The sequence below is a fragment of the Gracilinanus agilis genome, chromosome 1 (assembly GCF_016433145.1).
Source record: "Gracilinanus agilis isolate LMUSP501 chromosome 1, AgileGrace, whole genome shotgun sequence".
Lineage (NCBI taxonomy): Eukaryota > Metazoa > Chordata > Mammalia > Didelphimorphia > Didelphidae > Gracilinanus > Gracilinanus agilis.
Window position 1 is genome coordinate 332486052 of NC_058130.1, and position 144179 is coordinate 332630230.

The following is a 144179-nucleotide window of genomic DNA, read 5'->3' on the forward strand; positions in this document are numbered from 1 at the left end:
TCCCCTAGGGTCTAACTTGGTTCTGGATCAGCCCTTGTAAACCAAATACCAAGGATTTAGGTGTGAGATGAAGTCAAAGGTTCAGGGTCCTTTAGGGTAGACTTGGGGCCTTTGTCCAGTCTAGTACTCTAAGTCTTTCCTCACTAATAAGCCTCAAACCTGATCCGGTATGCTGATATTCTAAGAAATCAGCCAGGTCAAAGCAAGTTAGACGATTCCCAACCAGGGCTAATTCACCCTGTCCTTGCATGACCATCTTCAAGACTAAGCTGGAACCATATAGACACTGAGTGATAAATGGCAAGAGGGAAACCAGTAGCTGACTGCTCACTACAATCTCTTTGGACAGTATCCTTCCTACCTACTAAATTCTGAAATGAAGTATGGGGGTCCTCTGTTATCCCACTCTGCCGCAAAGCTTCTCCACCTTAGAAATATACTTGCCATCATTGAAATGAATTTTAAAAAGTGTTCTTCTCTATAGATAAATTCCCTTCGAATATCAAAGTTCCAGTCCATTTTTGCCTGCCGTTGGTTGTCAAAACCTAATTTTTGATTTTATCACAGTGTGTATATAATCAGGACAAAGGAATTCTAACAATAGTAAGAAAAGAAATACTCTAAGTTATTTGATACCTATCTTCATTATTATTTAAGTTCTTATGAATCCATTTTTGTTTATGTAATGCTGGAAAAATATATTAATTTATTTTTTTAAATCAACTTATTTTTTAAATACATTCAAGGCTTTAAAGGCAAAAGTTTTGGGTTTTTTTTAACCTGGTAAAAAATCATTATTAAAACTGTAAAAGTTCTACCAAAGACATCCATATTTAACACATTGCTTGCTGAGATATATAATGGGTAATAATTCTGCTAAATGGTTGGAGGTTGGCATTAGGTTATATTCTCAAATATTCTCATCTACTAACCTCTCTGCATGTGATTCTCCCTGGAAAGATAAACCTAAGAAGAGAAAAATATTCCTCAGTGAAAAGGCAAAGAGATTAGTACTACAGCCCTATAAATCTTTTTCTTTCCAAATGTTTTATGATGGGTGTTGGGATAGCATAATAAAGCACATTAATCATAGATTTAGGGCTCGAAAAGAACCTTTGAGGTCATCCAAGCCAACCCTCTCATTTTATTGAGGACCGAGCCTGAGACCTAGAGATCCACGGGCAATGAGTTACCGAGTCAAAATATGCCCAGGGCCTCTGTTAGCAGATCCAGCACTTAAAAAAAAAAAGTCCTGTCCTGTGATTTCATAGGTACAGAGGACTCTTGCTGAGTAACACTTTTTATCAATGAAGATGAGCAAATGATTTGCAGTTTCTAATCTTAGAGAGTTGTGGGGGGCACTGAGAGGTCAAGTGACTTGCCCATAGTCATGCAGCCAGTATCCATTAGAGGCAGGACTTGAACTCAGGTCTTTCTGACTCCAAGAATAATTGCCATTATAATTCTGAGTCTTCTCTCTCTCTCTCTCTCTCTCTCTCTCTCTCTCTCTCTCTCTCTCTCTCTCTCTCTCATTACATACATAAGCCCCATTAGTGTTTAATTCTTCTTTAAAGTTTCTGTTTAAATGGTATTTTACTTCTTTCCATTTCTTTCACTCCGTGTCTCTCTCTCTTTTTAAAGCAATTAAGTCTCCCCATCTCATTTGGGCTTTAAATACAGTGGTCACTCATGGCTCACTCTCACTATTGATTCTCCATTTTAGACATGAGCTGGTTTGCCCCTTCTTTATTAACCTGGTGCCACCCTGCTCCTAGAGGGCTGCCATTCTGGTGCTGGACTAAATGTGGACCCCTGTTTTACTATGGACCCCCAAATCCTGCCTCAGTCACTTACTAGCTATATGACCCTGGGCAAGCCACTTAACCCTGTTTTCTTCAGTTTCCACATCTGTAAACTGACCTGGAGAAATGGCACACCACTCCAGTATCTTTGACTGCAGATGGGTTGGGAAGAGTCAGACATGATTTAAATGACTAAACAACAATGACATCAAATAGCTTAGAGCTTTGGAATTCTAATAATCCATCTGCCTCAGTCTCCCTCTGAAGCAAAGATCATTACTATGCCCAGCTCCGGGGGCTCTTTCCACTGGACCAATTGGGTGATTCTGCTCTATAGATAGCATTACAAAATTTCAAATGGTACTTGTGCAGTGGCTTCCTGGCCAAGGGCCTGGAGTTGAGAAGGTGGACAAGAGTTATTCAGAAACTCTGGTGTGGAAATGCACACAGGATCCATAATCTTGGGCAAATTTAACTTGTCCATCTCATTTGAAAGTAGAAAATAATTATAATGGTCAGCCTCTTGCAGATTCTCCTCTGAACTGATTAATGATTACAAAGGATTGGGGAGAATGAAGCTCTCTCCAGAAACGAAGCCAAATTTACTCTTTCAAATGAGTTTTTCTTGAGGTCAGGAACTGTGCCTTTGAATCCCCCATAGATGCTAGAACAGTGTCTGTACAGAGCAGATGCTTGAAAAGCACATCTTTATCAGTGGACCAATTTGGGGAAAACACTGAGGGATGTGCCCATTTCCTTCTCTCCAACACAAATTAGCTCCTTGCCTTAAAATCTCTTTTCAGAATAAAATGATTTTAATTGTGATATGCACATCTTTTTTTTTTTTACTACTATCTTATTATGACTATTTAAAAGGTACTATTAGACATCAGGGTTATAACTTCCAATCTCCTTTGTGAGCTTGTATCACATGAGTGTCATGTGGAAAGAAATCTCCATTGTATTTAGCCAGGGCCAAATAACGTATCTGAGAGACACAGTGGTAATGACCTCTTGATCTCCTTCAAAAATGGAAGAAATGAAATATTATTTAAATAAATAGTTTCAAGGAGAACTAAACACGGATGGGGGTAGGTGTGTGTAACAATCACACTCAAAAGAATGATATGGGAATGACAGCAAGCTTCTAAGGCAACATGATGATAAAAGCATCCCCTAAATTCATGTTTCTCGCTGCTTTCCAGCACAGCATAATCCAACCAAGATAACTTCTTGCTTAACCTCTTCCAGGAAATGTGATCCAGTCTTCCATTTAGATGCCAGTTCCTTATATCTTTTAGCTTCATTTATGACTCAGTGGTCATTGGGAAGATATTTAGACTATCAAGAGTTAAGTTAAAGTTAATGGATGGCCTGAAAACTCTCTGATTCTATAGCACCCTTTCCTCACAACTCTGCCACCTTTACCTCAGAAACAGAAGAGGAGTCCACATGGGATTGTAGCCATTTGGGACTGTTCTTTGCCTTCTAGATTGCCATGGCTAAAGTGGCCACCATTCTGGTTATGAACCTTCCAAAACATAGAGAGGCTAGACCTCAAATGGCTGATGCAATTAGTTGCCAAGACTCTAAGAAGCCTTTTCAGTATTGCCAAGACTGCCAAAGCTTATGTCCCACTGGCATGGCTTTTAACAACCCAGTTTCATCTCTAGGTCATGATGAACCTGCAGAGTAAGGATTTTGTTGGAGAAAGCTCTTCAAATACAGTGTTAAAGCACCTAACGAATGGTATTGCCTTTAAAGAGCCCTTTATGACAATTTTGCTTAGAAGCTCAGAATTTTAAATGACGCCATTGCCTTAATTTGTTTTTGAATGTTAAAATCCTCACATTTCAGAGAAAATTCATGAACCTCTGAAGAAATATTATTTTTGTCATTCTTTTCATCAAATTTCCATTCTAATTGGTACTAACATCCAAAAAGGGTTACTAAATCACAGTTTTTCACCAGACGGAATTCCAAATAATGTTTGACTGTTTTCCAGAAATCCCAGCCACCCTTAGTGCACAAAGATTCACCACCATTGAGGTTATTCAAAAGCTCAGACTCTGGCCAAGTGAAAAATTCCAAAAATATTTTGAACAGTTATAAGGGCTTTATAATAAATATATAACCTATTGATCTGCTTTCTTACCCTGGAATTTTCTTCACTGCTTGGAGCCTTCTCATCCTTAAACATCTCTCCCTTGTGCTGTCCCCCTGTTCTTACTGGTGAGTTCTTTCTGGGGGCCTCCATTTGGGGGACTGACTTCATTCTCCTCCTAGATACGCTTCTGATTCTCTAGTATTATAGAATCTGCCTAATTATCTTTCTCCTGCCCTCCTCTCTTCAACTCCCTTTTATACATTGTTATCTTCTTCCATTAAAATATAAACTTCTTGAGGGCAGGAGATGCCTTTCTTTTTGCTTCTATTTGAATCCCTAGACCTTAGCATAGTATCTGGCACATCGTGAGTGCTTAATAAATGGTTTTTTTCTTGTCTGACCTCTCAGGGTGGGAACTTGGAAGGATAAGATTCATTGGGATATATGAGTTTTGTCTTTGTTTTAAAAAAATTTTGTATTACTTTATGATTAAGTTTCAGCAAGACAGTATAGTGGAAATCAGGGGATGCAGTCAGTGGACTTGCGTTCAAATCCTGGCTCTGCTTCTTATTATTGGTATGATTCAAAGAATGTCACTCAACCTCTCTCAGCTTTAATTCCTTATCTGTTTAAAAAAAAAAAAAAGACTAAATGCGCATCGGCCATAGGTGGGGGGAGTGCTGGGGGGGGGGTGAAGGGGAGAGGAGGAGCATGAATCAGGTAACCATGTTAAAAATGTATATTAATAAATGTTAAAAAAAAAAAAAGACTAGATAGCACCGAAAGTATTGTCCATTTCCAAATCTGTGAACTTATCTATTAAGCAAATTAAGCTTAATAAATCCAGCTCCCATAATTAAAATCTAATAGTCAATGGGAAACATAGAGATAATGAGGTCAAAATTCCTATGCCATGTTAGAATCTCCTCCATAACATCTCTGACAGAGATGCTGCAATGTTCCTTTGGAATAATTCCAGTGATAGCCTCAGAAAGAACATTGTTGGATGGCTCTGGGGGTTAGAAGGCTCTTCATGGGGGCTTGCCCTTTCCTCCCATTGTTTGTACCTAGCTCTGTCCTGTAGAGTCAAGGAAAAGACTCTTCCACATGACAGCTAGTCCTTCAAATATTTGAAATATAGTCAGAAAATGAAATTTTCCATTGTGTCCCACTGTAAGTAGAAGCACTTTGTAGCGTAAATCATACAGATTATCGATGTCAAAAGACCAGAGTTCAGATCATAATTCTGCTGTTCATTAATTGTGTCCTTAGGCAAGAGACCTTCTGGGGACCTTAGTTTCTTTCTTTTTTTTAATGTATTCATTTGTTTGTTTGTTACATTAAAATACTCAGTTAACTCCCTCCTGTTCCCCCCGCCCCCATTAGAGAAGGCATCATTTGACAAAAAGATATATGTATATACAAAACTATGTCTTATTTCTGCTTATCAGTTGTAAGAATTTGGAGCAAGCCTACATTGAGCTGTAGGAATGGAACACAAAGGAGGGGGAGAGAAGCATCAGTTGGTGGGAGTGGGGGGTGGTTTGCAAAGACTTATGGGAAGGAACCAACGGATTTCTCTCTAGCTTTGAAGGGACAGCAAGGAGGGAGGTTGAATTTTGGGGCTGCAGTACCTTCAAAAGCAAATCTGGGGGGCAGCTCAGTGGATTGAGAGTCAGGCCTAGAGACAGGAGGTCCTAGGTTCAAATCTGGCCTCAGACACTTCCCAGCTGTGTGACCCTGGGCAAGTCACTTGACCCCCATTGCCCACCCTTACCACTCTTCCACCTAGGAGCCAATACACAAAAGTTAAGGGTTTAAAAATGTAAAAAAGAAAAAAAAAAGCAAATCTGAAGAGTTTCCAAACACCTTCAGCAATTTACAACCCTGCAAGTTGATTCTCAATCAGTTCCTGACATCTTGGAAGATATATTAACAAAATTCTTCAGTTTGGCCAGGGGGCCTGGACTTCAGTGGGGGAGCCAGCCCCTGGGGCTCTCAAACTTGCCTTGAACATTTGTTTTACCATATTTCCTCTATAGTTAGCCATAATTATAATTCTTAAGAGCATTTATTTGGGAGGGGAATTTAGGGACCCCAGCACCCCTTTTCCCTGACACCCTCATTATTTATTCCTCATTAGTTGTTCCTGAAATAAAATTCCTTTTAGTTTTGTTCCAGTCAAATCTCTGTAGCTGAGTTAGGAGGGAGACAGAACTTGTGGGTTGAGGGAGGGAGGAAAGCAGTTCTTCATTTTGAATCAGATCTAGCTTTGGGGATTGGGGAGGCTTGTGTGCGTGTAGCTCCACATGAACAACTTACCCAGCTCCCACTGGTTTCCTTCAATAAAGAACATCTTCCTCTAACTTTCTAACCCTGGCACGACCATATTGGGAAATCCCGAGTGTCAAGAATCCCCAAGTTGTCTCCCTAGTAAGGAAGGGTGGCTGTGGAGAAGTGGCCCTTACACCTCCACCAAGGGGGTACTAAACCACATCCCAACTATCTCAAACTCCACTTCTTAAACAGTTCTTACTCTGGAGGTGGATAAACACAAGTCATTCTTCAAACAATATTTCTCTTGATACGTATAATATTCTTACTTCACCCTTCATAATTTCATTTAAGTCTTTCCATGTTTTTTCCCCAAATTAACCTGTCATTTCTTAAGGCAGCAGGATACCATCACAATCATATGTCGCAACTTGTTTAGCCGTTTCCCAAATGATGAACATCCCTTCAGTTTCAGGGTCTTTGACATCACGAAGAGAGCTGCGATAAATGGAAATAAATCTATTAGTGTCATTATTGCTGGGTCAAAAGGTATTTACAGTTTTATAACTCTTTGGACATAATTTCAGATTGCTCTCCCAGTTCCACCAAAAGTGTATGTGTTCCCATTTTTCCACATCCCTCCAACAATTGTCATTTTGCCCTTTGATCACTTTAGTCTATCTGATAGGTGTGAGATGATATCTCAGAATTGTTTGGATTTGCATTTCAATAAATCAAAAGCTTTGATTTATTCATCTGGAAATTCTATTCATATCTTTTGGCCATTTATCAATTAGGAAATGGTTTATTTTCTTCTATATTTGACAAAGTTCTTCATTTTAGATATGCGACCTCAAAAGGAGAACTGTTTATAAATCCACCCCCCAATTTACTGCTTTCCTTCTCATCTTGGCTACATTAGTTTTATTTGTACAAAACCTTTTTAGTTTGTTTTCTTAGTTTCTTCATTTGCTAAATGAAGGAATTGAGTTTATAAATCCTATGATACTAGTTCCTCTTTTTTCTAGGCTTAAATCCTCAGTTCCTTCAACTTTTCCATATGTGATCTAATTTCAAATCCCCCCACCATGCTGGTCTGCCTCTTCCAAGTGTGTTCACAGAATTGAACCTGATGCTTAGTGTGGTTAGAATGGTATATAGTGGGAATGTTTCCTTCCCTTGTTGACATATTAAGTATTTACAATATTTGTTAATTGTTTATCCTGGACACTATGCTTCTATTAATGTAACCTAAAATAACATTTGTTTTTTGTTTGGTTTTACCAATGCTTTTGCTTTTACATATTAGTAATTTTTCAGTCTACCTCTCCCCCAACTTAACACACCTTTCTCTCAAAGGAAAAAATTGTGTTCAAAACATAAAAAGAATCAATCAATCAACCAATCAAGCATTTATTAAGCACTTGCTATGTGCCAGCATATGCAACATATTGCGTCCATAGTCTACTACCTTTCTGGGAGAAGGAAGTATTTAATATCAGCTCCCCAGGAACAAAATTGGATTTTGAAATTAATTGGAATTCAGTTGCTCTGTCATGCTGTTTCCATTTATATTGTGTTCTGTAATAACTAATCATACCTATGATGAAAAAGGCTATCCACCACCAGAGAAGGAACTGATGGAATCTGAATGTAGACCGAAGTATGCCATTCTTCACTCTATTTCCTCCATGAATTTTTCTCTAGTGTAAATGACTTGTCTTCTTTCACAATGTGATGAACATGGAAATCTGTATTGTATAATAACACATGTACAACCTATATCATATTACCTGCCATCTTGGAGAGGGGGGAGGGTGAAGGGAACTAGAGAAAGAGGGATTGCAAAATGTCAGAAAACAATTATTAAAAACTGTACTGAAGTAACGTGGGGAAAATTTTAACTATTTTTTTAAATTAAAAAAGGAAATAATAACTAGTTATTATATAGCTCTTTGCACTTTTAAATATTTTCTCTCATTTAATCATCTCAGCCCCCCTGTGTGAAGTAGGTAAGATTACATACTGATGAGGAAATCCCAATTGAAAGGTGAAGCGATTTTGTCCAGGATCTCATAGCTGCTGAGTTTCTGAGGCAGGACTATGAACTCCGGCCTTTGGGTCTCCCAGCTGCCCCAGGATGCACCATTCACTCTGTATTTATCTCTTGGGTCTAGTCCCTTCCTTCTGTGGCAGGTTAACACAAAGAATTCATCCAATCGCCCCTGGCCAGCTGCACACTTAATAACTCCTTTCCCCCATGGGGATCAGTAGCTGCCCTGCCTTGTTCTCAGAGAGGAACTACATTAAGGCTAAAGTAGGAAAGTCCTTAGCTCTCTGCTTCTTCTTCTTCGCTCGTGGTCGGAGTTCAGAGAAAGGAGGAGGGGAGTCAAATGCGCTTCTGACACTGTTCCACCTCGCTCTGCCCTGGCCAGGCAGCCTGGGTGTTGCAGGAGAGGTGGAAGGATGGTCCCTGGCTGCGCAAGGGCGTGCCAACTGCCCTTTGAAACCATGGGTGCAGTCCAGACTGGGCTGCTTTGGCCATTTAGGCAGATGACTTGAGCCCTGCAGAAGACCGCAGGACGGCTCCTGAGAGGGACAGCTCTGCGTTCCAGGGGTTGTCAGCTGTGGGGCAGCCTGCTCCAGCTGGGCATGGAACACCCCGGCTCACAGAAGCGGCCGCTGGGCGGCGCTGCCGAGGTCCAGATGTGCCAAGCCATACTGCCTTCCCATGCCAACCACCTAGGTGAGCTGAGCGCAGGCCAGCTGCTCAAATGGATTGACACCACAGCCTGCCTAGCAGGTAAGAGGGAGCCTCAGGCAGCCGGGAGATAAGAGTGGGCAGTGCTGCCTTCATCCCTCCCGCCCCATCACTGAAGGCTTGTGGAAGTGGCGGAGCTGAGCTGCCACAGGCACTGAGATACCTATTGGGGCCCCTTCAGGGGCTGGCGCCAACCCGTATTTAGGGGGCGGTTCAAAAAGTTAACCATCCTTAGACAGCTTCTCTAACAGTTCTCACTCTGCCTCAAATTCCCCACCTCGTGACCAGTCACTTCCCCAAAACTGAGAGAAAAAGAGGTAAAGTGTCTCCAGCCCGGGCTGTGCCTCCTTGGTGTTGGTGTCCAGCAATGGCCTGAATTTGGTTTCAGTCACTGGTAAGCTGGACCCTGAAGCCTTCAAAGTCAAAGGAGCCAAAGCAAATTCAAACGGGTCCGATGGCCAACAGTTATTTATTCAAAATGTTTAGAAAATGCAAACATTCAGTGAAATTTCATATCAGATATGTTTTAATTCAGAGTCAATGACAACAAAGCCAAAACTAAGGACAAAGGGCACTTTTAAATAATACTGTTTATAAGTACTTATTGCAGAAAATTATATTAGACATTTAGGTATTTATCTTGTGAAAAATAAAATTCAAGCTATTATTGGGAAAAGTTCAAGGCTTAGATGGGCAGTGAGGTAGGGGCCCCTAGTTTTCAAACCCAGAGTTGCCTACATAAGGTAAAAACCTTATGTTGCTGCTCAGTTGTTTTTCAGGACTCTGGGTGGGTGACCCACGTTTGTTTGTTTGTTTTGGCAAAGATACTGGAGTGATTTGTCATTTCCTTCTCTACCTCATTAATTTTTTTTCTCCAGATTTCATGTCAAGACAATTTTTAGTAATTATTTTCTGACATTCTATAATCACAACCTCCTCCTCTCTCCCATCCTTCCTCCTCTCCCCCAAACAGCAGGTAATACAATACATATTTCTGTTTTTGCCATGTTATGAAAGAAGACACATATCACTCACACTAGAAAAAAATTCATGGAGGAAATAGAGCAAAGAATGGCATGCTTTAATTTGTAGGAAGATTCTATGGTGGTAGATAGGCTTTTTCATTATGAGTCTCTTGAAGTTGCCCTGGCATTATTTATTTTAGTGATAATAGTCCATTCACAACTGATCATTATTGCTGTTATTGCTGTTACTGTGTACAACAGTCTCTTGGTTCTGCTCATTTCATTTTGCATCACTTAATTTTTTTTCTTTGTGGGGTTTTTTGTGATCATCTTGTTTGTCAATTCTTATGTTACATTCTATTACAATCACATACCACAACTTGTTCAGCTATTCCCCAATTGATAGACATCCCTTCGGTTTCCAATTCTTTGTCACCACAAAAAGAGCTGCTATAAATATTTTTGTACAAGGAGGTCCTTTTACCCTATCTTCAATCTCTTTGGGATACAGATCTAGTAGTGGTTGTTACTGGGTTGAAAGGCATACATAATTTTATGGCCCTTTGGGCATGGTTCCAAATTGCTCTCCAAAATGGTTTATATCAGTTCACAACTCCACCAATTAGTATCCCAATTTTTCCACATCCCCTCCAACATTTATTAATCATGATCCTTTCTTGTCATTTTAGCTGGTCTGAGAGGTGTGAGGTGGTACTTCAGAATTGTTTGAATGTGCACTTCTCTAATTTTTTTTCATATTACTAAAGGTGGTTTTAATTTCTTCATCTGAAAATTGCCTATTCATATCCTTTGATATTTTTCTATTAGGGAATGCTCTGTATGACTAACTCATTTTTTACAGATGACTCCTATCAGCTTGCCATTGTACAGTATTTAGCCTCTGTTCTCCAAAAATTTTCCCAAGGAAAATTAAGATTTCTTCAGTGAAACCATGCTATTCCTGTCACAGAACTGGTTATTCATGTCCTGGGGCTGGTAGCAGCATTTCTCTCCATCTTTCTGAGCTTTGCTTTCTTCTTTCTTTCAAGGAAGGTTGTTTCCTTTCCAAGTAGGCATCTGTGGGTAGATGGTAGATCCAAAAAGAAAAATTCTGTATAGACACAAGGATGAATTTCTCAGGTTTTTTTTTTTAGATTGCATTTAAGTGTTTTTGTTTTCCTGGGTGCCTTTTTCTAAAATGCCTGTGCCTGGGAATTTCACCATAATGCATGTTATTATTATTTAAGTTACTGTAGAGCTAGGAGATAGGTTCTATGAGACACCAGAAATGGTTAATTTCAGAACCCATTTCAGTATGATACCTATTGACAAGTCACTTGTCTGCCTTTATGCCAAAAGCTAGGCTCATTTTTAAACTCATGTTATTTCTCTGGATTACCATGGTGATGTAATTGAAAAAGCAAAGAAAGAAAAGAGTTTTGCTACTAATGTAACAAACTACTCCCAAAATCAGTTAGCTATTGTTAAGATTTCCCATCCTGGGTGGCTCAGGACCCAAAAGAATCAAAGGCAGGGCAGCTAGATGGCTCAGTAGGTAGAGAGCCAGGACTGGAGATGAGAGGTTTGGGGTTCAAATATGGCCTGAGATACTTCCTAGCCATGTGTCCCTGGGCAAGTCACTTAACTCCAATTGCCTAACCCTTATCACTCTTCTGCCTTAGAACTTATACGTAGTATCAATTCTAAGACAGAAAGTAAGAGTTAAAAAAAAGAATTACAGTTCTAGCTAACAATTCCATACATTAATAACAGTTATAATATCAGAGGAGATTGTTGTGGACTTTAGAAGGAACACTGGCTCTGGAGTCATAGATCCTGAGTTCAAATCCTGCCTCTCCTGGGTAAGCTTGAGCATGGCACTTAACTTGATCTCAGTTTCCATATATGTTTAAAAAAAAAAAGGAACCTTTGAGGTCCCTTTACACTTCTAGATCTATAATCAAAGGAGAGCCCAATAGTGGCATATCTTCAGAGGAACAAGGATAATGCTCATATCATAGTCTGTGTTATGTGATAACATCTCTTTTTTATAGCAAAAACTTATTTTTCATGTCATTTGGAGGTTTACAAAGTAATCATATAAACTGGAAGCTTAATAAATGTTTGTTACTTGATTTGAATTATTATTTAGCACGTACAACTGTTATATGAAGTGCCACAGGTGCATGTATATTTTGTGCCCATTCTACAGACAAATAAACTAAGTATCATGGAGGGAAAGCCCAGGATCACAAACAGAGCCAGGACTTCTGGCTGAAGGTTAGTCTTGTTTCCATGGCACCCCATTGCTTCCTTATATGTTGTTATGTTCATGGGGAACATGATTTTATCCAATAGAATAGTCAAACCTGGACAAAGGAGGGATGCTTCATGACTCCTGGACCAAAAGATGACAGAAGAAAAACTGAAGCTTCGGTGTTCCGTCAGCCAAAGTGCCCTCCTGCCTGGTACGATGATAACTGATGTTCATAATGAGGGCCCTGAGGCACTGCAAGATCCCAGACTGCCATCTAAATCATTAAAGGAGGATTAAATACTTTCAGCTTAGCTTTCATGTTAACTACCTTTCCTCTCTTAGTGGCAACAGCATTCTTCCAGCCTCCCCAGTCAAAAACCTTGGAGCCATCCTTGACTTCTTTCATCCTGTATGTCTGATCACTCCTTCTTTTCTACTCTTAACAGTTAATGCTCCAAGCCAGGCCTTTAGCCTTTAGTGGGGAAAGGCACCAGACATAGAATCAGAAATTCAAGTCTCAATTCTGCCATTTGCCATTGGGTAACTTTGGTCCCATCACTGAATATCTTTGCATTTCTGTTTCTTTCTCTATAAAATGTCAGAGTTAGACTAGACAATCTCTAAGGTCTTTTTTTTCTCTGCGAAATCCTATGGTTGTATAACCTCACAACTGGTAACAATAGTAGCCTTCTAACTATTCTCCTTGGCTCTGGTCTCTTCCCTCTTCAACCCATTTTGATTGTTTGAGAATTAATATTCCTTAAATAGGGCAGCCAGGGAGCACAGTAGATAGAGTGCTGGGACTGGAATCAGACTCATCTTCCTAACTTCAAATATGGCCTCAGAAACTTAACTAGCTGTTTGATCCTAGGCAAGTTACTTAACCATATTTGTCTCAGTTTCCTCATCTGTAAAATGAGTTGGAGAAGGAAATGGCAAACCTCTCTAGTATCTTTGCTAAGAAAACCTCAAATGGGTCACGAAGAGTCAGACACTACTGAAAAATGACTAGACAAGAAGACACAGATTTAAATGGATGATCCTGAAAACAAAACAATGTTGGACAGATTCGGTACAGGTACCAGGATACTCACAGGTCCTCTTTTCTTCTATTTTTCCCCTGGAACCTTTTTAATGTAAAAGACACTAAATTGCACTAGAATCCTACCCTGAGGTTTCCTTGTGGTATGCTTGTGACTCTGGGCTTTTAAAGGACACACTAATGATATGTAGGCATAGCAATTCCTGCCAAGCTAGAAAGGTTCACATATTAGACTATTTGCCTGTCATCCATGCAAAGAGGCACCAGATGACCAGCCACCATATAATGAATTAATTTGGCTGCAGACACTCATTAAACCATCCACTAAGGCATGGAGGGAGATCTCGCATGAATGAAATCATAAGTCCCTGAAGGTTAGAAGAAGGTAGATGAATCTTAGTTTGGTCAAGCTAACATATCAACGAGATTTTCACTAATGACTCACTATGTGTCCAATACTGAGTTCTCAAGAACTGAGACGACCCTCTCTAATTCTGGTCTGTGGTACTGCAGAGTGGATAAAGTCCTGGGCTGGGGCTTTATCAGTTTACACCTCATCTGTAACATATATTAGATGTGTGACCATAAGCACATCTCAGAGCTTCAATTTCCTCATCTATAAGTGGGGATGATAACACCTGTAGTCCACAAGATCATTGTGATGCTTAAAAGAAATGGCATATGTGAAGCATTTTGCAAACCTTAAAGTGCCATATATGTATATATAGATAGACATAGATATAGGTAGATAGATAGATAGATAGATAGATAGATAGATAGATAGATATAGAGAGATAGAGAGATAGAGAGATAGATAGAGAGATAAATAGAGAGATAGAGAGATAGATAGGATGGACAGATGGATGGATGGATAGATGGATGGATGGATAGATGGATAGATAGATAGATAGATAGATAGATGGATAGATAGATAGATAGATAGAGATAGAGAGATAGAGAGATAGATAGAGAGATAAATAGAGAGATAGAGAGATAGATAGGATGGACAGATGGATGGATGGATGGATAGATGGATAGATGGATGGATCGATAGATGGTGGATAGATAGATAGATAGATAGATAGATAGATAGGATGGATGGATGGATAGATGATGGATAGATAGATGGATAGATAGATATAGATAGATAGATAGATAGATAGATAGATAGATAAATAGATAGATAGATAGATAGATAGATAGATAGATAGATAGATAGATAGATAGGATGGACAGATGGATGGATGGATAGATGGATAGATAGATAGATAGATAGAGAGAGAGAGAGAGAGATAGGATGGACAGATGGATGGATGGATAGATGGATGGATCGATAGATGATGGATAGATAGATAGATAGATAGATAGAATGGATGGATAGATGATGGATAGATAGATGGATAGATAGAGATAGATAGATAGATAGATAGATAGATAGATAGATAGATAGATAGATAGACAGATAGGCAGGTAGGTAGGTAGGTAGATAGATATCTGCTATCACTACTACCATCATCAGTATCAGCATCATTTGGGCTATGGAGCTTTCTACCTTTCCAGGCTTCTTTATTCTCCCTCCACATACTCTACAATCCAGCCATACCAGCCTCTTTGTCATTCATCATATAAGGCAATCTAGCTCTCAACGCTATGTATTTTCACAGGCTGTGTCCCATCCCTGGAATGCTTTCCCTCACCTCATCCTCTCAGCTTCCTCGATTCCTTCAAGACTCAGTTCACATCCTATCATCTGCAGAAGTCTTGTATCCCAAATCCCACTACTAGCATTTTCCCTCCAAGATTATCAGTCATCTTACTATTTATCTAATCTATCTATCTTGTGTATACATAATTATGTTCATATTGTCCCCCTATTAGAATACGAGTTCCTTCAGTGCAGAGACTATGTTTTTGCCTTTCTTTTTATCTCTATCACTTAAAGCAATGCTTGGCACATAGTAGCTTCTTAATAATTTCATGATTAAATACTATATTCTTAAAAAAAAAAAACAACCAATGTTTCCGTCTGTCTTAGTATCAGTTCTAAGACAGAAGAGTGTCAAGAGCTAAGCAGTTGGGATTAGGTGACTTGCCCAGGGTCACATAGCTAAGAAATGTTTGAGGCCAGATTTGAACTCAGGTCCTCCAGACTCCAGGTCTGGCATTCTATCCACTGTCCTACCTAGCCGCCGCAATAAATAAATTATTAATACATTCTATGTAAATTCTTTATTAAATAATAAATCTACTATCATTACTGTACACATGCTTAGGGTCTTCTACTGGATGCTAAGTGAGAAAATGAGAGAAATGCTTCAGCTGTCAATTACATGGGGGTGGGGAATATTAGAGAAAGGAAGGAGAGTAGTTTTCCTGAATTTAAATAAAGGGAGTTGATAGGAAGTAGACCTTTGTTTCATTGATACAAGAAGCTCTTAGATAAAGAGTTTCCCTCTGCCAGTGTAGGTTGGCACCTTCTCAGCAATTCATATTCTTAGAGTTGCTGAGAGCCCTTAGAGGTTAACTTCTTCACCCAGGATCACATAAGCCACTGTGTTTCTGAGGCAGGACTTGACCGCAAGTCTTGTTGGATCTGAAGCCAATTATCTCTTTCCCAAACCATGCTGCCTCTCAAATTTGATAGAATATATAAGTTGGTAGATAGAATTTATAAATTTGGCCCTTAATAAAAATTTCCAATTAAATAGGCTGATGAACTTGTGTTAGTGCAGAAACCAACCCTTGTATAAATGTACAACCCTCTAGCCCCAAAGCAAAGATGCTATGTGTCCTAAAGCTAACTCGGAGACCCACAGAACAGCTGTCAGCAGTCCAGAAATGTGCCCAGAGAGGTGTCATGACTGATGGGGAGTGAGCGATCCGCAATTTAGAATTCATTTTGTTTTTATTTGTTTTCTCTTATGTTGAAATACATCGGATATAATAATCCTTTCTTTTTTTCTGTTGATTTGAAGCTGAAAAACATGCTGGTGTCTCCTGTGTAACAGCATCAATGGATGACATACAGTTTGAAGAGACAGCCAGGTAAGGGATATGTTGTGATACTGCTGATCCGCTTCCCTGGTTATCGGTGATTGATTCCAGAAGTACATTTACAGGTGGTGCCTCACCTGAAGGCAGTAATCAAGATATCAGCATAGTAAGTTACACTGGGCCTCATTTAAGTGATTTAAAAACTCAATACCCAGTGAAAAACTTAGTTTTTAGTCGCAATATCAAGGCAAGTTCCTAATTACATTTCCTTGACAAAAAAATATCTCCAGGCATCAGTGAATACATGTTGGTGGTGTATAACTGGCTGCTTCAGGATTAAGTTCCTTTAATACAAATAATTAATGATAACAAGCAAACCCTCTAAATTGTATATTTCAGCATAAAATTATTGAGTAAACACTAATGAATCTGAGTACAGAAGGTCATTTTTTGCATACAATTTCTAAGTGAGAAAGGACCTCAGAGGTTCTCCTATCTAGTCCAAAGTCCTCATTTTATATATGGAGGAAGTGATATCCAAAAAATTTAAGTGACTGGCCCCAAATCAAACAGCTACTAAGTAGCAGGATGGGGATTTGAACTCAGGCCCTCAGACTCTAAATTCAGTATTTTTTCTACTGTTCTTTATTGCCTTCTCTATACCAATCAATCAGCATTGCTAAATGCTGAAGAAAAAAGTCAATTCAAAGTTTATAATCATTTTGAACCAAGGATCCATAGTGAAAAGTTTGATGACTGATATAAATGCATTGATTTGGGCACGCTTTCAGCATAGTGTGGAAATGCTTAAATATATTAAAGGACACATGTTCAACCTTCATCTCCCACCCTTCCACAAGAATGTGCTAACTAGATTCATAGAGTCTTAGGAGTTAGAACTCCTGACATGACCAAGCTGGTCCAATCCAATCCTCAGCAGAAATTATCTTCACAGCATGCCTGGTTTGAAGTGCTTTAGCGATGGAGAACTACCCATTGCCCAAGACATCCCATTCAGCTTTGGAAACGCTGCTATACAGAGTCAAAATCTATAGCCAGCCCTGCTTAGGCTGGTTCTCTTTGCTTCTCCATCTCTCATTCCCTTTTACTCAGATTTAATTTACTCAGATTAAAATGATGTTTTCTGCTATTCTTTCTCAGAGGACGCAGAAATGTAATTTTCAAGTATTTGAATGTTTTAAGAATTATTTTTAGTATACTGTTAATAACTGTCTTACAAATGGCCTTTTGAAGAGTTGTCATTGATAGCTTGATGTCATCTTGGCAGAAGATCTCTGGTGGAGTTTTTCAGTGATCTGGGCTCTTTAACCTTTTTTTCAATGACCTACACAAAGGCAAAGGTTAGTGTGTTTATCAGACTTAGAGAGGACACAAAGCTGGGACCTATAGCCAACACGGGAGATGCCAGAGTCAAAATTCAAAAGTATTTTGGCACGCTAGAACATTGAGCTTATTTAAATAAGATTAAATGTAATAGGGATACATCCAACAACTTACCCTTGGTTTGAAGAGACAAAGTTCACAAATGCAAGATGGGAGAGATAGCAATTGTCCTGACAAATGTCTGAGGATGTCGTGGGCCAGGACGCTAGTGGAACTTGGGAGGCTTGAGTTGAGCTCTATATTCCCATGAATACCATCTGCTGTTGTGTACCAAGATGTGGTGAAAGTGAACCTGGGGGCAGCTCCAGTCAGTTTTCTTTCCGGTGGATTAATTGGGGACCCAGCTGTGGGGGTTTTTGGGCAAAGAGAATATATAAACAGTTTTTAGCTGAGAGTTCCAGAGGCCCCAGGGAATCTCTGTGTTGACTGTTTTCAATTTCTTTGCTTTTGGCTTTTACTTTCCCAGGCTGATTTTATCATCCTGTGAATTGCCTTTTCCTTGGAATTGGAGGATGGGGGTGAGGGCATTTCAATATGTTTTTATTAGAGGGATTTGGAGGAGGGACAATCTGAATGATGCATGGCACCAGATGTAGGACCATGACCAGGATGGGCATTCTAGTGAAGTCAATAGTGTGAGTAGTTCCAAATAGATACAGGACTTATCTATAAAAGGTTACCTCCTAAACAAATTAGATGAGTAAGAAAGGAACTGCCTTTTGTAACTATGGGTAAGGGAGAGCTTATGATCAAATAAGGAATTGAGAAGATAACAGAAGACAAAAGTCACTTAATGATTACTTAAAATAATCAAATGAGTTAAAATTAGAAGAAAAAGAGTTGGGGAAGAATCTTTGCAACCAAGTTCTCTGATAAAAGCATAATTTCTGAGTTATAAGGACTGATAAAAATATGTAAGAACAAGAGTTATTCCTCATTAGGTAAGTGATCAAAGGAAGAAATCTAAGCAATCTTTGCCATTTGAAATATGCCCCTAATCATTAATAATTAGCGAAATGTCAATTAAATCTGAGATTTCACCTCACCCTTCAGATGGGCAAAAATGACAAAAAAGAAAAATGATAGTTGTTGAAGAAACTGAAGAATAAAAGGCATACTAATAAGCTATTGGGGCGGGGCTGTTAATTAGTCCAGCCATTCTGGAAAGCAATTTGTAGCTGTGTCCCCAAAGTCATTAAATTGTTTTGAGCCAGTGATTTTACTACTAGCTATATACTCAAAAAAGATCAAAGAAAGGGGTGGGTGGGACTTATACTTAGAACACAAACTAGAAGCTTTCCCCAATAAGTTCAAGGGTGAACTTCACATTATCACCACTACTTTTTAATATTGTGTTAGAAATGTTAGAGAACAGAAAAAGAAATGGAGGGAATTAGAATAGGCAATGAGGAAACAAAGGAAACTATTACTCTTTACAGATAATATGATGGTAAAAATGGAGAACCCCAGAGAATCAACCAAAAACTAATAGAACTGATATTAGCAACGTTGCAGAATACAAAATAAACTCACAAAAATCATCAGTATTTCTGTTTATCACCAACAAAATTCAACAGAAAAGGAAGTTCCAATTAAAATAAATGTAGATAATACAAAACACCTAGGGGTATATACTTTCCAAAAATACTTAGAGAAGCTTCTTTTGTTACAACAAAGGACTGGAAACTAAGAGGGTGCCCATCAATTAGGGAATGGCTGAACAAATTAAATATTATAGTAAATTGGCCAAAAAAAGTAAGGAAAGGAAGGAAGAAAGAAGAGTCATTGAAGTATTTAATAGAAAATGCACAAAGGAAAAAAAAGGAAGTTCAGAAGAAGACAGAGACCAATAGGATTGCTTTGAAAGCAATGTGTTTGATTGTATATATAAAAATCTCTATGATTCATTCTCAACATGGGCAGGGGAAAGGGAAGGGAGAGAAGGATGGAAGGAAGGTGAAAATTAGAAATTCAAAAATTTAAAAATAAAAAGAATATTAAAAATTGTTTTTACAGATAGTTGGATAAAAATATTATTTTAAAAAGAAAGTTAACATGCTCAATTTTTAAAAATGTTTATTTTTTAAAGCAAGGCATATACAAAGAAATTCATCTTCATAGCCATGATCTTTTTCTGTTCTACTTGATATATGACAATGCTTTTTAAAATTAAGTACAGAATAATTTTTTAATGATAGCGATATGTTTAAATAATATTCATCCAATTATTCTCTTATACCATACTTTAGACATTTCCCATTTTCTAATCACTGAATTCTAGTTAATTTTACTGAACTCAATTCTAGATTCTAGAGTTTCACCAAAGAGTTCAAGTTTACATCATCTCTTCCAGTAAGAGACAATAGATTGCAGGAGATGAAAGGAAAACCAAGTCAAGCAAAACATTTAAAAATGTAGCAACTACATAAAGTAATCAGATACAATTTTAATAATATTCCAATTCAATATAATGCAATAGATGTATATTAAGTGCCTACTGTGTTTGATCAATAAGATACAGAGTGTAGATAAGAAATAGTCCCTGACCTCAAAGAGCTTAAAATCCAGTTAGGAGATAAGACACTATCATTTATAAACATGAAGCACATTAGAGAGTCACCAAACTGAAGTATGAGAGGTAGCAGGGATAGGAAAAGATTTACTGGGCCATCCTGGCCCTGTAAATGGCACTTGAGTGGGGCCTTAAAGGATGGGAAGAAATTTTACAGGAGAAAAGAAAAATCAAAGACACTCCAGAGTCAAAGAAGGGCTTGAGAAAGTAAAGCAAGAAAAAAAAGCCTGGAAACATGAGAATATGCCAAGGGCAGAGAACTGTCTAAGTTTCACTAAAGTCTAGAATACAAGGAAAGCTACGATATGAAGACTAGAAAGGTAAGCCCATGGTGACACGCAGAAGGCATTGAATGACAAGAAAAGGAATTTGAACTTAGTTTGAGAGCAATGATGATAGTAATGATGATGATCCATCATTAATTAAGTACTTTACAAATATGATCTCATTCAGTCCTCCCAACAACCCTGGAGAAGGAGTCAGTGAAGGTTTTTGAGGAGAACAGTAACAGGACCAGATCTAGGAATAGGAAGGATCTATTACTAGGTTTGGATCATTCCAAAGCAGTGAGAAATTTCCTAACTTCTTTTGCATCTAAAGAACTTGCCCATCTTTACTATCCAAACTCCTACTTAACCCTTTTTATAGTCACATGAGTGACATAAAACAACCCTCAGAAAGAAGCTAATCCCAAAGCAGTACTGACAGACTTGCCTATTAAGATAGAAATGAATTGCAGGTAGAGGCATACTTTTTAAAACTTTATTTTTCTTGTTTCTTTGTTTTGGCCTGTTTTCTGCCTCCTCAAAGGGGTGAGCAGAGAATTTGGAACTCAAAAATTTTTAAAAATGTGTCAAAAATTGTTTTTATATGATATTGGAGAAAATAAAGTATTAAATAAAAATTAAAGGCAGGAATTGATTTTTAACCCTTTCACTTCTAAATAACATTTGCCTATCTGGAAGTAAATGGGAAATTACAGGCAACGAGTGATACAACAGAGGGTCCACATCATGTTTTCTTGAGACATTAATGCTTTGTGGTAATCCAGAATTTTTAAGGCTGCCTTAAGTAGTTTGTTTTTTTTTTTAACCCTTACCTTCCATCTTGGAGTCAATACTGTATATTGTGCTCCAAGGCAGAAGAGTGGTAAGGGTAGACAATGGGGGTCAAGTGACTTGCCCAGGGTCACCCAGCTGGGAAGTGTCTGGGGCCAGATTTGAACCTAGGACTTCCTGTCTCTAGGCCTGACTCTCAATCCACTGAGCTACCCAGCTGCCCCCCTGCCTTAAGTAGTTTGTTTCTATTCTTGAGGATATATGCTACCTCTTTCACATTACCATATGTATTTTTCCTTTTCCACAAGGAATGTGCCTATTTGCAAACAAAGAATTTTTCAATGGTGCCATATAGCTTCTTGGGAGGATGCCATAGATTAATTTTTTATCTTTTTCATTTCTAAATTCTGATATTTTCACTACAGTCATAACCTCATTAGTGATCTCTAGTTTTGCCATTTTGTGACATTTCTTGTGTGTGTTACAGAATTCCTCTGGGGCTATTTAAAGCAAAGGTGGAAAACTTTTGTTCCATGAGGGGCCATTGACCTACAGGAAAAAAAAAATCAATCTGGTGCCATTTACAAAAAATAACTTAATTTTGGTTTTATTTTCCTGAGAGAAAAGTAAAATGTTCAACTTGTCTTTTAAATTAAGAACAGGAAACAGAAAACTTTATCAATAAGTATAATAAATACTAAAAGCGTATGTATGGATAGATGAATGTATTAATAAATCACTTATTAAGCCCTTCCTATTTGCAAAGCTCTGTGCTAAGTGCTGAGGATACAAATAGAAAAGTAAGAAAGTTCTTGTTCTCAAGGAGCTCACTTTCTAATAGACAACAAATACAGCTTTTAGCTGCAAGTCAGAAGGAAAAGTCCCATGATCCCGTAGGGTGTAGCAGCAAAGCAGATGCTAATGCCTCTTCTTTAATGTCATTTCCACTGATAAAAATGATATCATTTTCTGATGAAGAAACATTTGTCAGTGCCAGGGACTTTGGTAGCAAGAATTTTCCCTTCTGAGTCTTCTTCAGTGGATGAGGCAGTAGCCCCTGCAGGACTGGCCATCAGGCTACATCTCCACAGGGCTGGAAGTATTGCTTCTTACAAGGTCTTGGGTTCAGGGTCCTGAGGTATCTCCACTAGGGTCTAAGAAGAGATGGTGGTCAAGGCGGTGGTGGTGGCCTGATCTGTCCAGTACATGATACTTCCTGTCTCTCTCTCCTAGGATGTCCTGTTGCTTTAGCTAAGAGGGTCTGTCTGAGGCAGGTGGTTGACATGCCTGGTAGGGAAGACTGGTCTCTTCTCCACTGAAGTTGCTTCCTCGGTTAATGACTATGAGAGCTGGAATGGAAGGAATGGCAAGTTGGGAAGTGTTGCCATTCTCGGTGTTTCTATGCCTATCTGATTTTTGGATGGATGGATGAATATCCTCCACAAAAGTATCATGCTGATGGTTCATCCTGGTATGAATGTGAACTTGACTTATTAAAGATTATTCCAGGGGAGTACAAACTCTGGCATATCTTACCAAGATAGAAAGATTTCAAGGATGTACCCAGTGGTATATTTCTATCATTGAACAACCAGCCAAGCTAATTCTGAAGAAACTTGTGACTTATTTAGTCCAGGGTAATAAATTATTAGTCACAGAAACTCTTGAAGACAATTTACTACATAGAAGGGTTATAATCTATTTTGTGGAAAGAGTTATCATATTAATGAAATCACAGATCCTTGAAATATTAAAGCAAATAAATATTCACCCCGGGCTTTATTTTTATCATGTTGCTTTCTCATTTGTCTGTGAGATTAGAACCTCCTAGAGGGCCTGAACTGCGATTTATTTTAAGATAGAGGCCCTGGTCAATTGGATTTTCCTTTATCCTGTGGCTAAAAAACTCCCACCTTCTACTCCCCTAAAGCCCTGAGTTTTAGAGCCACATGCTGTCAAAGTGAAGATCATTTCCCCTTTCTCTCTCTCTCCATATCCTCTTTTCCCCAGTCAGCCCAACCCTATCCTGCCTGAGGTCTTAGCCTTTTCCCTCTTCTAACATGCCTTCAGAAATAGATGGTTTAAGGCAGTTAAGGACAGAGATTGATGACAAAGGCTGCAGAGGATGGTCAGGGAAGAGTGAGAGAGAGACAGAGAGACATAGCAGGAGATAGTGAGTGAGGGAAAGGAAAAGATAGAAGGAGAGACATGAAAGAGAAAAACATTTTCGATGTGGAGTTTTTAAACTGTGTTGAGTTTGTCTATTTATCTCTAAATGCTTAGCTCTAGTACCTGTAAGCAATAGGTGCATAATAAATGCTTATTGAACTGAATTCAATTAAATCTTAAAAGCATAAACCAGACTCAAGTAAATCAACTGTCAAATAGTCAAATTTTAGATATTTCTGAGCTCATTTTATACTAGTCACTCTCTATGGCCATCCTGGAGGCTAAGCATTCTGAAGAGATGGCTTAGGGTGCTTGGGTTATGGAGTGGTATGTTAAGGTGCAATTTGGGCTTTTTTTCTTTTTCCATTGTCCTTAATTTGTCATTTAGAGACATTATCACCATGATCAATCTCACCATTCCAGATGAAACTGCTTTGTAGCCCCCAAACTCTTTACTAAATGTGGGTAACCTTCACATCTAACATTGACCATGCCTATACAACTGAAATTTGATTCTTCCTTACTAGGGTAGGCCAGATCATCAATATCAAAGCGAAAGTCATCAGAGCATTCAAAACCAGCATGGAGGTAAGAAGTTCTGTTTTCTCATTTGTCACAGGTCCTTTTCCATAAGAAGAGGGAGAGTTAATGGAATCACATTTTTAATATAACACATCTGATACCAATGTTTGGAAAACCCAAAAATTGAACTGACGGACAATCTCGCAGATGCTAATGAGCCAGATCGTCTCCATGTTATGTTGAAATCATCTGTCTTTCATATACCAAGAAGTAAAAGAAATATATACCCAAAGGGTAGAGAGACTCCCGCTTCTTTCATGAGTCTCCTACAAAGGAGAAGGTCTGATTCTCTTTCTCTCTAAGTTTAACTTGAACCTTCTCTCCTTTCCCTTTCTTACTATCCTTATGCATTTTCAGAAACCCTTGAATCTGAAAAGCAATATAATTGTTCAAAGGGTATTTCTGTGACCTTAGAGAACTTAATTTTACAGGACATTGCAAATACAGTATTCTATGGAGGATTCAAAGCTTCTGATAGCTCTTTTAAAAATAGTGCTTGTTGAATGATACTTTTTGTTTTTGTTGGTACCTGTCATTTCATCAGTGTGGTGTAGGGAATTCTCTCCATTAACTAAGATAGATTGGCAACTGTTCTGCAATGTATGGTCTTAGAGAGTTACTTGGAACTTTGAGTAGTTATATGACTTGCTCAGAATCATACAACTACTCTGTGTCAGGGGTATGACTAGAATCTTCTAACTAGTTTTTCTAACACCCAATCAATTCTCTTTCTTCTGTAGCATGATGCCTCCCTGTCTTGAGCATGCTGATAAAGCCCCTCATTGTTTGTCATATTTTGGGTAGCCTTTAGTGCCTCATTCAGCTAGACTAAGGTTGTGGTGGAATTGCATTGATCTATCCATACCGCCTTGCCCAGTTTCCATTGTTACCATTCATCTATATTTGTGTGCCAATTGAATCTGGAATAAAACTAAATTAGTCATGTTAGAGGGCGGTCAGGAAAAGGGAATCTTGACCTATTTCCCAATATGCCTGGGGTTTTGTTTTTAAATTTAATTATTTGGACTTTTTAAAGACTAGGTATCCCTATATCAGCCAGACTGGAAGTAAACCAGCCACTCACAGGCTTCATTCTTGATCAGCATGAGAGCTTTAATCAGACTCATTTTTGATCTGGTTTGGTTTGCCCTCCCTTGGCATCCTGGTAGCCCTCCTTTTCTCTCAAAATTGGTGCTGGCCCATAGGAGCAGCTTTATCTCCTTGCCTTGGGATTCCTTATCTTAACCCCACCCCACACATACACCTCCACCCCCTCATAGCAGAGATTACAGGCAATTGCCACCATACCCCAACTGTTTTTGTTTTTTAATACATCTCTGTTAATCTTATTTTCTTCTCTTTGTAAGGTTGTTGATAGCTTGGATTTCATTCTTTGTAAACTAACCATTCTTATCTGATACAACCACCCCACCCTCTTTCTACAAACATTACTCTATAACTTCTCCATTTATATCACCTGATTTAGATCCTTGTTGCTGTAATCTACAAGCCAGATCACTCTCCTTCCTTTCTGAAGGAAGGAAGGAAGGAAAGAAGGAAGGAAGGAAGGAAGGAAGGAAGGAAGGAAGGAAGGAAGGAAGGAAGGAAGGAAGGAAGGAAGGAAGGAAGGAAGGAAGGAAGGAGGGAAGGAAGGAAGGAAATAAGCATTTATTGAGAACCTACTATGTGGAACAGCTAGGTGGTTTAGTGGATAGAGCCAGACCCGGAAAAGGGAGGTCCCAGGTTCAAATCTGATCTCAGATACATCCTAATTGTGTGACCCAGGACTAGTCACTCAATCCCACTTGCTTAACCCTTACTACTCTTCTGCATTGGAACTAATACTTAGTATTTGTTCAAAGGCAAAAGATAAGGATTTAAAAAAACCTTATATGCCAGCCACAACACTAAGCACTTTATAAATATAATTTCATTTGATCTTATCAACAACCCTGGTGGTAGGTGCTATTATCATCTCCATTTTTTTCAGTTAAGAACACTGAGATAGACAGAGGTTAAGTGACTTGCCTAGAGTCACACAGCTAAGAAGTATCTAGGGCCATATCTGAACTCAGGTCTTCAGTACCTAATTCAATCTTTCATTATACCTCAATCCCTCCCTAGTCTAAAATCTGGGAACTTCAATATACACCTTATTGTTTCTTTGAGCCAGATTGCCCCCATTGGCATCTCCTTTTAACAGACTCCTCAACCACCAGGACTTACATTTTCTCTCCCTCTGGGCTATCCATACATAGGGGGAATATCTGAGATCTCATCAACCTGGAGGATTGTGCTACCTTCCTGGTCTTGAACTAGGAAACACCCTTCTCTTATCAGCATCTCCTGCCAATCCATTTCTTCATTACTTCTTCCAAGGGTGTTTTTTGTTTATGTGACATCAAATCCATCTATCCCTCCCTATCCTCTTGGTCCATCATTTCTAGTCTCATTTTCCTTCTTTTACAGTCTCAAACTAATAAGAAACTAGTTCACCCATATATTCTTCTAGGATTCCTTATCTTGCTTTAAGATTAAGTTCGGGTACTCAACTTCAAAGTTTTTACATTGTATTTGTTCAGCCATTCCCCAATTGAAGGGTATACTCTCATTTTCCAGTTTTTTTGCTACCACAAAAAGTGTGGCTATAAATATTTTTATACAAGTTTTTTTTATCTATGATCTCTTTGGGATACAAACCCAGCAATGCTATGGCTGGATCAAAGGGCAAGCATTCTTTTATAGCCCTTTGAGCATAGTTCCAAATTACCAGCCAGAATGGCTGGATCAGTTCACAACTCCACCAGCAATGTATCAATGTCCCAATTTTGCCACATCCCCTCCAACATTTATTACTCTCCCCAGCTATCATTTTAGCCAATCTGCTAGGTGCGAGGTGATATCTCACGGTTATTTTGACTTGCATTTCTCTAATTATTAGAGATTTAGAACACTTTCTCCTGTGCTTATTGATAGTTTTGATTTCTTTATCTGAAAATTGCCTATTCATGTCCCTTGCCCATTTATCAATTGGGGAATGGCTTGATTTTTTTTTTTTTAACCCTTACCTTCCATCTTGGAGTCAATACTGTGTATTGGCTCCAAGGCAGAAGAGTGGTAAGGGTAGGCAATGGGGGGGTCAAGTGACTTGCCCAGGGTCACACAGCTGGGAAGTGGCTGAGGCCAGATTTGAACCTAGGACCTCCTCTAGGCCTGGCTCTCAATCCACTGAGCTACCCAGCTGCCCCCTGAATGGCTTGATTTTTTTATACAATTGATTTAGCTCCTTGTATGTTTAAGTAATTAGGCCTCTGTCAGAGTTTTTTATTATAAAGATTTTTTTCCCAGTTTGTTGTTTCCCTTCTGATTTTGTTTTTGTTTGTACAAAACCTTTTTAATTTAATATAATCAAAATTATTTATTTTATATTTTGTAATTTTTTCTAACTCTTGCTTGGTTTTAAATCTTTCCTTTTCCAGTGATCTGACAAGTATGCTATTATTCTGTCTTCACTTAATTTACTTACAGTTTCCTTCTTTATACTCGAGTCATTTACTCATTCTGAATTTATCTTGGTGTAGGGTATGAGAGGTTGATCTAAACCTAATCTCTCCCATATTGTTTTCCAATTTTCCCAGCAGTTTTTGTCAAATAGTGTATTTTTGTCCCAAAAGTTGGGCTCTTTGGGTTTATCATACAGTGTCTTGCTGATGTCACTTACCCCAAGTCTATTCTACTGATCCTCCCTTCTGTCTCTTAGCCAGTACTGTATTGTTTTGATGACAGCTGCTTTATAGTATAGCTTACTATCTGGTACTGCTAGGCCACCTTCCTTCACATTTTTTTCATTATTTCCTTTGATATTCTTGATCTTTTGTTCTTCCAAATGAACTTTGTTATAGTTTTTTTCTAATTCATTAATGAAGTTTTTTGGTAGTTTGATAGGTATGGCACTAAATAAGTAAATTAATTTGGGTAGAATGGTCATTTTTATTATGTTAGCTCGTCTTACCCATGAGCAATCCATGTTTTTCCAACTGTTTAGATCTAGTTTTAATTGTTTGGGAAGTGTTTTGTAGCTGTATTTGTATAATTCCTGTGTTTGTTTTGGTAGATAAATTCCTAAGTATTTTATATTGTCTAGGGTGATTTTAAATGGTGTTTCTCTTTCTAACTCTTGCTGCTGTGATGTGTTGTGGTGTGTGTTGGTGATGGAATACTAGTGTGCTCAAAGGAATAATAAACTGGAGGAATTCCATGGGAACTGGAATGACCTCCAGGATTGATGCAGAGTGAAAGGAGCAGAACCAGAGGAACATTGTACACAGAGACTGATATACTGTGGTAAAATCGAATGTAACAGACTTCTGTACTAGCAGCAATGCAATGACCCAGGACAATTCTGAGGGATTTATGGAAAAGAACGATATTCATATGCAGAGGAAGAACTGCAGGAATGGAAACACAGAAGAAAAACAACTGCTTGAACACATGGGTTGATGTGGACATGATTGGAAATGTAGACTCAAAACGACCACACCAATGCAACTATCAATAATATGGAAATAGGTCTTGATTGATGACACATATTAAAAACCAGTGGAAATGTGTGTCAGCTATGGAGAGGGGGAAACTTGGGGGGGGGGGGGGAGGATGAAGGGGAAAGTAAGAACATGAATCATGTGACCATGGAAATTTTTTTCTAAAAAATAAAAATAATAATCTAAAAAAAAGTTTTTTCATTGTAATTACCTATCTACATGGGTTTGAACAGTTTGATTTTTTTTCTTTGTTATTTCCACTGTCAAGCACCATGTCCTTCACATAGTAGGTATTTATTGTATGTGGAATCTGCTGATTTGAATTGTCCATTTACACCCCACCCCAAGAGATTTCTGGGTGACTGGGAGTCCAATCAGGTGGATTTGGGCTAGTCAAAGGTTTTAGCGTATAGTCAGTTATTAATAGGTAAAATGACTTTAAAAAGCAAAAGGGAAGCTAGATTGCTGATTGGTTTTGTATATGACGAAATTGCAGAAATAAATGGCCATCATTTGTAACTAATGAAACTGTACATTCACTTAATAATGAGCCCACCTTTTCTATGATTCTGCAGATACATAAGATTGAGTATCCAGGGTTGCAAAGAGGATTGTTCTTATTGACTAGAACCCAAATGTTTCATATTTCTGCCCTTAGTTTTGTCCAGTTTATGCCTAAGGCACTAAATTTCTACACCCTTCAAATCCAGGAAGAATCAAATCCCTTTGAGTCATTGCTCACTAGGATGTACCTTACTCTTCTGCTTAGAGTGTCTTATAAACTAAAACAAGACAAGCATCTGATAGGAGATTTAGAGGAAATAACTGCAAATTTGTCAGAATGAACTATGGTGCAGAACATTTTTGAAAATGAAACTGAGAAGAATAACTTGTTTGTTTTTCTTTTTTTTTATGTTTTCATCTAATATGCCAAATATAGTCAGTATTTAATAAATGTTTATTGATCAATTGATTGAATAGACACTAAAGTTCTCTTTCTTTTCATTTTAGATCAGCATTAAAGTCATAGTACAAGATACATTCACCAGAACTCAGAAGCTTGTGAATGTGGCATTCTCTACGTTTGTAGCCAAACCAGTTGGAGGAGAAAAGGTAAATTATCTCACTCAAGAAAATTCTGGAGGCAGTTAGGGGGCTCCGTAGATAGAGAGTCAGGCCCGGAGACAGGAGATCCTGGATTCAAATGTGACCTCAGATACGTCCTAGCTATGTTATCCTGGGCAAGTCACTTAATCCCAGTTGCCTATCCTTCTTGGAAGCAATATGTAGTATGGATTCTAAAACAGAAAATAAGGATCTAAAAAACAAAAAGAAAAAGAAAAATCTGTCATATAATTCAGTCACATTCATAAATTAAATCAGTCTATCAACATTCATACCCACATATGTATATTTATTATTTGTTAATATTTCTTGAAAGTTTTTGAAAGTTATTCTGGAATGATATTTAGCCAGTAGGATCTCTTTACAAGCAGCAAAATAGCACTAGACAGTTTATGGAAGAGGGAGAAAAAAGCCTTGTATTTTAAGGATCTGAAGGTCATATCAGGCTTTCAAAAATGTTGCTTACTGGTTTGGTCATTTCTCATGGCTCTATAACTCAAAATGAATTTTTTTAAAAAGTAAGAGCAATTTAGTAAGCAGTTTCATGTTATGGTCCATTCATTTTTGATACCTGAAGGAAAAAAAAAAAGTCCAAGTTGCTGAGTTACTGAAGTTTAAAAATAAGCTCATAGGCATGTGTAGTAAATATTCCCATAAAAGAAGCACATGGGCCTAATGTGCCTTCACAGCAGGACAGCTGGGCCTCTGGCACCATGCTGCTCAGGAGGGAGCCTCATCTTTAGGCTGCCATAGACTCACATTTCCAATTCCAGGGCTTTCCATTTTTATGGTCAGGTGGGATATAACCAAACAGTAAAGTCACTTAAATGTTGCATTTTAAAAATGTCCATTTTTTTCTTTTTCATGTTTAAATCTTAGCCTGTAGAATTCCTCCTCTTCCTTCCTCTCTTTGGAGTTCCCTGGAGCTTCTTCTTCTATCTTATCTTTGGGGGCTGAATGGCTACACCTTCCTTCTCTGAAACCTCTTCTGTCTCCATCTCTATCCATCTCTTTAAATACAGAGGTGTGTATGTGGGGCAGCTGAGTAGCTCAGTGGATTGAGAATCAGACCTAGAGATGGGAGGATCTAGGTTCAAATCCAGCCTCAGACACTTCCCAGCTGTGTGACCCTGGGCAAGTCACTTGACCCCCATTGCCCACCCTTACCACTCTTCCACCTAGGAGCCAATACACAAAAACAAACAAATAAATAAATAAATTCGGGGGGGGGGGGGAGCACCATCTTTCTGTTCCTGGTCAGTGACTACAGCAGGGCTTCATTCATTCTTCTTCTTCTTTTTTGATATATTCCCCAAAATAGGCAAATGCCAATTATACCAGAGTATTCAGGGTTAGCAAAAGAGCCCACCCTTTGAATTGAGAATACCTGGGTCCAAATCCAGCCCTGATAGTTCCTTCCTGTGGGACTTTGGGCAAACCTTGCGATCAGTTTCTACATCTGTAAAATGGGAAGAATTATATCTATAGTACCTGCCTCAAAAGACTGCTATAAATAGCAAATGAAATTATGTAAGTTTATCTATTATTTCTATGTGTACATGCATATATATGTGTGTATATATGTGCATACACATACATGGAGAGAGACAGAGACAGAATGAGGAGAGGGGGGAAGAGAAAAAAAGGGGGAAGAGAGAGATTGGGAAAAGAAAGGGAGATGGAATTGTTCGGGTGCCATAGTCCATCCAGCTCATTCACATTCAATGGAATTCACTTAAGAATGAGATTACCAGCTCTTTGACCCAGTTTTGTCCCATGCTTAAATCCTGATCATAGCAGAGGACATCTGTGGGTTTAAAGTCCCCTTTGCCTAGGAACTACATGGCAGGAAGGGAGTGGAGTCAGGCTTGGAGTGTGGCCTATTAGTTCTCTTTCTGAAAGGAAGAAGTAATATCCAGACACCCCGCCTTCATCCCCAGCAGCCAGAGATGGACAACCCTGCCTGCTCTGGATCTCTTCTTCTCTCTTCCTCTCCATCCCTACAATTCCAGGGAATGGGAGTATGTTAAGTTGAAATGCTTAAATTCTATCCAGATCAAACCTGAAGAACTGCTTCTGAAAACTTTCTCTGAGAAGCCTATTGACTTTCTGTGTTACCTAACTCTTTGGTTCACCTAGCTCCTTATTTTAAAAAATCTCAATATTGGCTAACCTTATTTTTCCCTTGGCAAAATTCCCATTCCTTCAGACAACATTGAGGTTGTAAGTGAAAGATCAAGGACCTGGTTTGATCCTAGAGCCCTTTGTGACCTGTGACCATAATGGGTGCATTTCAGGATGAAATTGGCAATGATTAACTAGGCCCAGCTCCATCAAGCTGGCCTTTAAGCTGGGGAACATGGCATTCACCCATTATGTTTCCAGATGCCATAAAAGTCAGGTAGCACTTAAAATTTGTTTATAGTCAACAAGTGTCTACTAAGTGCCAAGTACCTCCTATGGGCTAGGCATTGTAGAATACAGTCATTATCTTTGATTGACTATTAAAGAATTAAAAATATTTTGACCATGATGATTCTATTCTTTATGCCCTCTAAACATGGTGTACTCCCAGAGAAAACCAAGTCACCCCACTGATGCATTTACTCTCCACAACACTGCAAATACATTCATTCGAAGCTCATCACCTATTTCCAAGAAATTCCAATTCTTTTGAAATTAAAAAAAAATATGAATAGTAATTATATTATGAAACCTTTTTAAAGTTTTTCTGGTGGTAAAAAGAAAAGCTCCCAATTTAAATGTCATATGTTAATAAGAGTTTTCTTTGTGTTTTCAAAATTATTTACACTTCATTGATTAAGGAACTAGAGATGAGATTCCAACCACCGTTTTCATTCTTCTGTACACAGTATTCTTCATGCTCAGACTTCTCCCCTTTGTCATCTCCACTCCTTAGAATCTCTGACGCCCTTCAAAGATCAGCTTAGGTGCTATCTGTGATATGAGACTTCTCTCCCAGAATTTTTTGCATTTATTTATCCATGTACATGTTATTCCCCCATAGTAAAATGTAAGCTGCTTAAAAACAGACATTTTCATGTTTATCTTTGTAGTTCACATTGATATGGCACTTAAGGTTTGAAAAGTATATATTATATTATTTGATCCTAACAGTAATCTTAATGGGTTTGTTGCTAATAATGTTAAGCTATTACAATTCCCATTTTACAGAAGAATAAACTGAGAATGAGGGAAGTCAGGTGACTTGCCCAGAGTCACACAGATAAGGGTCTGAATCAGGATTTGGACCCATATATCTTCCTGACCCCAAGTCCAGAACTTTATTCTTAGTACTTAGCACAGTGCTTAGTATAAAGATCAAAAATTAATGTCCAAATACTCCAAATATTATAATTTTATAAAGTTTATTTATAATAACTTGAAGCAAAAGGAAAAACAGCAAACCTCAGGAAAGAAAAAGGCACTTCCCTGACTGCACATGTGGGAGAAGAGAGAGAAAGGGGCAGAGTTATAGAGCTATATACAAACACGCAAGGATGCTAAGTGGACGAAAGGAAAAGGATGCTAGGTAATGAAAAAGAATTCTGGGAGGTGGAGTTCAAAGATTCAAGATTTCTAATTAATACATTAACATGTAGTTAATGCTTAATAAAATATTCATTGAATTTAATTTGAAAAACTTTTCATAACAAAGTTTCATCAAGAGTTTGTGTACAGAACTCACCTGAGTGTTTTTGATAGATTGTTCTTTAGAAGGCAAAAAAAAAAATTGTGAATCATGAAGCACCATATGAATACAAAGACAAATCAAAATGGCGCCTTCCTCATGGAACACATGTTCTATTGGGGGGAGATATATACAAACAAATGCAAAGTACATTTTGAGGGAGAGTAGGGGGCAGTCAAGAGCACCTGAAGGGATCAGAAGGCCTTTTATAGAACACAGAACCTTAAGCAGAGCTTTAAAGGGAAGTAGGAATTCTTAGAGTTAGAGGTGAGGAGAGAGAGCATGGGGGACAACCTACACAAAAGAAGAGAGGTGCAAGATGAAGGTCTTCCCCAGGCCCTTTCATTAAAAAATCAGCATAATACAGGAAGCCCTAGGTTCAAATTTGACCTCAGATACTTTCTAGCTATGTGACCCTGGGCAAGTCATTTAACCCCATTGCTTAGCCCTTACCACTCTTCTGCCTTAGAACCAATACCCAGTATTTATTCTAAGATGGAAGGTAAAGGTTTAAAAAAATCAACACAATGATCCCACATGCATAACTATAGCAAACTGCTTATCATCTCAGGGAGAGAGAAGGGGAAGGAGGGAGGGAAAGCATTTGGAACTCGAAATTTTAGAAAACGAATGTTAAAAATTGTTATCACATGTAATTGGAGAAAATGTTATATTAAAAAAGTAAAAAAATCAATTCAGACTTAAGTAATTTGAAAACACAAAATAAAACTCTTCTCAGCTTAATGCAATTAAATAAGTGTCTTCTTCTCATGCCAGAGAAACATATTTTTAAAAATGCTCCAAATATTCTATTTGAAATCACATGCAGCTAACAATTTAGCCAAACAGTTAAGCCTCCTCGTTTGGGTTTTGTAGGTTCAATTAAAGCCAGTCACCCTTCTGACAGAACAAGATCAAGTTGAACATGATCTGGCTTCAGAGAGAAGGAAAGTCAGACTCCAACATGAGGACACCTTCCAGAGCCTGATGAGGGAGAGCAGCATGTTTGCTGGTGAGTAAGGCTCCCCAGGGACTCACTGACTGAATGGCTACAAAATGAAGAGGATAATGTTTTAGAAACTCAAGCATTTTTGTTTCAAATGGCAATTCAACACTCTTGAGTGTAGGCTGAACCAGATTTAAATGGAATTAGAAAATACTAAACAAAATAAATATAAATAAAACAAATATAGAAAACATTATCTTTTAAAACTAGATCAGCATGTAGTATGCAGGGATCCTCATGTCCAGATTAGTCCTATCTGAGTTTCTCACTTCAGGTTCATTAGATAAGCTGGCTATTCCCTTAAGTGAAGCTTGACTGCTCATCTGGTTGGTGTCTCTGACAAATCCAGGACCAGTCAATATGGTTCTTGCTGATGACAGCTCCTTTGGGTAGGGTTCTCTCTCTGGTGCTATAGGCCAATTGTCTTTCTTTTTCAGTTTTACAGAACTAATCTTCTCTTGAACTTATGTTAAGCCTAAGCCTTCCTGCCTAAGGACCATCCAGAATTTGCCTTTTATTCCATTTGCAGACCTGGAATGACTGATGACTAACAGTCCATAAAGGATCACAAGGTTTTTGTCCCCTCAGCTCACTCTATCCAATTCTAGGTGCTCCTATGTTCCAGAAAGGGGCGTAGACAGCATTTCTGGGAATTTTGTTGCTGATCAGTCCTTTCAGTCATGTCGGACTCTCTGTGATCCCATTAGATATTGGAAAGGCTTGCCATTTCCTTCTCTAGCTTCTGGGGATTAGGAAGTCCTTGACCAGAAAGTGACGACATTAAGAATACTAATGATACCCTTCTGAGCATCACTGCTGAAAGTGGAAGATAAGGACTTCAAAAGAGAAAGGCTAAGGGATAAAGGAAACAGACTCTAGATCTGGAGAGAATAGACTTCCAAGTGTTCACTGAAAGGAGACATAGGATTCCATGGACTAAAATTCTTTAGAGGAAGTTGGTTAAAGAAGATCTTTAAAAAATGATAGGACATATGAAGACAATTGAGATGAGGAAGAAAAGAGATTTATGTAGATTGCTAAGAAAGGACTAACCAACTTGGTTTAAAAACCTGTGTAGAATTTGGAAGCAAAGAAGGGAGATTATGGATGAATATGAAAGTTCTGTAATAATCACACCAGGAGTATTAAGAGCCCAAAGTTAACTGAGGCTGGCAATGAAAAACAAATGCTAAGCAAAACAATCCCATCAAAAAATGTTTTATAGGGGGCAGCTGGGTAGCTCAGTGGAGTGAGAGTCAGGCCTAGAGACAGGAGGTCCTAGGTTCAAACCCGGCCTCAGCCACTTCCCAGCTGTGTGACCCTGGGCAAGTCACTAGATCCCCATTGCCCATCCTTACCAATCTTCCAGCTATGAGACAATACACCGAAGTACAAGGGTTTAAAAAAAAAAAAGTTTTATAAAACCAAAGGCACAATAGCATCACTCTTCAGGTGGATGTGATTAAACTAATAAACATTAGAAACCAAACTATTTTTTATTTTGCTTTGGTTTTCTCAAGGAAGGAGAAGGATCTTTGGGCTGGGAGTGATTGAACAAAAATAGGTTACAGGACAAGTTGGTAAGAGAGTACATATACAGGTGCCCTCAGTGAATTCAAGTAACTAGGTATATGTAAACCACATTCTAGTGGGCTAAAAAAATTAGTGAATGAGATCACCTATCTATCACCAGTGAGATCTGAAAAATTATAGAGAATGGCAGAGCTTCCCCAGAACAGAAAATGGGAAAACTTGTTGATTTTCAAAATATTCAGCATGAATACAAATGATAATAGGCTGATGAACTTAACTTTGCTTCCTGACAACACTCTAAGTTATATTATTGAAGAGATTGTTTTTGAACATTTAGAGAGGTAAACAGTGCTCACTAAGAACCAGCATGACTTCTTCAAGAAAAATCATGCTAAACTAAATGCATTTCTTTTTTTTTTTTTGAAGAGTCTGGAAAACTTCCAGGAGAATGTAGACAGAGTATACCTGGATTTCAGAAAGGCATTTGATAAAGTTCTTCATGACACTGTAGGATTTAAATTGATATCCAACACTCCAAGAATTATATTTTATAAAGTTTATTAATAATCATTGAAGTTAGAATTATCTAACAAAATAAGACCACATGACTAACATGAGCAGGAACGTGGGGTGCGGGGAATTGCAGTTCAAGGGTACAGAAATTAATTACACAACATTGTTGAAATGGAGAGACATGGACTAAATGATAGCAGAGTTAAGCAGATTCAGGACAGTTTGAATGACCAGACACAAATACTAGTCAGTGTTTGGTTTGGGCTTATTTTTTCTGAGTAGTCAGTGTTGGGGCAGCTAGGTGGTATGGCAGATAGAGCACCAGGCCTGGAAGGAGGTCCTGAATTCAAACCAACCTCAGACAATCACTAGCTCTGTGACAAAACAAGTCATTTAACCATGTTTGTCTCAGTTTCCTCATATGTGAAATGAGCTGGAGAAGGAAACCATTCCAGAATCTCTGCCAAGAAACTCCAAATGGGAAAATGAAGAGAATGAAATAATTGAACAACAACAACAACTCTATTTCTCTTCAGTTTTATGATTTAACTTCAAATAACAGATGAGCCTAGAATATGGAAGTTCATGTAAGAATCACACAAACTGGTCTATGTCATAAGCCAATTTGCACATAAAAGACCACAAGAGTCAGTGGGTTACAGATCCAAATATATGAGAAGGAAATGGCAAACTACTACAGTATCTTTGCCAAGAAACCCCCAAGTAAGATCAAGAAAAGTCAAACACTTGGAAAACTTTATGTAAAAAAGTTTTTATTACATGTAATTGGGAAAATAAAATATCTTTTAAAAAAGAGTCTAACACAATCGAAACAACTGAGCAATAAAACTAATTAATGTTACCAAAGAGGAAAGTATTTAGTGAACTGCCCCTGAGCTAGTCAACATTTTTATAAATGACTTAGATTTTATCAAAGGTAAGGTGGAATGATTATCAGATGGGCAGGTGGCATAAAACTGAGAAGCACTATAGAGTTAGCATCCAATCGGCTCTTGACAGACTAGATTATAGGCTATTCTAATAAAATACCTTTTAATTGAGATAAATACAAAGTCTTGCTCTTGGGCTCAAAATATTAAATGCAAGATTCAGGCTCAAGGAAACATGTCTAGACAGATCTCAGAAAATGATTTGGGAGTTTTAGCAGACTGGAAGTTCAATATTTGTCAACAGTATAGCATACTAGGCAAGAATGTTGATATAATCTTGGGCTCCTAATTAAGAGAGACATAAAGACCCCAAGGAGAGAGCTCATAGTACTTCTGAATTATATTCCAGTCAAACCATATCTAGAGAATTGTATTCAGCTCTAAAAGTTGAGTTTTAGCAAACATATTGAAACACTTAAGCAAGCCCAAAGGAAGGTGGCCAGAATGGCAAAAAGCCTGATGACTTCATCTCTACATCATGACTTCCTTCAAGTCCAAGCTAACTCCCCACTTTCTGCAGGAAGTCATTCCCCACTCCGCTAAATCTCAGTGTCTTTCCTTTGTTGATTATTTCCATTAATCCTGCATAAAGCTTGTTCTCACAGAGTTGTTTATATTTTGTCTCCCCCATTAGATTGTGAGGTCCTTAAAAGCTAGGACTATCTTGCCTTTCCCTGAGCCCCTCTTGCTTAGTGCAGTGCCTGACATCTAGTAGGCACTTACTACATGTTTGTTGCCTGACTGACCTTGCCACAAGAAGAGTAGTTAAAGAGAACACCTAAAGAGAAAGGAGCATGATCATTGCTTTCAGATTGTTAAGGGGTAGGAGTAATTAGGCTCATTCTGCTTGACCCTGGAGGGTGAAACTAGGAGTAGTTCTTCCCAGAGGCAGATTTCAACACAATGTCAGGGAAAATGTTCTAATAATTTGCATAGTCCCAAAACGGAATAGGCAGGGATGCCTGCAATCTTAATCAGATAAAGGAGCCAATCATTAACCCCGACACTATTGTGAAGCCAGCTAGCCCTCAGTAGACGCCCCCAAAACATTTCTCACTGGGTCGAATCTTTAAACATGCCAAAAAAGCATATTCAGTCAGACTCACCATGGCAGAAAGATAACTTGCTAAGGGCTGTCCCTTTGGTATGTGTGCCAGCTCACCAAAGATGGAAGAATGATGATGGTTTCAAAGTGCTGTGTCAATCCTTCAGGAAAATACAGCTCCCCAAATTGGCATTTGGCAGTATGTGCAGTAATCTGGACTCTGCCCCTCTAGAAAGGAGTTCTAGAATTTCTTACAACTACAAATCTGAGTTCTAAAAGAAACATAGATAGGCTACTAATGGAGCCCACGGTTAGCTAGAAATGTGAATGAGGTTCATATATCTTTATGGATAGGCACAATGGGCTTTGAGTTAGAAGTGGCCTTAAAGATATCCAGTCCAACTGCCTCATTTTACAAATGAGGAGGCCTGAAGCCCAGAGGGATTAAATGGTTTCCCCCAAATCATAAAGCTCCTAAGTGGCAGAGCCAAGTTCTCTGACTCCAAATTCAATGTTCTTTTTTTGTTTTTTTTTCTTTTAAACCCTTGCACTTCGGTGCATTGTCTCATAGGTGGAAGAGTGGTAAGGGTGGGCAATGGGGGTCAAGTGACTTGCCCAGGGTCACACAGCTGGGAAGTGGCTGAGGCCGGGCTTGACCCTAGGACCTCCCGTCTCTAGGCCCGACTCTCACTCCACTGAGCTACCCAGCTGCCCCTCAATGTTCTTTTCATTACAACATGTGACTTTCCATATCAATCCAGATTTACCTTCAGATTGCCACAGGAAAGACCTTCCAAACCCATTATTCATCCAGGCCCACAGGTTTTGTTTTTGTTTTTGTTTTTATCATGCCCATGTACACTTTAGCAAAGCAATAACACTTTGTTTGCTTCTGAATTCCTTTCTGAGCTCTTTTTCATTTGTGTGTTTATCAGATTTTGTTACTTTTACAAAAATATAGTCACAACAAAGATAGCAGACATCATCCTGGGCTCAGTAGAGATCAACTGTGTTTTCTGGGTGGGATGTTTATATCATCTCAGGTTCAGACTGTTTTCATTTATATATGGAAGTAGCTGCCCCTTTGACCTCCAGCAAAGACCATCAACAGTACACCACTGTACTATTAAAGGAAATACCCACAAATACCTCACACAAATGAAGTATGTAATTGCTCTTGGAGTAATTAGGTGGTGAACTAGTCACTGTGCTCTCTATCCAAATTATCAGGCTTAACAGTGCTTTCAAGAGAGATTGGCAAGCTACGTCCACCATCCTTGTTACCCCCCCCACTGCCCAGGAACAAGATAATTTAGGGAAGATTTTTATAGGGAAGAATGAGCTTTTTTCAGGAATGATAGAAATCACTCAGATCATCTTTGGAGGACTTTGGAGAGCAGTTTTCACAATCGGTACTGAGAGCATGAGATACATTTTAGATCGACAAGTAAACAAAATTAAGTTATAATCTTCTAAATGTTAATAACCATAGTAGTATAGATAAAGGTCATTAATATAGTTTCATTTCTGTCTGATAGGAAAGGTTGCCAGGGCTACATGTCAAAAATTTTATTAGAGTTAACATTTTTTCAAATTCTGTGTGCATATATAATTTTAATTTTATTTTTCCTCTCTGCGCAAAAAGAGAGACAGTGTGATATAATCAATAGAAAGCTGACCTCAGAGGACCGTTCGAGTTAGGTTCAAGGTCCATGTCTGACCCATTCTGGCAGCATGACCCCAAGTCTCAGCATGCCAGCAACTCTAAGACAATGACTTGCAGAGTAGGTACAGAGAACTGTATTGTTAGATGGAGTTCCCTGATCAGGAACAAATTATTCCAAAATCGTCTTGATCAAAAAAAAAATTATTCTTGGAATTTAATTGATTATATATTAGTTCTTGTAGACCAGCTGTGTCAAACCCAGCCTATGAGCTACATCTAGCCCCCAACATTCCCAAGTGCAACCCAAACCAGACTAAAATGGAATTGAGAAATATTTAACAAAATGAATAAAAATATAATAATATTATTGTAAAACTAGGTAAATTTGCTGCCCACAGGGATTCTTAGGTATGGATTAGTGGCCCCTGTTTCTATTCTAGTTTGACACTATATTGTAGACCACCACAGTCATTAAAGGCCAACTTATTTGTGTTATCGTAGACAATTGGAGTTTCTAGGATGTCGTTACTTCACCAACTTTCATAAATAACGTCCATACTACTTAGAACAAAAATATTTCAAAATATACAGACCCTGCACAGATCAGAATTATGTGCGCACAGGATGAGAAGCTGGTATCTTTGTTGCCTTGTCTCTTGCTGGGAGCATCCTATGAAAATGCTTTCAACTTTACCTGCTAACACTTGAATTCAGTACAAAAAGTCTTTATTTTATCTACCAATGCAGATAGCACATTAATTTTTTAAAAACTGTAGCAGAATGGTGACTAGATTCAGAATTATTTCTATTTCAAACGAATAAAAAATATAACAATGAAATAGCAATAATTAACATATCTAGAATTTTAAGGTTTACAAAGCATTTTACAAATATCTCATTAGATCTTCATGATAGCCATGTGAGACAATAAGTATAGTAGGCTTTATTGCCCTCATTTTACACATAAGGTAACTGAGTCTTAGAAAGGTGAAGTAACTTGCCCAGAGTCACTCAATTCTAAGTACCTGAGGTGGGATTTGAAGCCATGATTCCCAATTCCAAATCAATCACTGCCTCAGTGTCAAGCAGTATAGTCCAGAGGACCATCTCACATGCCAGAGGTTCTAATGGAGTTTAACTAAGAGAGAACAGGTTGATTATTTAAAAGTAATAATCCGTTTTTATGCTGTAATAGGTGAAAAGAACATAAATTTCCAAAGAAGCAAGAGAACATCAGCCATCCAAAAAAACTGGGTCAACTCCGAGTCCATCAAGCACTTCAAAGTACAGTGGGAATAATTTTTTCAAACTAGCTTGAAAAAAAATTAAGGCATTTACTAATGTCAGAGCAATTTGCATACATTAGTAAAGCATTTGCAAATGCACTTACTATTTTTAAATATAGTGCTTAAGGGGAATTTCTATTACTGAATATTTTTTGAGAAAATACCAAGTTCTTTCTGCTGTAGTCAAAATATACTTAGAAGGTGGGACATCTCTTTGAAAAATGTTTTGAATGAAAAATGCAGCTTGTTAAAATAGCAGGAAAAATGAATAAGGATCACAAGACCCCAAAAGACAAGAGGATCAGGTCACTCCAGACTCTCTTATACATGGAGCGTTTTGAGGTGGGGTCGGTGAGGCAGGGTGGGGATTGTCTTATTGCCACTTTACCATTTTTGACCATCATGGAAAGCTAAGACGCAGTGGGAGAATAATCTCTTCGTTACTATTAAATATTTGCTGGGGAGCTACTAACTCTTTGCTAGCAAGAAAAGTATCATTCAATTGAATTTAATCCACATGAAACATTCTTACCTGAAATTTTGTCATGCTTTGTTTTATCCTAAACTCAAGAACCATCACCAAGAACAATAATCAAAGAGACATAGAAATAATGCATAGAATAATACATAAAGCCATAAACTCTAATATATTCTTTGCCAAAAAATAAACTCTGCCTATGTATACTTTTAACAAAACAATAACACTCATTTGCTTCTGAATTTCTCTCTTAGCTCTTTTTCATCTGGGCATGTATTGGATTTGGTTGCTTTTACAAAAATGTAGTCACAATTGGTAAATAGATTCTGATTATAATTGTATTCATTTCTTGGGTCTTGCCACAATTCTTTGTATACTTCCAACTTTTGTCATTTGATGACCTAGCCATACTCCATCACATTAAATTAAGTTATTGACTATACATGCTCTTCATAGGTCTGCGGTCAATATAAATATGCATGTATAGGTGGTTTTCATTCTTTCTAATCATTTCTTCAGGCTATAGTCCTAGCAGCAACTCTTGAAAGGGTCAAAGGAGGGGGCAGCTAGGTAGCTCAGTGGATTGAGAGCCAGGCCTAGAGGTCCTAGGTTCAAATCTGACCTCAGACACTTCCCAGCTGTGTGACCCTGGGCAAGTCAATTGACCCCCATTGCCAAAAAAAAAAAAGAAGTAAAAAAAAGAAATAAAAAATAGAAAAAAGAAATGGTCAAAGGACATAATCCTAGAAAATCATGGTGTTATAGATTTAGATCCAGAAGGGACTTTTGAGATCTTCCAGTCTAACTTCTTTGATTTACAGATCGAAGCCTAAGATCACAGCTTAAGGGCTATAACACATTTATATTATATTTACACATTGTGCCTGTAATATATTGCGTATCCCAAAAAGTCTTAGTACACTTTTGACCTTTAATATTTTGATATATGAAATTTATTATTTAATCATATTATATTATATGACTAGCAAGTAAGCAGCATCAAGAATTAAAATCAGATCCTTGGTTTCCAAAACCAATATTATTTTCACTGCTTCCCAGAATCATAGAATTTAAGATCTGGAAGGGATATCTTCCAGTCTATACTTGAATGGAAGCCTTGCTGTTATATGACCTTTATATGTTCAATTCCCTCATTTTACAAATGGAGAAACTAAAACCTAGAGGTTTTATGTGACTTGCCCAAGGTCATACTCCACAGTAAGCATCACAGTTAGAATTTGAACTCAGGTTCTCTTGCTTTAAAGTGATCATTCTTTCCCCTGCACTTTGTCATTTTCATTGGCTTGCCAACTAGCGTGAAAACTTGAAATCAAAATGGCAAGTTGTGCTGTCAATATTGCACAACACTTTAAAAACATCCAAAGTACAAATTTACATAGCTGAGCACAAAAAACACATACACTGTCGAGCTTTTCTAGGATACTAGATGTGATATTTGACCCAAACATGACAAATAAATCTGCAGTAAGCAGGACCCTGGAGCATGTTCCTACAAAGCACACCCAGAATTTCAAAGAAAACACTTGAATGCTAAGGTCCTCTCAATTAGAGGCCTGTAGTGTTTTACCTTTTACAACCTTTCCATCCTTATTCTGGGGATCAAGCTTCACATAATGGCTGAACCACATACTCAGATCCCCTGAGTTTAGACACTTACAAGAATAGACTGTTATTCCCGGAAAACTGGGATAGGATTTATATTGACATTTGGACCAAATTTCTCCACAGTTAGCAAAATAGACATGATTTTGTCTTTGTTTTTTTAACTTGAAGAGGAAGTAGCTGCATAGATATTGGAAAATAGGTAAAAATATTAACTTTTGGACGTGACTTTTTCAATCCTCAGGATCTCCTTTGGGCAGGGGCTAGCCTAGGGCCATGGTACTGAACAAGATCCCCTCCTCATGGAAGCTGGGACTCTCTTACGTGTGACTCACACAAGACAAGGGTGCTTGGTGACTGAGAAAACGGTGATTGCTTCTCTGGAAGGGATGCCCAACAAGAGAGCCTTTAGAAGGAAAGAGATAGTCTTTTAGGGGAAATGACATCCACTCTAAGGCCAAGTTTACCCATGAAGGTGATAGGAGAGGAGCCCCATTTTACCTGGTGACTTTAATTAGTCTCTCATGATTGATTATGAGTACTTTCTGGGTAGACAGTGCCTTTGCCTTAAGGGAAGTGAAGAGGGAGAAATGATAAGGTGAAGGCCATGAACTTAAGCATCTTTACCATCCAAAGGGAGAGGTAGGATATGTGTATCTGAAAAGTATATCCCAAAGAATATACAGATAATGGCAACTCATCGCAAATGTTTAGACTTATACATGCACACATACATACTTATATATATATATGTATTTATATTTGTATGTGTGTATATGCATATATACACATAGCCATATATATGCATATATTCTTATATATATGAATATATAGGCATATGTTTGTCTATACACATCTGTGGTTCCATCTTCTTCTACCATTGTAGGCAGTCTCATCTTCTCTGTAACTTAGCTTCTTAGAGCAGACCCCTAAGGAGTACAAGGATGGATTTCAGGGGAGCAGTGAATTTGGGTTTCTTCCCCAATATTTTGATAACTATGTCAACAAAACTCAGCTCCTTTAAAATCCTATGTATTTTCTGCATTTAAATACATTATTCTGAGAAGAAGTCCTTCATCCCATTGGCAAAGGAATCCATGACAAAAATAGTGAACCTCTGTCTTAGACTCATGCTAGAGCACTGGGAGGTTAAGATAAGCACTGACTTGTCCAAGATCACACAGCTTGCAAGTAATCAATGTGTTTTTGAAACTGGGTCTTCCTGCTTTAGAGGCCAAGTCTCTATCCCTATGCTGTGCTACTTCTCAAAAAGGCAGAGGTTTGATAATATTTCTTAGCTCAAATCAGCATCTGCTGCCTCATATTGGGGCAGAATCCTCCTGGTCATTTTCTAGTAGACACCTACCTATATTTATTATATCATAATTGCACAATGTATTTTATATACGTGTATATATATACATATATATGCACATACATATTATAATTTATTATATTCCAGGTTTCAAGGTGCCCTGGAATGAATGGCGAGCCAGGAGCTAAGTAGAGTTATTCAGGAAAATTTTCACAAATGTGTTAAGTTTTGAGAAATGATAGACAAAATGTTTCAGCTTCATGTAGATGGGCATTCCAGGTAATTTGGGTAAAAATTGGTATGTTCTTTTTTTTTCCTTGATTTTTCAGAATTGCCTTCTAGAATTCCTTGATCCTTCATTTCTTCATCTACAGAAAGAAAAGATTAGACTAAATGACTTCCAACTCTAACTCCATGATTTCACAAGTGGACCAAACTCATTTTAACTGTGTTGACTTTGAATTAAGGCCCTTTATAAAGAAATGAGGTGCAGCTCAGTAGCACAGTGGGTAGAGCACTGGGTTTGGAATCAGGAAGACTCATGTTTATGAGTTTAAATTCAGCCTCAGACACTTAGTAGCTATGTGACCCTGGACAAGTTGCTTAACCCTCTTTACTTCATTTTCCTCATGTAGAAAATGAGATGGAGAAAGAAATGATAAACTGCTCTAGGATCTTTGGCAAGGATGCAGTCATAGAGTTAGACACAACTGAAAAATATTGAACAACAAATAGATGACAAAGGCATTCGGCATGAATTGGTGTAGCTATGTGGCTAGAAGCCATGAAGGAAGATGGAGAATAGTGTGGCTTTTTTGTGAGGATAATCCAACATATCCTATTGTGGGTAATATCTCTGGATAAATCAATGAAATGGAATGGAATGGAGGCAGATGTAGAGTAAATGAGAGCAAGAGAGCGAGAGAGAGAGAGAGAGAGAGAGAGAGAGAGAGAGAGAGAGAGAGAGAGAGAGCACAAATAAATGAAAATCCGGATTTTCTTTAAGATTGTTGGTTGTCAGTAGTCACTCTTCCCTCTTCCCTCATGGGCCTACTGGGGAATATGCCAAGAAAAGTGTCTCAAAGACGTTTTATTGAGACCAAAAGTAAGTTCATTATAGCCTTTATGCATGCTTCTATAGGAATTTCCACACCAGATGAGCCTGCATTTCCCACCTAAATGGATATTCGTCTCTGCTCACATTGCAAACTGAGCTCGGTCCCTGGCCAAGCCCACCGGATATGTGCTTTCTGAATTCCATATCCACCCAACAACAACACTTGTGAGATTGAAGCCTAGCTGGTGATTCACTTGATGATGCAGGAAGCATAATTGAATACATTTTATTTCTTTGCAGCCAGAGTAAATGATTTCTCCATTGTTGACAGTAAAAACCAATTTGTCAGTAAATGAAGGCAATATGATTCTGAAGCAGCAGAAGGACACTGAGATGTACAGCAGCATTGTGTCTTTTCTGCTCATAACAGCATTTTTAAAAAACCCCAACAGCATTTCCATAGCAAGTGGCATTCTCGTTCTGAGGAGTTTAGAACACACAGTCACTGTGCCCCAGAGGGGCAGGGGCTGTACATACATATCTCAAATCTGAAATTTTCCTTTTGTATTTATCCATTCTTCCAATCAAAACTCTCAAAGGGGTTGTTAATAGGGAGCAAGATAGTTGAAATATGAAATATGAAGTAAAAAAGAAGATACTAAATCCAAAACATATCTATTAGGTACAGTAGTTTCTAAAAGAAGAAAGCACTCACAATTTTGTTATCTTAACCCCCTACCATAAAGATGAAACTTATCCATGCCCAAAATGAGACTTGTTTGCTTCCTCAGGTAGTTGCTTATGAAAGGAACAATTCATTTTTACAGGAAACAAAGGGTCAGCCCCTCTGCCTGAGCAGCTGTCATCAGGGACATCAGGTAAAGCTTCTTCATTTAATGTTTCCTATTCACATTTCAGATGCCCTCTGTGACCAAGAAGACAGTATGGTTTCAACCAGTGATACCTGGGTACAGAGCATTGAACTTGTCCTTCCGCCCCATGCAAATCATCATGGAAATACATTTGGGGGCCAGATTATGGCTTGGATGGAGACAGTGGCTAACATTTCAGCAAGGTTGTTTATTGGTTTTGCCCTTTGGACTGGGATTTGTGAACATCTTTTGGAAAAAAACCACCTGCTCTTCTAGCAGAGCCAGAGGTGCAGAGGAGTTGCAACTGAATGAGAGAAAAAAAATAGGAAGTCTAGACACCAAAATAGTATCCAAAATCAGGAGGTGTCTTAAAAGTGAGAACTTGGGGAAATGGTGCCATTCATTAAAATGATTTTTTAAAATCTACAAGCAACCAGTATTTTACTCCATGATTAATCTATCTTTTTGTCTCAAGTAATCAACTAGTATTTGTTATGTTAAGATGTTCAGTAGGCAGTTGGAGATGTGAGGTTGGAGGTTAGTAGAGAAATCAAGGCTGAACAAATAGAATTGGAAATTATTTGCAGAGAAATAATAATTCAATCCATGGGAGTAGATGATATCAACAAGTGAAATCGTATACAGGGAAAAAAGAAAAGAAGACACAAGACAGAGCCTTCAGGGACCCTCAAGGTTTAAAGGTAGGAGCTGAATGAAAGTCTAGCCAAAGGAGCCTGAGAAGGAAGAGTCAAGTAGGAGGAGGGAAGGAAGAAAAGAAGGAATGAGGGAGGGAAGAAGGAAGGAGAAAAGGAAATAGGCATTTATCAAGCAACTGCTATATAGCAGATACTGGGCTAAGTACTTTACAAATATCTCATTTAACCTGATAAGTAGATGTTATTATTATTCCCATTTAACAGCTGAGGAAACTGGGGGGAGTGATGATTTGCCCAGGTTCACATAGTTCAGAAATATCTACAGCTGGATTTTACCTTGGGTCTTTCTCACTAGAGCAGTGGTTCCCAAACTTTTTTGGCCTACCACCCCCTTTCCAGAAAAAATATTACTTAGCCCCCTGGAAATTAATTTTTAAAAAAAATTTAATAGCAATAGGAAAAATAAATGTACCTGTGGCCATCACCGCTTCCCTGGATTGCTGCAGCACCCACCAGGGGGCAGTAGTGCCCACTTTGGGAATCACTGCTTAAAGCCAGTTCTCTATCCACTGTATCACTTAGCTGCCTAAAGAAAGGGAAGAGAATATAGCCAGTGCAAGGTAATGACCTGGGAAAGAGCTAAGGGGCAGAGAGATTGGAGATCTTAGTGACAACAAAGAACTAGGTTAGGAGTTTTATGGCAAAGGAAGAGGTCAAATGATAATAGATCGTGATCAGGTAAGGGAATTTTCATGAAATTGGATAGATCGAGGGTATTTGTATGTAGCTGCAACAGGGTAGGGAGGAGGCTGAGGTCATGAGAAATGAGTAAACTGAAGAATTGGGAAATTAGGATGGTTGGGAGAGTGTCAATATGTATAACGATGGCCCTTAGATTGAAGGCAAGGTGGGAAGAAAGACCAGGAGCTAGACATTGAATTCATTGAGGAAGAACAAGTGTCCTGGAGGCCAGTACACAAGAGCCACCAGAATTTTCTTTGGGTGGTAAATTTGTATTGAATGAACCACCCAGGAAGAGAAGGTTACTGAGTGACAGTGGTAGAGGGAGAGCTTGGAATTGGTGATGGCGAGCATGGCATCCAACTTTCCAACTATGACCACTGAATTGGAAGGTCCGAGTGAAAGTTTGAAACATCCCATTCTTCCTTCACTTTATTTCCTTCATAAGTTTTCTCTAGTATATGTGATATGTGTTTTCTTTCATAACATGATAAACATGGAAATATGTATTGCCTGAAAGCAGACATACAACCTATATCATATTACCTGCCATCAGGAAGAGAGATGGAGGGGAGAAATCATGGATCACAAAATGCCAGAAAATTATTATTAAAATTGTATCTGCCTGTAATCTGGGGGGAACATTTTTTTAAAGAGAAAATTTTTTTTGAAAGTGCCACCATTGTTGGAAAGGGTGGCCAGTATCAGCAGGAGGGAGCCAGGTCTCAGTGAGTGACAGATGATAGAAGGAGCAAGAAAAGAAAAATTTTAAGATAAAAGCTAGCTTATTACTTATGGATCAGGTATTCCAGAGAGCACAGTGGAAAGGTTGGACAGTTTCACAGTGGGAGGTGGGAGTGAGGCTGAAGAAGATGAGAAAAAGGGAGCAGTCCGTGGGGATGGAAGACGGGGTTTAAACAGTTTGGCATCAGGGGAGTATATGATAGGGTGGAAGTATCTTAATCACCAAAGAATGAGTTCAGGTAGATTACCATGAAGATAAACAACTGAGTTCCTAGTTCAAAAATAAACACAAGATGACAGATTTCATATTTTCCCCTGAATTATGGATGTTGATCTTGTGACACTGAAGCCCGCTGACAATGGTTTTATTACAAAGGTGAAACTGGCTAGAAATAGAAAACAATCTCTGATGCTTAAAAAATTGTGGGTCTCACTACAGGCCTTTATATGGCAACTTATAATGTTGTCTGACCTTTGAAGGTGCAAGTTTGAAATGCTGTGGCCAAAGGTTTAAATGAGAAATGAAAAGAAAAAGAAGCAATTTGGGGGAGAATGCATTTAAATCTTTCTTCAATTTAAAAAAGGTGATTCTATGCTTAAAATAACAATGGAGCAGCTTCAAGGCATGTTGAAGACTTAGAAAACATTTGAACTGGAACTTTTCCTTCTGAGGCAACCAAAGCAAAGTTCATTTCCCCCCAAATTTAAAAGAAAAATTAAATATTCATTTACATAGAAAGCACAACTCTTAGAGAGTCATACTGCTCCTTTGAAATATGCAGGGGTGAAGGAATTTTGTTTTGAACTAAAATGATAAGGGGGGAAGCTAAGTTGCTCAGTGGATTGAGATCCAGGCCTACGGATGGGAAGTCCTGGGTTCAAATTTAGCCTCAGATACTTCCTAGCTATGTGACCCTGGGCAAGTCAGTAAATACCCATTGCCTAACTCTTATTGCTCTTCTTCCTTGGACTCAATACACAGTATCGATTGTAAGATAAAAGGCAAGAATTTTTTTTAAATGAAAAGAAATAAAATGAGAAGAGATGACAATGGATCATTTTTGAACGTGTTCCTTTTTGCAAACATGAATAATATAATTAGCCGTGGTTGAGTCATTGACTTAAGCTCATTCTAGTGCAATTGAAGGACTAAGGTTAACATCTGAAAGTAGAGAAAATCATGAAGTATATAGGCCTTTCTTAGATGAACAAAACTGTATGATTATCGTTTTGAAATTTCACAGAAATAGCGTGACATGGAGATTGAAAGAGCCCCTGAGGTTGTGTATGGCAGGGCTAGGGATTTTTGTGTGTGGAGAAAATCCACTTGTCTCTCCCTTTCTTGGGATGTGCTGGTACATTCTGTTAACTGTGAAACTGATGAATCAATAACACTGGGCCACACCAGCCTAAGGGCAGAAAAATCTGGCAGCCCCTTCCATATTTTCCTCATGCCACGATCCAACTGTGGTGATACACGCTAAGCCTCTGGTTCCAGGCTTCCCTGAACAAGAATACAAACATCACTGAAGCACACTTAACCCAGGCTCTACTTCCCTAGAAACTGGATAAGAGCAAGTCTGTTGCCAATACAATTTTGTTGTTATCCCTCAATACAATGAGGTGGTACTAAGGATTTAGAGAGTTTCTTTATTTTAAAATATATATTTTATTTTCCCAATTACACATAATAATCTTTAACACATATTTTCCAAAATTACAAGATCCAAATTGTGTCTCTTCTTCCTTTTTCTCCCCGCTTCCCAGAGATGGTAAGCAGTTTGATCTGGGTTATACACGTATGCTCACAGAATAAGTTTCTTGCAGATGGCATATGGTAACACTGCCAATATGCACAAGCCGTCCATTTCTTCTCCTCTTTGGAGAAAAAAAATAGCCGTTTAGCAAACAATTAACTTGAGCCACAATAAGGGTAGCTCACCTGGAGCAAGATCCAACCCACTCTAATCAACATAGAGCAGTGGTGCTCCATACTTTCAGGAATAAGCTTCCCCTTCTTAGGATTGCAGTCAGATCCGACTGCCCCCCTGTGCTAACACCCACCTACCCCTTTATTCACCTGACTTTGCCACTGGTGCAAGAATTTGAAGTCACACAATTTCTAGTCTGCATTTCACTGCATAAGGGTTATAGATTAAAGGTTGAGGTTAGATTACATAAGGGTTAGATTAAAAATGGAGGTTGATGGGCAGGAGAAAAATGGGCAGGAATATCCAAATTTATTTTCGAGGGGAATCTTTTACTTTCTTACTCTTTTCTATTTGTCCTTCTCATTCAGCCGCCTTTGTTGCTCCCATCCCATTCTGAAGTCCGTGGATATGTTTAAGTTTCGGGGACCGTCTACTGTTGGTGATCGGCTTGTCTTCAACTCCATTGTCAACAATACTTTTCAGGAATGGTAACTGTGGATGAGATGGCATGGCGGATGTCTTGCTTCCTAGATTTTTATTTTATGATCCTATTTAATAACTTGAAATAAGATATGGATTATTGTTATTATCATGATTTTTATTTCATTAAGGAAGGGAGAATAGAGACACATACTTTGAAGCAACTGGTTCTTTTCTCATTTTACTTACCTTCTAAATTATAACTTCTAAATGACATTTTGTTTCAAATATATAGATGCATTTTTGTACTACCTGAGTGCATTCCCACTAAGAAAATTATGGTGATGGAATGGCATCTCCTGGTGATGATGGGTCTGGCATCTAGCTCTACATATTCCCCCTCTGCTTTGTACTTGTTTTTAATTATTCTTTCCACTGAAGAGAACTCTTCTCATTTATTTGCTGTTGTTCTATTTGCGTCAAAAGCATTATTATTGTTATTATTATCTAATTTAATTTGCTTTGTTTTCTTGAATACTAAACCATTGTTTTGAGAACAGAAAGTTTAAGTATTTGAACCAGGTAGCTTAGAACCCCAAGATCTATCTAGCCTTATGCAGACATTCTTACCCACTGCAGCCCTGCCCCCAAATTACTCTCCCTTTGGTTTGGGTTGCCCCTGCATTGAATCCCCTCCAGGAAATCTCAGAATATATAATTCAAATTTAGTTCTTGACTAAGTCTCAGCAGATGTGGATGAATGGGTTCCCGGCTACCACATAAGTACTCAAAGAAACAATGTATGTACCTAGTAAAGGAGAATGGCCTTTATTCTGCCCCACTCATGGTGCAAAGATTCTTGATGCTTTAATACTGCCTTGGCAGTTGCCATCTCTTGGACTGAGAAACTGTTATTTTGTGAGCTGATGAAAAATATTCATTCAGTTCCTGGATGACAATCATCCCTTCTTTCCTCATGCAAACTGAGAGATTAAAGTCCACTCTCAGATCTCTGGTCTTTGACCTGCACTCAGAAAAGGGAAAGAGGAATGGGAGAAAGTGGTCAAGTCTACAATGAAGATAATTTTTTCCTTATAGGCCAGCATGAAAAGTTGGTTCCTCCCCAAATAGTATGAGCCTCTGAACCACAAAATTCACTCTCAGTAGAATCATACTGAGTTTAGAATGGGTCATATGGACCCAGAGAATCATATGATCTCCCCAGAGAGATCAAAGATAGAAAGAAATGTTTATTATACATAAAAATATTTCTAGTAGCACTTTTTATGTTAGCAAAAAAACTGAAAAGATAATAGCTAATAATAATATTATCTAGCATTTATATAGCACTTCACGGTTAAAAGTGCCTTAGAAATATCTCATTTTATATTCCTAACAACCAGGGGGAAAAGGTAACATTATTATTCCCATTTTCCAGATGAAGAAATGGAGACTGAGGGGGCTTAAGTGACTTGCTCAAGGCCACATAGTCAGTAAATGTCTGAGGCTGCATTTGAACTCAGGACTTCCTGACTCCAGGTCCATTGCACTATCTTATTCACCACACTATGTAGCTGCCTATTAAATTGGAAATAAAATAAATGCTTATAGATTCAGAAATGGACAAACAAATTGTGGTACACCATTGCAATTAACTATTACTGAGGCAGAAGGAATGAGGAATATGAGACATACTGAAAAGATAATGAAAAAATATGGGAAAAAATCCTGAAATTGACATGAATGGATGCAAAATGAAATAAGCAGAACCGAGAAAAAAATACACACAATGACTATAGCAAGGTAAAGGGGAAGCACATCAACAAAAAAACCCAAAATCAAAACAGAGAATGGGGCAGATGGGCACGTGCGTACTCTTCAGAGGGACATGCCATCAAAGTCCCCAACAAAGTTCATCCAGTTAATTGATCAAGGAACTCCCTAAGATTAACCAATGACAAAGCACAACGAAATCCCCCCTCTCCCTTTTCCCACATCAAAAGTAACAAATAAGAGGTTGTACCAATTCATTCAAGCAGTGCCCCAAATGCTGTAATAAGTAAGTGACTGAATTAAGAAAGTAACTTCTCTGAAGGAGCCCAGGCTGGGGCTCCTTTAACCCATGGTCTATAATTGCTCGAGGGGAAAAAATGCTATGGATTTCTTAGGATCAGAAATTTAGAGAAGCAAAGAGGTCATCTAGAACAAACTGGACGTTTTACAGAGGAGGAAAGGGAAATCTTGGGAGTTTTAATGGCTTGATTAGGATCACCTGCAGAGCAAATGCACTTGATTTTGAATTTGAATTTGAATCCAAGGTGTCTATCTCAGTTCTGCTAAGACATCCTCCTCCTTCTGCCAGGGAAGTTTGTAACAAGTAGTGATCAGATTTACCTGATTATGCTTTTTGTATCCTTTGTAGGGTTGAAGTGGGGGTCCGTGTTGAGGCATACAACTGTGAGGAATGGTCCAAAGGCCAAGGCCGCCATATCAACAGTGCTTTTCTCATTTATTATGCTTTTGATGATAATGAAGAACACATCGTGTTCCCCAGAGTCAAGCCCATTTCAGAGGTCAAGCTTGTAAAAAGATTCAATGATCAAACCTTTATTGTACATATTGAGCTCCTCCCATAATCATGACATCATATAACTCTTTTGCTCACACTATTCTATCCACTGTCTATCATTCAAGCCTTATCCATTCTTTAATAACAACTTTACTTAATACTTTGAAGTTTACAAAATACTTTTCTAATAGTAACCCTATTCAGGAGACTATTCAGCTTTTGGTTTTGTTCAGACATTTTTAGTCGTATCCAACACTGTGTTCTCATTTGGGGTTTTCTTGGCAAAGATACTGGAGTGCTTTACCATTTCCTTCTCCAGCTCATTTGACAGATGAGAAAACTGAGGCAAACAGGGTTAAGTGACCTGCTCAGGGTAAATGTCTGTGAGTGTATTTGAACTCAAGTCTTCCTGATCCCAGGCACAGCACTGTATTCACTTTGTGCCACCTTGTTGCCCATTCAGTTTTTATTATCTGCATTTTTACAGATGAAAAAACTGAGTTTTGTGAAGGTTAAGCACATTGTCAAACAGCCTTTGCTAGCAAGTATCTGCTGAGTGCCTGGTCTCAGGACTCCAAAGCTAGTGTAGAGTAGTATCTCCTCAGACCCCTCAGAAACAGCTTAGATCCCACCTCCTCCATGACCCTCCTTTGAATTCCTAATTTTTCTTCTTCACACCAGCAATAACTTATATGCTGATTTCTTACCTTTTCTTTTTGATTCTTTAGCATGAAGCCAAAAGGGTTAAAGATTTCAATCACATGAACCAAATATATAGCAGCCAACACCACAGGATATTTTACATCTTCTAACCCATTCTGCCACAGTTGACTTCTTGTCTCATCGTTTTGTACACACTGATATCTTCATTTAATCTTTCCAGAAAAAAGTCTTCCTTCTTTCCTAGTTTCCTGGTTTCTACTTTATTCAACAACAAACCACAAAATACTATTTATTAAATGGTCCATGATGCACCATATTGGATGGTGATGGAGACCCAAAAATGACATCAATGTGTGTCTTTCCCTACTGGCTTAAGAGGTGGTGGACTCTCCCTCTTCTAAGAATGACTTTAGTTTTCATATCTTCTCTAAGCCTCTCTTCTGAGTAATGAAGGATAGTAGCTACATTACAGATTAAAGTAGCAATGGAAAAAGTTATAGGATTGACAATTGTAGCCACTTATTTACCCATGCATTAAGTGAATCCTAGCTATTAAATCAAGTTAGGCTGTTTCATACAGGAATAATAAATAGTCCATAGCTAAATTCTAAAAAAAATTTAGTTAAGATGTACTGGAATTGGAGCTAGAGGACCTGAATTGGAATCCCAATTGTTATCTATAACATATATGTCCTTAGACAAGTCACTTTTCCTCTGTACTCTTCAGGCTCCTCAAATGTAAAATAAGGTGGTTGAACTACCTAGTTCTTGAGTCATTTCAGTCATACCTGACTCTTTGTGACCCCATTTGGGGTTTTCTTTTTTTTTTTTTCCTTTTTTTTTTTTTATCCTTGTACTTCGGTGTATTGTCTCATAGGTGGAAGATTGGTAAGGGTGGGCAATGGGGGTCAAGTGACTTGCCCAGGGTCACACAGCTAGGAAGTGGCTGAGGCCGGGTTTGAACCTAGGACCTCCCGTCTCTAGGCCTGACTCTCACTCCACTGAGCTACCCAGCTGCCCCCCCATTTGGGGTTTTCTTGGCAAAGATACTGGACTGGTTGGCCATTTCCTTCTCCAGCTCATTTTACAGATGAGGAAACTGAGAAAAATTACTTACCCAGGATCACACAGCTAGAAAGTGTCTGAGGCTGGACTGGGATTCAGGATGAATCTTCCTGATTCCAAGCCCAGTGCTTTATCCACTGTACTACCTAGCTTCCCCTGACTTACCTAACTGCTAAGATTTCTTCTATCTCTAAATCTAGGATTCTCCAGAAGATTCATCAGTAATTTTTTTTTTTAAAGGATGATGTGAGAAGGTATCGTGGGGCTATTGCACGTAAGAGGATACGACTTGGCAGGTTTGTGTTGTAATATATAAAGATTGCTAAAAATCTCACCATTAATATTATATGCATTAGGATTTCTTGTTGTCTCATTAAGAAAAAAGTATCTATTTTAAAAATCCCACTAATTTCAGAGATAGGACCTATAGCAGCTATTTGAGAAGCTTTTTACCATATACTATATTTGTTGTTATTCAGTTGTTTTTCAGACATGTCTGACTCTGACCCCATTTGGGGTCTTCTTGGCAAAGATGCTGGAGTAGTTTGCCATTTCCTTCTCCAGCTCATTTTACAGATGAGGAAACTGAGACCAACAGGGTTAAATAATTTATTCAGGATCATATACAGCTGGGAAGTATTTGAGGCTGGATTTGAATTCAGGTCTTCCTGACTCCTGACTTCCTGGCCCTCTTTCCACTATGCCACCTAGCTGCCATATGCTACCAGATAGTTTAGAGAACTATATACTGCATCAGTGTTGATGACCTTCCAGAAGTTGTTGGATCAGAGGCAATCCTACCATATGCCAGGCTCAGGACTACTTATTAGGGATACAAAGACTAAATAAAGAGAACTTACCTAAGCCTTCAGGAAACTTATATTCAACCAATTTACAGCTCCATCAAGAGTGTATTCGTGGGTGACCCTGGGCAAGTCACTTGACCCCCATTGCCTACCCTTACCAATCTTCCACCTATAAGTCAATACACAGAAGTTAAGGGTTTAAAATTAAAAAAAAAAAAGAGTGTATTAGTGGATTTGTCTTTCACCATCCTGGCCAATTCAAAGTGTGCAAGTCATGCATTCATTGGAGATGATTTAATAATTTCTCTGTCTTTTTGGTAATTTCCATAGTTGCATTAACCCCTTCCTCCCCCCAACATCCTGATTATCTTTATAGTTGTTTGTGATTGTTGTTTAGTCAATTAGTCATGTCCAACTCTTCATGACCCTGTTAGGGGTTTTCTTAGCAGAGATAGTGGAATAGTTTGCCATTTCCTTTTCAAACTCATTTTACAGATGAGGAAACTGAGGCAGGCAAGGTTAAATGATTTGCTCAGGCTCACACAGTTAATAAGTGTGTGAGGCCAGAGTCTGACTCCAGGCTTGGTGGTCTATCCACAGTGCCCCCAAGTTCCCCACTTGTTGCTTGTACCCTCCCCAAGTTACTTTTTGTCTGTGTATGTTTATAGGATCATGCTAGAGCTATAAGTGACCTCAGAAGCTGGCATAGATTTTGTATCTAAATTTCTGGTTACATATTGTTTTCTCCAATAAAATTTAAGCTCCTTGAGAGTAGGGATTGTTTCCTTTTTTGCCTTTGTATACCTAGTGCCTAGCACAGGCCCCGACACTTAGTAAGTACTTAATAAATATGTGCTGAATGAATTTGAATGAATGTTGCAAGCTCTTGACAAAGAGTTAAAGTCACTATTGAAACATTATCTTACTTTGTTCAGGAAATATGTTGTTTCTCATAAAGAAGACATTCCACTTTGTGTTCACTGGGATGAAAACAACCAGGTAATACTTTTATTATCTAGATCCCTCTAAATGCAAGCCAATGAATGCTTCAGGAAAAAATATGGGGGCTTTTGATCCTCATTTATTTATCTTGGGTTGCCTAGGTAAATAATAACTTGGGAAAGAAAAAATAAGTTGACTCCATCCTGACATTTTGAAACAAAACCAAATAGTCAAGAGCCGGTTGGGCTCTATAATTAAATCTATGGTTGCCCTGTCACAGACACAGGCCACCCTTTAGTCCCAGAATCCCAGATCCTCAGAATTAGAAGATCCTCCAGTGGCCACTGAATTTAACCTGTGCCTGAAACTGAATCTTCTCTTCAACATCCCCAATAAGTGGTCATCTGGCCACCTGCCACTGCCCAAGGCAGCCCATTCCACTTTCGGACAGCTCTCATTTTTAGTTCAGTTGTTTTTAGATAACTGCTCACAGGTTAATGACCCAAATCTGATATTTGTGAGCCTCATTTACTAGTTTGAGAGACAGCATGTGGTTACGGAATAGATGTTCGGCATTTGGATAAAGGTCCTAACACATTCTAGAGAGTTGTGGGTGGGAATCACTTTAACCTTTTAGGGGCACAGACATCTCTCTGATGGGGAGATAGAATTTCCCCGACAGGCAGTTTCATATGCAAATTAACTTATAAATCTGGTGGGAAAAAAACACATTTTTTTGTAAAAGTAGGTGCTAGACGTTTTAAAGATTAGTCCATAATATCTGATGAGAAATGTGTTTACTTAGTACATAGTCATTACAAACCACAGTACAATAAAACCTCAGGCTTAAAGTGATTTATAGATGCAAATGTAAACTCGGGATCTGTATACAGATACCGACCATAGAATGTTTATTTGAAAAAAAAAATCTTACAACATTAAAAGACGAGAAAACATTGGTGCCTTGGGAAAGCACGGCCTCCTGGTCAGGCTTTGGTTGTGCCTCCAGCCCCAGTACTGCTGCGAGGCAGGGTTTGACAGCATCTAACAAGCACCTCAGATCACTGAGAAACTCGCATGGGTTAGCAGATCCTTCCACATCTGCTCCAGGAAAAGGGGAAAGACCAAAGGTTTTCCCATAGATTACCAGCCTGCTGGACCACAGTTTCTTCTCAAAGTCATTTAAATGTTGACTGTTTCAATGTTTTATCATCTTCACCCATTTGAACTGTGCCTCTACTGGTTCTTTACATCAGTGGCATTAAAATCAAATAGAAATGGAGGCCACTAATCTATACATAAGTATCCCTGAAGCTACATATTGGCTTAGTTTTCAATATAATGTTATCTGTGTTTTATTGTGCTTTTACTTATTACTTTGTTAAATATTTCATTTTAAAATTTTATTCAGCATATATTTATGCTTATATAATATATAGAATTAATAATTTAATAATATAAATATATATTACATATTTAATTCAGTTAATATGTGAAAATATATATCTACATACACATATATTTATGATTAGTATGATTTTGCTTTATTAAATATATTATAATGTATAATTAATTTAAATTGAGTAAATAAATTATTTCTTATGTAAATTAAAATTTTAAAACGTACATTTTAATCTGGATCTTTAGTTAAGGAGTGTTGCAGACCACAGCCAGCTGGCATGTTTGACTCCTCAGATTTACAGGACTTTTGGTCTTTTCCATACTTGCATCAAATCCCCATATCCTGCCCTCAGTTGCTAAGTGGAATGGAGGGATGAGAATAATTTGTTCCAATGGCCACGAAGGTGGTTGAAGCTTTGGTGGAATGCTTCGAGCTTGGTGAGGCATTGAAAGACAAGGTCATCCCCTGCATCCTGAGCCAAAGCCAGTTCTTTTGACTTTTGTCTTGTTGTTGGACTTTGATGATTCAGGAAGAGAAAGATTAGGCAACTGCCTCACTTACATTCAATTCTTGTGCAAGTCAAGATGTTACCCTATGAGATCACTGGTCCTTTTTGAAAATGAAGGATGAACAATAACAGCCCCTCTCCCCCCAATTACTTTGTTTGTTTGTTTGTTTTTTAAACCCTTGTACTTCGGTGTATTGTTTCATAGGTGGAAGATTGGTAAGGGTGGGCAATGGGGGTCAAGTGACTTGCCCAGGGTCACACAGCTGGGAAGTGGCTGAGGCCGGGTTTGAACCTAGGACCTCCTGTCTCTAGGCCTGACTCTCACTCCACTGAGCTACCCAGCTGCCCCTCCCCGCAATTACTTTGGATCAATCTATATTTCTAGGATCACAGCTCTGTGTCACTAAGTCTACGTATGACTTTGGCTCAGTCATTTAACTTCTCTTTCTTGATATAGAAATGACAGACATTGATGTTAGACTAGATGACCTGTGGTTCCTTCCACAGGTAAATTTATAACTTCAGTATTTATTTTTATAAAAGCCAGTTCAGATCTTTGCAAGTTTCTAGATTTGAACTGTTCTTGACCAATGAAGAAAAAATGTCCAAAGCTATAAAAGGTACTTTATAGGCATTACCTTATTTGATCCTTAATAACAACCCTGTGAGATAGGTGCTATTGTTAAAGAATTTTTTTTAACAGAAAACTTTTTTAATAGAATTTTTTAAATTTTTATTTATTTTTTAAGTTTTATATTTTTTATTTTACAGAAAAGGAAACTGAGGCTGAGAGAGATTATGGGAATTGTCCAGGCTTACACAGCTAATAAGGATCTGCTATCACCTTCTCCTAACTGTGCCCAGCCCAGACAAAACTAAAAGATGAAAGATTGTCCTTAGATTAGTGCTAAACTGTCTTCTAAGATTAACCAAACTCATCTAGGGACAAAAACTAAATAAAGTACTATAGGTTGTGTATTATCAAATCTAAATCTCACCTTGAGGGGTTCAGAGAGCATATTAACCATTGTAACTTTCTGCCTCTTTAATGTAAGTATAAAGCATAGAGGTTCATTTTAAAATTTTTATTTTATTTTTTAATTTTTTGTGGGTTATACATGTATTATCCTACAAAACGTGTTTCCACATTATTCATTTTTGTAAGTGAAGAATCTTCTAAAACAAACCCCCAAATAAACAAGTGATAAATCATGTGTAAAACACAGAAGTTCAAACCCTGGCTTTCACAGGACCAGAGCACAGACATTTTACTTCTATTTTCTAAGTAGGCATTTCCTCATCTTCGCTATCATCCATGGACTTTTTCTAAATTCTGACTTTCTGTCTTAGTATCAAGTGTAAGTCAGAAGAACAGCAAGGGCTAGGTCATAAAGGTTAAGTGACTTGCAAGGGTCATCCAGCTAGGGAGCATCTGAGGCTAGACTTAAGCCCAGATCCTCTCAACTCCAGGCCCAGCAATCCATCTACTGTGCTATGTATCTGCTCCTATCCCTGCGATTCACATCTCCCCCCAAACCATTACATTTCAGGTATACTTGAGTCACAGCAATGTGGATGCTCTCAAAGCTCTGGAAGCCAAAAGTGGTTGGGAAGTCACCAGTGCTGTGGGAAAGGTAAGAGAGTGGCATCAGGTGTCCGAAGAGGCACACTCCAATTGGCATGACTAATTGGTTCCCCGAAAACACTAGGTACAGTTAAGCACTATTTCAGGAGGCAGTTTTTGTTCCCTAGGAGCAATGTTGTTAATGGACAATTGGCCATGTAATGTCTCATGACTTTACCCAAGGAGGTTGATTAAAACGTATTAACTCTGTTACTACAAAATATTGACAGTGAAAGCAACCTCTCCAGAGATATGTGTGTGCTGAAAATTCCTTTCCATGCCAAATATGAATAACTTTCTAGGCTTTTTGTTTCCCCAAAAGATGTATAAAAGCATTTTGGAAAGGTAGTTCTCCAAGACAGATATTAAGAAGCATTCTAATCTAAAACAAACAAGAAAATAAAGCCTTCTGCCTTCTCTCCCATCTGCTGCTCCGCCGGACAGTCCTTGGTTCCAGGCAAACTCATTTGCTCATTGTCCCTGAAACAGTTTCTACTCCCTCTTTCTCTGGGCAGGTGCTCCCATTGCTCTACCCACTTAATGGAGTGCCCGCTGTCCTTGTCAAGCCTACTCCCCAGTTTTTTTCCCCATCAGATTCAGATCAAATCTTACCCGCTCCACAACCCTTCTTCCAAACTCCCCAGCCAGAAATGACTGCTCCTTCCTCCAGACTCCTTTGGAGATTCTCTTTACAATAAATTCAACAACTAGTAATATAACTAGTTAGTAATATGTTTCCTTCTAACATCTCTTCTATTACAATCATTTTTGGTTATTTAACTCTTTACTGGTTTAGGGTTAGTCTTCTCACCTAGACAATAAGCTCCAACAGTTACTGTTTTATACTTCTTTGATATCTGTCCCATAGCTCGTAACACAGTACTTTGTAGATAGCCAAACCTCAATAAATATTTGTTCATTTAATTTAAAATAGACTTTAGGGATTAGAATCACCAAAGTTTTTGCAGCCAGGATCTATTCCAAAACAGCAACATCATGGACTGACCTTTAATCAGGCTTCATTGTCTAGGTTTTCACATTTTCTTTCAAGAAAGGCTCTGGAATTTTTCAGAAATAGCCCAAGATATTTTCTGTTATTTTCCCAAGATCATTAAATTCTAATTTGGATCTATCCTTTGTGTATAGGTGCTTTCACTATCTCTTTGCATGTGGCAGCAGTCAAAGCTTCTTTCAGATAATCCCAGAATGCCTCTGGATCCAGATCTTGGTCACCAGCCAACAATGGCTTACTGATATAGAAGGAATCTTTAACCTTGGAATACTTTTTTTTCTTTCTCTACCTCCAGACCATACTGGTAACAGATGCTTCAGGGTTTGGGTTTTTTTAAAGCAATATAAAAATTGCCTTTTGCATCATATTTAGCACCTGAAGATTCATAAGCAGCTTTGGAAAGCACAAACTCACATCTGGCATGAAAGAGAGAGAGCCATATTTAGTGGTCTTATATTATTGTACTTTTATAAAGGAAAAAAACCAACAACACTGGGAAGCACCACTAATGGTTAGCCTTTAATTACTGTCCAAATCACTTACAGCAAAATGTTGTCAGATATAAGATACTTATTCGTATATTTTCCTACATTTGAATTTTCTTGATTCTCTTTATGATGAAACCCTAATGCCTGTGAAAGTAGGAGAAGGCAAAAAACAAAACAAAACAAAAAAACCCACACACTTTTTCTGGGTACATTTTAAATTATAGATTTTCCCTCAGAAGTATTCTCTTTCTCTCTCCTATCTTTTAATTTAATAATGCTTTCAATGAAGCTGTCTGCCAAACTCATCTTTATTTCAGACTTAGAAAATTTGCCCTAGTTCTCATTGCACATTAGATGGTTATGAAATGTCCAAAATGTCTCACAAAGGACAGGCAATTTGCTATGAGCCTGGGAAGTATTTAGCTTCCAGTCTTATCGGTCTCTCTGCATGGCCACAAAAGAAATAGAGGAACCTTGTTTCTGCCCTTCAGAAGCTTTGTTCCATTTGAGAAGATGGGATATCCAGAGACATAACCGGACCCTTTGACAACTGAGGCAAGCTTTCAAAACAAAACAAAACAAAACAAAACAAAACACAGAGGGCAAGCAGCAAAAACTATGTCGGTAAATTTTTAAAGATAAATTCAAAGAGGGAATATCTTCTGTTAGAGGGAGACACGGACCCTAGAATACCGGGTTCCAGCCATATAGAGCCCCAGAAAGGCTGCTGCTAAATGACTGGGGCTGAGAGGGTGAGCAGGGCAGGGCTGATGGGGATGAGCTGACTGTGCCTTCTCCAAATCAGTGCTCTGGTCCTTTGCCTACTCTGCCCTTGTTACACCTCTAATGTAATGACATACATTCATACGTGAACCAACAGGGCACAAGTTCAACAGAAGGTAGATGTTACCTGAACAGACTAGAGAGTGGTGAGAGGATTCACTGCTAGGGACTGTGGTCAGCTTCTGTAAATCTGTTACAAAATTTCTTGATCTCTGAATTTTTTTTTTAAGCTTGAAAATGAACATGTTTTCTTGGAAGCTTTGTCTCTGTTCCATCTGGTGAATGCTGACTTTACTCTTGAGTGTTTGGAGGTGAACAGAAATAAAGGGGTTGCCATTCTTTGTTGCTTTATTTGCACCAGCAAATTGTCCTGGTAAGGACCTGGTGCTGCTGCTGCTGCTGGTGGATGAAGGAAACACACACTTGGGGCTTAGCAGCGGTGGCTCACCAACCTGGATCCGGCTCCTTACCTGGCTCTTTGTTCCACTGAGGAGCAGGACATGCTCAGGCCTAGCAGGGTCATAAATGGAGACGTGTCCTTAGTATCTACCTACTTCTTCCTTTTCATTCTCTCTAGCTTCCCCTATTCCAGAGAAATGGGATTCAGGAAAAGCTTAATAAAGGGATTTTATAGCGATGGGAGAAGCTCAGGAGTCCTCAAGAGAATCTCTGGTTCCTCTTTTCCCCCTTCCTTGGGCCATTCTGAGGCTGTAGCAGTTGGGGAGAAGAGTTAAAAGGAGCTATCCCACTCAGTGGATCCCAACCAGGACTAGAGGTATGAAGTCCTGGGTTCAGATCTGATCGCAGACACCTCCTAGCTATGTGACCCTGGGCAAGTCCCTTAACCCCCACTGCCTAGCCCTTACCACTCTTCTGCCTTGGAACCAATACTACGTATTGGTTCCGTACAGAGTATTGGTTCCAAGATGGAAGGTAAGGGTTTAAAAAAATAAGGGAACCATTGCATTCACTCAGATGCTAAGGAATGCTAAGAAAGTCCACTATGTGGGGTTCATATTGGGTGCATTTAAATGTGCGGTGTTGGGGTTGTTCATTTCGGTAACTTCCAGGAGTCACATTTTCGTTTTTATTATTGCTTATTAGTGTTGACCCTTGGAGGAAACTATGTACTTGAGTTTTTTGAGGCAGCTAGATCATGTAGGGGCTACAGTGATGGACTAGGAGGAGTCAGGAGGAACTGAGTTAAAATCTTGCCTCTCACACTTATTACTTGTGGCAAGTCACTTGATCTCTTTAAGCCTGTGCTTCCTCATCTATAAAATGGGGACAATAACACATACCTAATAGGGTGGTTATGCAGACCAAACAAGATAAAAATGTGTAACGTACCTTGCAAACCCGGAAAAGTGGTTAGATCAATGCTAGCTATGAGTAGTGGTGGTAATTGTAATAAAGCGCTTTAATATGAGGTAAACTGAGGAACCAGAGGGGAAGGGAAGGCAACCAGGTGGAATTACATAAATAACTTTTTCCCCTTTAAGATTTTTTTAGTAGTTGTTTCTCATTTTCTCTTTTCTCTTATTGAAGATATTTATGTTTAAATAAAGGTTTTTCTCCTTCACAGCCTAGTTTTTCCATCTGCTTGATTCCTGCAGTGAAGTCTTAACCCCATGTTTGTTTATCTTCTCACAGCTTGTTGCCATGGGAATGATTTTAAGATTGGAAATTCAACATTAACTTCAAAGCGCACAGAAATAGATAGAGAAAATGGGTGGGACAAGGGCTCCCTAGTAGCTCAACACTCACATCTCTGGTTATTATCAAAATCACAGTACCAGGAAAAGTTACCAAGACAAAAGAATAGATAATGTTTAAATGGATGTCAAACTCTCCCCTCCCTGCAGAAGTCCTTTCATCCCAGGGAGCTCAGGAAGAGGAATTGGCCCCTAAATAAGACGTATTCTAGGATTCAGAAAGAGAAAGAAGCCGACTTGACCAACAGAATAGATCTTTAGGAATAGAGGGGGCCTTGGAGATCACTCAGTTCAACTCCCTCATTTTACTGATGCGGATATTCAGGCTCTCCCCTTTTTAGATGACTTGTTGAAGGTCACATAACCACTTGGTCCTGGCGGGGGAAATGGTCCTTTCTTCTCATTATTATCATTATCTTTTCTCCTGAACTCACTCCTTCTCAAATGGCAACTTCCCCATTTCTGCTAAAGTGAAGGCATTCTTGTCTTTTCTGCCTTCTAGGTACGCAGCCCCACAAACCAACCACAATTCCTCTTCCCTCGCCAGACCCTATCCAATCAGGTGCCAAGGCTTGTTGCTTCTTCTTCCACGTCTGATAGACAGACAGACAGAAAATCAGATGTCTTCTGTTCTAGGTTCACTCACGCACACCACTGCCAGGATTTAGGAACTCAACCGCTCCAGACTAGTCTACAGCAACAGCCTTTTGTTTCCCTTGCCTCAAGTTTCCCCCACCTCTTCGATCCACACAGCTACCAAACTGATATTCCTAAAATACAGTTGCCCTGCTCCAGGAACTCCTGTAGCTCCCTCTTGCCTTTAGGATCAAATGTATAATACATATCTGCATTTATATAAACCATATATGTAGAGAGAGAAACATAGATATTTATATATGTATTGTGCATGTCTGTTTCTAGGCTTATACACATAATTGCTGGAACCATGTTATAAAGGGATTTAAATGCTAAACACATGATAGCGATAGATGGGTTTATACATATTTACAATATTAGTTATAAGACTGTGTAGATAACATTATTTGTAAGAATATAAATAGGGACAGTTGGGTGACTCAGTAGATTGAAAGCCCAGCTTAGAGAAGGGAGGTTCTAGGTTCAAATCTAGCCTCAGACACTTCCCAGCTGTGTGACCCTGGGCAAGTCTCTTCATTCACCCCCACTGTCTAGCCCTTACTGCTCTTCTGCCTTGGAAGTATTGATTGCAAGATGGAAGGTAAGGGTTTAAAAAAAAAGAATATAAATAAATGTACATATATGCATACATATACATCTAGGTAGATTACATTACTTGTAAGAATATAAATAGACAGCCAGGTGGTACAGTGGATAGAGCACTGAGCTTGGAGTCAGGAAGACTCACCATCCCAAGTTCAACTCTGGCCTCAGCCACTTACTGTCTGTGTGACCCTGGACAAGTCGCTACACCCTCAGTTTGTCTCAGTTTCCTCATCTGTAAAATGAGCCAGAGAAGAAAATGGCAAATCATTCCAGTGCAGTATCTTTACCATATAGAGGCATGAAGAGTTGGACATGACTGAAAAATGAACAATGAATAAACAAAACAAAAAAAATGAACAATGAACAAACAAAACCTGAAAAGAATATAGATTTGTACAAATAAACATACATATATGTATATTCTTATATATGTATATCTATATATTCTTATAAGTAATCTATATGTCTACCTCTATTCATACATCTATGTTTACGTGTATCTCTCATATATGTGTATACATTTGCACATAGCGATCTCTTACCCAATTTTTTAAAATCCACATTTTCCCCAGATTTCATATTTATACACTTTTTAAATATTTGTTTCCTGAATCTTGCAATCCATGTCCTCTCCCTCCCTCCCACCCCTTTCTCCTCCCCAAGAAGGCAGGTAATATGATATGGGTTGTTCCTACATTATCATATAATATTTCTTCCTGTTTTGTAAAAGCTCTTTACACATGGCTCCAGCCAATATGTGTCTACATCTATGTGTGTACACAGATACACATATATATGTACCTCACTGCCTCTCTCTCTCTCTCTCTCTCTCTCTCTCTCTCTCTCTCTCTCTTTTTCTCATCGGTTTAGCATTGAAAACCCTTCACAGCCTGGCTTTAGTCAACAAGTGTACATATACTGGGTTAAAATTTTATCTTGTTTTGCTCTAGTCAATACAGTAAGAAAGTGATTAAGTAGCCAGATTGCAAAGGGGAACCTGAAGTCATGTACACGTTATCCCCAAGTTCAGAGGTGCATAATTTGCACACTTTAGCATTTATGACCCCTAATTCACATCCTGGTAATGTGCCAAATCAGGGAAAGCCATCTAGGCATCTCTTAACCTCTTGGTCCTTTGCTCTGCCAACCCCAGAGAAGCTCCAGACAGCCACAGTAAGTCCAGCAGCTCATCACGTGAGATGAATAACTTGGAGATGCTGTGGGTATATTAACTTTAAAGTTTTGCTAGTGACTTTGAGATGATTCACATGTTAATGAGCTAACTGCAAAGTGGCACAGATTGGAGTGGATCTGTTTTCCCCCAAAAAACTATAAAAATGAGACCTCAAACTCCTACTCCCCAGTCCTATTCCTTTTCCACTTTGGTCTGTGCTGCCCAGTACTCCCAACTCTAATCCATGGTTACATGAGTGAGTCTCCGTGCCTCTCGCCTTCCCCATCCTTTCACCCCCTTACTGCCTACCTTCTCCCATCACCCCGTACCATCTGCCTCTTTATCCTTTTCCTGCTCATCTCTAAACCCTCTGTAGTTATTGAGGGGTGATAGTAGCCTCACTTCCCACTGTTATTTGGCCTTTTCAGAGCAAACTCAAAGAACCAGACTTCATTTCATGAATTCATTTAAGTACCAATCCACACATATGTATGCATATGCACATATATATATAAATATATACACCTACCTGCATACTACATGTATGTATATTTATGCCCCCACTCTTCTCTGTGTGTTACTAAGTCTCACTGTCTCTGTCTCTGTCTCTGTCTCTCTTTCTTCCCCCTCCCCTGTCTCTGTCTCCATTTGATTCTAAAAGCAAAAATGAGCCACTGTAATTCCTTGAGCAGGGGAACAATGCTTTAGGAATATCAATTTGATAGCTGTGTATGGAGTGGACTGGAAAGGGGAGAGACTTGAGGCAAGTTTAAAGCCTTTCATAACCTGGCTCCAGCCAGTTGCCCTCACACACACTTTATTTTCTACCCAGATAGGGCTTTTCCTATAGCAGTGCTTTTCACTGATTTTTATGCAATTGTGTTATTCTGCTTTTTAATTTAATAAACATTTTATATGTTTTTATTAATGAACAAAAGAATCGACTTTGAAACATTGGATACATTAAGCTGATTTTTCTTTCTTTTTTTTTCTTTCCCTGTTCCCAGGGCATCCTACAGAGAAACCACTTAAAAGTCTAAACAAATTGTGTAAATTCCTGCTGATGTATTGCAAAAACACTGGATCTTGCTAAATTTGTACATATAAGCATCCAAGCAATATTTTACTATTTTCTTGTTAAAAAGAAAAACCATGTCCAATATCTTGAGAAAGGTTTTTGAGTTCTTTGTTGTTCAGTCATGTCTGACTCTTCATGACCCCATGGACCATAGGGTTTTCTTGGTAAGGATACTGGAGTGGCTTACCATTTCCTTTTCTAGAGCTAGATCTAGTAGATTCTTTTCTCAGTTCTAGAGGAAGAATTATCCTCATTTTTTCAGGAGAGAAATTTGGTCAATACATGGTAATTGGAGGAAGGAGGACTCTCACAATCCATCCTCTTCTGGAATCTTAGGCCAAAGCCTTGTTCAGCTAGGTTATTTGAAATAAGGCAACCATCCCAATTTTGGGTCATGGTGTTTTGTTTTGTTTTGTTTTGTTTTGTTCCCAACCATTTAAGAAGATGCTTTAGCCATGTGCAATATTTTCTCTTGATTTGAGCACTGATTACTGAATTCATAATTAATTTTTTTCACACTATTCTCTATCAGGTCAAAATGCATACCTTGGAGGAGCAGGATGTTTTGTCAGTCTGGGTAGAAAAGCAAGTAGAGAGATCAGCTAACTTAGCTTTTGACCTGCTGTCTGACTTCACGAAGCGGCCTCAGTGGGACCCCCATTTCTTGTAAGTACAAAACGTTTTACTGAACTCTGATGCTTTTATCAATTTATCCTTTATGTACATACTCAGGCAAAGCTTAGAATTTGACTCTCCCCAACACAGAGTTCTCTGCCTAGTTAATAAGTATTTAATAATGGCTTACTCTGAGTAGAACTCTTTATCTGGACAGATACAAGAGACATCAAAAATGGTTCCCTGCCCTCACAGAAATTATAATTTAACTGCCCTTATCCCATTCACAAGTTATCTTGATATCATTCTTACCTCCTTACTCAAGAAGTTTGTGATTATGCTGGGAAATCATTCCTCATTCTCCTGACTCATGAAAATATGAGGAAGATGATGATAGATGTTTGAGAAAACAGACCTATGGTACATATTTCCTCCTGTCCTCCTTGATTAATGTTAGCACTACTGACACCCCATTACCAGGTTGCCTATTATTCACCACCAATTGTGATTCTAGGGACTTGCAGCTTGCCACTGATCCTCTCCCCACCAATACACATCAATCTGCACAGTTGGGTGCTCTGTGAACTATACCAACTGTGAGCAATTGCACCCAAAGTCATAGTTTTCCCATACTGGAAGTTGATAGTCCTGGAGTATAAATTCCAGCTTCCTTCCTTCCTTCCTTCCTTCCTTCCTTCCTTCCTTCCTTCCTTCCTTCCTTCCTTCCTTCCTTCCTTCCTTCCTTCCTTCCTTCCTTCCTTCCTTTCCTTCTTTTCTCCTGTCTTAGAATCAATACTGTGTATTGGTTCCAAGATAGATGAGCAGTAAAGGCTAGGCCAGTGATGGGCAAACTGTGGCCCCTTCCCCTGAAATGTTCTATCCAGCCTCAGACATTATTCCTAATCTGATGAATAGAATGAAACTTTGAAAGAGTTGCCTTAGAAACAGATTGACAGATGAGCATTTCCTTTCCTTTTTCCTCTTTAAAAAGTTTGCCCATCACTGGGCTAGGCAATGGGGGTTAAGAGACTTGCTAGGAAATATTTGAGGCCACATTTGAACTCAAGACCTCCCATTCTAGGCCTGGCTCTCTGGCCACTAAGCTACATAACTGCCCTCCCAACCATTCCTTCCTCAACATAGCATTGTTTAGAGATTTATGGGGTTTAGAGCCAGAATGTCCCTAATCCAACTACCTCATTTTACAGATGAGGAAAAAGAGATTCAGGATCACACAAGGAGAAATAACAGGACCAGGATTCAAACCTAGATCCTCTGATTCTCTTTTCCACTATATCCATGCTGCCTTCACAGAAATCTTATTTAAATGTATATATGGTAATACGTGCTTCCTGTTTGGTTGGCAAGGATATTATTGGTGTTACATTAAATATTACTTCTTATTTCCTAAAATTAATGAGTCAGAACTCTAATCTTTAAAAATTCTAAAATTCACTAATTAACACCATGTAATAGATAATTTAATACAATTAAAATGAAACTTCTCTAGGGTTGCATGTTACATTTGCATGCCTGCCAGAATAATACATCATGGTTAATGTCATCATAATGACCCACTCTGGGAAAAGGGAAGCTTTCCACATAATTCCCTTACGTAGGCATTTATGTTGGAATCTCTCTAAGTTCTCAAAGTTGTTCCTAGGAAGAATAATACCAGAAATTCTGTCTCAATTCATCTCCTGACCTCTTACAACAGAGAGTTCCACTATTTACTAGATATGCTGCAGTGAAGACTGGTTCAATCAGGGTACCATTTTCTTTTGAAATGGAATGCCTGATAAGGCTATCTCCCCACCTGCACCCCTCAGCCTCTCCCCTTCTCTTGATTTAAAACATTTTATTGTATTTTTTCCAGATTACATATTGATACAATTTTTTTTAAACCCTTTCCTTCCATCTTGGAGTCAATACTATGTATTGGCTCCAAGGCAGAAGAGTGGTAAGGGTAGGCAATGGGGGTCAAGTGACTTGCCTAGGGTCACACAGCTGGGAAGTGTCTGAGGCCAGATTTGAACCTAGGACCTCCCATCTCTAGACCTGGCTCTCAATCTACTGAGCTACCCAGCTGCCCCTGATACAATTTTTAATAATCATTTTTTGACATTTTGTGATCCATGTTCTCTCCCTCCCTGAGATGGTAGTAACATGACATAGGCTATACATGTACTATCATACAATACATATTTCCATGTTTGTCATGTTATGAAAGAAGACATATCAACCATATAAGAAAAAAAAACTCATAAAGGAAATGAAGTGGAAATGGTATGCTTCAATCTACATTCAGGCTGTATCAGTTCCTTCTATAACAGTGATTCCCAAAGTGGGTGCCACCGCCCCCTGGTGGGTGCTACAGCAATCCAGGAGAGCAGTGATGGCCACAGGTGCATTTATCTTTCCTATTAATTGCTATTAAAATAAAAAAATTAATTTCTAGGGGCACTAAGTAATATTTTTTCTGGAAAGGGGGCAGTAGGCCAAAAGAGTTTGGGAACCACTGTTCTATAGCAATAGATAGCTTTTTTCATCATGAGTCTGTTGGAATTGTCTTAGATCCTTGCATTGCTGATGAATGATATGTCATTCCCAGTTGATTATAATTCTTTATTGCTGTTACAGTACATAACATTCTTCTGGTTCTGTTCACTTTACTTTGCATCACTTCATGTAAATCTTTTTGAGGTTTTTTTTATGATCATCTTGTTCAGCATCTCTTATGGCATGCTGGCCACTCTCTGAGCATCTCAGCATTCATCAGGACAATCAAAGTGATCTCCAGAAGTGTCTGAAGCTGAACTCATTGTTTTCACCAAGACTCATCCCATATATAGATTTATAATCCTTTGGCCTTTCTGACTGGTATCTTTTTAAATGGCTGTTACCAACTCCTTATCACATTTCCCTCAGCAATATTCCAAACATTCCCCATTCTCCTCCAGGCCCCAAAGCCACCCTCATCTACCTCAGTGCTTCACTAAGATCGAGGCAACTAGATATGAATATTCTCAGTTTTGATCCTCTCTATCCCATAATTCCAATGTATTCACCCATTTTCTCTTTCCTTTCTGTCTCATTGAAGAAGGAACCTTCTATCTGTGCCCTTGATCCCTTCCTTTCCTACCTTCTTTAGGAGCTTTCTCCTCTCATCATCACCTCTCCTGCATATTTTTTAAAAATAAATTTTATTCACCTCTTTTGTTTTGACCACCCAAATTTCACCCTGTATCCCTCTTCTTCCCATCTCATTGAGTCATCTCATAGAACAAAGAATTCAAAAAGAAGAGGAAAAATCAGCAAAACTGATCAACATATTTTAAAAATCTGGTAATATATTCAGTATTCTACATGCATGGATCCCTCCAACTCCTCCTCTAAATAGGAGTAAGGGGAGGTATCTTCTCAGAAATCATCTTCTGAGTTATGCTTGTTCTTTGTAATTTTGTAATATTTATTTTAAATATTTTTATTGTTTTTTTTAAAATCATTAGAATTTCTTCCATGATACTTTTCTCTCACCCCTCCCTAAGAGCCATCTCATATAACAAATAATTTTGGAAAGTAAAAAGAAGGAAAAAAACCTGATCTATGCTTTTAAAAAATATCTGAAAATATATGGAATATAACAAATTCATGGACATCTCACCTCTGCTAAGGACAGAGATGAGGATGCATTTAATTTCTTTTCTCTGGGAACATACTTATTCTCTGTAATTTTTCAACATTCACTTTTGATAGTTTTGTAGAGGTTCTTTCCATTTACATTGTTGTTTCCACTGTGTATATCATTTTCTTGACTCTTACTTCATTCTACATCAGATCATGTAACGCTTACATTTTTTTGTATTCTTTGTCTCTTAAGGCATAATAATATTCCCTTTCATTCATGTAGCACAATTTGGTGGGCAATCTATTTTGCCCCAATCTATGTTGTTTTCAGATCTTTGTTACAACACACAAAAAAGTGCTTCTAGAAATATTTCAGTGTATATGGGACTTTTCTTTTTATCATCCTGGAAGCATATGCTTAGAAGTAGAATGTTCAGTGTTCAGACATTTTAGCCACTTATTTCTGTAATTCCAAATTGCTTTGCACAATGGTTATACTAATCCAGAGCTCAAAAACCAATGTATTTGTGTCCTTTTCTTCACTTTCTCCAAAATTGACTATTCCTATTTTTTGTCATACTTGATACTTTTCTGATTTTTTGCTTAATATTGGGGTTATTTTGATTTGAATTTCCCTTTTTATTAGTAATTTGGATCATATTGTATATCATATGGTTGCTTTAAGAATTGTTTGTTTATATCTTTTGACAATTATCCATGGGGAAGATGTTTTTTGGTTATATAAATTTAGATGTTTATTCAAGTTGGATACCAACCCAGTCTCTGAGAAACAACAAATTTTTAAATTTTGACTGCTTTGCTAATGATTGTAGGTGTATTAATTTTATTTGTGCTTTTCAGTGTTATATACTATAAACTGTCTATCTTATCTTATGTTGTTACCTCTACCCTTTGTTTGATTAAGGCAACTCTTACCCACAGCTGGGAAAGGTACATAGTCTGTTTCTCTTAATTTCTACTGTTTGATCTTTAATATTTAGATTTCCTGCATCTTTAATTTCTCCTTCTCTACTGGTTATTTCCCCTCTGCCTAGAAATAGGCTCATTTCTCCCAGACTTTATTTATTTATTTTTTAAAACCCCTACCTTACGTCTTAGAATCAATACTATGTACTGGTTCCAAGGCAGAAGAGTGGTAAAGGCTAGGAAATGGAGGTTAAGTGACTTGCCCAGGGTCACATAGATAGGAAGTATCTGAGGCAAGATTTGAACCCAGGACCTCTAGCCTCTAGGCCTGGTTCTCAATCCACCGAGTGACCCAGCTGCCCCCAGTCTTCCAGTCTTTAAAAAAAAAAACAACTTCCCTTGATGCATCCAATATCCTTAACTATTATTGAATTATCTTCCTTCTTCCTTTAATAGCCAAACTTCTCAAAAAGATGCTATACTCCCTACATCCATTTCCTCATTACCTAATTCATCATTAGTCTTCTGGAACTTGTTATTAGTTATTTCATTGCTCTCAGTTCTTTAGTTTTTCAAATCTGTTTTTCCTTACAATATTGTAGCCATATAAATTGTTCTCTTTCTACTCACTTTATTCTGCATCAGTTTGTATGAGTCCTCCCTAGTTTCTCTGAATTTGTCACTTCTGTTGTTAGATAATGACCATAAAGTATTTATTTTCTCTATTCTGTGTACTTACAGGACTTGTGATGTCATAGACAGGGTGAGCGACAATGACACAATATATTATATAACCTGTCCAAAAGTGAGTAACAGTAAACCTATAGATTTGGTTGTCCTTGTATCACGAAGAAAACCTGCCAAAGATAGGTGAGTATATGAAATGACTAGATTATAAACTCCATGGGAGCAGGAAATATGTGTAATTCATTTTGGTCTGCCTCAGCACCTAGGACAGCAACTCACACAGAGGAGACACTGAATGTGTTTGAGATGAATTAATTTCAGATCAGAGGTTAGACGCTGTTAAGGTACTTGTAGTGTAACTTTAACACATAGTTAAAGTACTTGTACTTTAACCCTTCAAAGATCTGTGATTTCTGCAGTGTGAATATTCCCTCAACCAATGCAAGGTATAATCCCTCTATGCCTTAGTAAACAATCTTAAGAAACTATTTTGGCTAAAAAGTGAATCTAATCAAGTAATGAACACAGAGAAGCTGGTCCCCTGATGACACAAATAAAATCTGTCCCCAGCTCTGTACTTAAAGCCATTGCAGCCTTGGTAAATGGACCAAAATTTGTATTCTCTAGCCATTGAATTTGGAAACTCAGGGTTACCTCCAAGCCATGATGAAAGATCAGAACAGGATTTTATTGAGTTAGAGGAGAAACCTATATAGTCAACTTCTCACTTAATTAAAGGCCTCCTGAAAGTTGCTCCAAGTTCCAGTCATGATTTGAGACAGTATCTATACATACCATAGCACATAAAGCCCCTCACTAAAACCTCTGCTATCATACTAATGAGAGGATGCAGTAGTTCGAAGGGAGAAGAAAAAAAAAACAAACCATTTAACAGCACAGCAAAATAAGTTAAAAACTAGTATTTATTAGGCACTTACTATGTGCCAGACAGAGTAATAAGTGGAGATACAAATACAAACAAAAGGAAAAACAGTCCATTCTCTCAAGGAGTTTACATTTTTTTTAACCCATACCTTCTGTATTAGCATCAGCTCAAATCAGAGGAGGGTAAGGGCTAAGCAATTGCAGTTAAGTGACTTGCCCAAACTCACATAGCTAGGAAATATCTGAAATCAGATTTGAACTTCCCATCTCTAGGTCTGCCTCTCAATCTACTGCACCACCTAGTTGCCTTAAGAGCTACTATTCTAATGAGAAAAGACAACTTAAAAGGGAACTGAAAAGGAGGTTAAAGGGAGGTACACACAAGAGGTTATGGTGGCAAAGTTTAGAAATTCAGAAGCAGAGCCAGGAGAGAGATAAAAGTTAGCTGGCCTGGGCTCTTTCCCAAAATGAATGTCCTGGAAAGAACTCATCAAACATATAGAACTATCTGAGGTACTCAACACTTCCAAGAGCGGCCAGAGCTGGATTAAAATATAATTGGGAAATATTTAACAAAATGAATAAAAATGCCAAAAACATAATGTTACATTTCAAAACTGTCACTATATGGCAGAGATTCTTGTGTATGGATTAGTGATCTTCTCCTCCCTTTCTATTTGAGTTTGACACCACTGTCCCTGGGTGAAAAGGCTGCTGGGGAAGATGGATATTCCAGGGTAAGCAGGACTCAGGGATTTAAGGAAGCTCCAGGAGGAGACTACAGCTGAGGCATAGTGGTAATGTCCAGAAGCCAGAAGCAGAGCCAAAAGGCTCTCTCCCCCAAAATACACTGGTGCATACTCTCCCACAGGTTCCCACCTCAGGGCATACCCATTGAAAGGACATATGTGTAAGGAATCTGCATGGAGATCACACATGTGTCATATGTGGAATAAAGAAGAATATAAAGAGCACTAATTTTGAATAGTGCTCACGGAATTCTTTCTAGTTGAGACTCATTGCATAAACCCCTTATTATACTGTTCAAAACTTCTCAGCATCATTCGATATTGATTCCTCCATAGAAACTCTAAAGATAAAAAGCATCTAAAACATGTAACTAGAGCAACTCATGCTCCTGGGACTGGATGCCTACTAGAACCCTTCGGTGGCTATGCTTCCCCCCAGAACTGTGGCTGTCAGCTGTTGGCTGGTGATTACACTGAGCTGCAGGCATCTTTCTTGGGTGCTTTTGCAAACTGCTAGCATCTTCTTTTGTCTAGTTTCTACACTGTGCTGCCAGTAGCTGGTGTCTTTTCTGGGAGGCTTTCTGGTGGGTCATACCTGCTGCCGGTTGCTGGATGTTTGCTCATTTGCAGCTACTATTGACCTTTTCCCTGGTCAAAAATAATTTCAGATAGTTAGGTCATAGCCTCACAGTTCATCCCAGCTCTTTGGATTAAGTTCCTCAGCCAAAAAAGCCCTCAGATGGCTTTTGTCTTTTTAAATGCTTTTCTTCACTCCCTTTGGTAGGCAGGTTGAGAAAATCTCAACTCCTTTCAACTCCCATCAGGCAAATCACCTCAGGAGGGTCATCTAACCAGATATAAAGTGACTGAATGGGTCTGAAGCCTTTTACCATTTTCCCAGCAAGGAAACTCCCTATTCACTTTATATTTAAAAAAATACAATAGAGGAAGTATATAGACAGCACTGATTTTGAATCTTTTGGATTGAACTCTCTGGTTGGATCTTTGCACAAATCCCTTATTATCCTGTTCAAAATTTCTAAGTATCATTCATCACTGACTCCTCCTCCTTCCCCTCTGTCTCAGAAGAGGCATGACAAGGTTAATCCCTCGACCTATATCCTTGAGCTCATCCCTTCCTTCTTCAGAAACTTATTCCAGCTGTTACTCTCATGCATCATCAATATCTCCCTCTTTGCTGATTCATGCCCATCTGCCAACAAACATTCTCATGTCTCCCTACCTTCCCCGTGGCCCTTCATTCCCATACAGCTACAGCCTCATTTGTCTCTTCCATTCCATGACCAACTTTGTAGAGAAAAAGAAAAAACCTACACCAGGTGCCTCAACTTCAGTAGTTCTCAAAGGTTCATGGCAGATACCTCAAGGTGTGACAGGAATTGACTAGTAGTTTTATGTAAATGGGAGCATTTCCAGATATTCTGGAAGTGTCTCACAATTCTTCATGGCAAAGAAAAATTCCGTATGTTGAGAGAAAAAAATGAGAAATTCTTTCTCTGTTTCCTCACCACTCTCTTCTAACCCCTTATGTTCTAGATTTTAATCCCACTGCTCTCAAAAGTCACCAATGATCCATGAAACCTCTCTTCCAATTTTTTCCAGTCTTCATTCTATTTAACCTACTTGTAGCATCTGACACAGTTTACCAATTCCTCCTGAATATTCCTTTCCTGACATTTGAGACAACACCATATTTATTTTGTCTCCTTTCTCTCTTAACCGTTCCTTCTATCTCCTTTACTGGCTCCCTATTCTCTTCCTAATCCCTAAAGTGGGCATTACCCAAGGTGTTAAACTCAGTTCTCTTCTCTCTTTTCAGGGTCTACATTGATAATGCTTTCACTCTCACAATTCCATTTATTTCCTCTAAAATTATGACTTCTAAATCTACATGTTCATCCCTAATATGTCTCCTGTGAGCTAGACCTACATTTGTAGCAATCTCCAGAGCATTTTCATCTGTTTTTCCACCAGCACCTCACACTTAATAAACTTTTGCTCTTCCTCTTTACCATTTCTCTAACCAGATTCATCATTCACCTTGTCTCCCATGTTCAAAATGTTTTAATCTTGATTCATTCCTCTCCCTCATATCTTTCCCCTCCTCTCTTTTTTCACTAACTACTTCAATGCAGGCTTTTTTTCCACAAACTATTAGATAGAAAAGCATGACGCTAAAGTAAATATCCCTTCTGTGTATTTTTAAAGTAATATTTATTTATTTCATTAACTATCTCCCAATTACATATAAAAACATTTTGAACATTTCTTTTAAAAAATTTGAGTTCCAAATGCTTTTCCTTCCCTCTGCCCCTCAGCATCCTTAAGAAGGTAAGCAATCTGATATTGATTATACATGTGAAGTCATACAAAATACATTTCCACATTAGCCATGTTGCAAAAGAAAACACAAACAATAAAAATGAAGTAAAACAAGTTATACCTCAATTTGCATTCAGAGTTCATCAGTTTTCTCTCTGGAGGTGGAGAGCATTTTTCTTCAGGGGTCTTTCAGAATTGTCTTGGATCAGTGTCTTGATCAGAATAGCCAAGTCATTCAGGGTTGATCATCCTTGCAATATTGCAGTTGCTGTGTACATTATTCTCCTAGTTCTATTTATTTTTGCACAACTTTACGTCTTCCCAGGTTTTTCTAAAAGCATTTGCTTGTCATTTCTTATAGAACAACAGTATTCTATCAAAATCATATGTTACAAATTGTTCAGCCATTCCCCGATGGACATCCCCTCAATTTCCAGTGTTTTGCCACCACAAAAAGAGCTACTATAAATATTATTGTATAAATAGGTCCTTTCCCCATTTCTTTGATCCCTTCAATCTCTGGGATACAGACCTAGTAGTGGTATTGTTGGATCAAAAGATATGAACGGTTTTATGGCTCTTTGGGTATAGTTCCAAATTGTTCTCCAAAATGTCCCAAATTTCCCACATCTCCTCTGGCATATCATTTTTCTTTTCTATAATATTAGCCAATGTGAGAGGGTGCAATATTTCTCTTATTAGTAGTGATTTTGAGCATTTTTTCATGTGATTATTGATGGCTTTTATTTCTTCTTCTGAAAACTGCCAGTTCATATCTTCTGACCATTTACCAACTGGAGAATGGCTCTTCTTTTTACAAATTTGGCTCTGTTTCCTACATATTTGAGAAATGAGGCTTTTATCAGAGAACTCTAGAAAAAAAATTTTCCCCAATTTTAAGTTTACCAGTTTTGGCTGGATTAGTTTTATTTGTGCAAAAGCTTTTTAATGTTCTTAATCAGAATAATCCATTTTACTTTCCATAATCCTGTGTCTTATTTGGTCATAAGTTCTTCCCTTATCCACAGATCTGACAAGTAAACTATTCTATGCCCCCCTAATTTGCTTATGATATCACTCTTTATGTTAAATCGCTTATCCATTTTAACTTTAATTTGGTATGATGGCGTAAGATATATATATATATATATATATACCTAGTTTCCACCCAATACTTTCATTTTTCTTTGAAATTTTTGTCAACTGTTCTAACCTCCTAATCCACTTCACTGATCACTCTACTTCTTAGATGGTTTAATGATTACTATTTTGTAATACAGTTTGAAAACTAAAGTTGCCTTCCTTCCCATTTTTCATTGGTTCCTTGAAGTTCTTGACATTTTGTTCTTTCTGATGAATTTTAGTATTGTTTTCTAACTCTAAAAAGTAATGCTTTTGTAGTTTGAGTGGTATGGCACTGGATAAGTACATTAAATATATTAATTTAGGTAGGATTGTCATTTTTATTATTGGTTTAGCCTACCCATGAATAGTTAATATTTCTTTGACTTTAAATTTGTCTTTATTTGTGTGAAATTTGTAATTGCATTCATATAGTTCCTGGGTTTGTCTTGGCAGGTAGACTCCCAAGAATTTTATGTTGTCTGCAGTTATTTTAAATAAATTTCTTTTTCTTTTCCTACTGGATTTTGTTGGTAGGACATGGAAATGCTGATAATTTATGAGGGTTTATTTTATATCCTGAAACTTTGCTGAAGTTGTTAATTGCTTCTCTAAGGTTCTCTAAGTATACCATCATATCACCTGCAAAAAGTGATAGTTATGTGATTCTACTTAAGATTTTAAGAATGGCTCCACTGATTCCTTTGCTTTCTAGTGTTTTGAACAGGAATGGGTACTGCATTTTGTCAAAGGCTTTTTCTGCATCAATTGCTATAATCATGTGATTTTTGTTGTTATTGTTACTAATATTTTTCCAAATGCTGATAATTTTCCTAATATTGAAACAGCCTTGAATTTCCGTTAAAAATCCCACCTTCTTCTATTGATTACAAAGAGAGAACAGGCTCAGGTTGTAGAATGGAATATTTAAGTTAGATGAAAGAATTTCTTGATAGAGTTCCTAATTCCAGGAAAAACCTCTGAAAGAAGATATATAATCTCCTTCTCTAGATGCCTTTACAAATAGGATAGATTCCCATTTGTCTGGATGTTTTAAAAGACAACTCCACATGAGCCAAAGCAATGGGTTATAAAAATCTCTTCTTAGTCCTATTATTCTGGTAGTATTTTCAGGCATCATCCTTCTCTAGGAAGAGGAAACTCACTAATATTTGCTCATGTACTACAGAGAAGGTCCATTTGCTCTTTTTTTTTAAACCTGTTTTATTTTAGCACCAAGGCCCTACATAAACCAGGTTCTGACCCTTGCAGAATGAACTTTACTCTGACCCATCCCTGGAGGGTACTGCTGCAAATAAAGGTGTTAGATCTATTATAAAGCAAAGTTGCTTTTCCCTTCAGTAATAAGGCATAGAAGGCAATGCGTCATGTACTGGTCTTTCGATGGGAGCTATGAACTCCATATAAAATTCTTAGTCTCATTGTAAGGAAGGCAAATCCTTACTAGATGTTCATGTGATCAATATTTATTACCTCTTGCCTGTTACAGTTATACCCCGCTCTCCCTTCTTTTCTATATCCAAGAGCTACCTTATGAATGCTTTAAATGGAGATGTAGCTCTCACAAAAGAAGTTTGTGATGGGGCAGAAATCAATCAACTGGAGACAAACCACAGGTCTCCTGAAGGCAGCATTTAAACATCGGGAAAAAACCTTAGATTTGAAGTTGAAGAACCTGGGTTCAAGTTTTATCTCTGAGGATTTCCAGATGACCTTAAACAAATCACTTGAACTTTTGCAGCCTCAGTTTCCTCATCTTTAAAATGGAGCTGATGATAGAGGGTTCAGAGGTAGTGGACACAATTAGTGTACAAGACACTGGACTCCCACTTACTAGCTGTGTGCCTGGGCAAGTCACTTAGCTTTTCTTAGTTTCCTGATCTGCAAAATGGGAGGATTATTTTTGATGTCCTGTAAGGTCCAAAAGGGTTTGGCTCCAAATCTGTGATTCTATATCCTCACAAGATAGTTGTGAGGCAGTCATTAGTAAACATTAATGGGAGATATTATTGGTACATAGAATAGATTAGCTAAAATAACAATGAATAGAGTGGCAGATTTGGGTTCAAATCCTTCCTCAGACAATTCCTAGCTTGTATGACCTTTAACAAATCACCACCCTGCCTATATATTCCAGAACCAACTTTACAGAATTATTGTAAGGTTCAAATAAAATGATGCAAGTAAAATGCAAACCTTCAAGCATTATTTTAATGTTAGCCATTAAATGGTTTGGAGGCAAGGCGGAATGAACAAACAATGATCGAAGACCTTTGAAAGATCAAAAATTATGAACTAAGAGGAGTTGGAGGCTGCATTTTAGAGAAGGTTATTAAGGTTGGTAGTGCTAGTGAAATCACAAATGGTGAACACAGAGGGCATTCTGTTTAAGGGCTGCTACAGGGACTTTGTCCATTATGGAAAGGCCACCCAGAGAAGAAAATGTAAAAAGACTGTTGGACATCTGCCCAGGTAGTCATTTTGCTTGCGATAACCCTGGAGCCTGATGAAATATAAAACCATTTTCTTAATTCTTCCTCATCAAAATGAGGAGGCCTCCAGTGAGAATATCATTGAAGGGGAAGGCCAATGGGCAAATCTAAAGGGGAAGAGGCAGAGAGGGGAGAGGAGAGGTCAACTTGAGCAGAGATAAAGCAGTAAGGATGAGAGGAGACCACATACTTCTTGGTCAGGGTTGCTGAGAAGATGAGTAGGTAGTACTCTCATCTCTCTCCTGTTTTTCATTTAAACAGACTAGAAGTGTAACCCAAGTATGTGTTGGGAAAATGGCAAGACTATTCAATACCATACACATCCTTCTCTAAATTCTCTCTCTCTCTCTCTCTCTCTCTCTCTCTCTCTCTCTCTCTCTCTCTCTCTCTCTCTCTCTCTCTCTCTCTCTTTCTTTCCTTCCTTGGCTCATATTTACATGGTACACTTATGGAGAAGTGGAACAAGTTTAATATTAAAAGGTAGGCAAGAAGGAGCAGAGACATTAAAAAAAGGCAATCTACAGGGAAGAGTAACAAAAGTTAAGATGAAAATTGTCTCTTCATCAACAGTAATTTTTAGGTAGAAGAATGCAAAATATTTGTATTTTTTCTGAAACACTTCTCTTACCTTGAACACAATTTCATATAATTGAATGTGCCTGCTCAAGAAGGCTCCCATGGAAATTGCTGAACTAAAAAAATCTGGGTCTTGATAAAATCTAAAAGAAGGGGTGAAAAGAACACTGAATTCATTCCCTGATATTCAAGTCCTAGCTCTGAAGTTTCCTAACAGTATAACTCTGGACCAACTCCTTGATTTCTTTAAGTCTGTTTCCTCCTTTGTAACATAAGGAGGATTATTCTAGTCCCTCCCTTGCTATGAGGAAAGTACTTATAAACCCCAAAGAGGCACATACACAAGTTTATTTTTATCTCTGAATAAGATGGCCCCTACTATAACCTGTTTGCTTTAGAGTCATTGTCTTTTTACTAGACACAGTCTTAATTTTCTGTGACAACTGAGGAAGCTTCCTTTCCTCCTTCAGTAACACTTATGTAGTAGCAGTCAAGTCCGTCACCCTGGCATCTGTCCCACCTTCTCCTCAGTACAACAGAAGTGAGATCACACGTGCGGGATTCCTGATACGGGCTGTTGACAGCAACTCCTGCACGGTGAGTTTGCTAGAACATCTGCTGATCTGTTTTGCTTTTAGTAGAGCAGACACAGAAAAAAATCTAATTCAATACAGCAATAGAGGGAGGGCAGACTTACAAATACCATGAACTTTAAAAGACCTAAAAACTCTGATTAACTCAATGAACAACCACAATTCCAGGGGACTCAGAATGACATGCTGTCCTCCTAACTGAGAGGCAGGTGGACTCAGCAGGCAGACCGAGATCTATTTTTTTTTAATATGGTCAGTGATAATTTTTTAATTTAATTTAGAAATACGCATTTGGTTTTAGTGACTTAAGGATCTTGGCCATGGAAGTCTTGAGACTTACCCTTTGAGATCTAGTCTAGAACTGATCCAGAAACTGAACTCCAGGGTCAGTTTGTGGTTTCACCCCTACCAAAGAGATCCAAAATTTAACAAGGTGTTCTACATTAAAGAATTTCCCATTGTATAAGAATTCAGTTAACATATATATATATATGTATTTTACATATGTGTATATATTTTTTCTCTTTCTTTTTGCAATAGGTCTCATACCTGCATCAAATTTCTTCTAGCACCCTACCTTATTTTGCTGGAAATATTGGTGGCTGGTCAAGATCCATTGAGGAAACAGCTGCTTCATGTATCCAATTCATAGAAGAAGCAACTATTGACAGGTTCATCAAAAAATAATATTGTAAAGAGTTCAACTCTCAGTGGTCTGTTTATAGACTATCTGTTTTGTGGATTATTTACAAGTTTTTGATCCCAAGCCCACTTTAAAAAAAAACCAAAAAACAAGTAAAATGGAATCATGGAGATGCTGAAGAAAATCATAAAATTCATTCTAATACTTCAGGGATCAATGATTTTGTGGGTGTGGGTCTTTTCTTCACCTCCATCAATTACATCTGTCCCCACCTTACCAGATGGTTTGATGAATTGCTGCGGCCAAGCCCCTAGTGATGCGCCTCTCTAACCTTAGCTGTTCTGGACTTGAACAAGATGCACCATCTTTCCCTAGGTTCACATGGAAAGACTTTACAGCTTGTGGAGACTGGTCAGAGCATGGTCTCTGCTGACATAGCCTTCGAAAACCTGAGATCACTTCAGGGGCGCGATGAAGCACCAGAGTGGCTCTTTACTGGAGTGTATACTCCAAGGTCACGTTTGATTGAATGTTTATTTGTACACCGTACTGGATCCGCCGTGCCCCTGCTCTCTTTTGGTGGAGAGGATAACTGAGAGTTGACTGTTATTAGAATTTTATGTATTATGTAAATTGATATGGAAGCAGAAAAGGTGCTCTTAATTTTTTTTTAAGAATTAAATGGCCAAAAAAAAAAAAAAAAAGGAAAAAGAAAAAGAACTAAATGGTCGTAAGAGTGTGACTGGTGTGAAATTTACATCTTTGGAGAACCTGAAATGAAGATTGGTTAGAAACTGAATAGTTGATTAATAGGATGACATTGTTTCATGGGAACAGCAGGTGCCTGTATGTCAGAAGCATCTGACAAGATGTATTACACTTTTAGAGCTTGAAATTAGGAGGACATTAAAACATAATGGAATCCAATCAATTTCAGTAATAGGAACTACTTACTGGTGTCATTTAATATATATTCAAGGTGGCTGATCAATTTAGTATCTATTGCTATATATACATGCAAAGTACCTGCAAAATGTGATATTGAGAGGTAAAAGAACATTAAGAGAACTTTTTCAGAACTATTACATTAGCACTTTATTCTTTGACATTCATCCTTCTACTCTAGCTAACCATGAACTGGATTGGTCCTAAAGGCAAATCGGCCTCATCCAGGTGAGCCTCCGAGTCTCTGGGGGAATCTTTCTGAAGTCTAAAGAACCATTTACCTGAGTTCTCCTGAGGTTTTTAGGAAGTCAGAAGCCTCTTAGCATTCTGCCACTGCTGTCAACCCCTCCAAATCTGCCACCCCCCCCCACCTTTCCAATATAAACTTGTTCTGATTATTTTTGACTTTCTGTCAGCATCTCTAAAACAGGGCTTTTATAAATAAAGTCTTTAGTTATCCAAAGCAATTTTTTCTGGGTTTGTTTAATAAGATTGGAATAGTAATTATAAAAACTAAAATTATGATATACATGGTAAATTCAGGAGAAAACAAAAATGGCTCATACAGAAATATAAACTTAAAGTAACTTTAAAAAATGTTTTTTTTTCAAATTTTCAACTAAGTTTTTTGGATTGCCTTTTGATAGAAGGAAAAATACAAAAGTACTGTAATACAAGGGCATTGCTAGACCATAAAGTTATATTGCAGTATTTTTAAAAGCCCTTTTATGCTGTCAGATGGCCCATACAACTGAGACTTCCAAATACTGTCTGCTTGCCCTTAACAACAATATGGTGTTTGGGTTTGCACCTCCCAGAGCCTTTTCAAGACTGGAAAAGTTTGGTTAGTTGTACAGTGTGAGTCCAGCTTGATATTTCTCAGATGTAAAGATGCTGTCAATTCTAGTCTAGGATATAGTCCTTAGCAACACAGGATGGGCCCCTTCCCTGAGATTATGAGGCCAAATCAGACCCCTCCCAGTCATTCCAATCCTAAGCTCCTCATACCCCAGCCAGAAAGAACTCCAAGTTTTCCTTCTGGCCTGAAACAGTGAAAACTGTTCTTTTTTTTTTCTTTCACAGAGGCTTTGTGTTTATACTTCCAACTGGATCCCTTTCAGGAAGGGTCAGGGTGGACCTAAGCTGAGGGTCTCATTTTTTAACATGAGATAGATTTATTAAGCCTTCAACCTAAAAGCTTAATGTAGAAACTAGTTGAAAATCAGAGTACCAAGGACCTTTCTTTTGGGGATCTTGGGCCCATAGTTCTGGTAGTAACTTTAATCACTGATTTTAAAAAGGCCCAGCAGAGATAAGTGACAGTGACTGCTGAAGGGGGTCATTTTAAGTGTGCTCAAGATGCTTTGCTTCATATGTTCTTAAAAGAGCTTTACTCCTATTCATTAAGTCATACTCGTGGTATAATTCAACAATTCTAACCTTCACATGTTCTCTCTTCTTTTCATTGGTGCATGCTTAAAATCTGTGCCACCCCCACCCCAAAGACCACAATCTCAAGCTCTCTAAGCAGTTTAGCAGCCCATCAGTGGTCCCCACTGAAACCAAAAGGGCAGATGCAATTCTTTAAATTATGGGTTATTACCTTTTGGGATTTCAGATAGCAGCAGTCCTTGATTTAATGTTTGTCCTAATTATAGGGGACTTTCCTAACCTGACACTAAAAGCTTTTTGCTTGAGGCATGTCATTTCTGGTATCTCTTCTTGGTTCTTAAAGCAACCAAATTTGCTGATGTTCTAGACACCAAATCCCTCTATCTCTGTGCCTAACAGACTAGGTAAGGCCTGGTGTTCTTGGTGTATATTTTTTGTGGCTCTGCTTGTGCTGGCACTCACGGCCTGGTTAGCGGCTTTCCTCTACTTTGCAGTGCAAATAGAGATGGAAATTATGATTCCAAAAAGCCTGATCCTCAATCAGCCACGTTATGTCTCCTCAAGGATGGCAGATAAGAGAAATGAAAATAATGATTTCTATTTTTACATGTATTCAAAGACCTTTGACTAAAGCAATGAATTTTAATAAAATGAAAAAAATTAACATACTCCTATGTTCATTGACATCGACAGTCATATTCAGATGGTTTTGTTAACAATTCTCATTGTTAGAGCACTAAAAGACTGCCTGCCCTTTGATCCAGCCATACCATTACTGGGTTTGTACCCCAAAGGATCATAGGGGAAAAGACTAGTACAAAAATATTTAGAGCTGCGCTCTTTGTGGTGGCAAAAAAACTGGAAAACAAGTTTTCCCTTCAATTGGGGAATGGCTGAACAAATTGTGGCATCTGCTGGTGATAGAATACTATTGTGCTCAAAATAATAATAAATTGGAGGAATTCCATGTGAACTGGAATGACCTCCAGGAACTGATGCAAAGTGAAAGGAGCAGAACCAGGAGAACATTATACACAGAGACTGACACACTGTGGTAAAACCGAATGTAATGGACTTCTCTACTAGCAGCAATGCAATGATCCAAGACAATTCTGAGATTTATGGATTTATGGAAAAGGAAAGAACTACAGGAGTGGAAACACAGAAGAAAAACAACCACTTGAACACATGGGTTGATGCGGACATGATTGGGGATGCAGACTCTAAACGACCACACTGATGCAACTATCAATAATATGGAAATAAGTCTTTATGGATGACACATTTTAAAACCAGTGGAAATGCGCATCGGCTACAGGGGGTGGGAGTGGAGGGGAGAGTAAGAGCATGAAGCATGTAACCATGGAAAAATTTTCTTAAAAAAAAAACAACAGGGGCAGCTGGGTAGCTCAGTGGAGTGAGAGTCAGGCCTAGAGACAGGAGGTCCTAGGTTCAAACCCAGCCTCAGCCACTTCCTAGCTGTGTGACCCTGGGCAAGTCACTTGACCCCCATTGCCCACCCTTACCAATCTTCCACCTATGAGACAATACACCGAAGTACAAGGGTTTAAAAAAAAAAAACAAAAAACAAAAAACCAATTCTCATTGTTCCTCTCTCAAATCTCACTCAACTGAAAAGACTCTCTCCAAGGATTACTAGTGCTCTCTTGTTAAATCTTGAAGACCTTTTCTCTGTCTCAATCCTTCTGAAGCTCTCTGCAGTATCTGGCATTGTTGATCTTTCCCTTCTCCAGAATACTCTCTGGTTTTTTCATAAGTCTTTTCTTTTTTATTCCTTCACTTAACTTTCTGTTTACTTATCAATCTTTTTTTATTCTTTTATTTTAAATTTTATTCTTTTCTTTTAGTCTAATCTATTAGATTGTCGTCCATAAACTCATAATAAATTTGGAAAATCTTAATGGTATATTGGGGCAACTGGTGTGAATAGAGGGTCGGGCCTGGAGTCAGGGTCAGGGAGATCTAAATTTAAGTCCAGCTTCAGACCCTTGTGTGACCCTAGACAAGTCACTTCCCTCTGTTTCCCTGTTTCCTCATCTGTAAAATAAGCTAATATTTTTGCCAAGAAAACCTTAAATGGGGTCAAGAAGAGTCAGACATGACTGGAATAACTGAACAACTGGTATACTTCTGAAAATATACACATACATATATACATACAGTCCAACTTTCCTCACCAGCCTTTGCCTATGAATGAATGAATAAAACACTAGGAGTGCTAAGCAATGGAAATATATCTACAAAAGCAAAGGCTATACTCGAAGCTGCTTCCAATGCCTATCAATTCCATCTTTGCAGCATCTCTGGGACAAACTCCCTTCTCTCCTCTGACCCTGTCACCACTCTGGGAAAGACCCTCATCGCCTCACACTACGACTATTGCCAACAGCCACTGGTGGGTCTGCCTGCCTCTGAGGGACCTCCCCCCCCCCCCACTCCAATCCATCCACTCTTTAGCTACCAAAGTGATTTTCCTAAAACACAGGTCTGACCATGCCACTCCTCTAACTCAATAAACTCCAGTAGCTCCCTATCACTTCGAAGATGAAATGTCAAAATGCTCTTTTTGGCATTCAAAACCCTTTACAACTTAGCCTACTCTGGTCTTCTTTTACATTATTCCCTGACATGTACTCTTCAATCCAGGGACAGTAGCCTTCTGGTTGTTCTACAAACAAGACAGCCCACCTCTTAGCTCCAGGCATTTTCTTTGGCTGTCTTCCAGACCTGGAATGCTCTCCCTCCTCTGCCCTGACTACTAACCTCCCTGGTTTCCTTTAAATCCCAATTGAATCAAACAAATCACCTGCTAGAAGTCTTTCTCAGTCTCTTAATCCCAGCGGCTTCCCTTTGGTAATAATTTCCTATTTATCCTTCACATAGCTTGCTTGGTATACATTTTGTTTGAATGTTGTCTCCTTCATTAGACTGTAAGCTTTTGAGGGCGGGGCCTATCTTTTGACTTTTTGTATCCCTAGAATTTAGCACAAAGTAGGTGCTTACTATTTACTGATTGTTGCAGAGGGAGACCACATACTTTGGGGCATGGTGGCCAAAAATTGGTACTTTGGTCAAAAAATTTATTGAGATGGTGGGTAGGACCACTGAAGAGAAATTGGCACACCCCACCTAGAAATGAAAGTGTTTATTTAATCAGTGTTCTAGGCCCTAAAATTAGGGAGGGGAATGGGGTAGGGAAGGGTAAAGGAAAGTCTCTTATTTTCAGTGGATGGGCAAATTACCTGAGAGGTTGTAGAAATGGCCACAGACACTCCTGAAAGTGTTCCCAGGAGGTGGTCACCAACGTGAGGATGAGGTTCTCAGGGTGGAAATTCCTCTAAGTGTGCTTTGCCAATGCCCCTTTTAATTGTTACAAGGGAGCTGTCCCTCTCTCCCCTTATGAAAACTTTTCAGCTGGTCACTTGTCTTTCTTAATTGTGTTAACAATCCTGGCACATTCTCTAAATAAGGTTTGGGGAAGTATGAGAATAGGAATGCAAGCCTTACTGATTCCCGCCAGTTATGCTATCAAACTGGACATATGAATTCTGGATTTGGATTCAGATTGTGTGAGATAGAATTAAATGTGCTATTCTCAGGATGAGCATTCAGTTTACAAAGGCTAGTTTGTTACCTTTTGTTGATTGAGGACTCTGGGACAAGCTTAGGAGGGAGACTGATGAAAGACAGAAAAGGCAATGAATAACTTGGTTGCTCCCCATACCTCACCTGAGCTGGGTTCAAAGAATCTACAACCCGGTCACAGATGTTTTGGACTGTAGGTCAGGGCCATGGGGGGAGAATGGAGGGAATGATTGACAGGGGAGGGGGACAGAGGAACCTTGAATTGGGAACTTATACATATTGTTTGTTTGCTGCCTAGTGAGTCAGCACTTCTTACCCCATCACCGAAGTGCTCTCTTTCATGAAGGAAATAAATAACTACCTCTTTTTACTCCTACCTTCTGATTCCAGGTTTTGTTTGAGTGAGTGGGGCACTTGCCATCATTTTTATCTCATACAAATTCTACCTCTGTCACTTACTAGTTGTGGGACCTCAAGAAAATTTGCTTCCAAATCTGTAAAATACGGATATTATGTGTAGCCTACTAGGGCATGGAAATGTAAGGATAAAATGAGTATCTTAAAAGTATTACATAAATGTGAACTATTATTATTGTACCTTCGACCCTTGCCATTTCTTACCTAGACCTGGGTCATTTACCCGGTCCTTCAGGCTAATCCTTGGCCCTTATAACAAGTAAAAGGATAAATTTATTTTAACCATTTGAATATTTTGTTTGGGTAATACCAAAGTAAGTTATCATCTCAGCATTTGAAGTGGGGAGGGGGTGGGTTTTTATAGGGTACAGGTATTTCCTACTGAAGTAGTGAGGTAGGTTCCACTCAAGTCCTTCCCATACCCTTCAGTTCTCCAAAGCTTTGCCAGTAAAGTCCTAGCCCTGGCATGTTCCACAAGCTGGAAAGGTTGGTTCTTAGAAAGCAGACATTCAATCTGAGGCTCATCCATCACCAGAGTTGGCCATACACAAGGCAATTAATTTTTTTTCCAGGCTCACCAAGAGCCTAAAGCAAAGGAGATTTTGATCTGTGTCCATAGAAATACCTATACTAGTAACACAAAAACTATAGAAAACTGGGTATAGGTTATCATCAGACATAAAGACCTGGCTTTAGACCTGACTCTGCCTCTAACTGGGTGACCCTGAGCAAGTCAATAGCAATAAGAGCTCCAAAAATGTGGCCTGTTGTTAATAAGTCATACTCTCTGATCTATAGTTTTCTTATTGGATGTCTGTCTTATTCAATTGTAAGTACCAAAGTTGAGGACTAGTATTTAATCACTTGTATTCTCCTTCCTACTGAATTGTGCTTTGCATAGACAAGGCACTTAATAAATGTGTGAAGTATTTTAATTCTAAAGCTAAGATTTGGTGCCTTCACACCACATACAAGTCAACACACAGAAAGAAATCTTTATCTGATGAATTGAATCCTTCACTATGAGAAAGAAACACATGCTAAATGCTTTGTCCTTTTCTTCAGGAGGCCTGGGCTAAGCACACTTAGCACAGGAGAGACACCAGGCCTTTTATCATTCACCTACAGTTCCTTTCATGAGAGACGCATTATTCATGATCTGTCAGAATTCCTAAGAATAGTCATTTTTTTATTGAGGTTTGTCATTTTAAAATGAGATATCTGGCATCAGCAAAGTAGATTTGATTATTTTACAAGTGAGGGTCAAGATTACTTTAAAATGTAGAGGAAGGGGCCACCAGAATAGAAGAGGAGATGCTACCCTGAGGACTGAAGAGAACTACAGGGAGCTGGAGGGGCAGTTTCATACAGTTTCAGGCGACATAAGAGTAATTCTGCTCTTTCTATGGCAGGTAAAGCAAATGAGTATTTAGTTTCCAAGGGTGGCTGTTCCTATTCTAGTTCAGTTTCATCAGATTATATATATATATATATATATATCCAATTCTTTAAGCCCTGAGAATATTGAGTTCTATTTGCTGTCCTCATGTTTTCATTTCACTAAAGAAAGAAAACAGTGAAGCCTGTTAAAAAACAACAACATTGTTCAGTTCCCCAGACATGACAACAGTGAAAAGTATCTCTTTTCTTATTTGGTAAATATTTTGCTAGCAAAGCTGCAGTAACTAATCACAGCTGTTTCCTTTAGTTATAAATGTATCCAATCAGGTAAAAATCTCAAATGAAATACACAATACACCCGAGTCACTCTATTATACAGTACAATAGCAGAGTTATGTCTTGTGAAATGTATGTATTAAGTATGCATGTATTCATCAAATAAAACAAAGGATCTAATGTCTCCCTGATTAGTGTTCTCTAACTCCATTATGGTGCTGCTTGTATCTCACTCGGACTCATCTAAATACATGATCACATTGCTGAGTTTTAGACTCCATATGCTCTATGCAACAAAAAAATATCCACCTGGCCCTTTGCTAGAATTTCTCTTGCCAAAATCAAGGACAAGGGGCAAGGGGGAGACAGGTGCTGGTAGACTTCAGTTCTGTTTAACTTAATTATAATTCTGTATCTTTAGCAAAACCAAAGTAGAGGCAAGCCCAATATTCTCTTCTCCTTTTCCAAAAGGCACAGATCAATTTTCCATTTTTATGAGGGACTTTGTTTCCAAAAATATAAAAATGTAATGACATGGACAAAAAAAAAAGAGGAGCAAATTGAAATTTTTAGGAAATAAGAGTCATGACAGGAAAAGTAATTTTTATAAAATATTCAAAAACAGAATACATTTTAAGAGTAGAAAAACTCAAGCTCTTAAAATACCACTGTAGTAAAATAAATTACATTTAAAAATATAACTTTTATGAAAAAATATAAAAAGCTCACCTCCATAAGCAGATCTAATTTCCTGACTTCAAATTATTTCATTATTTTTCATTTATTTTTAAGAAAACAAGATTCTTATCAATTGAAATCATTTGCAGGTGCTGTTTTGTTAAGAACTAGGTTTCCCCCAGAAATTCCAATTTAAGCACCAAATGCTTGTTTTTTAAATGTTTCATGCTGGTGGTATGCCTCTTCAGTGCACAAAACTCCAGAAAAGGAATTTTAACAACACTCATATTGTTTATAATGCTTTTAGGTGATCAAATTTCCACTTGCAGTATATGTTCAGGAACTGTTTCCTTTTGTGTTGAACTCAATTCTAACACTGAAGGGTAGTCCCAGTTCAAATTATAACATACTATAAGGTGGTATCTGTCTGCTATCAAAAATTAACAACCTTGGCTACTGCTGTTTTGGGTTTCTGTGGTTTGGGAGCCTCTAAAATTTCTTCATAATCTGCACTCATCCCCTCAGCCCAACGGCCAACTGTGACCATGTGATCTGTAAAAGAAGGAAAAAAGAAAAAAATCAGGAAAAATGAACAATGAAAACAGTTATTGGGAGCTTCACAGACTTAGTAACTAGCTTTGACATGAATAATCACAAGGCGGGAAGACTTCATTGCTAAAGGAAAGTGTGCATTTCTGTAATTGATTATAACTCTTGATTTCAGAGTACCACGGGCAATTTCTCTTCCCAATTAGGGAAATGCAGCAACTACTTTGCATTGCACAAATTGATGAGAAGGCTCTTTCTTTCTTTCCCAGAGTTCATCATTAGTGAGTCAATGAATTCCAAGAGTCTGTAAACAGCAAGGCTTATGAAGCATCAGTTTTAAATGCACAAGATTCCACCTGTGAAATTATACACCATCTGCTTGTCATTCCTGTCATTCTGGAAGTGGTGATCCTCCCAGGAGGGAGAATTCACATTCCACTTCATCATTTTAATCTCTCTGTTGAAGATGTAGTAGAGCCTCGATTTCCTCCAGACTCAACTGTGAAGAGGCACCCAGGCTGTGAAGATTAAATGTGTTTTAGGGAGTGCTAAAGGACTAACAGGCATATTTAGGTTTTGGAGTTTTTTTAAAACCATAGTCTTTTGTTTAATATTTGATATTCCCAAAACCTTCTGAAGGGATACTGGATGGAACCTATACTTTGACCACAAAAAGAATGTCTAGGCTGTGGCGATGCTGATCCACTTCCCTGCACATGCAGCATCCATGTAAACCCTTTTATTAAGAGTCCAGTGCCTTTCATAAAATTTTTGTCACAGCTAGCACTTACTGGTTTTCATGACTGACAAGGTCTAGGCTTATAACTAATAAGACAATCATTGGCCAAATAATATATGTGAACAAAATCTTTAGTATTTAAAGAATATTCATACTATTTCTGCAAATTACTTATCCAAAGCATCTGCTTTCAGGTTTACAGAAAACACCTCAATCTCAGAAACTCTGATTTTTCCTCTTGGATTTTTTTTACTCTTTCTTAGGGAATCAGTACTTCACCTTAAGTAATGCCAAAAATTTTAAGTTTTAGGTGCCTGGGAATACATTTAATGAAAATTCTTTAAAATCCTCAAGTACAAGTGGTAAACTATTCAAGGTTTAATTAATAATTGCTTAATTTATCACTATGATTAGGCAGGTACCTCACTTGTCCTTTTCTTCATCATAATAAAACATGGGGGGTGGGGAGGTGGGGGGTTTCTAATTATCTCTACCAAAGGATGACCAAATAAAGACTTCACAGCCATGTCAAAACATCTGTCAACATTTTAGGCTCTGATAAAGGGGAGAGAAAATTCTTTGCTAAAATAAGGATTTTAACTCACATGGGAATTTCAATAATCTCGATTCTCCACTGATATTTGTAATCAAGTGTTTTGTAACTTTCAGACCAGCTAGCCCTGTCTTCAGGTAACCATTTAGTGTCAAAATTAGTGTGAGGAAAACTAAAAATCTATGAGAAATCAGCATGATTGGCAAAATATGGTAAAAGATGGTTCACTTGTGATTCTATTCATTAGAAACATCTATAAACTGGCAGAGCTTCTGAAATACCTTCTGAACTACTCCCCCCCCACAAAAAAAGTTAATTATTAATCAGAATATCCCTTTCTATGACTGTGTGGGTCAAAAGAGTGTTTACTATATATATAATACATATATGTAGTCCTAGGTCTTTGATCTTCAAAAGACTTCTGCTAAGCACCTCAACTCAATAAAATGAGAGAAAAGTCAAGGGAAATGGATATTTATAGCATAAAACTTTAAACTTTTCTTCATATTTCAAGGTAAAGTTCCTATTAAAAAAGCTCAATTCAATTTTATTTGCTTAGTTATACCCCATTCTCCATCTGAGGCAAAGAAAAAAAGCTAGTTAATTAATTAGTTCAATAGGCACTTATATACACATACAATAATAGCAACTATAGTAATGGAAAGATTCATGATAAGATATATTTTAAGAGATTGACACGACTATAAGAAATTATGATGTCATTTAAATTCTGATTGTTTATGAGTATAAACTATCAATAACAGAAAACATTAAAGAAAACAGGGGTGGCTATGTGGCACAGAGAATAGAATGCTGGGTCTGGAGTCAGGAAGGCTCATCTTCATAAGTTAAATCTAACCTCAGCCACTTACTAGCTGTATGTCTTTGGGCAAGTCATTTAACCATGTTTGCCTCAGTTTCTTCAACTGTCAAATGAGTAGGAGAAGAAATGGCAAACTACTCCCATATATTTGCCAAGAAAACCTCAAATGGAGTCACAAAGAGCTGGATACCACTGTAAAATGACTGAACAATAACCAAAGAAATAGAAAACTTTAAAGGAGATCTCACCTGAATTCTGGTTTTCAGGGCAATCTTTCTTAAAATGTTCTACAGAACCACAAAGTCTACAACCGCCACCTGTTGAAAGAACAAAAATATTCAATTTATTTTACCTCTGGATAACACTACTAACTTTACAAAGCATTGTGCCCCTATCTACCTCACAAGTTGATTGTATCAAAAGAGCTATGAGTGTCTGTTGTATATAGTCATACATGTGTATATATGCCCAAATATGTACATATAACATAAGTATATATACATATATGTGTATGTGTATATACACACATATATAAATAAAATGGTTTGATGATTTCTTTATAGGGATTCTTTCAAACACCCCCTACACACACACACACACAAACTCAACTCTCCCTAGCGACAATTCTGCAAAAACATTCTTAACTTTGACAGCAAGTATAATGTTCTGTTCTGGTAGTCCCTGTCCTCTCTGCCCTGCATGGGGAGTTATGTTTCATTAACTGTTTTCTGGGATTTTCTGTGAAGCCTTGCAAATCTGGCCTTTTAAAGGGAAGAGAAAAACTCCTTCACTCATCTACAACCACTCTCACTTTTGATTAGAAATTATGGAAGAAGATATAGAAGTCAAGGAACACTCAATACCTAGTTGGTAGAGAGACCAAATGGAACCCAGAGGATAAGGAGAGTTATTCATCATATGTTTCTCAGAAACAGTGGTCCTGTATTTGTAGACTTCTTTTATGGAGCAGTAACTAAGAGAGTAAAATTTTAACCATCTCAGATTTCACCTCCATTATTGAAAGATATGATGAAGTGGTTTAATTATGAGTAATTAAAAGCATGAATATGAGTCAATTACAAAACCATTCAGAAAAACAATATTATTTACAAAAATTAAAATGAAAAAACACTGATAAATCAAATCCTTCTAAGACTAAAAAATGTGTTTCACACATTTTCCACAAGATATATGCTTTATCTCAGCTTGGCTAAAATCACCATCAAAAACCAAACATTTATGTAAGCAAAAAAGAAAAAACTGTCTACTTTTAAGAGGTGAAGGATTTGTGTACATCAAAGCACAAGAATACACTTATAGGGAAAAAAATCTAACATTAGTTGACAGATGCAGTTTGATTTTACAGTGTATTACTCCACTGAAAAGTAAAAATCTATATTATTTGTCACAGATTATGTCAAAGTATACAAAAAAAGGTTGATATATATGCTGGTTGCTTTGCATAGAATTTATTAATATAGAAAGGAATATTACTGTTTCTTGCTTATAAAACATATTACAGAAAAGGGCTAATTTTCCACAGATTTCCAAACCACTAAAATGTTATATTCCAACTTTTTATTAGGAAAAGGAAGGTTATATTCCAACTTTTTATTAACATTCATCTTATTTCATGTCCAAAAACAGTCCTCACCTTCAGCATAAAGTCCTTTAGGATTATCAGGACAAGATCTAGATAGGTGTCCCATCTCTCCACAAATGAAACATTTTGCAAAAGGAAATTCTCCTGTAAAGATCAAGATTTCTTATCTTATTCATGTTGGCAAATGCACATGATAAATTACCTAGCATTATTTAAAGGTATTCTGCATGGAATTTTGTTTCCATGTTTCTATGCTTTGTTCATTTAGGACATTCGTAACAAAATTATCAAGTAACCCATGCTAAAAAATAATTATATTAGGGGCAGCTGGGTAGCTCAGTGGAGTGAGAGTCAGGCCTAGAGACAGGAGGTCCTAGGTTCAAACCCGGCCTCAGCCACTTCCCAGCTGTGTGACCTTGGGCAAGTCACTTGACCCCCATTGCCCACCCTTACCAATCTTCCACCTATGAGACAATACACCGAAGTACAAGGGCTAAAAAAATAAAAAAATAAAAAATAATTATATTAAAGTTTTAAAAAAATTATCAAGCATATTTTTTCTTCCTCCCTACCTCCCCCTCCCCACCTGAAAAAAGAAAAAAGAAAATTATTATAACAATTAAACAGTCAAAGCAGAACTAATTCCTATATTGGCCATGTCTAAAGATGTGTGATTTTATTTGACTGATTAGTCTATCACCTGTTTTGAATAATTACTTTTTGGGATGGCTTGAGAAGACACTGGTTCTCTCCACCTTACTCAGGCTAGAAATTCAAGAGTTACTGATTCAAGAGCACTGACCTGCTCCATCCATCTCTAACCTGATCTGATTTGCCCCTTCCTAAGCAGCTTGCTTGCACAGTTCCATTCCTAGGGGCTCACCATATTGGTACAGGTCTTGGGTGAAGGACTTAAGAGTCGACATTTGACTGGTCCTAGCCCACTGAAGCCAGAAGTTCCCAGTAATCCACCCTTCCTGAGAACAGAGATCATAAGCATGCACCAACATGCCCAGCTAATAATAATCATCTCTTCAAAGTACATGGTAAGAATTAAATTTCTAGTATCAAAAATCTAGTATGTAAACTTCTGTTTTTTCTTCTACCCCTTATGTGAGACTGGTCTCATTATTTTATTCAGGTTGAAAATATAGTAGTTGCTCATAAGTCCAAACTCATAGCAGATCAGCATGGAAGCCTTGTACTCACCAAATGCTTTGACCACTCCATTTCTAATCCAGACTCCCTAAGCAGCACCGTAGCTGCCCTTTGCTGAAGGCTCATCATATTGGTCCTAGACTTATTGTGGGCACTTGATTGGCTTCAGCCCTACTGCAGCTCAACTCAAATTGATCTAATTACCTCAAACTCCCCTAGTAATAGGGCCATACACTCCCTTGTCTGGTCCCTAACTTTTTTCCTAATTAAAAAAAAATATATGTGAAAAGACATACCCATAGCTGGGTCTACTTTGGCTTTGCATTTGGTTATTTCATGTTCAGTAGAACCACATCGGTAACAGATTCCAGTGCCCATATCTTGACTCTCAAGAACTGCGGGGCAGTCAGCCACTCCATGGCCTTGTTTTCTGCAATGGTAACAAACCTGGAAAGATGAAGACACATTAAATTCTTAAATTGTCAGAATCAACACCAAGTGATGGCATTCTATTGTCCTGTAAGAAATGATGAACAGGTTGCTTTTAGAAAAGCATGGGAAGACCTGCATCAAATAATGCAGAGTAAACAAACAGAATCAAAAGAATGTTGATAAAGTAACAGGAATATCATTGAGTTACAGAATGACTAAGCTATTTTGAGTAGCATGATCATTCAAATCAACTACAAAAGACATGAATGAAAATGTTACCAAACTCCAGAGAAAGAACAGATATCTGAAGGATGTATTGTACAGTTTCACAAATATATCTATATCAAATGTTGGCTCTTCTCTAATGTGGGAAGGGAGGGAATACAACTCAGAACTCAAAATGTAACAAAAGAAATTTTTAAAAATCAATATTAATTTAACCAAATGGCAGCATTCTTTGCTGTCAATGATACTTTAAAAACTTGTCAACTCTCATTTCTGATTTATTATCTAACTTCTTTTGCATTGTAATAAGTGAATAAATGTAGCTAATAATATGGAGCTGGTGGTAGAAGTGAGTCACCAGCGGCCTGGGAGCCTGTCACTACAGTAGCAGGAGATTTGGAGCTATCAATGATGTGTAGCCTGAGCTGTGGTGCCCAGTCAATCTCCACTGCTAGCTATAGGCTCCTTTAAGGTGATGAGTGAGGGGCTCTTTCCAGCTGGAGTAACTGCCTTCTGCTTGGGTAAAAGCAGAACTCAATAGGAAGTGGAGCCCACACTTCCTGGATACAATGGAGGCTTGGTCCGCTACTTCCTTTAAATTCAACTAATTGATATTCTCTCCTCTCCTCAGTCCCTTTAGCCTAAGGTGATGATATAATAACTACAGGAACTCTCAGATTCAGGCTAAGGGTTTTATTTTAATATGAAGGGGAAAACTGAGGCAAGAGGGAATAGGGTCTTGAGAAGCTGTTGCTAGGGGCGACTGGCAAGTGTTGGCAATGGACCTAGAAGGTAAGGTCAGGCTGAGGGAACTAGCCCTCAGCCAGAGATAATCTGACATGGCCCTGATGTTGTTTGATCCACCAGCTAAACAGATATAGTTGTTAAGTTGATTTGGGGTGTCTAAGGTAGGCTACTCTAAGCTAAAATTCCTGTCCATGTTCCACACCCGAACCTCTCTTCAACCTCCCTTCAACCTCCTGAGGTCCCCAAGGGGAAGTCAGGGGTAGCTGGGTGTCTGGGTAAGGTCAAGGAAATCCAAACCCCCAGGATGGGTTTGCAGGGGTTTATATAGTCCCAGCTCAACTGTCAGCTCCTGGGACTGGCACCTGCTGGGATTGCCTAGGGTAATATTGCAAATGCAAGAAATCTTGCATAAATCCTGCATTACTTCATAAATCTCAACTTGATAAAATAAGCAGTATGGTATACTGGAACATCATCTGACTTTGACTCAGAAGAATGAATCATTGAATACTGATGTTATCACTGGCCAGTGATATAACCCTGGACAACTTCCCTCTTGGAGCCTTAGTTTCCTCATCTATGTAAGACTGGACAATGACATGTGTACTATCTGCCTCACAGTGATACTGCAAGAATCACAGCAGATGATATTCAAGTAAAGCTTTATAAATCATAAAAAGCTACTATTATTATAGATTGAAAAATGCCATAATAGGCATTAAGGGAAAAAAGAAATATGCCATAATGCCCCCTTTGAAGGTTTTCACAATACTTGTAAAATTTTAATTCTCAAAATGTTCTTTTTGCCTATGAGTCTCAGAGACCAAGACATAAAAGATCCTGCAAAAAGCTGTAGTTAATGAAACAAAGAGATTATTCATTGATGGAGGTAGTGTTGTTAAGAAATCTGAATTCACTGTACTATATATAATAGCTCTTAAAATCTGCATTCACAACATTTGCAACTTTCATCTAACTAAGATGGATTTGATTTAAATCAAATCAAACTGAATTATGATTCAAATTACTAGTCAGGATGACTTAATTTAATCATGTTTTTCCTTAAAGTATATTATTATAGTATGATATAACCTTAATACATGCTCATCACAACTCAGAAATAGACATAGGTTTTCATTTTTAGAAGATATATGTTGTACATTTTAAAAGTATTTCATTTTTATATTTCATATAATTAATCTTATATCTATTTTGGAACATAGAATGATGGTTTCTTGGGAGGCAAATATTTCTCAATGGAACAGAGAAAAAAATACTTTTTTCTCCATACTCCTAATAGAAAGATTTTATTTCAGATATTCAAATTGGGTTTATTTACCTAGAGCAATACACTGATTCATAGAACCACTGCTCTAAAGCAGAAAGGGCCATTATTCTAATCTCTTCATTTTTATAAAAGAGGCAACAAAGTTCCAGAAAGATTAACTGATTTGTCCAAAGTCACAAAGGTATTAAGCAGCAAAGCTGGGTATTGAATTCAAGACCCATAACTTAAGTTCAGCATTTTCTTCATTGCTCTATTTATCTCTAAATTAGCAAATGCATCTTAAGTTGTTTTATTATAGACATAAATGTGGAATTAAAAGTCAAAGTAAAATAAAAGCAGAGGGGTATAATGAACACAGAACTTGTCTTGGAATCAAGAAAACCTTGATCATCAAGAATCAATTTTCCCAGCTGTGTGACCCTGGGCAAGTCACTTGACCCCCATTGCCCACCCTTACCACCCTTCCACCTAGGAGCCAATATACAGAAATTAAGAGTTTAAAAAAAAAAAACAACCAAAAAAAAAAAAAAAGAATCAATCAAGATTCCTTCATTAGACTGTAAGCTCCTTGAGGGTAGGGCTTATTTTTTGCTTCTTTTTCTACCATCAATGCTCAGCATAGTTCCTGGCACAAAGTAGGTACTTAAAATGTTTACTCACTGGTCCAGGCTGTAACACTTGCCAGCTATGTGCCTCCAGTCAAGCCATTTAACCTTTTAGTGCCTCTGGCTACTCTGAAAGAACACTAAACTGTAGAAAAGATACTGTCCTTCACCAATAGAAAACTCTTTCTCACTAGAGGTTGACTATATACCAATGAAATCTAGTGTCTAATCCAAAATGAAAATTTAGTCAAGTGCATAAAAGGAACACCAAAAATTGCTTTGGATTATGTAGCTAATTCAGTCTTCATTTTCTTCTTCCTGCATATTCAAACTGGAAAAGATGAGCTTTCTTACATTTCAGCTCCCCAATGACTTCTCAATTTAGAATGAATTAGATCAGTGAAAAAAAAATCCTTTGTAGAATTGCAAAAGAAATGGCTGCTGCTGAAAGCTAGATTGTCACTTCAACATATTCAGATTCTTGATGAATACAGGTGCTTAGATGACATGACCTTTAAAACTTCATCAGCAAACATGAATTTCTTGAATGGCTTTACTCTCAGCATTAAAACTTATCAAACTTAATGTTAGAGAAGAATCTTCTATAGTCAGCAAACTACTGCCCAAGGGCTAAATCATGCCAAATGCCTGTTCTTGTACACTGAATTAAGAATAATTTTTATGTGAAGTATACTATGAAACTTTATTTCAAAATATAAGTCAATCTTAGCTCCTGAATCATACAAAAACAGGTAGCTGGTGGGATTTAGCTTTTCAGGCTATTGCTTGCATACCCATAATTCTACAGCATAGAAATATTGACCCTACTACCAAATATTAAGGTTATTCATGGACATAGATGATGAAAGCCATGTGCTATTTATTAAAAAAAAAAAAAAAGCTTATATAAGTATGTTGGTTTAAGTTTAATGAAATGTTAAGCTCTAATGCTTATGATATGCTCAAGCTTTATTTTAAAACTATACATCCTTTTAAATAAAAAAAAGCATTTTAGTTTAAAATGTAATACGAATTAGATTTTTAAAATTTATTTTTAAAATGGGTTTTAATCACCCTAATAGAAATGCTTGCAATTCTCTACTCAAATCTGTTCACTTGGGGGCAGCTGGGTAGCTCAGTGGAGTGAGAGTCAGGCCTAGAGACAGGAGGTCCTAGATTCAAACCCGGCCTCAGCCACTTCCCAGCTGTGTGACCCTGGGCAAGTCACTTGACCCCCATTGCCCACCCTTACCACTCTTCCACCTATGAAACAATACACTGAAGTACAAGGGTTTAAAAAAAAAAATCTGTTCACTTGGGAAATAGTTTCTTATGTATCACCTCTAATATTACACAGCTATAAAAAACTTTCTAACATCATGAACCCCTAAAATCTTAGAGGAGGAAGAGACCTTAATGATCATATAAGTCCCTTCCCTTTCATTTTACAGATGAAGAAACCAAAGTTCAGGAAGTTAAAGAGACTTTAACCAAAATTATACCAATGAACTCTCAAACTTGAACTCTTATTACCCTGCCTAGTATGCTATACAAGATGCCTAAATATAATCTCTCTACCCTTAAAAAGTGTAACAGAAATAGCAGGTTTAATAACTGGCATAAAAGCCTAATTTTAATGTATGGTTCTTTGGATACCTACTGCAATCCAAGTCTAAGTGATAAGTATTTATAGAATAAGAAGGAGTGAAAAGAAAGTTTGTTTGTACATTTATATACAGTGTATCAGATATAATTCCACAATTATTCCCAAGTCCTTTAAAAATAAGTATGGTACCACTAGCAGAATTCCCTTTCAAAGTATAATGTATAAGAAGATTTTTAATTGATATAAATGTATGTATAAAAACATTTATATACATACTATAAAGTATATAAATGCCATGGAGATGGCAGAGGTCTACTACAGAGTTCTAATGCCAACTCTGTAACTAATATGACATCTTACAGTGTCTTGTCACAGTTCCTTAGTTTTCTCATTTATATATTGGGATTTTTAAGCACTTTCCAGTTACCACAATAAGAAATGCAGGAAATGTCAAACTTATCTGGCATCAAATCCTGACTGCTGTAATGAAGGTCTAAATTATAAGTATGTATTGAACAAGAAGTCATGATGAGAAAATACTGTTTTGATTGAAAATAGTTTTACAAAACATATGGGAAAACTGAAGAACACGGAAGACAACCTAACTGCAGAGCTGGTATGAAAGCTCCACAGGACTATGCTGCCCCCTGGTACGTGTTCCAAGGGGAAGAACCCATCCTCTTCAACATCATACATGGAAAAGGAGTTCTGTTGGTGGCAAAACAATTCCAAATAATTTAGAAACTATTCTTTACTGTAACAACAATTAAAAGAGCATTTTTTAAAAAAATCTTAAGTTGTACAAGTATCCTCCAAGTAGTACCTTGAACTATTTGGAGAAAAAGTAATATGTAAATCTAATAAATATTGACATTAGATTTTTCAGTGCTAATAAACATATGATTTATGAATGAAAGATTACAGAAACACAAGGAACAAGAATTATAGTTTCTAAGAAGCAAGAGACATGCTGGCCTAGATCAGGAAAAGGAGTATTCAGACCAATGAAGTCATGGATCCACAAAAGTATTTAAGTATATATGTATATATGAAAGATGGAATATATAAGAATAGGTTATGGATAGTAAGAACTAAAAGAAAAGTAAGAACTAAAAGTAAAAAGAACTAAAAGACACGAATGTTCCTACCTTTGCATTTTTCTTTATTTTTTGTCTTTTCAACCTCCTTCCTTCTCTGCGACTATCTTTTTTGAGAGCTACTTCTATTTCTTCTCTTATTTCTGAGCTACCCGCTGCAGTCACATTTCCATTCTGTCTTAGATATTCCATGAACCCATTTACATCTTGATTGGTATAAGATGTTTTCTTTTTGTTTTTTGATTGAGGTACATCATTCTTAAGGGAGAGACCACTGGAATGAAACTGTTTATGCTTTTGTAGATTTGGGGTTGCTTGTTCCATAGATCCCTTCTTCATGTCTTCCCATGATGTTGCTTTCAAAGCTTTCTTGTTATGTGCTGTGTTAGTTCGTGCCCACCTGGTCATGGTTTTAACTGAGGTACCCTGCCAATTAAAATGTGCAAAAAACAAAATAACATTGTTGATCAATCTTCACTTTAAAAAATGATCCAAAGACTCTGTACTGTTTCATTATGTGCAATTTCCTAGACCAGTAATAGGCAAACTATGGCCTGTGGGCCAGATGAGGCCCCCTGAAATGTTCTATCAGGCTGCACAACATTATTCCTAATGTGACAAATACTCATTAGTAGGATACAATACAATGAAACTTCAAAAGAACTGCCTTAGAAACAGACTGACAGATGAGCATTTCCTTTCCTTTGGCCCCCTCTTTAAAGTTTGCCCATTGGGGGCAGCTGGGTAGTTCAGTGGATTGAGAGCCAGGCCTAGAGACGGGAGGTCCTAGGTTCAAATCTGGCCTCAGACACTTCACAGCTGTGTGACGCCGGGAAAGTCACTTAACCCCCATTGCCTACCCTTACTGCTCTTCTGCCTTGGAGCCAATACACAGTATTGACTCCAAGACGGAAGGTAAGGGTTTAAAAAAAAAAAAGTTTGCCCATCACTGTCCTAGAACATTAATATTCTTATTATTATTATTAAAATAAAAAATTATAGTTTTTAAACTCATAGGATAAATTTAGATATAAATATGCATTGCAACGTATAGATACAAGTTTGCAATACAAATTTAGCCTCTGCAAAAAAAGGCTACATACACTATACTATAATGACAAGTCTATTTAATTACTAGCACAGATTTGGAAGATCCCCAGTTGTTTAATAAAGAAAAGCCATAACAATAAATCATTCTTTCTAGAAATTTGTCTAAGTCCCACATCTCTTTCTCCCATTTTCTTGTTGTCTGCTGTCATTTGAAATTTCAGGGCAATGTGTTTGTAGGGCAGACTTGACTATGTACAGAGATCTTGTCCTTTAATCTCAAGTTCATTACTGCAAATCTCCCCTGTGAATCTATAAATCTGAGTAAATAAAACCTTTCTTAAATCATCTGCTCTCTGCTGACAAATCATTCCCCCCTGTTGACCCAAGAATTTGCTTATTCAAGATCAAAAGCTTATGACAAGTTAAACACACAACCCCTATAAGATCTATGAAGATCTATGATTTTATTGAAATAGGGAACTTCTATGTGAGTAAACTCTTCCAAATGCAAGTTGGCTACTTTGCAATTTACTGTCTTAAGACCTTTAAGTTAAGTGACTTGCCATAGGTCACATAGCTAGAATGTCAGAAGTAAGACTTGAACCCACATCTTTATATTCAAAGTCAGCTCTTTATGATGCCTCGACATATCCTATATTCATAAATTATTCTTCTATGGCCCTCCATTCTGGGCACTACAACACATTAAAACCACAATTCTTACTAAATAAAACACATGGGCCATGAAAACAGCAACTCATAGCACTATATAAACATAATCTATTTCTGCTCTGAAATCTTTAAAGGACTGTGACTTCATCAAAGGGAGAATCCATAGCAATACAGACCCAACCTCCTTTTTGCCTTCTCATCTTAGGCAATTCCAGTTGTTTCTCTTGAATACTCAAGAGAACAAACCTAGGATCCAAGAATTCGACTTTTAAATAGATATGTAGATAACCATTTCAAGATAATTTGGTTTCTTTTGTAATCCTAAGTATTTTTTAAACAGGCATTTTAAAAACATTCTTTTCAAATATGACTACAGACACTTGTGTGACCCTGAGTAAATCACTTAACCTCAACTGCCCAGCCCTTTACCACACTTTGGTCTTGGAACTGATTACTTAGTATCAATTCTAAGAGAAGTCAAGGGTTTTTAAAATAAAATAAAAACATTATTTTGAGAAGGGATGATCCCTAGGCTTCAACATTGTCAAACGGGTGCATGGCAGAAAAAAGATTAAGAATCCCTGTCACAGTCAGCCAGGGAGTTGGAAGATGGGGTGAGTCTCTTGAACACGAGTTCTGAGCAGCAGTAGGCTAGGTCAATAGGGGTATTCATACCAAGTCTGGAATCGATGTGGTGAGGGTTAGAGAGGAGGAGTTATAAAGGAAGAGGGTTAACCAGCTGATCCAAGATGGAATATGGGAAGGATCAGGCCACTTCCAATCTGGGTAAAAGGGGGCCTCAATCTCAAAAGATATATATTTTTAAAAAATCTCTGCTTGGAGAATCCATTTAAGGTAATGAAAGTCTTCCTCTTCTGATAATTATACCGATATGGGCACATAATCAGGTGTGAAGGGTATGACACAAGGGGAACAGAGAGGAGAGAGCAAAGGCAAACAATCAAGAGTTTTATGAAATAAGTCGGTTATTGGAAAGTATGTAGTAGAAGGTATTCAGCAAACTCCAGTGATATATATCCTGGGGGAACATTACCAGTTTTCTGTAGAAAGGTAACTGCATTCTCAGGTGACCAAAGTGCTATATCCAGGTCTGACAATTTCTTGCCAAGATTAAAGGTCAATTAACATTCAACAAGGGTCTGAATCATGAGATTTGGGTATAGTAAATGTCTTTTAACATCAAATATCCTCAACTGGCGAGTTCAACAATAACCACAGGCACTTCGTGCAAATGTGGCCAAACCTCATCTATTTTACAGAAAAGCAAGTGAGGACGAGTGGGCTCTTTTCGAGAATCCAGATGAATGTTAGGCAGTGGGTACACATGCTCACGGGCTCTGTAGGTAGTGGGAAACCCCTGAATTCAAATCCCATCTGTCACTTACAAGGTGTGACCTTGGGCAAATCGCTTTAACCTAAAATGAAGGGATAAGAGGGTCTCTTGAGATTCCTTTTCTTGGCAGAACCGAATCGATTCTTGGGGTCCGGGTGGCAGGAGACCCCCACTGCCTCCGCGGGGATTTACTGGGAGCCCGAAAGGCCCCTGGCATCCCTTGGTCAAAATTCACCATTTAACAGATGAGAAAAACGGAGGCGGTGAGATGTGAAAAGAGACTTACCCGCCAGCCCAAGGTCCCCGTGATGGGTGAACCCCGTAAACAGACTAAAACCCCTCCCTCTACCTAAAAAGTTCCTGCCCCTACTTCCGCGGCTTCAGTCAGGGAGCCTCGTCAGCCCTCCGCCCCAAGGGGGCGGGGCACGCGTATTTTGCTCCCGGCCTCGCGCCCGCCCCGCAGGGGCCTGTGGGAAACAGGAGGCATGGGGTGAGGCGGGGGGAAGTTCGGGGTGGTAGAAAGGGAAGTGGTTGTGGCGGAAAGAGCCTCGAATCTCCTCCGCCCCACTCCTCCTCGGGACCCTCGGGAACCCACCTCACCTGCAACAACACGCACGTGCTTCCTACGGAGCGAAGCCCCCGGGCCAGAGAGCGAGGGAGAGAAAACAGCGAAAGAAAGCATTAAAGAAGCACCCGGAAAAGGAAGTCCAAGCTCCTATGGCCACGCCGTCACTTCCTGCAACTGCTGCCCCCTAGAGTCGCGTTGCGTTTTGCCTCGGGGCTGGCACCTTGATGGGTGGAGCTTTAGGATAAGTGCCTTTCCCGGGCTAGCGGTTCCCTGCCCCCCCCCCTCCCTCCATTTTCCTTCTCGCCGCATGTCTCTGGCTTGGTGTCGCGGGTACAAATCAATGAGATGAAAGATTACGCTGTCGCTAGGGAGTGTATCTGCAGAGGGAGTATCTTATCGGGTACATAATAAGCGCCTGATAATCAGGCAGTTCTTAATGGCGAGAATAAGCTAGTTTGCATCAGTGCTGTTTTTTTGGCCAGTTTCTGTTCCTTTTAGTTCTGCTTTAAATACAAAGTTAAGAGCAGTGCCAGAGTGGCGTTGGAAGAGAAGAAATGACTAGTTCCGAAATCAATTTTTTTTTTTTAAAGGCATTACCTTCTGTCTTAGAATCATACTAAGTATTACTTCAGGGATACAAGAGGGGTAAGGGTTAGAGGCAATTATGATTAAGGGATTGCCCAAGGACACAGCCTGAGGCCAGATTTGGACCCTGGACACCCCCACACGTCACCCTCACCCCGCACCGCCCCCCATCTCTAGGCCTGGCTCTATCCAATATGCTACCTGGGGGGGGGGGGCAGAATTGTGAATTTTTAAAATAAATATTTTGATAATTCCATTGTTTCCTTTGTAATACTTTTACCTTTAGTCATTCTAAATTTCCTTTGCCTTTGTAAATTTAATGTACTTTTTTAAGTATCTGGTTCATTTAAAGACATTCTTCTGAATGTCTTTAATGTAGATTAAGTATCTATCTACCTGAGCAGTTGCCAGGTGGCATCTCGACAGAGCTTTACCCAGGATGATGGCTGAGAGCACTGGGCAGGAAGCAATACTATTCCAAAGACTCAGGTTCAGAGTCCTGAGTTCTGTTAGGGTCTATGGGTAGATTGTGGTCAAGGTGGTGGTGGTGGTTTGACTTGCCCAGAACATGCTGCCTCTAGGCTCTCAGTATGGTTTGTGACTTTAAATAGGCTGCCTTGTCTGTCCTGTGTATGGTAGTTGGTTGACAGTTGGTGGACATGGCTGGTTCTTCCACAATAGCTGTTTCCCTGAATCAGTGGTTGTCGTGCAAATTGTTCAGTTATGTCCAACTCTTCATGACCTATTATGGGTCTTTCTTGGCAAGATACTGGAGCTCTTTGCCATTTCTTTCTCTGATGCCCAATTATATTATCTAGGTGAAATGGATGAATATTTACAAAAATATAAAATGCCTAGATTAACAAAAGAGGTAATGGAATACTTAATCCCATCTCAGAAAAAGAAATTGAACAAGCCATCAAGGAACTCACCAAGAAAAAATCCCCAGTGCCTGATGGATTCAGAAATGAATTCTATTGAACATTTAAAGAACAACTAATCCCAATGCTATACAAACTATTTGACAAAATAAGCAAAGAAGGAGTCTTACCAAATTCACTTTATGACACAAATATGGTACTGATTCCAAAGCTAGGGAGACAAAAACAGAGAAAGAAAACTACAGACCAATCTCCTTAAATGAACATAGATGCAAAAAATCTTAAATAAAATACTAGCAAAGAGACTACGACAAGTCATCACAAGGATTATTCACTATGACCAGGTGGGATTTATACCAGGAATGCAAGGCTAGTTTAACATTAGGAAAACCATCCACATAATCGACCATATGCATAACCAAACTAACAGAAATCACATGATTATCTCAATAGCTGCAGAAAAAGCCTTTGACAATATATAACAGCCATTCCTATTGAAAACACTAGAAAATGTAGGAATAGAAAGGCCTTTTCCTCAAAATAATAAACAGTATTTATTTAAAGCTATCAGCAAATATCATCTGCAATGGGGATAAATTAGGAGCTTTCCTAATAAGATTAGGAGTGAAGCAAGGATGCCCATTATCACCTCTATTATTTAATATTTACAAGAAACGCTAGTTGTAGCAATTAGAGAAGAAAAAGAAATGGAAGGAAGTAGGCAGTGAGGAACCTAAACTATCACTCTTTGCAGATGATATGATGGTATACTTAGAGAACCCAAGAAAATCAACTAAAAAGCTAAATGGAAATAATAATTTTAGCAAAGTTACAGGGTTTAAAATAAACCCACATAAATCATCAGCTTTTCTATTTATTTCCAATAAAAACCACCAGCAAGAGTTAGAAAGAGGAACTCCATTTAAAATAACTCTAGGTAATATAAAACATTTGGGAATATATCTGCCAAGCCATTTCCTTCTCCAGTGGATTAAGGCAAACAGGTGAAGTGACTTGCCCAGGATCACAAGCTAGTAAGTATCTGAGGTCAAATTGGAACTCAGATCTTCTTGACTCCCAGCCCAGCTCTTTCCACTGACCTATGTAGGTGCCTCCAAATTAGTGATGCCAAACTCACATAGAAAAAGAGCCACTAAAGCCATGATGGCAAACCTATGACACGTGTCAGCACTGATGCACATAGTCATTTTTGATGGCATGCGGCTGCATGTGGCCACATATGGAGAAATATGGGGCTACATGCCGAGGATGAAGTATTTGCTAAGATATAGTGTAGTATAGACACTCTGTGCACTATAGATGACAATTTTACCTATATTAATTTACCTATTTTGGTTTATTAAATACATATTACAATTACACATTTTTGTTATTTAAACTATAAATATCACGAAATTGTGTTGTTTTTTTCTCAAAGTGACACACCACCAGAGTTATGCTCGGTTTTTTTGGTGAATTTTGACACACCAAGCTCAAAAGGTTGCCCATCACTGTACTAAACTGTATGTAAGTATCCCTACTGGCTATATATTGACTTAGAAAGTCATACATTAACATTATCTGTGTTCTATTATATTTCATTTACATATTTATCTGCCTGTCTATCTATTTATTTTTCCATTTTTATTTTTTAGAAAAATTTTCCATGGTTACATGATTCATGTTCTTACTCTTCCCTCCACCCTTGTAGCTGACACACATTTCAGCTTCTGTTGAAACTCCCCCTTAGGGCCTAGCAGTACCAGATCTTAAACTGTATTATAAAGCAGAGGTCATCAAAACAATATGGTACTAGCTAAGAGAAAGAAGGGTGGATCAATGGAATAGACTAGAGGTAAATGACCTCAGCTAGTGTCATACATAAATAGGAGGCTGATCTGGCAATATGAAAGGGCTGCTAAGCCTCACTTGGGCCTGACAGGCTCTGTTAAGCTGAGCCTGCCAAGCTGGCTCAAAGATCCTCAAGTGGTAGATGGATAAATGGGAGATGAGGTTGTCTAAGTGATCACCAAATGTGCTAGTAATCCCCAGGGTTTATAAAGTTCAGTTTAGCCAAGCCTATGCCTCTTCAACAATGCCCAAGCCAAAGTATCTAGTGGGAGTTGTATGTGTGTTTAACAACTCCTTTAGCCCCTAGGCTTGGGGTTGGATTTGATGGTAAAAGGTTAGATTGGGCTGGTGTTGATGTGCTAAAAGGATAATGCAATTTTCTGATGGCTGTTTGATAAATCCCTTCCCCCAATTAGCTGTAGATGTTCACTAATTAGGAAAGCAATACCAATCTTCCTTTGGGTTAAACTACAACCGGATTTATTTGCTTATCGAAAGGGTTAGGAACAAGGAATAAGAATAGAGGTTTGAGGAATGCTAAACTAATCTAATTGAATTAAAGTAATCTAAATCTATAGATGTTGAGTTGATAACAGGCTGGAGATTCTTCCCTCTCTCTCAATCCCTGGCTTGACCCTGGCTGAGGTACAAACCAAAGGATAGGGAAGGCTAATGGTGTTCTTTCTTAATAGCTGTGGTGTTGTTCTCTCCCAGCTCTATTAGTAGCAGGTAGAATAATTCCCTATGGCACTCAGGTATGGATGCTAGATTGCAGGTCTATGACCCTCCCTTCAACCACCCTCCTCCCAGGATTCTCAAAACTGAAACCAGGTGTGCTGTAGTCCCAGGGTATTTATAGGGGTGATTCCAACTGTTTTTTGGCCCTGGCTTATGCCACCCAGGCACATTCCAAAGTCTTTAACCGACGATCCTGTCACTCAAGATGTTCTCCATTTTGTCCCAGAAGTTCCTTATTATACTAGCTAGTGTTCAACAAACCCAAAGATTCCAATTTTTGGGACAAGAAACCACAAGTTTTTTTTGACAAAAACTGCTGGGAAAATTGGAAAACAGTATTGGAAAAAAATTTTTAAAGTTTAGATCAACATCTCACATCCTATACCAAGATAAATTCAAAATAGGTAAATGACTTAAATATAAAGAGTGAAATAATAAATAAATTAAGTGAACATAGAATAGTATACCTGTCAGAGCCATTGGAAAGGAAGGACCAAGCAAGGGATAGAGAACATTACAAAATCTAAAATGAATGACTTTGATTAATCAAATAAAAAAGTTTTTGTACAAACAAAACCAATTCAACCAAGGAAAGCAACAAATTGGGGGAAAAGTTATAACAAAACTCTCTGGCAGGGGCAGCTGGGTAGCTCAGTGGAGTGAGAGTCAGGCCTAGAGACAGGAGGTCCTAGGTTCAAACCCAGCCTCAGCCACTTCCCAGCTGTGTGACCCTGGGCAGGTCACTTGACCCCCATTGCCCACCCTTACCAATCTTCCACCTATGAGACAATATACTGAAGTACAAGGGTTTAAAAAAAAATTAAAAAAAAAAAACTCTCTGGCAAAGATTTAATTTCCCAAATATATAACGAACTAAGTCAAATTTACAAAAAAAAAAATCAAGCCATTCCCTAATTGACAAATGGTCAGGGGACATGACTAGGTAGTTTTCAAATGAAGAAATCAAAACTATCAATAATCACATGAAAAAGTATTCTAAATCCCTCCTGTTTAGAGAAATGCAAATTAGAACAACATTGAATTACCACCTTTCGCCTAGCAGACTGGTCAATATAGCAGCAAAGGAAAATGATAAATGTTGGAGGGGATGTGGCAAAATTGGGACACTAATGCATTGCTGGTGGAGTTGTGAATTAATCCAACTATTCTGGAAGACAATTTGGAACTGTGCCCAAAGGACTTTAAAAGAATGTGTTCCCTTTGATCCAGCCATACCACTGCTGGGTTTGTACCCCAAAGTGACAATAAGGAAAAATGCTTATAGAAAAATATTTATAGCCATGCCCTTTGTGGTGGCAAAAAATTGGAAAATAATGGGGGTATCCATCAATTGGGGAATGGCTGAACAAACTGTGGTATCTGTTGGTGATGGAATACTATTATGCTGAAAGGAATGATGAACTGGAGGAATTCCATGAGAACTGGAAAGACCTCCAGGAATTGATGCAGAGTGAAAGGAGCAGAACTAGGAGAACCTTGTACACAGAGACTGATACACAGTGGCACAATCAAATGTAATAGACTTTTCTACTAGCAGCAGTGCAATGACCCAGGACAATTCTGAGGGACTTATGAGAAAGAACACTATCCACATCCAGAGAAAGAACTGTGGGAACAGAAACACAGAAGAAAAATATATGATCAATCATGTAGTTGGATGGGGATATATTTAGGGTTTTGATGTTAAAAGTTCACTCTACTGCAAATATAAATAATATGTAAAAAGGTTTTGAACAATGATAAATATATAACCCAGTGGAATTGCTTGTCAGTGCCCAGAGGTGGGAGGTAAAAGAGGGAGGGGAAGGGAATCATGAACCAGGTAACCATGGAAAAATTTTCTAAATAAAAAAAATAAAGAACCTCCTCCCTCCCCACTGTTGTTGGACTTAAAAATCAGTCTGACAGACTACTGAACTATTTCTAGCCTGGGCAAGCTACCCCCAGCCCCCAATGTTTCCTAGTCTTATTTCCCCCTATGATAAGCCTAAAACTGAAGCTATTTTATCTGATGAATATTTACCTTCTTGAGGAATATTTACCTATGTTTACCGCCTTACCAATATTTACCTCCTTAATGAATGTTTGCCAAATGCTTCCTGACCCCTGACCCTGAAACCCCCCTTGCCAAATGCTTCCTGACCCCTGACCCTGAATCCCCCTTGTCAAATGCTTCCTGACCCCTGACCCTGAAACCCCCTTTGCCAAATGCTTCCTGAACCCTGACCCAGAAACCCCACCTTGCCAGATGCTTCCTGACCACTAGCCCCTGACACTACCCTGATGATTATGTATGTACCAACCCCCCTTCCCTTCCCCAAACATTTCTATACAAAGGCTTGGCTAAGAATTCCGAGGGGTTGGTTCAGGCGCGCCTCTCTGCTTACCAACCCTAGCTATTATTGCTAGTAAAGAATGAGCCTCTTCTTGCATATTGCATTGTCAGCGTGATTCTTCCTCTGGCCACAATGGAACCTAGGTTAGGTATTAAAATTTCGGTATAACACTATGTGTCCCTCAAAATTAAATAATTTTCTAGACTTATTAATTTTTGTGAAGATCCTATTTTTTTTCAGGTTTGGGGTGCAATACATTTATTCAGTTCCCTAGGCTTGAAACCATGAAGTTAATTTACCTTACTGTGCTAGTTATCCAGTCCTGTTTATTCTTCCTGTCACGTTTCCCACAGTCCTGACCCTTCTGAAATGTGAAGACCTGGGTTCATAGACTGATACTTGATACTTACTAGCTTTTTGACCATAGATACTTGTCACTTCATCTCTAAAAGCTTTAGTCTCTTCCACTGTGAAATGGGGATAAAACCAACTGTGGTACCCATTTCACAGAGCTGTCAGGTTCATATGTATGTGAAGCACTGTGCGAATGTCAATTATTGCCAGAAGAGATGAGAATAAGATTGAAAAATAGTTAGATCTTAAGGTAGTCTGGAACATAGCACTATTTTCTCTTTAGTCTATGCATAGTCACTTAAACTATTATTAGTTAATTGATAGAAACAGATCTGGAGGGAGAGCAGACATATATTTGTCAAATGAAAGTTTCAGTGAGAGTCTTCCTTCTAAGGTTTAATGATGCACTTGAAGTAAGGACCCAAGTGAAAAAGGAAGCCCTCAAAAATGAAATTCCAAAGATATACACAGAATTCCAATAAGGAAGAAAGGGAGGAGTTGCCTAAAGAGACTAATATGGATGCCAAGGGAACTTTAAATTGGATTTCAGAAGATGGAAGTGAGAGAGCAGTTTACAATGAATACAAAGGAATGCCATGATTATATAAGAAAGTCAGAACTGGCCTGACTGCTAGTAATGCAGAGACCAATAAAAAAGAATTTTTTTCATACTACATTTGTAAAAAGAGATTCTTCGTTGTTCAGTTATTTCACTTGTGTTTGATTTTTTGTGACCCCATTTGGAGTTTTCTCAGCAAAGATACTGGAGCGGTTTGTCATTTCCTTCTCCAGTTCCCTTTTCAGATCAGGAAACTAAGGGAAACAGGGTTAAGTGACTTACTCAGGGTCACCCAGGTAGTAAATGTCTGAGAGTCAAATTTGAACTCCAAAAAAAGTCTTCCTGACTCTGGGCTCCAATCTCTAGCCAGTGCGCCATCTAGCTGCCTCCATTCCCTTTCTAGGGCAGGATAATAATGGTCAACAGATAGTTGAAACCCAAAGTAAGTAAGGATTTGATAAGATGCTACTTTCTGCCTTCAATCAGTCGAAGTTAACCAACTAGAAAAGCTATATTCCAGGGTACTGAAAGAACTGAGAGAAGTGATTGCTGAGCCACTGCCAGGGATATTTGAAAGAGAGGTGCCATAAAACTGTAGAAGGGCAAATGTCCCCATTTTTTTTTTTAAGGAAGAAGAGGAGTAGAAGCTGTTGAGCTTAACTGTTTGCTAGAAAATTTTTAGAATGCGTTGTTAGAGGAAATATTTGTGAACATCTATAGAGGCAAATGTTAATCATGAAGAATTAAAGTGGTTTCATGAAGAACAGGTTATACCAAAGTTGCCTCAATTCCTTTCTTGGCAGAATTACTACATAGATAGATCGGGAAATGCTTTAGATCAGAGGGATTAAACATAGGACCAGAACCAGATTAAAGCAGCATTTGTTGCTTATGTACAGTTTCCTGGCTGTGTTTCAATGTGAGTGTGACACCACTGCTGTTGATGTTTCTTATCCAGAGGTGAGCAAAGCATTAGATGAAGTCTGTTGTGTTTTTAATAACCTGGCATCTTCTTAGCTTTTCAATCTTTTACACACAACTTATCATTATGAACTCTTAAGTTCTAGTTATACTGATCTACTGGAACTCAACATTATGTTGTATTGATTTCCTCCATACCAGGAGTATTCTCACTCCTCATCTCTGGCTCTCGAAATGCCAATTCCTGGATGGAATAGAATAGAATAGAATAGAATAGAATAAAATAGAATAGAATGCCATACCATACCATAGCATAGTACACCACACCACACTATACCCTATCATACCATATTATATCATACCAATGCAAACCATGCCACACCATACCATACCATACCTTACCATACTATTCTAAACCATATCATTCTATACCATGCCATACAGTACCATATAGTACAACATTTAAGTACCTACTGTGTGCCAGGCACTGTGCCAAGCACTGGGGGTACAAATGAGAAAAAGAAAGGCAGACCCTGCCCTCAAGGAGCTTATAATGTAATAGGAGATGACAAGACACAAAAGGAAGATAGAAAGGGGAGAGAGCTGGGGGAGGAGAATCATGTTCCCTTGGAGTTCAAACCAAGCAGAGCTGTAGATGGATACTGGAGAGAGTTGGCTTCCTTTTTAAAACTATTCTTAAACACAACTTTTTTTGCAGGAGGTCTTTCCTGGTCCTCCTCCCCCCTCCCCGCCCCCCCCCCCATTGTTAGAACTTTCCCCTCTAAGGTTATTTTATGTCTTCTCCGAATGAATCTTTTATGTGCTAATTTGTTCACATGTTGTATTCCCTTTAGATTATAACTTCCCTGAGGGCAGAGACCACCACCCCCCACTTCTTTCTATATAACCCCAGCACTTAGCACAATCCTTGGCACCTAAAAACTTATTATGTGCTTAATGAATACTTGTTGACTGACTCTTTCTTGGATCAGATAAAGATGTGGGCTTATATACAGGAGTAACCTGGTAAATATTTAACATCCTATTCTCTGAAATAAAAATCTCAACATACTTTAAGTGTATCTGCATCATTAGCATTTTCTTCATCTCTTTCTTAAGTCTAGACAATCAACAAAATGATCATTCAAACGCTGATTTGCGGTTTACTGATTTCTGAGGAATAAATGTTTTCACTGAAAATTTAACAATTGGGAGCCATTTGGAGCTGACTCTAGTACATTCCTGGCTATAGTGCAGTTACATGGATTCAAAACTTTAGAATAATAAGATCTTAAAGGAAGTCATTCATGAAGTGATGTCAGTTTAAAGAGAGATCTCTAGTTGAGTGTCCTACCCTGAATTCTCTCCATAGCTTTGCATTGTACATTATTTTTATTGATGAAGATATAGATGATATGTTTATGAAATCTGCAGATGACACAAAGCAGGGAGAGATGAGAGGATCCCAAAAGATCTAGATGGGTTTGAGTAGTAGGTTAAAATTAAACTTAAGATAAACATAAAGGCCTATGCTTGGGTTAAAAAATAATCTTCACAAATCCAAGATAGGGGAAACATGGCTAGACAGTACTAAGAATATCTAAGGTGGGTTGCAAACTCAGTGTTAGTCCATGGTGTGGCATGACAGTCACAAAAGCTGTGATATTACCATATGTTAAAAGGGGGTAGTGTTCAAAATGATGGGAATCTATAGTGCTGAAGTATTTTGTCCTGGCTAGACCTGGAGTATTATATTCAGTTCTGACTTCCATGTTTTAGGAAGAATATTAACAAGAGGAAGAATATCTAGATCAATGATTCCCAAAGTGGGCACTACTGCCCCCTGGTGGGTGCTGCAGTGATCCAGAAAGGTGGTGATGGCCACAGGTGCATTTATCTTTCCTATTAATTGCTATTAAAATTTAAAAAATTAATTTCCAGAGGGCTAAGTAATATTTTTTCTGGAAAGGGGGCAGCAGGCCAAAAAAGTTTGGGAACCACTGATCTAGATAGAAGTTTTGTTTTGTTTTGTTTTGTTTTTTTAAACCCTTAACTTCTGTGTATTGGCTCCTAGGTGGAAGAGTAGTAAGGGTGGGCAATGGAGGTCAAATGACTTGCCCAGGATCACACAGCTGGGAAGTTTCTGAGGCCGATAGATAGAAATTTTTGATGACGCTATTAAGAGGTCTTAAGAATGTGCCATAGGGAAAATTAATTGATAGTAAAGGGGATATTTAGCCAGAATAAAAGGAGATTTGAGGGTAGGGGAAAGAGCTATCCTAAAACATTTTACAGGCTCTTTTGGAAGAAAGATTAGACTTGTTTTCATTGCCTCTAGAGGGCAGAATGAGATGCAATGAACTAGGTGGAAGGTGGAAAGAGAATGAGTGACTTAGGTTTAATGTAAGGGAAAAAATTACTAAAAATTACAGCTGTTCTAATATGGAATGACCTATTCAAGAAGATAATGTGCTTGCCCATTATGATCTATCTTCAATCAAAAGCTGTCTAATCCCCTAATCAGGGATCTTTTAGAAGGGATTTATCATGTACAGTTGGACTAAGGAAGACCTCCAGATTCCTTCTAATTTAGTCTGTTATTCAGTTTTTACCACAAGAGGGAGCTTGTAACTAAAAGTTGGCTTTCTGGTATTCTTACAAAAGGTAAACTTGAACGAATTGTTTATATGATTGACTATATTATATACTCTCTCATTAATATATCCTTCTATTCTTTTGCTTATGAAATTTTCACTAACAATTAAGAACTGAATGAAGTTTCAGTTGCATAGATCTGTGGTTCTTCATAAGGGCTGAATGATAAAACCTAAGTTATTTTCAATCAATTCAAACCTAGTTCTAAAACAATCTTGGCAAAGTTATTGTTGCCAGTGTGAAAAACAGTATTTGTTGCAATGTTTAGTTTTTTGGGATTCTCTTCTTATTTTATCACTTCTTGTTTATTTTTATTAAGATAGTATAATTGTTATTTTCCATTATTAGCAAAGACAATGCAGAGAAAAACTTCAGATATCCCTCATTAGTTGTGATCCTGCCAAATTTATTATTTAATTTACTTTCAAGTTTGTAAAGGGTAGATTTAAAGGGTATTCATATTTTTTTTTTAAAACCCTTACCTTCCGTCTTGAAGTCAATACTGTGCATTGGCTCCAAGGCAGAAGAGTGGTAAGGGTGGGCAATGGGGGTCAAGTGACTTGCCCAGGGTCACACAGCTGGGAAGTGTCTGAGGCCAGATTTGAACCTAGGACCTCCCGTCTCTGGGTCTGGCTCTCAATCCACTGAGCTACCCAGCTGCCCCAGGGTATTCATATTTTTACAAAAAATTTTCGGATTTAAAAAATTCAGATAGTCCTTTTAATTATAACCAATAGATCAGGGCTTAGAGATGCGAGGAATATATTAAATATACCAGATCAGAATATATACCTTGGATTTTCTTTTTTCTTTTTGGGGGTGGGGTAGGGAAGGAGGGGAACTAGAGTATCTAGATGGATGATTTCATTAATGTATGAACTTCAGGTGAGAAAACTCCCTTTAACAATACAAATTGGCAACTATTCTGTCACTTACAATCTTAGAGGTTAAAATGTGTTGCCCAGGATCAATAGGTGGCTTATGTTAGGCACTTGAATCCAGGTCTTCTTAATTCTGAGGCTAACTATTTATTTACTACCCTCTGCTGCCCATCATTTTGCTCTTTTTTTTTTTTTTTAAATCAGGTTCTAAGATATTAGAGGGCACTGGCCAATGCAGATCAGCAATTGCTTTGAAACTTAACAGAACTGTTTGGGTTACAGGCAAGAATTGCCATTTCCTTTGTATTCCTAGGAATTCAGTTTTATAGGAACTTACATGTTTGTTGAATCAGGCTGAAAGCTCAAGTATCCCTCTCCAAAGGAGAGAGCTGGTGGAGAAGCAAAGATAAGAAAGTGGATGGTGACATTGAAAACCAAGTGGGCACCTACCTGCAGGTATAAAAATGAAAGTGTGGACATGGGAAACTAGCACAGAACATTTGGTCCAGGCCACCTTTGTGACACCACCCCATGCTAAGCCTCATGTATTGTAGACCAGTCCTTTCATTTTTGCATTTCTGTAGCTGTTTTTTTCCCCACCAATGGCAATTGCAAGGTTATAAACAATGCTGCTTTATTTCAGGAATGAAAGAGAAAACAAGTGTCTGAAGAGTCAAGTCAAAGAAACAAACAGTAGAATACAAATTGCTTGGGGTTGCTAAGCAATGAAGAACAGGCATAAGGTGGAGCTCCAGTTCTCCACTGAAAGGGCTCAGATCCTTAGCACATATTTTGATTAAACACAGAGAGAAAACAGGAGTGGAAACATTAATCAAAACAATAAGGTGGCTTCTTGACCCTCTGGGATTATGTTGCTCAAAAAATCAGTGCCTCTAATCTTGTTCCTTGGAGAAGGTACCCCGTGCTTCAAAGTAATACTTCCATCTAAATTACAAATGAGCACAACAGGACTTTTTAAAGTGTTCAGTACTCAAGACATGAGCATTTAAAAAAAATTTTCCTTTTTGATCTGGGGAAACATTACCTGCTTTGGAATTTAGCTTGCATATACATACATACATACATACATACATACATATGTATATGTATACATATGTATACATACATATATATATATATATTTGGATGTCTATTTACAACCTAGTTTTAACTGACTTTGTCATCTTCATACATGATTCCAAAGGGCTATAAAAGAATGCATACCTTTTGATCCAGTAATACCAGTACTGGGTCTGTATCCCAAAGAGACAAAAAAATGGGAAAGGACCTGTTTGTACAAAAATATTTATAGCAGCTTTTTGTGGTGGCAAAGAATTGGAAATTGAAGGAATGTCCCTCAATTGGGGGAATGACTGAACAAATTGTGGTATAAGATGGTGATGGAATACTATTGTGCTATAAGGAATGATGAACAGGATGATCTCAGAAAGAGCTGTAAAGACTTTTGTGAACTGATGCAGAGTAAAATAAGCAGAACCAGGAGAACATTATATACAGTAACTGAAATATTGTAGAATGATCAAATGTGATAGACTTTGTTACTAAAAGCAATATAATGATCTGGGACAATTCTGAGGACTTATGAAAAAGAAAACTATCTATCTCCAGAGAAAGAACTGTGAGAGTAGAAATGTGGATGAAAACATGATTTACCACTTGTTTATTTGAATATATGTTTTGGGGTTTTGGTTCTATAAGGAAAATGAATAATATGGAAATTTAAAAAATGAATAATATGGAAACATTATGGAATAATACGGAAATATGTTTTGCATGATAATACATGTATACCCAGATTGAATTGGTTGTTAGCTCCAAGAGGGAAGAAGGGAGGGAGACAATAAGAATTGTATGACTTTGGAAAACTTATATGGAAATTTGTTATTAAAATAAAAAATTTAATATAGAAAAAATACTCATCATTCTACCCAAAGTGACCTTCTTATTATTTTTCACATACTACCTTCTAACTCTAATTTTGTCTTTGCATAACCTGACCTTATGTTCCTCTTCACCTCTGCTTCTTATAATCCCTAGTTTCCTCTAAAATTTATTGAGTCCTCAGCTCAGTAATGCCTCACCAAAGAAATCACCTTGGATTTATTATCTATAGACTTACTTTGTATGTACTTCATAGATTTAGAGCTGGAAGAGCTGTCACAGGTCACTCCTTATTTTATAGATGAATAAACTCAGGCCTAGACAGGGTTAAATAACTTGCTTAAGGTCCATATTATTCATTCCATCCTTTCTTTTCTAAGACATCATAGGTGATGTCATGACTTGTGCGTGAATTATTCATATAGGGAATAAGTGGCAGAGCTGGATTTGAACTCAGATTTCCCCATGATCTTGGTAGGAATGTTTTCCTGTTCTCCTTTGTCCTTATCCTCTATGCAACACCCCATTCTTTAATTCTGTACCACAAAAGATGCATTTGGCACCCAGAATGGTTGGGGTGGGCACAAAAAGCCAGAGGTGAGATGGCACTGCCACTGAGGGCATTGATCATGGTAAGGGAGGGAAATACAGCAGATAATTTCTGCTACACAGCCACACTTTTGTTTTTTCATGGCTTCCCTCATAAATTGATATTGCAGAGAGTAGGTGTGGAAGAATAAAGGGAAGATGGAGCAAAATTTAGAAAATCAGTAACCTAGAAATTGGTTAGATAGAAGAGGGAGCTCAAACTCCAGCTTGGTAGAACTTGCAATAAATTTCATTCTGCTGGCCTAGCCTTCAAGAACTCAGGGTTCCCTCTGTGCCATGATGAGTAATCAACATAGGGCTTTAGTGGAGGTAAAACATAATTCTCTGCTTATGTGACATAATATATGTAAGCAGATGTAATAGCATAATGAAGTTTTATCCTGAAAAATATGTTTTGGTTTCTCCCACCCACATGTGTTTGTTTGCTTTTTGTTTTGTTTTTAAGACTGAACCACTGAGTGGAAATGAAAGGCAGTCTAATTTATTGTCTTGGAAAATGCTAGCAATGTTGCCTTTTTAATCTTATGTCTATGGTAGGGGCTTAAAGAGAACACACTTTCTTTTTGCCTTATCTTTAGATTAAGATTTAAGAACACATAAAATGATGGCTAAGAGAAAACTCTTAAGTATTCAGTATTCTAATAAAGAACCAAATCACAAATGAAGCTCTATTTAAACTAAACCAGGAAGGCTTCTTGAGAGAATATGGATGGAAGGGGAAGACAGGGGAAATGATAGGAGGTAAGATATAACAAATCATATAAATAAAAAATTCTGAAGAAAGAAATGGCAAGCCACTCCAGTATCTTTGCCAAAAAAATCTCAGACCCCAAAAAGAGTCAGACATAACAGAAATGACTGAACAACAAATAAATGATCTAATGACTAGAAATTTGAAGAGTTCTGCCAGTGAGAGGTGAAGTTTTTGTTAAATGAATAAAATACATGAGAATATTTTTTAAAACCTTCCTTTATTCATTAAAGTTTTTTAGTGCCTCATTAATTTTAATGGTATAACCAGTTTCTGATTGAATGAAGTGCACCTGAATGCAGTTAGTGCTTCATCAGTGCTGATGAGTTCCAAGCAATTCAGGCCCATGTCTTCAGAGTACAAATTAAATGTGGATCTCTCTCTCTCTCTCTCTCTCTCTCTCTCTCTCTCTCTCTCTCTCTNTCTCTCTCTCTCTCTCTCTCTCTCTCTCTCTCTCTCTCTCTCTCTCTCTCTCTCTCTTTCCCTCCTTTTTTCTGATATAGATTTTTTTCATTTCAGTAGAGAAAGTCTCCTCCTTTATTTTGGTACTTTGGCATATCCATTTTTATTAATTTGTAATCAATCAATAATCATTTGGTAAACACTTACTATGTGCTAGAGGTTGACAAGGATGATACAAATACAAAAGTGAGGTAGACTAGCTTATATTCTACATCTATGTGGATGTTATAACTTCTCCCTCTCTCTTCAACCCCTGTACATTTCATGGCATAGTGGAAACAATGAAGTCCAAGGACCTCAATTTGTGTCACTTTGGCAAATTCAGTAAGTGACTCAGTCCTCTTCTTATTTTCTTTAGCTATCAATAAAAGCATTGGACTAAATTTTCTGTAACACACCACTTTTAGCTCTAAATCTACAATTCTAAGTTTTATCCATGTTTTTCAGTAAATTCTCAGTGGAAAATCTACTAATAACCTGGAGGGTTTCTTGTTCTTTTATATCTCATTTGTGTCAGTGTGCCCTTGACATTATCCACCTGTTTAAGCCATCAGCACTGTCCAAAAGAAATATCTAATTTTTTAGTGGTTTTCATAGTACTCAAATATCCTTCATTTTCATTATCAAGTTTTATGCAACAAAATGAAGCAAGTGATATGATTGTAGAGATGATATACTATGTATTATTTTTATTTTTTTTATTACAGAAGATAAGGAATTTTTCAGAAGCATGTAAAGACAGGTGAACAAAAGATATCTCCTGGTTTCAAACATGTAGGTAAAACCTGGTCTGAACCCAACCTCTCAAATTCTCTTTTTTGTCCTTAAATATCATATCATATCCAAGCATTCAACTGTTGGGTGAAATTTGTTGCACAAGATCCAGCTGCTGAGCTGGATCCCAAACAAATTCATATAAAAAGTATTGCTTTAGTCCATCTCAGTGAGGTTTCTTTACCATTCGAACTCAGGATTTAGGACCTCCCCATACAGCTGACTCACTGCAGGAATGTTATGGGATGGAGGGATCTTCTCCTTGCTACTAGAAGTGTAAACTTTTCCCTTATATTTGTCTTTTATATCACTTCAGCAAAGTTGTTTTTGCTACTACGATGTGGCATTTTTTCCCCTGGTGCTCATCACAACCTCTGAATTTATATCAGTAGTCCCCAACAAACACAACCTACTTGAATTTGAATATTACACATCTTTAAAATGATCATTAATATGGATGTTATCAAGCAACCTCATCAACAGGCTGTAAAATTTCCACTGTACCTATAGCATTCCTCAGTACTAAAGAACTACTTCAACTACCACTTTTACAGTTTCATAACCATATTGCTCTATTTAACCTTACTCATATTGCCAGAGACAGCTTATTGTTTTCAAATTATAAAAAAGAATTTCTAGTGTTCTTATGATATAGAAAAATCACATCATAGTTACTGTTCAATATAACTCAAGTCAAAGATCTGTATATTTCTACTGTCACTCTTTTATGACTAACATGAAAATGTTTCATTGAACCGATAAATTTTGTACCTACTAGTCCTAGGAGGCCAAACAACTTCAGTTGAAAAGTTGCACCAGGAAAGTTTACAAAGGTTTAAATTTCCTGGGGAACTGTCTCTCATTTAATTTGTTCCTTAGGATCTTAGATCATTTTTTTTTAATTTAGCAAAAAACAAATCAAAATCACCTTTTGGGATCTTAGATTTGGAAGGAAATTTAGAAGTCTTCTAAAGACTGAGAAACATTTCAATGACCCTAAGCTACCGCTACTCTTACACACATCTTTTCGTGCTAATATTCTGGGGATATCTTATAGCAACTTATAGCAAAGAATCGTGGAATTTCACTTTTCAGAAGAATCATAATTGTCAGTGACCCAGAGGACCAGGGAAAGATGTAAATAGGTGCAAATAGATGGTATTATGTTGCCAGTGATGCCTTGTACCTAAGAAAGGACTTAAAAGATATACCTATGAGAAGAGGTGAGGGGATCCCAAAACATAAAGAAGAGATTACAGAAGAGGAATAGCAGAGCTTGAAGGTTATCTTGGTATAAATGAAATATTGAAAGAAACAAATGATCTTCATCACCTTATGTGCTGCTTGAAGTATTTGTGGAAAGAACCTGGTGAGCATAATAATGAAAAAAAAGGGGAGATGGTTTGCAGTCTACACCAGTGGAGGAAAGCCACAGTGATAAGATCTTGGATTCCTCAAAGTGGGGTGGAAAAACCATGTTATTTATTTGTTATTTTGTTCTATCAATCATGTTGGGTTGATTTTTTGCACACATTTCTCTATGAAAAGCAACCAACCCATTGTGGAATTTTACAAAAAAGAAAAAAAATTTTGGACTAAATATTTGTGCGATTTCATTTACCTGTTTTCTTTCAAGAAAATTAGAATAGATATTAGACCTGTCATTTCATTAAAATAAAGAAATCATAGGAGAGGAAATTCTCTTTACCATTGCAGGTCAACACTTTCTCTGCAGTTTAGAGTCTTAGTGAGATGCCTCCAATACAAAGGAGGTGATATGGTTTGTCCAGCATCACACATGTAATCAAGAGTGGAACCTGAACCTCTTCCTCACTGGAAAAGCAATTCTCTACCCACTATACCATGCTATTTCTCTTTAAGAGAATTAACTAAAAAACAAGTATGTTGGGTAGCTTTCTGGTGGTTCATCCAGAATTTAAAAAGTATATTTCAATATCAGTTCATATTTATGTAGAAGAGCAGGATAGCAAAAGAACATATAGGAATTCCCTAGAAGTCCTATGCTAGTGTTCTAGCATTAGCAGGGCCACTGCATCCTGAATATGTAAATATCATGGAGTCACAGATTTCTCAGATTGCACAGTCTTTAAAGGGAACATCACTCCAAAGAGTCAACACTGAAAGCTATGTAAACAGGACTTTTTATTTTACTCAGTAAAATGATAGTTTCTTATTATGTCCCCCAAGTCAGAGTTCTCATAATATGTTGACAGTTCCTGTTTGCCAAATCTAACTGAATATTTATTAAGCCAGTATATGTCTAAGGCACTACACAGAATTATCTTTGTTTTCAAACGCAATTTTTATCCCTATTTGCTTGTGTTGTATTTCTGCTGATTCTCATAATCTATGAAGTCAATATTTGGTTTTTCAGGTGTCTTCAGGATTTGAATCTGATGGTTCAATTGGTGGTCCTCTAAAGAAAATTCTATAATGAGAATAACTCCCATTTATGTAGTTATAATGTTTGTATAGCATTCTCCTTATAACACCTATGTAAGGTAAGTAGTACAAATATTTTACCCATTTTAAAGATGAAGAAAGTAGGCTATTGAGAGGTTAAATGGCTTCCCCATGATGATGCAGTGATTGACTAAATGAGGATTTAATCCTAGGTTATCTTAGGCCAGTACTCTGTCCTTTTTGATATATTGCTTTCCATGCTAGATTCCAACATAAAATTCATTAGGCTGGGATGCATTATGTAAGTTTTCATTGTAATGAATTTTATAGAATCCTAGAGATTTTGAGGTGAAAGAGATCTTATAAGAATCTTAAATTCAAATGAGGAAGCTGTTGTCCAAAAAGTAATTTACCAAAGATCACATATCTAGTCAACAATAGGGTATAGACTAAAAATTATATGAATCCACTTTTATGTTGGGTGAACAGGATTAACTCACCAATTCTAAATCTAAGCTTTTAATTATATTCTTTCTTAACAAAACCATAAGTATTTATTGAGTACCTACTTGGTGTCTAATACTGTGCTAGCCTAATGTGGGTTCAGAAGTACAGAACATGGTACCTGCCTTTGTAGAATTTGTAATCTCATTAGAGAGATAACATATATGGCATATATGCCAGTGTATAACCAAGTTTGACACAGATAAGATATGTTAAAGAACTTCCAAGCAAATGAAGAAGGCATCAAAGCGTAGGTGGAATTTGAAGAATTTCTATAAGCACAGAAAAGGAAGCAGGATATAGCAAAAAGCATGAATCAGGGTAAAAGGGCTAGAAAAGGTATGTAGGTAAGGTACCGCTACCTTGGACTCTATAACGTTCCCTTTCTATAGTCTTGCTTCCCTTTAATCCACTGATAGGCTTTAATTTCTTTTTATCTTCTTAGACATGCTCATAGTCTTATAGAATTTTGATTATGGGAATTCTCTTCATGGTCTTCGACAGTATATGGCAATAAGATGAAAAAACAATTCTGAAATTCCTTTGATCTACACAATCTCAACAACTGGTCTAGCATAATACCTAGTATATTTATTGAAGGCCTCAGTGAATAGTATCTGCCCTCCCTCCCCACATTGAGTTATTTTTTAAACAGAATAACAGATTATTTTGTGCTGTATTGATGCAACATAAGAAACTATAATCCATTAATACTGAAAAAGTGTTATTTGAGCTTTTGGGGGAAAGGCATTATATTACAATTTTCATTAAAGATGATCCTTTAAGAGACACTAGTCTATTACTTTATCTTGAACCTTCTTTGAAAAGTGGGATGAGTATCTTCCTGACCATGACTGTCAACCACTCTTTGACACTTTAGAAGTAAGCACTGGAATTTAAAGAGGGACAGGATTTCACCAGGAACAGATTTTGTTTCATTTGTTCTTTGTATATTATTGAGGAAGTTCTTCAAGAATCCTAAGATTCCTGAAAAAGAAAAGAGGTCTTGATTGCCATGGGAACAGAATCTTAGAATAATCAAAGGGTGATTGCAGATTTTTTCTAGAGCCTGGACATTCAAATGGCTATCCAATCTATGAGAGAATTACCCAATTCAGACATGTGTGGAACAGAGAAAGAATGTTACACCTTTACTGTATGAGAGACATGATTTTATGAAACTAAGTACAATGTCAGCAAAAGCCTACTCTGATTTTCAGTGTGGGCCGAATGTATTGTTCACCATATTTTGAAATTTTCATTGTAGTCTTTGATGGTTTTAAGCCAGAGGCTCTTTAGCTAATGCAAAGAGTAACTTTCTTTACTATTATGACCAGGATTGTTATTTAAACATCTATTATGAACTTTAAACTTGTAAACCTGTCAGCTCTCCTTTATGAACTACATGTCTCTTTTAAAGACATTGTAATCTGCTCCTTTTTTCCAATAACTTATATTCTGAATTATTATCTCCAGTGAGCTGTACACTGGGCAATTCTAAAGGTTAATGAAAAGCTGCCCTTGCTAAATTAAGTGTAGATCTGACTTGATTTTCAATTGGAAGCATTACCAATAAAAACAGCAGGGGAGCTGTTCTCGATAATTTTATGTAGTTCTGGCTTCCTGCTCCCTGCATTGTGATTTATTTTTCTTAGGCCTTTGAAAATATTTTTCTTCCTTGTGGTACGTCTGAATCACCTGTGATTTAATTGGAGGATGAGCATTTTAGAATAGTTTATTTATCCCTTCAAAAATTATTAATACTTTGAAATAAATTGGCACAATTTTAGTTAGAATTTTTCCACACTGATTTACCCTTGAAGATGAAGTAGTTGGATGTAGGAATGAAACACCTCCTCCTTCTTTCAACCAGGCAGCCATAAGCAGCTGCATTACAACTGCAGAAAAGCCCGAAGGACTCAGTCAGTGTACCTTTGTCGAGGTCAGGGACAGAAGTCCACCAGAGTCCCCATAACTCTATACCAGTTAGCTCCTCCCTTAAGTTTATCGTGAAGCAGCACAACCAAATGCAGGCCTAGGAATCTACTTATAAACGTATATGACTCAGAATAGTGCCTTTCCCAATATTTGCTCAGTAAATATTGATTGAGCCTGGATCTTGATAAACAGGAACTATGAGCACATCATGACTGTTTTTTAACTGCACAGTATGAGACTGAACTAGAATTTTATTTACTAAGAGAAAGATCCTTTATCCTTTTCTTTTGACTCATCTTCCACATAAAAATCTCTTCTTGTCCTTAATTTTAGGTAAAATTGCCAACGTGTTTATTTCAAAAGGCAAAATGGTAACCTTAAGCCACTGCTCCAGGCTGGATTGTATCACTCACATGGATGCTTGGCAGTGAATAAGACAAACAGGATGTACTTGGCTGGGATTGAAGTGCTGCCAAATATACTGAACACTGTTTTAAGAACTGTCAGGAAATGGAATTTGACGAATTGTAAGGTTTTAAAAAAATAAGAAGAATAAGGTATCCAGGGGAATGTGATTAGAACATGATCAACACCTGAGATTACCACAATAGCTTTAGAAATAAATTTATTGTTGTGGAGGAATAAAGAATTTAGAAACTATATTGATTATACTCATGTTAAAGTAATAAGAACCAACTATATATTAAATAAGGACCCAGAAATACAGAGTTACAGAGAAGTTAAAATATAAGCAGAAAATAAAAGATTAGCCATTGGAAAAACATTTAAATTGATCCAGTGATTAACTTTTTTGTTATTAATCATGGTTCTTAAATTCTAAAATCATTCTGGTGCTGTTGTATAGTCTCAATTCATGGAACATTACAGTTTCCAAAGAATTAAAATTGAGGTTTATCCAAAGGGTAACAAAGAGGTAGATGATGGGCACTAGCACTGGGGGAGACGCCTCCTGCAGAAGATGATGCTCGAGCTGGGTCTTGGAGGAAGACAGAAATCACAAGAGGCAGAGGGAAGGAAGGAGGAGGGCATTCAAAGTATGGGAAAAGTCTTAGGGACAGAGGATGGAAAGTAGTGTGTGAGAGACAAGAAAGCAAGCTTAGCTCAAATGTAGAGTGTATAGAAGGGAATAATGTGCCTCCAGGCTGGAAAATTAATGGGGTCAGGTCATGGAAAGCTTTAAATGCCAGAGGAATTTATATTTGAATTTAGAGGTAATAGGGAGCCACTGGAGTTGATTGAGGAGGTGGTGTGGTATGGTCATATATTTGCTTTAGGAAAATTACTTTGGCAGCTGTGTAAAGGATGAATTGAAGAGGAAAGATGAGTCAGGGAGATGAGTTAGGATGCTTTTGAAGCCAATGCTCTTTCTGTCTGATTTCATGCATTTGGTGGAATTCCATTCACATTCAAGGAAATTGCTATCCAAGGACTGCAAATTCAGCAGTATATGCTAGATTACATTGGAGGAGGATTTCAGTCTGGTTCTGATACCAGTCACATCCCTTTGGTGACTACATATTCAGAATTATACTAGTTCACAGCCATTTCTATCAAGGAGTAATTCTCTCTCCCAAGAGAATATTTAGTTGTTGCCTTTTGGTAGCTCATTTTCCTCATCATGTTAGAGAAGAGGAAAACCATTTCCTTAGTCTCATATATTTGAGATCTTTGACTCTTCCACCTTCTTCAAGCTGTGATATTTTAATCAGTTACCAAGTCATGGTGATCATATGTCTCTAATATTTATCACATCTATTTCTCTTTATCCTAGCTACCATCCACCACCATAATACAAGTCCTCATTACTACTAACCCAGACTTTGGCAATTAGTTGCATCCTAAGAGCTCTTTTCATCTCCCTCCCATTCATTCTTCATAGTGTTGGCTGGTGAATCTTCCTTAAACATAGCTGTACCAGTCCTAAGCATAGGGACCTTCAACAGTTCCCTCCTCCCTCTTGCATAAAGCCAAAAGGCCTTACCCTGCCATTCAAAGACTTTCACAATTTGGCAGTCACTCTATCTTCCCAGCCTTCTCTCATATCTGTCTCCTCCATATAATTTGTAATCCAAGAAAATTGGTCCATTTGCCATCTCCCATAGATTCATCACTATTGTCTTATTTGCCTGGAATGCCCTCTAACTCCCACACCAATTAAATTCATAACCTTTCTGCAGAGTTCACTTCAAAAGCTTTACCTCCTGGATTTGGTCATTAGGATCATGACATCAAAAATCAAGATTTAAGGCCTGTAGGAAGGGCAAGGAAAAGGAAGGAAAGGGAAGAAGCATTTATATAGTGCCTACTATGTGCCAGGCACTGTGCTAAGCACTTTTTACAGATATTTTCTCACTTGACCTTCATAACCATTCAGGGAGCTGGGCACTATTATTATCTTCATTTTGAAGATGAGGAAACTTAGGCAAACAGAGGTTCAGTGAATTTGCCCAGAGTCCCACAGTGAGTGTCAGAGGCTAGATTTGAATTCACATCTTTCTGAATCCAGACCTAGGGTTCTATCACCATTCTACCAACTGCCCCCCATGAATTCTCCAACACATATGCACACCTAGAATATAACTTTGTACTTATTAAGTCATGGTGATTATTATTTTGTTGTGATAATTTGTGTTTTATCCCCCTGCTAAACAAAAAGAGCCATGAAAGTAGGAACTGAATTTTATTTAAACTTTTCAATTCCCTCAGTGACTAGCATAGGGCTCTATATTCTGTAAAGTGGGGGCTTAGCAAATATTTATTGAGTTTTATCATGAGAAGTTACTCAATTTAACATAACACAAATTCAATCTAGTTGCTCATTCTAGGGCAGAATACCCAAATTGCCAAGATTCTTATTCCACATGTTCACAGTATTATCTTTTCGTGAATGGAGAACATTTCTATGACATCCTTACAAACTACCCCATCCATCCTTTCTCCTAAGGTCATAGGCATGTCCCCAAGTGCTATGCAGAGCACTATGGAAAAAAGATACATGGTTTCATGTAATGCCCTACTGACTGTAGGAAATAACTCTTTTTTTTTTAAAGAAATAACTTTCAATACATTTTTATGAGAATATTGTCCTGGGTAAGCAAGGAGAAACATTTTCATTCAGATGAATATTCAGTATCAAAATCTGGTGTAATGCTAAAATGAATACCCTTTAGGAAATAAAGTAAGTGTATCTTCCTTTAAGACTAACCCAACCAAATAAATTTAATATCCATTGACATTTTAGCAGAGCCAGATTTCAGCCATTCTCCATAGCAATTAATAGCTAAAGTATTTTTTTTAAAACCCTTACCTTCCAGCTTGGAGTCAATATTGTATATTGGCTCCAAGGCAGAAGATTGGTAAGGGTAGGCAATGGGGGTCAAGTGACTTGCCCAGGGTCACACATCTGGGAAGTGTCTGAGGCCAGATTTGAACCTAGGACCTCCCATTTCTAGGTCTGGCTCTCAATCCACTGAGCTACCCAACTGCCCCCTAAAGTCTTGACTATGGGTGACAGGGGAATAATCATAACTTTGGGTAGTCTTAAAAATGTTAACATTTTCATTGCCTTAAAAATCTTTTGCATGTTGCTCATGTAATTGTGTATTTCATACGATTGCCCTGTTACCATAGTAACTTAAGAAAATAAGAGAAAAACTACCACTACAATCAAAAAACCTCATGCACATCAAATATGAGAAATTAGGGAGAGTTTATTGTAGCCCTAAACAGGACCTACATTTGTACATTTGCTATGGCTACTGCAACTCTCAATCTAGAGATTTATTTATGCTTTATTTCTGTCATACCAGCAGACAGAGTAAGGGAAGGAGAGAGGGAAAGAGAAAAATCACTTCCTGCTAAACTGGGGCAGAGGAGGCGGCACTTTGATGTCTTGGCCTCTCTCCAGCTTCTTTTCACAGTCCACCAGGTAATTGACTCCATCAATGACGATCTGGACAAGTTCAACCTTCAAGAATGAAAAAAATATATTACTTAATCCCATAAAAGGCAACTTGTATGACATTGATCCCAGCAGCTAGGTGGCACAATGGATAGATTGCTGGGCTTGGAATCAGGAAGACTCCTATTTCTGAATTGAAATATGGCTCCAGACACTTATTAGTTGTTTGCCTCAGTTTCTTCATCTGTAAAATGAGCTAGAGAAGGGAATGGCTGTATCTTTGCCATTATTATGCAGCTGTTTTCAGTTGTGTCTGACTTCATGACTCCACAATAATACCAACAAGAGTGGGGTTAAATGAATGCTCTATATCTCAGAGGATTTGTCTTAACAATGCTCCTTCCCAGGTCTCCCACAAAGATTATTAGGAAAGAAGCAATTTTGTCATCATTATTGTAGAGAGCAGAGCAGAGGTGGCAATGCAACATGAAAATATGACAGGGACAGTTGAAGGGCTGCCCAGGGCAGAACCATCTAAAAGCAATGCTGCCTAGAGGAGTCACAGGGAAGTTCTGCAGATGTAAATGTAAACCGATCACCAAGCTTTCTGAACTCTTTCATGCTATACTGCTGCCTCAAATGTACATAGTAGACTCAGTTCTAAAGAGTAGTATGTAAGCAAAATTTTGTTAAATGAATCGTGTTTCAAATGTACCAAGCAAATTCACCATTTAGAGGAGCCTGACATGTTTCACAAAACATTATTTGAAATATGAATTATAACTTTGTGACTTGAGATTTTTGGCATGGTAGAGAGAGCCTTGGATTTGAAATCTGGAGAATCTGTATTATGCTGACACTAGTTTTATGATCCTGGGCAAGTTATCTTTAAATCAGGACAGCTGGGTGGCTCAATGGATTGAGAGCCAGTCCTAGAGACAAGAAGTCCTGGGTTCAACTCTGAAACACTTCCTAGCTGTGTGATCCTGGGCAAGTCACTTAGGTCCCATTGCCTGGCCTTTATTGCTCTTCTGACTTAGAACCAATACACGGTATTTGATCCTTGAAACATTCTTGTGAGGTAGATACTATTATATTAGATGTTATTATTTCCATTTTACAGATGAGTAAACTGAGACTTAGAGAGTTTAAGTGATTTTTCCCATATCATATAGCTAGTAAGAATCAAATTGGAAGGATTTGAAATGAGGTCTCTCCTGGTTATTTCCACAGTGCCCTACTAGATTCAAATAAATCTTGCTGAAGGACAACTTCATATACTTTTATTAACTTCCTTGGATCTTTGTTTACTTATTAATAAAATGTGTGTTTTGAAGCAAACAAAAGTCCTCTCTTACTTTTAGAGTCAATGGTTCTGTTAGCCATAGCAGAACGTATCTTTTGCCCCAGTTCCTGGGGAGGCTGAGTCTACTGAATCTCTGGGACTCAGAAATTATGAGTAGTAGTGGGGTAAGTCAATCAGATGTCTGCATCACATTTGACATCAATATGGTGAACCCCTGGCAATGGGATGAGAGAAGGATTGAGGAGAATACTAGGTTGTTTGAGGAGGGGCAAATTGATCCAGGTTGGAAAAAGAGCTCTGGGCTTTTCAGCAGTGAAATTGGGCCTTGCACTTCCAGCCAAGGGGATTCAGTCTTTTTTTTTTTTAAAGCATATTTTAAAAGAGTCTATGGGTGTGTTATTCTAAGAACAGTAAAGCATCTCACATCATAAGAAACTCTTCCCCATACTTCCTGAGGAAAGAACTAGAGAAAATGGAATTGTGTTGAAACAGAAGGGATTTGACCAAAATACCAAAAAGAATTCTAAAAGTGAAGGTTGTTAGATCTTAAGCTATATTGCTCAAAGGGATTGTGGAATCTTTGCTGGGCAAGAGAAAAAGAAGATTTTTATGTCAACTACAGCTTACAAATAGTACACAACCTCATCTCTCTGGGACATTTACAAATGATCCTGCCTGAAGGCAGATGGATGAACAAGATGATTACTCATGGCCCTTTCTAGGCCTATCAGCCAATTCAACCTGTCATACCAAGGAACACATTATCTGGGTTGGAAGAAATAACTGATCTTCCCATTCTTAGATTCTCTATATTCCAAAGAGAATCCAATAACATGTAGTTGACAGAAAGTCTATCTAACCAAAATCCATGTTCTGGGATAAAGGAAGGGGTAGGGAGGACTATGTATTAAGGGGCAAAAAGAGTCACAGAATCTACAGTGACTCTAGTTTCTGACCTCTATCAATATTGCCTCTCTGCCAGGAGAAGTCTGTCTCTTTCTCTCCCTGTCTCTATCTCTGTCTCTGTCACTGTCTGTCTTACCCTTTCCTTCTCCTTCTCCATCTTCCTCCCTCCCTCCCTCCCCCCTTTTCCCTTGCTACCTCACTATTTTTGTCTCTTTCTCTCCCTGTCTCTATCTGTCTGTCTCTTTCCCTCGCTCCCACTCTGTGTTCTGTCTCTTTCTCTCCCTGTCACTGTCTGTCTGTCTATCTGTCTGCTTCTCTGTCTCACTCTCTATCTCTGTCTGTCTGTCTCTTCTCTCTAAAAATCCTTACCATCTGTCTTCAAATCGATAGTAAGTGTTGGTTCCAAGGCAGAAGAATGGTAAGGACTAGGCATTTGGGGTTAAGTGACTTGCCCAGGTCACATAGCTAGGAAGACTATTGTCTCTTTTGAGTGTGGACAAAAGGAATAAAAAGAGAAGAAATCACTTCCCTACAATAGTTCCCTCATTGTGTATAATTTCAGACTGATTAAGAAAGATGGCACTGTTATTTTTTTGATCTCTACTAAAGAGTTTATTAGCAAATATTTGCAATTGATTTATTACAGCTGATATACTGAATTTGAAAGGCCTGTTTATTAGGACAAAGTCTGATCATGAAGATACCTACATTTGCTGCAAAATATTATGGAGGCTAAGTAGTTTACTTTGTGGTCTTAGTTTTAGAAAACATATAGTTGGGCAAAATTTTAGCTGTGGAAATGTAAAGAACATGAGGCAGCAAAGCACAGTGGAGAAATCAATGGATCTGGAATCAGAAGACTCACTTCAAATTCTACTTCTGTTAGGTTAAGTAACTTTGGGCAAGTTACTTAACTCTCTGGGCCTCCAGAACCTCAAATGATTATTCAGGACCCTGACAAGTTATTGAGACTCTCTGAGACATCTTAGTCCTTCGGTTCCAAACTTCACAGAAGAATACCTGCTAGCAAGATCCTAGGGAAATCACCCTTCACTGTCCTGCTGAATGATAACATCCCTGATCTCCATATCTCAGCAGGGGTAAATGGTCCCCAGTGGGGAGTAAGAAAGTAGGAGAATGGGAAAAAGAGGCTATTCTGGGGACAGGACATCTCTGGAAGATCCTAGGATAGTCTGGGATCAGGGTCATAATAACAAAGAGAACCAATATTGTCTCTTGGTTGATAAATTGAACTTTGTTCTTTCTACTGCTACTGGACCTGGCTGTTTATTTTCTTTCATCTTCTACCTTGCAAAGGGGTAGGAAGTTAGGCATTGACCCAGAGGTGGTCTCTTCATCTTGCCTCCCCATAACACTGAAGTAATGAACTCTGTAGGAGAGGACATTTCTTATCAGTCATCTTCTTACCCCACTCTCTGTTCCCTAACCAAACCCACCAGCCCTACTCCTTATCTCTGTATCCCATGTAATTCTCATATTCCCTCTTTGTATAGACAGCAGCTCATTTATGTATGTGTGTGGTTTGTTTTATATTAAAGAAAATGTTAAAGGTTGAAAAGAAGGAAAAATGAGTGGTAATAAGTGAGGAAACTTAAAAACTGGGCAGCAAGAAGGAGTCAAAGGAAGAGGTCATACCTGTGCAATCTGCCTCTGAATACCTTAAGGTTAATTTTACTTTAAAAAGCTGGTTCTTGTGGGGAAGCTAGGTGACTCAATAAACTGAGAGCCAGGCCTGCAGAAAGGAAATCCTGGGTTCAAATATGGCCTCAGATGCTTCCTAGCTGTGTGTCTCTGGGCAAATCACTTAACCCCAATGCCTAGACTTAAGTAATTTTCTGCCTTGGAACCAATACAGAATATTAATTCTAAGATGGAAAGTAAGAGTTTTTTTTTTATTTTTTAAAAAGTCAGTTCTTTTTCATTGGTGACAGATACAATATCATAAGATATATTTTGATCAGCATAAAATATGTGTTAAATTGGATTATATCAACTACCTATAAATGATTTGCTACAAATGGTATATTCTTAATAATAGTGTGACACAATGCTTGGGTTTTCTCTTCTATAACTATATATATGTATATACATGTACATATATCAGAAATAGGAATGTATAACATCATAAAGCATAAATATATGTATATTATAAATGTATAATATATACATATAAATACTACATGTATCCATCCGGGTGCATGTGTTTATGTTTGTGTATATGCAACAATGTCTGCCCAGTTCTTGAAAATGTATCATAGATTGTTTCAGGTCCACATTGCTATAAAATTCCATTGGTGATGCTATATAATAACTAATACACATTTGATTCCCTCCCTCCCCCTGCAATCTTAGTAAAAACTCCTTTTAGAAACTAAATGGCTAAAAGCTCAAAGTGACAATAATAGACTGGACAACGTTCTATCAGAAGAAGGAAGTTGGAAATGAGGACCAAAATATTTCATGTATTTCCCTTCCCTCAATCTGAGGTAACAGACATCATCTCTCTCCTCACAGCTGTAAATATAATCATATCTTTAGCATAATAATTTTCCTGCTGCCAGGGGTTCCTAGAATGGCTTAGTAGGTTATATAGGTGAATAGTAATTCTGCTGCAAATTTTTTTTTGTAAATTATCACTTTACATTGTGTTTAAATCTCAAATGATTTTTTTTGTGACTGAGTAACATCATCCAGAATGCTGCTTAGTACTTAGCATAAAGTGGCAAACATGACTCAGAATGGAAAAGGTGAGAAAAGAATGCTCAATTGATCTCTATATTCCTTTTTCTCTGAGTTAAAGCTTGCTGGGAGTTTGCTTTAAGGAAGCGAGAGGGACATATTACCTCTGATCGACCAATGCGGTCTATGTTAGAAATATCATATACATCAGCAACTGCTGCAGTGTCCACACCGCCTGTACCTCGCTTCTGTAGTCTCAGATTCTCCAGAATCTTAGGAAAACGCGGATCCTAGCACAATAGAAAATAACACTTGGTTAACTTTGAAGGGATCAAGGCAGATTCACTCTTATTAGAATAGTGACTCCAGAAAAAGTTAATAATGAGAAATGTTCCTGGGCCTCTATTTCTTAAGCATCTAAATGCTTCCATATTTAATGTGTTCATCAGTTGGTTAATTTGAATCATGAAGGGACCAATCTCTTTATACCACCTTTCTAAGGAGGAAATGTTGAGTAACAATCATATTTTTATGGTAGGATGCAATTTTCTAAAAACCAAATCAAGAGTAATTGATTTCTTCCCACAGGTAACAAATGGAAGAACGAGAAAGCATTTATTAAGCCCTAACTATATGCCATGAGCAGGTAGGTAATGCAGTGGATAGATGACAGTCGGATCTAGCATCAGGAAGACTACTCTTCTCAAGTTCAAATCTAGACTCAGACACTTATTAACTGTGTGACCATAGAAAAGTTGCTTAACCCTGTTTGCATCAATTTCCTTACCTGTAAAATGATATGGAGTAGGAAATGGCAAATCGTTCCAGTATCTCTACCAAGAAAACCTCAAAAGGGGTCACAAAAAGTCAGACAGGACTGAACAATAACAGACTATGTGCTAAGCACATAGGAAAGTAAGAGAGCTCCTGCTCTCAAGGAGATGACATTCTAATTGGGGGAAAGAGCTCATATAGAAGGTTTCAGGAGCAAATCAGATAATAGAAATGTACAATGGCCCTTAGGGAGCAGTGGCAAAAAAGATGGTGATAGAATTTCTTTAGTGCCATTTCCATTTATAAAACCATATCCGTTTTTCCTTTGTAATACTTTGCAGGGCCAAGGACTTTGGTGTTAAGAACTTTCTTTTCTGGGCCTTCAGTGGCTGTGACTGGTGATGCCATAGGGCTTCAACATTTGCAGAGACACTTGCAAGGTTGAAGTCTTTCCAAGACTAGTCTCCTCAAGGAATGGCAGGTCAGAACCATAGCCATGGTGGGGACAGGGTAGGAGGACTGCTTTTCTCTGGGACCTTGGGTTTATCTACCTGTTGGTTGCCATTGGGTTGGTTGATGAGCCTCTTCTCCATAGGGATTGCTCCTCTGAATGATAATTGGGAGGGATGATAAGCTGAATATCAAGTAATTTTAACATTAATTTAATCTAAGATATTAGGAAATTTTCATGTATAGAAAATATGAGCAGCAGCTTATGAGAAAAGTTTTCTATAGTTTAATGAACTGAGATTAGGGAGAGGCTGGGGGTAACTAAATGATTATAGATGTCACAGTTTAAAATTAATGAGAATGAGAGTCAGACCCTAAAGTTGGGAGGTCCTGGGTTCAAAACTGGCCTTAAATGCTTCCTGGCTGTGCAACCCTGGACAAGTCACTTAACCCCCATTGCCTAGCCCTTACTGCTCTTCCTCTTGTGAACCAATACACAAATTTGATTCTAAGATGGAAGGTAAGGCTTTTTTGCAAAATTAAAAATTAAATTAAATTAATGAGGAAATAAGCCAAATATGCTTTAATTAATTACTGAAAAACTCAAGATGATAAGAATGAGTATGATAACAAGTCAAATGACTGAGGGTTAACTTACTAATGAGTGTGCCACTAAAGGGGATGTATTACCATCTGTTTCAACATTGTACCACCTAAGAACTACTAAAATTTTCCATCTGATTTGTGTCTGAAACCTGGCTCCAAATATATTTTCCTCCCCCTATTAGAATGTGAGTTGTTCAGAAGGCATACCCTCTAAAGAAAGTGTGAACCTTTACTGTTATGACCATGCCATAGAAGGAGAAATAAAAGTTTTTGAGGTTCATGAAACTATTTTTCTTTTATTTTCTGTTGCATGCATTCTCTTTTTTTAAAAAAAATATTTATAAATAAACTACTTGTTTTTAAAAACTATTTAAAATTATAATCTACTTAAGGTTGTCAGATGAAAAGACCATGTTAGTGATAGTTCTCTTCATTACTTGTTCACATACCTTACTGAGCTTCGGGATTCTCACATGGACACCAGCTCTCAATCCAGTTCCGAGATTGGAAGGACAGGTCAGAACATATCCTAGGCGTTCATTCCACATGAACTCCCAGCCTCGACCTTTGATTAATCTTTCCACCTGCAAGAAAAAAATAAGGGAGGTCAAACTAGATGGTTTTTAAAGTCCCTTCGATTCAACAATTATGTTTTTTTTCCATTTGCAGAGCATTGATTGTCCTGGACCCTGAGCAAGATGCAAAGTTTATGTGAGACATAATACCTACCTTCATGGGGTTTATAGTCTAGTATAGGATTCTGTGAGTCTACTTTCTAAAAATTAATAAGACTAGAAACAGAATGTAAATACGAATTAAAAAAATAAGACAGAGCTATTACCACTGGAATGGCAGTGTAGGAAATTAATTTGGGGGGATCAGTTATTGATTGAATCCTATGATGCCACTTAAGTTGAACTAGCTGAAAAGGAAATTAGGGAAAAACCCATTAGCCCCTTGGCTCACCTACACGTCCCAGAATGGAAAGGGAAGCACATTGATCAGCAATCAAGCTAGACTTTCATAGAGTCCTCTCTTAGTCCTACCTCCCTAATAAAAAAAGACCTATCACCAACTCTGAATTGCTGCCCCAAGAGAGTCTTACCCTAATAGAATTTCCCTTTCTTGTTTTCTTGATGGAGTTGCCTAGTCCTAGAAGTCTCTCCAGTGCCTCCCATAGGATTCTTACAAACATGAAAAGTAAAAAGTTTAATATTTTAAAGACTTCATTACCTAAAATAATGTTATTACCTCTTTTAATCCACGACAGAATCGCTCAAATACTCTCTTCATATTTCCTCCTTTTTCCATAGAGATTACCCTGGTGTGATCTTCCTCATTAATCCAGATGAGGAAGGTTTTGTCATAATTGTGCCTGATAAGGAAAGGAAATTTAAGACTTGGATTGTTTTATTTCAAACCTATGAACAATTCCAGTTGTCCTCAGCAAGTTGATTGCTTCCTTTAAACTTCCCTCTTTGCTGGAAGGCCCTAATCTTTCTTGATTGTGCCTACACAAGTAGCACAAAATAAGGTTACCTTGACAGGGTGAAGGATTAGAGCCATTGAAGCCCTTCATGATTTCACTCCTCTGCCCCCTAGGAACACATCCCTCCCATCTCCTCAGAGCAGGATGACCATAACTTGACTGGGACCCATTTTTTTAGGCCTACACTAGAAACAATATTACCTATTCTAACATTCAAACTAAACTCTTGTGCTGGTAAGAGAATAAGGTGAAAGAAAGTGGAAATTTCTGGGGAAAAATTTTTCCCCAAATGTTCAGTGTATTAAAAAAAAAATAAAAAACAAAACCAAATCTCACACATTTGTGTTATCTGGTGCCTTCTTTGGGTACTGACTTGTTTAAGATGTACTTTATGCTTTCCTAGCTTGGTTTCTTCATATTTATAAACTGTTGGTAACATGCCAGGGTGAGTAAATCAGATTAGACACTTGAGGAAGAAAACTGGTAGTTGACCAAGATAAAAATGATTGTAATTTTGGTAGCCACTTCCTTCAGGGTGAGCTTTATTGGATTTTTTGGCCTCACTTTAGTGCAAACTTATTGGCAGTAATCTGAATATTCTCCATCACTTTTCAATCCTAATATAATGACTAGACACAGTCTAAGAAAATAGCTCAAGGGAGTAAAGTACTGCAAAGTAGGCACCTTTCACATCTGGATAACCTTTTTAAAATTTTGCCTCATTTTTTGTGGCAATGTATCTCATGCAGAATACATGCAAACCAGTTCAACTTCCTTCACTTCGTGGAACCATCACAATACTAACAAAAGCACACGCAGTCTCTCAAAATTCTGTTTTCTCAGTTTAGCTGAAGCTGAGCATGCTATACACTGCAGAGCACAACAGTTGCAAGGTTAGGATAAGCCAGGTGATCTATTAAAAGATCCTTCACACATAAAGCACATGTATACACAGTATGTGCCGTACCAGATTCCCCTGGCATCTGGCCAGTCTCGGGCCATCCCTGCACATGTTAGCAATGGAGATACTGGCTTATCGAATAGAAAGTGATCCTGTGAGCCAAAATGTACATGAAAGAAAAAGAAAGATTGTTGAGAACAACCAGGTCATGAAATGCTATTTCCTTCCAATTCCTCAGATCTGAACAAATCATCACTAGTTCTTCTACCTTCCACCCTCTAAATGTGGTTGTACCTCAGAATCTTAGTTATTGGTCTCCTCCTTTTTCTCTTTGGCAATATCATTCACTCCATTAGTTTCATCTATTAACCTCTATGCATATGACTTCCAAAATCTATTCATTCAAGCCAATCTCCTTCTTGGATTTCACTTCCCAAATTCTAGCTGCCTAGTGAACACCTTCTGGCATCTCAAACTCAACATGTATAAAACAAATTCCATCATCTGCCAACTCCTTTATTCTTGTTTCCTCACAGTCTCCTAGCCTCCAAGCTTCAGAACTCTTTTACTCTTCCTTTTTCTTCACTCCATATGATCTATCATTTGCCAATCATTGACTTTATCTCCATGATATCTTTTGTATCCATCTCCTACCAGCACTCTAGCTCAGGTCTGTACTCTTGAAACAGCCTCCTAACTGTTCTCAATGCTTCTAGCCTCTCTCCAAGCCATTTGGCAAGTAATTTTCAAAACAATCCTTTTAACACACGGCTCTGTCCTATGTCACTCCCTTCCTTGAAAACTTTTAATGGCTCCTTCTTGCCTATACCATCAAACATAAACTCCATTCTAGACTTGCCTTTGTACAGCCCTATAAGCTACTCTTGCCTAACATGCATTCTTTCCAGATCTCCATGAAACCTTTTCTCTCTTTCCAATGTCCAGCAGTCATGTCCCTTCCTCTACTTCCCTATCTCCCAACACCATCCCACTCAGTTGAAATTTCTCTCTCTCTCCTCAGATTTTCTTATAGGACATTCACTAGATCTTTCATCTTTATTGTCCTTTGTTTCATCAATTTTAAAATTAATTTTTAAAAGTTTTTTTTATTGTTGAGAAAGCTGTTGGATATTTGGTCTTGGTCTCTGCTGAGTGATTCAATTAGTCGTGCAACTTCCAATTGCCTATGTTTCTTGTTTGTCCAGATCAAAGCAAGAATATGAGTATTCTTCCTCTTTCTAAGTATTTTTTCCCTTGGGTGGGGAAATGGGGGAGAAACTTCTAAGTGAAGGAAGAAAGGTTAGGGGGAATTCTAAAGTACAGCATCTTTTTACAATGCACAAACAGGGACAACATTGGAATAAGACCCCTTATTGGCAAAGGAAAATGGCAGAAGGGGATCTTTCAGCTGCTAGAGGTAGGATAGAGAATACTAAATGCCAGAGATGAACCCCACACTGAACAACTGCCTTTTTTTCAGGGAGATAGCTTGATGTATATATGGTGTCCTTTCTCAGTGGTGCCTATCCATTGTTGCTTCATCTCTTATTAGATGCACATCAATCTTTTCTAGGAATTTGCTGTTTCCCTACTTCTGACCATAATCCTGAAATCTAAACCCCAATGAAAAAACAAACAAACAAACAAAGCTTAGTGGCTTAAGCTTCTGTTCTTGTGTGTGTGTGTGTGTGTGTGTGTGTGTGTGTGTGTGTGTGTGTGTGTGTGTTTGGAGCCTCTTGGTGACCACTGAACTTACCTCAAGAGGTCTGCCCCATAAGAGGTTTTATTTAGAAGGTGTGAATATGAATCACATCTCACCATTCCCATGATACCCAATCATGGGGCTTGTCTCTAATATAGCTTCACTATCCTCATATTCTCCCTCACCACTGCCACAGTAGAATCTCCCAAGCTCCCCACTTCTGAGTCTAGCATTAGCTCTTCAAAGAAGTAATAATCTGACCCCTACCAGGTACCCAAAGCAGCATCTATGCAGGTGCTATTAAAACATGCCACAACCCCCACCCTGCCCCTAGCAAACCCTTATCTCTGCTTCCCAGATCACCTTGTGGCTCTAGCAGGAGCCACTTGAAGAGTGGGCCAGTGATGAGAGAAAGAGAACCCTGCCTCCCCTCTTTTCATTTTATTGGGCCAGAGTATAATCTGTTATGGTTAGACTGTGACAGATTTTAGACTTCATTATACTATATTTCAAACCTAACCTAATCCCCGCCAAACTCCCCTACTGGTGTCAAGGCACTGCCTACCTTCTGACTAGTCACCAGTGTCACTTTGACTCCACACATTCTGTCAGGTGTCAGATCTTGTTATTTGTATCTCCTCTCTTTTTATATTTGTCACTTTCTCTTTACCCACACAGCCACCACCATCATCCTAGTACAAGCTCAAATTCCTTCTTTGCTAAGAGTTTTGCAAAAGCCTTTGAAATGGTCTCTTTGCCTCAATTCTCTCACCTCTCCAGTCCATGCTCAAGACAGCTACCAAAATGATTTTCCTCAAACACAGATCTGTCCATGTAACTCCACTGATACATAAATTCCAGTGGCTCCTTACTGAATAACTCAGATCACATATTTTGCTTTTATTTCCTTTTAAAAATGTCCATTTTGTGTATAAATTTTA

At 38.0% G+C, this 144179-nt stretch overlaps 3 protein-coding genes across 4 annotated transcripts in view; 1 reads left to right on the plus strand and 2 right to left on the minus strand.

Annotated features, from left to right (window-relative positions):
- Positions 1-8649: 8649 nt before the first annotated feature.
- ACOT12 (acyl-CoA thioesterase 12) lies at positions 8650-84935 on the plus strand. Its single transcript, XM_044662930.1, is given in 15 exon segments — positions 8650-8986; positions 16184-16253; positions 23933-23993; positions 29540-29641; positions 34242-34377; positions 46756-46912; positions 51150-51269; positions 53624-53774; positions 55739-55794; positions 57240-57303; positions 60707-60790; positions 68805-68938; positions 74183-74311; positions 82787-82913; positions 83450-84935. Coding segments are annotated over 15 exon segments (1875 nt in total). The 3' UTR covers positions 83597-84935.
- A 6169-nt stretch (positions 84936-91104) lies between these two features.
- On the minus strand, positions 91105-107616 carry ZCCHC9 (zinc finger CCHC-type containing 9). 2 transcript variants are annotated; one of them, XM_044657674.1, is made up of 6 exons: positions 107369-107616; positions 103744-104118; positions 97989-98139; positions 96586-96678; positions 95180-95248; positions 91105-92819 (listed from the first exon to the last, which is right to left on the minus strand). In XM_044657674.1, exons 2-6 carry the CDS (start codon positions 104098-104100, stop codon positions 92701-92703), a joined length of 789 nt encoding a protein of 262 aa, XP_044513609.1. In that variant the 5' UTR covers positions 104101-104118; positions 107369-107616; the 3' UTR covers positions 91105-92700. The 2 variants fall into 2 exon arrangements, with proteins under 2 accessions (XP_044513609.1, XP_044513608.1); XM_044657673.1 differs by lacking the exon at positions 107369-107616 and adding an exon at positions 107055-107162.
- Positions 107617-132193: 24577 nt separating this feature from the next.
- Positions 132194-144179, minus strand: part of CKMT2 (creatine kinase, mitochondrial 2) — a 22897-nt gene continuing 10911 nt past the window's right edge. The window contains exons 5-9 of the mRNA XM_044662942.1: positions 141603-141688; positions 140398-140521; positions 139596-139730; positions 137481-137606; positions 132194-132470 (exon numbers count right to left, since the gene is read on the minus strand). Coding sequence (XP_044518877.1) covers positions 132351-132470; positions 137481-137606; positions 139596-139730; positions 140398-140521; positions 141603-141688 — 591 coding nt within the window. The 3' untranslated portion in view covers positions 132194-132350. The remainder of the gene's footprint in view (positions 132471-137480; positions 137607-139595; positions 139731-140397; positions 140522-141602; positions 141689-144179) is intronic.

Bases quoted from the DNA above. Each gene is read 5' to 3' on its own strand.
- ZCCHC9 (XM_044657674.1), bottom strand. From the start codon at position 104,100: ATGACCAGGTGGGCACGAACTAACACAGCACATAACAAGAAAGCTTTG. The intron at 95,249-96,585 runs GTGAGGACTGTT...TTCTTTCAACAG, and splicing joins TAAAGGACTTTATGCTGAAG to GTGGCGGTTGTAGACTTTGT. The intron at 92,820-95,179 runs GTGAGATCTCCT...CTTCTTTTACAG, and splicing joins CCCTGAAAACCAGAATTCAG to ATCACATGGTCACAGTTGGC.